Below are 144,179 nucleotides of genomic sequence, written 5' to 3' on the forward strand. Positions count from 1 at the left end.
TAATAAAAATTTGTATACTGGCAAATAACATTGTAAATTTATCAAAAGTTCATCCGATTACATGTATTTTTCCCATTATATCAATTGTAACTAGTAAAGAAAATTGTGTTAGAAATAAAAAGAGTGACGAACGGGACTCGATCCAGCGATCCAGTGATTACGGGGCTTGAACGCTACCCACTCGGCTGCCGCCGCTTCCTGGTAAAAACAGCCACGCACAGGTATATACTTGACGAACGAAATTATCTTGCGATTGTCTCAGTAACGCTTGAGAAGTGCGCGCTACTGGTTACACATTTTGTTGTCCTAATAGAGTACTACGAGTGTGAGAAGTTTGAAGTAAATCCGCGTTCCAAACGTCGTGGCCTGCCCTTGTGAGATGAAGAGGTTGGCACGGGAGAGGAGTTCGTGTTGGGTCGCATCAAATCAGTGAGAAGACTGATGAAAAAAAAGAAAAAATCTGTGATATATGTGAATATTGCATTCAAAATGTCAGCGAGGAAAAGTTCCGTAAAGGTTTGAAATCACGTGTAAAGTCTGCAAAAAGTCACTAGTGCTCTCATTCACAGATGCTGGATGAATGAAGTATGGCTACTTCCGCTTCATGAGGTACACTTCTTTTCTCCCGAACCAGAAACCCTTTGGTTTTTAGAAATATATAAGATAGCCTGTTTTAATTCAAGGTACAAGCAAGACTCATTGCAAATTTTATCTATACACTTGCAGCCGTTTCAGCGTGAAGGGGTAACAGACATACTACAACGCACAAAAACTTTCATTTTTATAATATATGTAAGATATAGAGTGACAATTATTGAACTATGTGAAAAAAAACCTAAATTAGTTACTAACTGCGGCGTACATACACTTTGTTCAACATGTAAACGTCACTACACCTTTTCGGATGTAGGTTGTGACATGTTCGATATGCGTGCCATCATTGGCGATTATGTGACGCAGAGGAACAGCGAAATTCTACACTAGCCGGTGAAGTGTCGGAACATCGACGCTGTCGATGACCTCCTGAATGCCTGTTTTCAGCTCATCACTGGTTTTGTGGTTATTGCTGTACACATTGTCTTTAATACAGCCTCACAAAGATTAGTCGCATGTCTTCAGATCCAGATATGGCGGCCAATCGAGGCCCATGGCAGTGGCCTCTGGGTGCCCCAGAACGCGAATGCGGCCCTCAAACTGCTCCCCCAGGACATCAGACACTCTCCTGCTTCTGTGGCGGTCGAGTTCCGCCTGTCATGAAGCACATATTGTCAAAATCAGGATGACTTTGGAAAATGGGGATGAAACCATTTTCCACAACCTCCATGTACCGATCGGTAGTTACCGTGCCATCGAGGTAAATATCGCACCGATTATTCCGTGATTGGATATTGCACACCAGACAGTCACCCGTCGAGCGTGAAGAGACTTCTCGGTCGCGAAATGCGGATTTTCAGTCCCCCAAATGCGCCAATTTTGCTTGTTGACGAACCCTCCAAATGAAGGTGGGCTACGTCGCTAAACCAAACTATGCCAGCGCATACTATTTCCCAGAGTGCCCCGTGGCCAGCAGTTTGAACATCCTAACACAAACCGTAATGACGATTTTATTGCACGTAATTCAATAATATTGTCTCCCTGTATAAGATAACAGGCATAGCGTCAATCACAGGGATGAACAAATTTATTGTTACAATGAGCGGAGTTGCCTACAACCTGTCTCAGTTGGTGAATCAGTGTTAAAGAAGGTCAAGCCTCGCAATTCTTATGTCGGAAACTAAACCTTCACTTCTGGGTATCACCCGTTTATCCCTTAGTGGCTTTCTCTGTCGTCCTAAAAACGTGTGGCAGAGGTACGCGTAAAACGAAGGAATATCCTTCTGAAACGACTATGTGCTTGCAGGTTGTCACTGTGACAGGAAAAAAGAATAAGCACGGAAGTCGTCGTTCTTCCTGTGGTTTTCCCATCCTGCGGAAAGACTTCCGCTACGAGAATCCTTATAGTGGGCCCGCGGTGCCTGCTATGCTCACTGCGTGTGATTCCCTCTCGGTCTCAACAGCAGCTGGCAATGCATCCACTGGGGGTAGCTGCTCCGCTGCTGGCTCTGCTGGCGGCGAACGGCACTACGGTGCTCGACTGTGTCTGCGTTGCCGCCTCCAGATACGACGTGAACTACGGTGAACGCTGGATATATAACGCCTACTGTAGCGATTTCAGTGAGTACTTTTTCGTATAGCACTGATTCACACTACTTTAATCACCGCCCAGTTTTGATGTACTGAGACTAGGCTTTGCTTGCATATATCGTTATCAAACAAGATAAAACATTGACAGTCTGACAGCAAATGCCTGTGACACTCACTACACATCAATCGACTTTGTCCAGCCTTTCGCGTGTGACCAGATGGTACGAAGTGCGGTTTGCAAGGCTGAAATAATCAGTCTACATCTCTTCATTGAGCCCAAGACGTTTTCGAAATGTGTGAGAGTGCGTGTTAGACAGAGGTTGTGGAATGTGATGGGTAGGATGCATAATACATTTTCGATGGTTTCCAACCACTGTTTCGTCCAACGTAATTCACTTTATGTTAACATCGACCACCTTATTCTCTTTTGGTCACCGCGTATGAATGCACATTTATTTGCCCAGTATTTATAAGCTATTACTTTGATTTTGTTAAAAACCTTTTGGTACCATAACTTTGACCTCATAGTCCTATACAGAATATACTAGCTTGTGATGCTACACTACTGGACATTAAAATTGCTACACCGCGAAGATGACGTGTTACAGACTCGAAATTTAACCGACAGGAAGAAGATGCAAATGATTAGCTTTACAGAGCATTCACACAAGGCTGGCGCCGGTAGCGACACCTACACCGTGCTGACATGAGGAAAGTTTCCTAGCGATTTCTCATACACAAACAGCTGTTGATCGGCGTTGCCTGGTGAAACATTGTTGTGATGCCTCGTGTAACGAGGAGAAATGTGTACCATCACGTTACCGGCTTTGATAAAGGTCGGATTGTAGCCTATCGCGATTGCGGCTTATTATATCGCGACATTGTTGCTCGCGTTGGTCGAGATCTAATGACTGTTAACAGAAAATGGAATCGGTGGCTTCAGGACGCTAATACGGAACGCCGTGCTGGATCCCAACGGCCTAGTATCACTGTCGAGATGACAGGCATGTTATCCGCATGTCTCTAACGGATCGTGCAGTCACGTCTCAATCCCTGTGTCAACAGACGGGGACGTTTGCAAGACAACAACCATCTGCACGAACAGTTCGACGACGTACCGAGCGAGGTGGCGCAGTGGTTAGCACACTGGACTCGCATTCGGGAGGACGACGGTTCAATCCCGTCTCCGGCCATCCTGATTTAGGTTTTCCGTGATTTCCCTAAATCGCTTCAGGCAAATGCCGGGATGGTTCCTTTGAAAGGGCACGGCCGATTTCCTTCCCCATCCTTCCCTCATCCGAGCTTCCGCTCCGTCTCTAATGACCTCGTTGTCGACGGGACGTTAAACACTAATCTCCTCCCCCCCCCCCCCCAGTTCGACGACGTTTGAAGCAGCATGGACTATCAGCTCGGAGACCACGGCTGCGGTTACTCTTGACGCAGCATCACAGGCAGGAGCGCCTGCGATGGTGTACTCAACGACGAACCTGGGTGCACGAATGACAAAACGTCATTTTCTCGGATGAATCCAGGTTCTGTTTATAGCATCATGATGGTCGCACCCGTGTTTGGCGACATCACGGTGAACGCACAATGGAAGCGTGTATTCGTCATCGCCATACTGGCGTATCATCCGGCGTGATGGTATAGGGTGGCATTGGTTACACGTCTCGGTCACCTCTTGTGCGCATTGACGACACTTTGGACAGTGGACGTTACATTTCAGATGTGTTACGACCCGTGGCTCTACCCTTCATTCGATCCCCGCGAAACCGTACATTTCAGCAGAATAATGCACGACCGCATGTTGCAGGTCCTGTACGGGCCTTTCTGGATACAGAAAAAGTTTGACTGCTGCCCTGGCCAGCACATTCTCCAGATCTCTCACGAATTGGAAACATCTGCTCAATGGTGGCCGTGCAACTGGCTCGTCACAATACGCCAGTCAGTACTCTTGATGAACTTTGGTATTGTGTTGAAGCTGCATGGGCAGCTGTACCTGTGCACGGCATCCAATCTCTGCTTGACTCAATGCCTAGGCGTATCGAGGCCGTTATTACGGCCAGAGGTGGTTGTTCTGGGTACTGATTTCTCAGGATCTATGCACCCAAATTGCGTGAAAATGTAATGACATGTCAGTTCTAGTATAATATATTTGTTCAATGAATACCCGTTTATCAACTGCATTTCTTCTTGGTGTAGCAATTTTAATGGCCAGTAGTGTACTGTCATACTTAGTCCTGTCACATACAAGTTAAGTTTCCAAATCACTGTATGTAACTTGAATATAGATGACTTTTGCAATACAGATGGTCAACGTTATCCCATTCAGTGAATGATTAGTTTACGAGTAACAGTTAAGCACTATGGTTTAATTAATATTCCATACGGTATATATAGTTCTCGTTCCAACATAACTGACAATATGGTAGACAAACATACCTACGGGGCTGGCACACATTGCCTTTTCTCTCTACCCATAGGCATTAAAACTTATGCCCGCCTTTAATTCAAGCTGGCCGATCCTATTTCATGAGATCTTGACGCCAATATAAGCTAACTTTAATATTTACGGAATACAGTTTAAAGTATTCTTCCCTAGGCAGATAACTTTGACGTTGTTGCTCTAAAGAATCTTTTTTATGAGAACTATAGCGTTGCCCACTTAGTCACGCTGTATACAGGGTAGCCTTTGAAATATTATTCCTATCAAAGGTTAGTTTGCAGACAATATCCTGTAAGTGCTTGACCTATGTCGGTCAACAGCACGTAAGCGTGATGATGGGGCCGTTGTGGGCCCAGTCACACCCTACTTTAAATGCTAGGTTCTGATTTATGCTATTAACATACGTGAGACATTTACACTTTGCTCGCTATTAGACCATATCCGTAATTTATGTTCCCGTTCAATAGGGAAGAATACAGCTTATGTTCATAGTATTAGCTTGACCTTTATCGGTCAATAGTACATAAGTGCGTTGGCAGTTGCGTTGTACGTCCTGACACACCCTATGAAACTTCCTGGCAGATTAAAACTGTGTGCCGGACTGAGACTCGAACTCGGGACCTTTGCCTTTCGCGAACAAGTGCTCTCCTGCAAAGGAGAGCTTCTGTAAAGTTTGGAAGGTAGGAGACGAGGTACTGGCAGAAGTGAAGCTGTGAAGAGGGTGCGTGAGGCGAGCTTGGGTAGCTCAGTTGGTAGAGCACTTGTCCGCGAAAGGCAGAGGTCCCGAGTTCGAGTCTCGGCCCGTCACACAGTTTTAATCTGCCAGGAAGTTTCATATCAGCGCACACTGCGCTGCAGAGTGAGAAGCTCATTCTGACACACCCTACTTGAAATATTAGGTCCTTATTTCTTGGTAGTCTATGTGAGAATTCCAGGACGCTCACAATAATCCTCATCCTAAATAGTTAATAGCCTTGTAGGCAACATCCTAAATAGGTAATATCTGATACACTAGAGTGTGTATTTCGACAATTAGCGTGGCATAACCTATTTGAATACATAGGGTCTTGAACCCACTGCTAACTAATAATCAATCTTTCCCTTAAGAGTTTTGTTCCACGTCACCCTTGTGACTACATACAGTGGACGGTCGTACATATTGTATTTATAGTTAGTGTATGTTTGGTTAAGTTATTATAGATTTCCTAAACACAACGTTGACTACCTGTGTATAAAGCCATAAATGATGCCCTAAGCTTTACACACCCAGTCAGCCATAAATGCGTAGTAATGTAGTGCCATAATATAACAACCTTAGTCAAATTTCGCGTTAACAAAGTGACGTATTACTCCATGTATAATGGAAATTATTTTATTTGCACCTTCTCCTAACCCTGAGAAGTTCTCGCGGTACTGACATATAACCTTGTTCATCCCCCGCATGAGATCGTGCGGAACCATACCAACATAGCGGTGATCATATGTGGTTTTTAATCTAACAAGCTGAACGTAACGTCTAAGTAAATTTCGTATCAGTTAATAAGGTATAGGTTTACAGTTACCGCTCATCGGGATTCTGTCTACTTAGTGCCTTGTTCCCTCACAAATTTCTACATATACATCTATTTCTACGTGATTACTGTGCTATGACAATAAAGTGCCTGCCAGAGGGTTCAGTGAACCACCTTCAAGCTGTCTCTCTACCGTTCCACTCTCCAACGGCACGCGGGAAAAACGAGCACTAAAATTTTTCTGTGCGAGCCCTTATTTCTCGTATCCATATGCAGGTGGGTGGCAACAGAATGTTTTCGCAATCGGAGGAGAAAACTGGTGATTCAAATTTCATGAGAAGATCCCGTCGCAGCGAAAAACACCTTAGTTTTAATGATTGCCACTCCAAATCACGTATCATGTCTATGGCACTATCTCCCCTATTTCACGATAATACAAAACGAGCTGCCCTTCTTTGTACTTTTTCGATGTCATCAGTCAGTCCCACCTGATGGCGATCCCACACCGCACAGCAGTACTCCAGAATAGGGTGGACAAGCGTGGTGTAAGCAGGCTCTTTAGTAGACTTCTTGCACCTTCTAAGTGTTCTGCCAATGAATCGCAGTCTTTGGTTTGCTCTACCCATAATATTATCTATGTGATCATTCCAATTTAGGTATTTGTAATTGTAATCCCAAAGTATTTAGCTGAATTTACAGCGTTCAGATTTGTGACTTATCCCGTAATCGAAATTTAGCTGATTTGTTCTAGTAATCATGTGAATAACTTCACACTTTTCTTTATTCAGGGTCAATTGCCACTTTTCGCACCATACAAATATTTTATTCTGCGATGTAAGAAAGACGAAGAAACCTCTTCTCTGAGTAGAAACTTAATACTGATAAAAACTTAACAATTCTTCTCGAATCACACAAATACGTTGGAAGTCGAACACGAGTAATTTTGATAAAATGTTTTGAAAAAAGGAAAAAACTGTTCTGGAAGCAAGGTAATAGTAAATAATAATAAGAAACCAAGTGACTTTCAGTTTTCTTCTGTTCGTTCTCGTTTAAGGTGTTGTAGTGGTTCCACATATTTGTCCATCACCCATTCTTTCAAAAACGATCTTCAGCATGTTGCCGTAGTGCTTCTTGTGGTTGCGATACGTGCTGATTTTTGCATATTCACACTTCATGTAAACGAGGAATTCTATCTCTTTGTCCGACCCAAGTTTTTGGATGACATAACTAAAATATTTTCCCAGTAACCAGCTAATGGCGTTGGTTTTTTATTTCGGAAAGTATGTCATGCCTGGTCTCAGGAGGAGCGATGGCGTTATATATTCCGTAGAGGATCTGGTGAGAAAGGCGATTTGTTGTCTGATCCTATTCCAGTTATGCACATTGCCACCACAGGTGAATCTGTGGCTGAGTGTATCCACCAGATTGCATTTTCCACAAAGGTGTGTCTGGTTTAAACCGATCCCATATTGTCTCTCGTTGGTGCTGATGACATTATTAACTGTTTTGTACCATGCGGAAATAGCGTCTGTAGATAGCCCGGCATAGTTGATGTTCCGCCATACAGCTTTCCAGTCACAATTTGGGAATTTCGTTTCAATTTTGTTTCTACCATCATTTAACTTCCTTTCAAGTATGATGTCGCGCGCTGTGATACGTGTGTTGCTTCTGATTTCGTCACTAAGATAACTTGCTTCGAGGAAAAAGTTCCTCACATACTGCAGACGGGCATTAATCCTTAGCACATCAATCGGTGCTTGCAGGCTATGGGGTGTCATAGCCTCAAAGAGCTTTGCGGTTATACATTGTGGAAGTTTTCTGAGTATATGGAAAGTCCGTTTGAGGAACAGAGCAGACGCTTTATTGCGAATATCCACCAAACCGAGGCTCCCGTTTCTGACACCCAGTATAACGGTAGTCGCACCAACCCTGAATATGTCTCCTCGCCATAAATAATTGGTAACAGTGGACATGATACCTTTCGCTACTAGTTTAGGGATTGGAAATACCTGCGCAGTGAAATACGCTTTAGACAAAACGCAGGAGTTGATGAATCTGACTTTTTGCACCAGGTCCATAGTTTGATGGATGTTCTCCATTACAGCACCATGAACTTTCCTCCTAGTTTCCGTCCAGTTAAAAGCAGCCATCCTCATCGGACATGCCATTAAGATTATTCCCAAAGTTTTATGTTTGTTGTCTTGTTTTGCCCATGCCAGTCGAAGGTGATCTAGGCCCCGTAGATTCAATATTTGACTTTTGTTTTCATTTGCTGTCGCTCCCGACGCTAGACAATATCTTTGGATTTCCCTTTCCAGTGTAACTGTCTCCTCCTTATTCCCTATTACTACGCCCAAGTCATCAGCATAAGCTCGTATGACAGTTTTCTCACCACTCAATGTTATACCTGTTAATCCTGCGTGGACAGTGTAGAGGAAGGGCTCTAAAGATACGGAAAATAAAAACATAGATAAGGGGCTGCCCTGTGGAACCCCTCACCTTATCTGTATGGGTTTAGATGTTTGGCCATTGATTGCTATTTTCGCATTTATACCAGTTGCAATATACCTTAGCATGTTCACAATCTGGGGGTGGAAAGCCATTCTTGACAGCCTCGCTAAGAGGTATCTATGACTAACGCGGTCAAAAGCTTTGTTGAAATCTATAAAGATTAAAGCACATTTTATATTTGTCACTGAGGTAATTGCAATGACGTCTCTGTATGCAGATAGACTTTCGAATATCGTTCTGGTCGGAGAACAAGATTGATGATGACTCAATATTTTGTTGGAAAAGGCAGAGAGCCTTTTGTTGATAATACGCGAAATTATTTTGTAATCAGAATTTAGTAGCGAAAGAGGCCGAAAATTGTTTAACTTGGTTTTGCCTTTACTCTTAGGAATCAGTACTATTTTACTGTCCTTAAACTCTGCAGGGACCGGTTTTCCGTTCAGGACCTCATTTCCCGTGGAAGTGATCTTGTCCCCTGTTGTGAATTGGCAGGAGCCAATTCACGGGATTTGGAGGAAGCCGAAAGGCACGCGTTAAGCTCACGCAGGCTGGCGTGAGGTCTGGAACAGGACAATGTAATTAATATAGCCAATAAGGTACGTTGCTGCTGGAATACTTAACTTTAATCCATAATTGGTGTACATCGGTCTGACGGTACAGGCATGACAAGATTAATAACAATTGATATTGGCGCCTTGCTAGGTCGTAGCAAATGACGTAGCTGAAGGCTATGCTAACTATCGTCTCGGCAAATGAGAGCGTAATTTGTCAGTTCCATCTCTAGCAAAGTCGGCTGTACAACTGGGGCGAGTGCTAGGAAGTCGCTCTAGACCTGCCGTGTGGCGGCGCGCGGTCTGCAATCACTGACAGTGGCGACACGCGGGTCCGACGTATACTAACGGACCGCGGCCGATTTAAAGGCTACCACCTAGCAAGTGTGGTGTCTGGTGGTGACACCACATCCCCAATTATAGACCAGTAGCGGGCATAAAAGTCCACAGGGAGGCCATCAAGTCCCGGAGATTTTTTGAAAGGTGAGTTACGCACTACCACATGCACTTCATCTTTAGTAATAGGTGACAGGATGACAGCGTTGTCTGTTCCCGACAATTGTGGACCTAAAATAGTGAGAAAGTCCTCGAGAGCTGCATCTTCCACTGTGGTATGGGCATATAGGGTTTCATAGTACCTGTGGACTTGGTCCAGTATTTCTTTCTGGCATGTGAGCCTCGTACCAGTATGCGTCTGGACTTCATCAATTGAAGTTAGACGTCTGTTTTTAGCATGCCGCACCAAGTGATACAGAGAAGCTGTTTCATCTGCTACGACTGAGGTGGCTTTCGATTTAATTTTGAGTCCCTCCATCTGTTTCCGTTTAATGCTTAATAACTTGGCTTTTATTTATTTGATATCATTCAGACGAATTACGTCATCATGGGCCTGTCGATGTAAGTCTCTTAAAACTTTATAATAAAAACTCCATTGTATTCCTCAACTCCCTGTGCCTCGCTGCACTATACTGCATGACAACTTTCCACAGCCTTGGTTTAGCCCTCCTAGTCCACCAGTCAATGACTGTTGGGTGCTTGTCTACTGTGCGGAGGCACATAGTCCACGCTACTCTTATTTCCTGTTCCAGTTCTTCCTCAGTTAAAACAGAGATATTTAAATTCCATCGACGGGTTGGCTGTACACTTAAATTAATTCAAGTTAAAAGTGTACTGTGATCGCTAAAATACACGGGAATAGTTTCAACGTTTAACAAATAATTTTGCAAATTTGGTGACACGTAAATTCTATCTAGTCTGCTGCGGGAGTGGCTGGTTATATACGTGAACCCGACTGACGTCGGGTGCTGAAGTTCCCACACATCCTTAAGGTGTAGATCACTTACTAACTTTTTTAACTGTGGCGAGTAGTTGAAGTTGGGTTGTTGATCCTTCTGGTTTAAAACACAGTTAAAATCTCCGCCTAGTATAAGAGAACACAGATTTTTCCTCAATAAATAAATCAGTTGATCTTGAAAAAACTTCGCACGATCCAATTTGTGGGAATTTACTGATGGGGCGTAAAGGTTAAGCACTGTCACATCGAAAATTTTTATGCCTATGGCTCTTAACCTGATTCTAGTCGTTCGATTTCAGTCACCGGAATGCCTTCCCTTATAAGAATGGCTGTACCGATATTGGCTTCCGTAGAAACATTAACAATTTCAAAAAAGCCTGGGATCCGAAATTCCGTTATCACAACTTCTTGTAGCAACGCGATATCAGTCCCGGACTGGTACAAGAATTCTTTTAGGGCTGCCAGTTTCAAGGGTGACTGTATTTTATTAATGTTAATAGTAGTAATGCTATAAGCTTGCATCACAGACATACCAGAAGAAGCTATTTGGGATGAGGATCGGTATGATTATAGCAGCAACGTGCTTCCCTACAAGGCACGATCTTTACAAGCTGTGTGCCCATTACATGTACTAACTCCCTAGAAAAATTTTCACTGCTTTTAAACAAAGTGAATGAGAAGAAAAGTATCCTGAAATCCTGACAATGCATTGTTATAAGTCACTGTGGCCCTTCTCTTTCTCCTCTTCAGTGTTGGCCCTGATGACTTTATATTTAATGTTCTTTTTCTTGATGTCTTTCTTCTCTGGTGTGGCTTTCGCTTGATGACACGTGACAGCAAGACCCGGTTTCGGTCGCAGCCGCCGGCGGTGGCCGTCTGGCGCAACGGCCGTGGCTTGCGAGTCGTCAATTATTGGTTCCGGCGTGGTGTCTGTTGTGTTGTCTTGCTGGCGAGGCGGTGATGCTTGTTTATTTCCTCCTTCGGCGCGGCGTTGCGCTTCGGAGTCAGCAGGTTGTTTGCTTGGTACTTCCTCGTACTGTTCGCACTGTATGGGCTGTGCACTTGATGCGGCTATTTCAGCCGTGACCTCAGGCTCAGGGTCACATTTCCGTGAAAAATCACTACCCGCTGCGTCACTATCTGTTCGTGGCGGTGTAAGTCCTTGGGCGGAAGTGGGAGACACATCGACCTTCATTCCATCTCCTTTTTCCACTTCCAACAGATCTTCAGGACTGGGCTTCGGCCTCCTGGCAACGGGTGTCTCACAGGAAGAGTCCTCATCAACATTTTTTCAGTGTCCTCTAGGGGACGCTTTTTAGTGGGAATCTCGCTGTCACGCAAAGGAATTTCAGCAGTTAATGCAGGTTTTAAAGACGGAAAGTCATTGACATTAAGTGCAACATTTTCAGAGGTTGTAACAGGATCCACGACAGCCGCCGGCTCTGTTGTATGGCTGGCAACAAATCGTTGAGTGTTACTTTCCGGCGCTGTAAGGTTATTTGTTAGCACAAAAAGACGGCGAGGGCAGTCCTGACGGAGGTGACCAGACTCGTTACATACATGACATGTAGGGGTTTGCCCTGAGTACACAACATGCGCCTTGTGCCCGTCAACAAAGATATGGGAGGGAATGTTTGCCTTCACTTCCATCTCCACGGAGCGAATGCCGTTAAAGCACTGCAGCTTGAAATGCGAAGCCCACCTTTCGCTGACTATTTTCCTGACAACCCTGTACTTTGAAAGGACATCTTTAATTTTCGAGTTGTCTACTTCTATGGGAATATTCAAAACCCTAACATTCCTAATTACAGACTCGGAATTCCGGAGTTTGACAGTACTTTTAGTACCATCACGGTGTATAAATTCCGTTTCATAACCAAATTTTGCCAGAAAGCGGTCTACACTCACGCAATCGTTAAACTTTTCAAAAATGCAGTATTCATCAGAGTCTAGCTGCATGGTATGAACAGATTCAGAATGAAGGCCAATTACCTCGGTCGGTAATCCAGTCGTGTATTTCAAGTGCAGAGGGCTGTACTCGACGCGTGTACTTGTCGAAGGTGAAAATCACGGTGTTTTTTCTCACGGAGTTTGCCATGGTGTTCTGCAGCGAAGAAATCTCGGACAACGCCGAAATCCCAACGGCGCTACGTAGAAAGACGACACGAACGAAGACCAAATGCTCAATTGATAACGCTTAATTCACGTGCAAAACGCCAATAAACGATCACGAAACACGAAAACACTGGTGTAAACACTGAGCGTTGACGGAGCAAACTTGAGGAGCGTGCGGCCGCTGCGGCAGCTGAAGCCAGACTGCCGACCCACCGAGGACACAGAGGACGGCGCCACTGCAGGGACTCACCTCCGGCACGCCTGCCGCCGAACCCACATCCTCAACGTATTCCCCCGCACTACATTCGTAGTGCCCCCGCCCATTATACTCATTACTCGCGGCGCGTTGCCGATTCCCGTAAGAGTTCGGGCACTGTTTGTGCAGCAGAAGAAGATGGTCAAGTAGCCGGTGAGCCTTAACCATATATATACTAAGATGGTATCTGTTCTTTCGTACATGTTCCGAAAGAACAGATAACATCTTAGAATTTGTATATAGAAATATTATATATATATATTTGGCTGGTTTCTTTGTCTAGGGGCTGGGATACGTAGTTGCCGCATTACAAGCCAAATACTGCTGAGTCTACGGTATACAATATCAATATACACACGAATCGAATGGTCGAAGGTTCCTATCACTCGGCAATTGTGAATTTTGAATGTAACACAGAAATTTATATTTGAAAGATTGCAGTTAAACAAAATCTGCAGATACTATTTTTAACGACTTTAAATGATGAGTACGAAAGCAGAAGTACCTTTAAGAATGCCGCTTATTACTGCAAAACACTTATTGGTTATCGATGGTTCAGGAATTAAATAAAATATAAGTTGAATAACAGGGAGACAATAGATTCCTACTTCACGTAATTAGTTATGAACAACAGCATAACCTCGTGAGATATTCACTTCTAAATGCATACTACGTCTTCACTGCAGAAGCCATGGAAGTCGCACAAGCGCACAAGCCGGCGCTACGAAATATTTCTATCTCCCGCGACCACGCACAAGCTGCTCAACACTGTCCAAGCATTTCCTGCGACTGCCCGTCGCGCCTTCCCGTCCAGCACTCCCCTGTGTCCTGTGCCACCCGATGCTCCTCCCCCACTTCCATCCAGTCTCTCCATTGGCTTCGGTAGTCGCCTACGGTAGTAACGAGCGCTGTGATTGGCTAGAGCGCTCCCGCCATGTCTCCAAGCCAACGCACACTCACAAACATATTGAAACACATACGAAATACTGGATTTACATTTAAATGACTTGAAATTAAATAAATATTCCTACGGCTGGACCATAAACGCGCTCTAACACACATATTTAATACATAAACAAATTAAATAAACATATATCAAAGGAATAGAAACAAAAGTAGGCCAGTAGCCTAATGACTCAGAGCTTCCTAAAACACAGTAAATATTTGACCAATTTCTTCGTGAATAGCACATACCGGATATAGACCAAAACGTAGACGAATAACTACATTTATAAGCATGGTGCTACCGCTTTTTTCGTGTAACTGTGGACTACTTATCGCCTGATGCCATCCATAATCGTTCAAATTGCTCTGAGCACTAAGGGACTCAACTTCTGAGGTCATTAGTCCCCTAGAACTTAGAACTACTTAAACCTAACTAACCTAAGGACATCACACACATCCATGCCCGAGGCAGGATTCGAACCTGCGACCGTAGCGGTCCCGCGGTTCCAGACTGCAGCGCCAGAACCGGACGGCCACTTCGGCCGGCTGCCATCAATAATGACCTCCAATAACTCATGTACTATTAAAGTTACATGCCTGTAATTCATATCAATTTAGGTGTACACTAATAGCTTTCTAAAGACACGTCGATCGTCAAAATCTGATGAACCGTTTACGTTTTGGAAATTCGCTGCTGGGTGTTACTTATATAATTTACAATGAGATACTAAACTTTAACCTAATAAAGATATTGAAAATCTAATTAAACCACCAGAATCGTCGTGCAAATTATGGTAATGTATATGTATCTTTTTAAGGTATCATGATTCCTCCAGCTATTATTCATTTCTACATGAACTGTGAAATGTCTCCCATTATAGTTTCACGAAGTCCGCCATGTTTGGCATTCCCGGCCTACAAATCTCCTTCATCGACACAGCGTCAACACGGAATCCCCAGCCACACGGTTGGCCTGGCTCTCGCACTGGGGCTGCCCCTCTCGCTCCGGCTGACGGCCGGCACCACGTGGTTGCTGAGCAACCCCGGCTTGCCTAGCGGTCCGTGCAGCCACGCCAACTCCGAACTTAGAATATTTTCATGGCGCCACTTCTTGCCCGTTGCCTCACATAATGTAACGATCAACTCTGAAGTGTGATGCGCTATCCTCAGTAAATTGAAATGCAAACGAACTTCTCTATCTCCACAACATTGCAAGGTCTCACACAAGGCTGCACACACGAGAGGAGCTTATAAAAACTCACTGGACTCTTCTCCCTTATGCACCCCACAGCCCGGATCTCGCTACTACCGACTTCCATCTGTCTGGCCCAATGAAGGATGCAGTGAGCAGGAAGCAGTACACGGATGATGGGGAGGATACTGATACGACAAGACGTTGGCTCCTACGTCGACCAGTAGATTGGTACCGTATGGATTTAGGGGTGCACCCAGTAAGGTGTTATCATGCCACAGCTGAACTCTATGTCTCTCTGGTAGTGCTGACCAGTTGCGTTTCTCAAAAAGTGTGCACTCGCTGGGTTCCTCGGCGCGTCTGCACATTCCAAGTTCCATCTGTTTGGTTGAATGAAGGATGCACTTCGCAGCATACAGTACGTTTATAATTGGGAGGTTACGACCATTGGAGTGGTACCAAGCGATCATACAGGCCTTCCCACTACAGTGTCACATGGTCGTCGCATTGAACTGAGATTACGTTGAAAAATAGTGGGGAATGATATAGTGTATTGGAATCCTGAATAGATTCGACCTACTTTTAACCCTTTCGGGACACAAGGCCCTTAAACATGGCCCGACGTGACAGTCGCTATGGGACGCGAGGCCCGTATACGTGGACCGATTGTCACGTCACACACGCAGTGCTGTATCTAGGGACTGACTTTGAGTATCGACACGGGACGGGGCGCATCCTGACAAAAGGGTAACCGTTCTGGCTAATAGCAGTTGGCGATCGTCAGCGCTTACTTACTGCATGTCATCGTGGCAAAGAAAAGAGGAGATACACCAAAGAGTCATTTGCAGTTTCGGAAGAGACTCGTCAAGGAGCTTGTGGGCGAGGTCAGGGCTCGAGCAAGAGGCCACGCTCTGAGCACGGCGACCCACACAGGGTGGACGGCCTGTACCGAGCTATCGCAAGAGCAGACACCGGAAAACTGTGTGAATGTGCCGTTTGCACTGATCGCTCCGAGCCAGGAGGGCGAAAACGGTTCCCTTTTTTTTTCTGCGAAGCTTGTTCGTCCAACCCCTATCTTCATCTGCCTGAGTGCTTCAACAGCCATCACAAAGTAGCAAAGTACCGAGAGGACTTGTAAACTATGGTTGCCTATCGAAAACTCGATATGCAAAAGTTGTAAAGTTTGTTTTAAGCAAATTTTATGAAATTTTGTTGTTTATTGACGTAAATTAAATTTTTCTTCGCTAAAAATGGACTTTTTATTTTTCTTCACACGGACGTATGTCGTTTTAAAGCTAAAACTTTAAAGACTAAGATACAACTAATTTTAATAGGTATAATTCATTGCTTCACCTCACAACTAAAAAAAAAGTAACAAAAAATCAAAATTTTCATTTTTTCTGTTCTAACACCACCGCCAAGTCAAAAACTGCGTTATATGGAATAATGAAAATAGTATGCCGGTAGAGAGCGTGTTTTAAGCTTCATTTACAAAAAAAAAGAAAAAAACTACACCCGTAAGTCAAACACAACCGATGAAAGAAACCAAGGGATATGGAACCCGTACAGCGCCGCTGAATCGCTCCGCTTTGAGGAAACGCGCTCCGTCCCGAAAGGGTTAAAAGAAAAAAAATGTGTCGCATTATTTATTGAACGCCCCTCCAGGCAGTTCCGATCATGTCTTTTGTACCAACTGACACAACGCAGCCAGTAGCCCCAGGTAATGGGCATGTACGAGGAGAGCGACGAATGTAACCCAGTCACGTTCATACTCTTCGGAGTCTCCACACATGAGCATCACGATGCTCTTATCAGAACAGGGACTCGTCCGAAAAATCGATCTGCTGAAACTCCTGTGTAGAGTGTTGTCGGCATGCACGACCACTGTCGGCGCATCTCTCTCTGCTTCCGGACCAATGGAAGCCGCCACTAAGGTCCTCGTACTGACCGTCAGCTGATACGCTAATTACTTCTGTGGCGAAGGACGCGGGACACCTCAAGCCGTGTTGACGTGCACTAACTGCAGTCTCAGTGACTACCGCTGACGTAGACACACTGAGCTGATAAAAGCCGTATGGTACCACCTAGTATGGTGTCGGAATTATTGAGCCATGGTGCTTCCATAGCCGTCCACAATTGCGAAGGTGTTGCCGGTGCAAGGATTTTGTGCACGAGCTGACCTCTGGCGTCTGTCCGATAAATGTTCAGTGGGATCCATGTCGGGCGATCTGGCTGGCCAAATCATTCTGTTGATCTGTCCGGGATATTCTGCAATCAGCTGTGGCCCCTTGACATGACTCCGTTGTTTCTAAACATGGAGTTAATGAATGGCTGGCAGTGGTCTCAAAATACACTAACGTAACCATTTCCAGTCAATGACAGGTTCAGTTGACTCAAAGGAGCCAATCACTCCATACAAACACACCTCGCACCATTATGGAGCGACCCACTAGCTTGCACAGTACCTTGTTGACAACTGCGGTGCTTGAATAATGTTGATAACAAAACTGGGGGCTCTATTTAGATCCAAGTCATCTTCAGGCTCCAAACGTAAACTGCCATGCACAACCGTTTTCATGAACAATGAACAAAAATGGTTCAAATGGCTTTAAGCACTATGGGACTTAACATCTGAGGTCATCCGTCCCCTACAACTTAGAACTACACTACTGGACAATAAAATTGCAACACCAAGAAGAAATGCAGATGATAACCGTGTATTCATTGAACAAATGTATTATACTAGAACTGACATGTGCTTACATTTCCACGCCGTTTGGGTGCATAGATCCTGATATATCAGTACCCAGAACAACCACCTCTGGCCGTAATAACGGTCTTGGTACGCCTGGGCATTGAGTCAAACAGAGCTTGGATGGCGTGTACAGGTACAGCTGCCCATGCAGCTTCAACACGATACCACAGTTCATCAAGAGTAGTGACTGGCGTATTGTGACGAGCCACTTGCTCGGCCACCATTGACCAGACGTTTTCAATTGGTGAGAGATCTGGAGAACGTGCTGGCCAGGGCAGCAGTCGGATATTTTCTGTATCCAGAAAGGCCCGTACAGGACCTGCAACATGCGGTCGTGCATTATCCTGCTGAAATGTAGGGTTTCGCAGGGATCGAATGAAGGGTAGAGCCACGGGTCGTAACACATCTGAAATGTAACGTTCTCTGTGGTGAAAGGTAGTGGTTGATATCTGGCATTCTCAGCACACGGTCACTGTTGATCTCTAAATACTGAATTCCGCAGCGATATCCGAAACGGGATGTCCCATACTTGGAGCCCAAACTAACATTCTACGTTCAAAGTCTGTTAATCCCCATCACGTGGGCATAATCACGTCGGAAAGCTTCTCACGTGAGTACAAATGACAGCTCCATCAACGCACTCGCCTTTTATACCTTGTGCAAGGGGATACTGATTTAATCTGTATACAGGGTGGTCCATTGATAGTGACCAGGCCTAATATCTCACGAAATAAGCATCAAACGAAAAAACTACAAAGAACGAAACTCGTCTAGCTTGAAGCGAAAAACCAGATGGCGCAAAGGCTGGCCCGCGCTGCCATAGGTCAAAAGGATATTAACTGCGTTTTCTTTTAATAGGAACCCCTATTTTTTATTACATATTAATTTAATACATATGAATTTTTATTACATACGAATGTTTTAGTTGGACCACTTTCTCGCTTTGTGATTGATGGCACTGTAATAGTCACAAACCCATAAGTACGTGATATCACGTAACATTCCACCAGTGCGGACGGTATTTGCTTCGTGATACATTACCCACGTCAAAATGGACCGTTTACCAATTGCGGAAAAGGTCGATATCGTGTTGATGTATGGTTACTGTGATCAAAATGCCCGACGGGCGTGTGCTATGTATGCTCCTCGGTATCCTGGACGACATCATCCAAGTGTCCGGACCGTTCGCCGGATAGTTACGTTATTTAAGGAAACAGGAAGTGTGCAGCCACATGTGAAACGTCAACCACTACGTGCAACAAATGACGATCCCCAAGTAGCTGCTTTAGCTGCTGTCGCGGCTAATCCGCACGTGAGTAGCAGACAAATTGTGCGAGAATCGGGAATCTCAAAATCGTCGGTGTTGAGAATGCTACGTCAACATCGATTGCACCCGTACCATATTTCTATGCACCAGGAATTGCTTAACGACGACTTTGAACGTCGTGTACAGTTCTGCCACTGGGCACAAGAGAAATTACGGGACGATGACAGATTTATTGCACGCGTTCTATTTAGCGACGAAGCGTCATTCACCAACAGCGGTAACATAAACCGCCACAATATGCACTATTGTGGAAGGGAAAATCCACGATGGCTGCGACAAGTGGAACATCAGCGACCTTGGCGGGTTAATGTATGGTGCGGCATTATGGGAGCAAGGATATTTTGCCCCCATTTTATCGGTGGCAAACTAAATGGTGCAATGTATGCTGATTTCCTACGTACTGTTCTACCGATGTTACTACAAGATGTTTCACTGCATGACAGAATGGCGATGTACATCCAACATGATGGACGTCCGGCATATAGGTCGCGTGCGGTTGAAGCGGTATTGAATACCAAATTTCATGACAGGTGGATTGGTCGTCGAAGCGCCGTACCATGACCCGCACGTTCACCGGATCTGACGTCCCCGGATCTCTTTCTGTGGGGAAAGTTGAAGGATATTTGCTATCGTGATCCACCGACAACGCTTGACAACATGCGTCAGCGCATTGTCAATGCATGTGCGAACATTACTGAAGGCCAACTACTCGCTGTTGAGTGGAATGTCGTTACACGTATTGCTAAATGCATTGAGGTTGACGGACATCATTTTGAGCATTTATTGCAATAACTTGGTATTTACAAGTAATCACGCTGTAATAGCTTGCGTTCTCAGAAATGATAAGTTCAAAAAGGTACATGTGTCACATTGGAGCAAGCGAAATAAAATGTTCAAACGTACCTACGTTCTGTATTGTAATTTAAGAAACCTACCTGTTAACCAACTGTTCGTCTAAAATTGTGAGTCACGTGTTTGTGAGTATTACAGCGCCATCTATCAGAAAGCGAAGGAAGTGGTCCATCTAAAACATTCATATTTCTTTACATACTACACGAATATGTAATAAAAATGGGGGTTCCTATTTTAAAAAAAACGCAGTTGATATGCGTTTGAGCTATGGCAACGCCATCTAGCGGGCCAAACATAGCGCCATCTGGTTTCCCCCTTCAAGCTAGAGAAGTTTCGTTCTTTGTAGTTTATTCGTTTGACGCTTATTTCGTGAGATATTTGGCCCGGTCACTGTCAATGGACCCCCTGTATATGCATATCGCCATCACCTCTGTGTAGTACTAGCTAATAAAATCTTGTCAGAATTGTGCACATGCATGAAGATGAGTGAAAACATTGAAACATGTCTGTGAAGTCGTTTCATAAGACGCTTGTCGAATTCTGTGCAACATATTCATTTTACTACCTGATTTTAGCTCAGTTTATGAACTCTTCCAGAAAGACAGAGCAGTCAAATAAGGCCTATTGATTATTATATATGTGTTTTAATGTGGGTTTCGGTTTTGTTTTCTGGGAATCGCTGAATATGTCATCGTCTGCTGGGGCAGACGATGTTGCTTCTCGTTCAAAGGAGAGCACAGGATGACTAACTTATGTTTCCAATACCTGAAGAGAGACGTTTACCCATCTTAGTCGACGGCTGTGTCGAAGGCTGTTTTTGCGTGTGAGGTTGGTGACGGAGGGCTGCCCCTCTGGTAGCTTCCGCTGCACGAGGAGCTAGATAGTCTGGAAAGAGAAAGGGGCACTCTTCGGTGAACGCTTGGTGAGCACGGATCGTAGCTGTTAAGGGGGTTTTCAAGTGATAGGAATCAGGTTGAGTTAGGACTTCGTGATGTTTAACTGGTGAAATACTTAATAACTTCAGATTAACTGAAGCGTGTGAAGCGAGTTATTTTTTAAAATGATTTATATATTGTGGAAATCGAATTTGTCTGTGTGTGCCGATATTGTGCCCCGTATTTGGCAATCAATGACCCTTCTGGTTCACCACGACACCACAATAGGCTTTGTTTTAACAGTTTGCTTGTTTAATGAGCTACAATTTCTGCATGAATATCTGTTCTTTCGTGCGCATTCTACAAAGCAGCACAACGGTTTGAATCAGAATGCACCACGTGCTCTAGTTCGGCCGTTTGCAAGCAGCAGACGCAGTTAGTATGTTAAGTAATGATCGCACAGCCTTGTGTATTGGTTAAACCTCTGTCCAGAATAATGCATGCGTATAATCGTAATGCAAATCTCACTTAGAAATTTTTATGGTATTAATGCAAAGGAGATGATAGTATAATTGTCTCCCACCCCCGTCTGCTGTGTTTCTTCTTGCTGTAGTTAAATTATGCTCTGTTTCATTCTCACGTATTTCTTACTTAAATATTTCGAGTCAGGCACCAATTATGTGTAGTTAGGATGTGCAACCAAATATTTAGTTACAATAAATAATCTACGTTAAAGCTAAATTATTTGGCGTCGATCTTACCCCCTTACTCTGATTTCCAATCCTGTATTAATCAAGTTGCTTCATGAAACTTCCCGGCAGATTAAAACTGTGCGCCCGACCGAGACTCGAACTCGGGACCTTTGCCTTTCGCGGGCAAGCGCTCTACCATCTTTTTTTTTTTAATCGATCCCGGGACCATAGGACGGCAATCCGTCACGCTAACCACTTTTTTTTTTACATGGCAGGCGCTCTATCCATCTTTTTTTTAAGTCCTCTACCAACTTTTTTTATTTTTTACTAGGCAGCTACGATAACAACTTTTTTTTCTTTTTTCCTTTTTTTATGGAAAAATACAAAAGAAAATAAAAACACCCGGTAGGTTTCTTCGAGATTCGAACCCGGGTTCTTCGATTCCCAGCCAATTACCTTTGCCGTCGAGCTATCTCTTTTTTTATCGTTTTTTTGTTTTTTGTGTTGTTTTTTTTTAATTGTAAATGTGGATGTCTGCTGTCGTGGTGAAGTGGTAGCTGTAGTGAGGGCTGCTGCATAAGTCACAGGAAGCAGCGTCGGCTGCGATGGCGGGTCCGCTTCAGCCGGCGGCAGTTGAGTGATTCGACGTTGCATACATTCTGATCTGAGGTGTCCCTCCTTCCCAAAACCAGAGCAGGTCTTCGGTTGCCCATCGTAGATGACGATGGCACGGCAGCCACCGATATTCAGATATGAAGGTACATGTCTTTTAAGTTCTATTCGGACCTGGCGGACGCCGTTCAGCATCGGATATGTCTTGAATTGCGTCTATTTTTCCGCAATATGATCATGGACCGTGCCGTAGGGGCGCAGCGCTGTCATGACGGCCTCCGCCGGTATTTCGAAAGGAAGTTCGAAAATTCTGATCGTGCGAAGGCCCATCCCAGAACAATCGACGTGCACAGTCCCCACATTGCCATCAGCATGGCAGAAACGGAGGCCCTGTTTCGTGTCCCGAAGGATCCGTTCACATGTTGCGTCGTTGATGATCTTGACATATACGATACTACTCACAATGGACAAGTGAATGCCGAGAATGTCGGTCGCCGGGATTTTAACTTCTTCTCGTAGAAATCGTTCGACTTCGAGTGCTTTGGGCCGTGCAAATTCGTTGCGGACCGTAAATTTGAGCGTCGATTTTCTGTATTGGTGCGGCATAGTGATCTATATGCTGAGTACGGCACGCGCGAAACGGCCGAGTACTATGTAAACAACACGAGCGCTCGTTCCGCGGCAGGAACACAAACAGCGCGTCCTCACCGCAGCACAGCCAAAGGCCAACTACCATCTGAGCTACCGAAGCACGACTCACGCCCGGTCCTCACACCTTTACTTCTGGCAGTACCTAGTCTCCTACCTTCCAAACTTTACAGAAGCTCTCCTGCGAACCTTGCTGAACCAGCACTCCTGAAAGAAAGGATACTGCAGAGACATGGCTTAGCCACAGCCTGGGGGATGTTTCCAGAATGAGATTTTCACTCTGCAGCGGAGTGTGCGCCGATATGAAATTTCCTGGCAGGTTAAAACTGTGAGTTCGAGTCTCGGTCGGGCACACAGTTTTAAGCTGCCAGGAAGTTTCATATCAGCGCACATTCCAGTGCAGAGTGAAAATCTCATTCTGGAAGTTGCTTCATGCACGACACGGAGTGCTATTTATCTGGCTGCTTGAAGAAATTTGCGTACTTGTAATTAAATTATTAAAGTAATTACACTAATATTTTCCAGCTCCGTTTTATTTTGTAAATGGTTAGGAAGGGCTTGGGCTGGTGGCGACCCTGAATTTCTGAATTTTTATCGTTATTTGTGTGAGAAAAGCAGCTGGAAATGCAAGTAACACATATGGCTCGACGAGAAACGTCGTAAAGATAGTAATACGTTACAACGTGTTGCAGGACACACTAAAGTGGTGATAGCCCACAAGACCCTCCAGCATCGGTCTATCCCGGAGCGTGCCATGCTTCGCCTGATAACGAGCTGGACGCTGGGGGGCTGGAGGCTCGGGTACGAGGGGTGTGACGACGGCCTGGCTGCTATCGCCGGCCTCACTAACGCCACGGCCAACGACCAGCTCGCTATGGACCTCGCGTGCTTCGTCGCTGCCGACTGCATCGACTCCTGCTCTGCGTCGGGGTACGTACGCCACTGAGAGCCCCAACCACTAATCTTACTTCTACTACTCTTGTACTCTTCTTACATTTGTTCTTACACTGCCATTCACTTTTCGTGTACCTCGAGACAACATTCCATTAGAACTACTGACGGCCTTGGGAGAGCCAGTCATGACAAAACTCTACCATCTGGTGAGCAAGATGTATGAGACAGGCGAAGTACCCTCAAACATCCACAAGAATATAATAATATCAATCCCAAAGAAAGCAGGTGTTGACAGATGTGAAAATTACCGAACTATCAGTTTAATAAGTCACAGCTGCAAAATGCTAACGCGAATTCTTTATAGACGAATGGAAAAACTGGTAGAAGTCGACCTCGGGGAAGATCAGTTTGGATTCCGTAGAAATGTTGGAACACGTGGCGCCTCCCTTAGTGGAACACTGCTGGCAGCGATATATCGCACTCAGGGCTGCACCGAAGAAGGTTCAATTTCGATGCGAGACAATACAGGATTCCACGTCTTGCTAAGAGGGAACCCATTGTCACTGTTGATTAAATTATCCGCCAACCTTATTTTTAATCGCCTCTTTATAGACACTGTTCCAAAAACTGGAAATGTTGACAACTACGACAGTTCCATCAAATTTCATACTGTGTCCCTCATTTAAGCACACACATTAGAGTGTGTTCCGTCCAGCTTCTAAGATTAGGGCACTACTCGGCTCTGTGTGTAAGTAGGCTGCTTAGGTGTCAGTAGGCTGTTTAGGTTTCTATATTGGTAACGCCACGTAGCGCTCTGTACGAAAATCACTGGCTGTGCTGGGTGCAGTCTGTGGCTGGTATTTTGAGAGCAGACGATCTGGACGTGTGCCCATCAGAGACAGTAAATTTGTAAGACTGGATGTCATGAACTGATATACACTCCTGGAAATTGAAATAAGAACACCGTGAATTCATTGTCCCAGGAAGGGGAAACTTTATTGACACATTCCTGGGGTCAGATACATCACATGATCACACTGACAGAACCACAGTCACATAGACACAGGCAACAGAGCATGCACAATGTCGGCACTAGTACAGTGTATATCCACCTTTCGCAGCAATGCAGGCTGCTATTCTCCCATGGAAACGATCGTAGAGATGCTGGATGTAGTCCTGTGGAACGGCTTGCCATGCCATTTCCACCTGGCGCCTCAGTTGGACCAGCGTTCGTGCTGGACGTGCAGACCGCGTGAGACGGCGCTTCATCCAGTCCCAAACATGCTCAATGGGGGACAGATCCGGAGATCTTGCTGGCCAGGGTAGTTGACTTACACCTTCTAGAGCACGTTGGGTGGCACGGGATACATGCGGACGTGCATTGTCCTGTTGGAACAGCAAGTTCCCTTGCCGGTCTAGGAATGGTAGAACGATGGGTTCGATGACGGTTTGGATGTACCGTGCACTATTCAGTGTCCCCTCGACGATCACCAGTGGTGTACGGACAGTGTAGGAGATCGCTCCCCACACCATGATGCCGGGTGTTGGCCCTGTGTGCCTCGGTCGTATGCAGTCCTGATTGTGGCGCTCACCTGCACGGCGCCAAACACGCATACGACCATCATTGGCACCAAGGCAGAAGCGACTCTCATCGCTGAAGACGACACGTCTCCATTCGTCCCTCCATTCACGCCTGTCGCGACACCACTGGAGGCGGGCTGCACGATGTTGGGGCGTGAGCGGAAGACGGCCTAACGGTGTGCGGGACCGTAGCCCAGCTTCATGGAGACGGTTGCGAATGGTCCTCGCCGATACCCCAGGAGCAACAGTGTCCCTAATTTGCTGGGAAGTGGCGGTGCGGTCCCCTACGGCACTGCGTAGGATCCTACGGTCTTGGCGTGCATCCGTGCGTCGCTGCGGTCCGGTCCCAGGTCGACGGGCACGTGCACCTTCCGCCGACCACTGGCGACAACATCGATGTAATGTGGAGACCTCACGCCCCACGTGTTGAGCAATTCGGCGGTACGTCCACCCGGCCTCCCGCATGCCCACTATACGCCCTCGCTCAAAGTCCGGCAACTGCACACACGGTTCACGTCCACGCTGTCGCGGCATGCTACCAGTGTTAAAGACTGCGATGGAGCTCCGTATGCCACGGCAAACTGCCTGACACTGACGGCGGCGGTGCACAAATGCTGCGCAGCTAGCGCCATTCGACGGCCAACACCACGGTTCCTGGTGTGTCCGCTGTGCCGTGCGTGTGATCATTGCTTGTACAGCCCTCTCGCAGTGTCCGGAGCAAGTATGGTGGGTCTGACACACCACCGGTGTCAATGTGTTCTTTTTTCCATTTCCAGGAGTGTATATATTATGACACTATTAAGGTGAATACAAGGTAAATACATGTAGGTGAATATGGATTGGGGCTAAGAAATGAAAGAGGAAGCCGCCTGGTAGAATTTTGCACAGAGCACAACATAATCATAGCTAACACTTGGTTTAAGAATCACGAAAGAAGGTTGTATACATGGATGAACCCTGGAGATACTAAAAGGTATAAGATAGATTACATGATGGTAAGACAGAGATTTAGGAACGAGGTTTTACATTGTAAGACATTTCCAGGGGCAGATGTGGACTCTGACCACAATCCATTGGTTCTGTAGATTAAAACTGAAGAAACTGCAAAAAGGTGGGAATTTAAGGAGATGGGACCTGAATAAACTGAAAGAACCAGAGGTTGTACAGAGTTTCAGGGAGAGTATTAGGGAACACTTGACGGGAATGGGGGAAAGAAATACAGTAGAAGAAGAATGGGTAGCTTTGAGAGATGCAGTAGTGAAGGCAGCAGAGGATCAAGTAGGTAAAAAGACGAGGGCTAGTAGAAATCCTTGGGTAACAGAAGAAATATTGAATTTAATTGATGAAAGGAGAAAATATAAAAATGCAGTAAATGAAGCAGGCAAAAAGGAATGCAAACGTCTCAAAAATGAGATCGACAGGAAGTGCAAAATGGCTAAGCAGGGATGGCTAGAGGACAAATGTAAGGATGTAGAGGCTTATCTCACTAGGGGTAAGATAGATACTGCCTACAGGAAAATTAAAGAGACCTTTGGAGATAAGAGAACCACTTGTATGAACATCAAGAGCTCAGATGGAAACCCAGTTCTAAGCAAAGGAGGGAAGCAGAAAGGTGGAAGGAGTATATAGAGGGTCTATACAAGGGCGATGTACTTGAGGACAATATTATGGAAATGGAGAGGGATGTAGATGAAGATGAAATGGGAGATGCGATACTGCGTGAAGAGTTTGACAGAGCACTGAAAGACCTGAGTCGAAACAAGGCCCCCGGAGTAGACAACATTCCATTGGAACTAGTGACGGCCTTGGGAGAGCCAGTCCTGACAAAACTCTACCATCTGGTGAGCAAGATATATGAAACAGGCGAAATACCCTCAAACATCCAGAAGAATATAATAATTCCAATCCCAAAGAAAGCAGGTGTTGACAGATGTGAAAATTACCGAACAGTCAGTTTAATAAGCCACAGCTGCAAAATACTAACACGAATTCTTTAGAGACGAATGGAAAAACTAGTAGAAGCCGACCTCAGGGAAGATCAGTTTGGATTCCGTAGAAGCACTGGAACACGTGAGGCAATACTGACCTTACGACTTATCTTAGAAGAAAGATTAAGGAAAGGCAAACCTACGTTTCTAGCGTTTGTAGACTTAGAGAAAGCTTTTGACAATGTTGACTGGAATACTCTCTTTCAAATTCTAATGGTGGCAGGGGTAAAATACAGGGAGCGAAAGGCTATTTACAATTTGTACAGAAACTAGATGGCAATTATAAGAGTCGAGGGACACGAAAGGGAAACAGTGGTTGGGAAGGGAGTGAGACAGGGTTTTAGCCTCTCCCCGATGTTATTCAATCTGTATATTGAGCAAGCAGTAAAGGAAACAAAAGAAAAGTTCGGAGTAGGCATTAAAATCCACGGAGAAGAAATAAAAACTTTGAGGTTCGCCGATGACATTGTAATTCTATCACAGACAGCAAAGGACTTGGAAGAGCAGTTGAACGGAATGGACAGTGTCTTGAAAGGAGGATATAAGATGAACATCAACAAAAGCAAAACGAGGATAATGGAATGTAGTCGAATTAAGTCGGGTGATGCTGAGGGAATTAGATTAGGAAATGAGACACTTAAAGTAGTAAAGGAGTTTTGCTATTCGGGGAGCAAAATAACTGATACTGGTCGAAGTAGAGAGGATATAAAATGTAGACTGGCAATGGCAAGGAAAGCGTTTCTGAAGAAGAGAAATTTGTTAACATCGAGTATATATTTAAGTGTCAGTCGTTTCTGAAAGTATTTGTATGGAGTGTAGCCATGTATGGAAGTGAAACGTGGACGATAAATAGTTAGGACAGGAAGAGAATAGAAGCTTTCGAAATGTGGTGCTACAGAAGAATGCTGAAGATTAGATGGGTAGATCACGTTACTAATGAGGAGGTATTGAATACAATAGGGGAGAAGAGGAGTTTGTTCCATAACTTGACAAGAAGAAGGGACCGGTTGGTAGGGCATCTTCTGAGGCATCAAGAGATCAGAATTCACAGTCATAACAGTAAAAGTTCAAAAACACGAAAAATAATGTTTTTTAAATGTGAAATTTCATACTTTTTTTCACTTACTGTTGGCTGCATTTGTTGCTATAGGTACACTTTTCTTCATAAGTAAGGGAGATTCTTCGATGAATTTTGCACAGCTTGCAAACCGTACTGAGAGGTGTATGAAACTCTTGAATTTATGGAAAAATGAATGGGCTGTTACATTTTAAACTTTGTGTTTAGAGAAAACTCGAATTTTATACTTAATTATCTCAATTTTTACCACAGTTTTTAGCAGATTTGGGAAATTCTAGAGTTTCATACACTTGTAAGTATGGTTTGTATTATGTGCAAAATTCATCGAAGAATCTCTCTTACTTACGAAGGAAAGTGTACCTACAGCAACAAATGCAGCCAATACCAAGTGAAAAAATGATGAAATTTCACATGAGAAAAAAAAATTTGTTTTGTAATGTTTTGGAACATCCTCTGCTGTGAGTGTTAAATCTGAATCCTTCCTGGTCATGCTAACAAAGTTTTATGAATTTATTTGTAAAAGTATAGACAGTGTAAATTAAAATGTCCTGTGGTGCCTCTCCTGCTCCAAGTCGGCCCGTTTGACGTCCTACCCCCCTTAAATTATCCGCCAACTTAATTTCAATCGTCTCTTTATAGACACTGTTCCAAAAACCAGAAATGTTGGCAACTACGACAGTTTCATCAAATTTCACACTGTGTCCCTCATTTAGGCAGTGTTCTGCTACTACCGATTTTACTGCCTCGCATGACGGCGATGTTCCACACACCTGTCATGCACTGTGTGAGTCGAACGGCCAATGTAAGCCTTCCCACATTGACACGGAATTTTGTACACACCAGGTTTCCTAAGCCCCAAATCATCTTTCACATGAAACCTCCCCTTAGAAAAATTTATGAATGATTGTGCTGATAAACCCCTTACGTTATTTGATTTTCAAACAGCTGAGCAGAAGTAACCGTACTCAGTCATTTCACTCTTTACTTATTCTGATCAACACTAAAATGACACACAATATTTTTAGCGCAACGCGATCTGACTTTCAATAATACCTACAAAAGAATTGCCCTTACTAACAATAACCTATACCTTTCATGAATCACTTACCTCACAAATACCTTCGTTACTCGAACTACTGCAATACAGCGAGCGCCAATACTGCCAGCTAAATAAAAGATTCTAACTACTGAAGTCACTAACTACTGATAGGCATAGTTGGCAAATGAAAGATTTTGATAGAGAACGAACAATGTTGTTGTTGTTGTTGTTGTTGTTGTGGTCTTCAGTCCTGAGACTGGTTTGATGCAGCTCTCCATGCTACTCTATCCTGTGCAAGCTTCTTCATTTCCCAGTACCTACTGCAACCTACATCCTTCTGTATCTGTTTAGTGTATTCATCTCTTGGTCTCCCTCTACGATTTTTACCCTCTACGCTGCCCTCCAATACTAAATTGGTGATCCCCTGATGCCTCAGAACATGTCCTACCAACCAATCCATTCTTCTAGTCAAGTTGTGCCACAAACTTCTCTTCTCCCCAATCCTATTCAATACTTCCTCATTAGTTATGTGATCTACCCATCTAATCTTCAGCATTCTTCTATAGCACCACATTTCGAAAGCTTCTATTCTCTTCCTGTCCTAACTATTTATCGTCCATGTTTCACTTCCATACATGGCTACACTCCATACAAATACTTTCAGAAATGACTTCCTGACACTTAAATCTATACTCGATGTTAACAAATTTCTCTTCTTCAGAAACGCTTTCCTTGCCATTGCCAGTCTACATTTTATATCCTCTCTACTTCGACCAGTATCAGTTATTTTTCTCCCTGAATAGCAAAACTCCTTTACTACTTTAAGTGTCTCATTTCCTAATCTAATTCCCTCAGCATCACCCGACTTAATTCGACTACATTCCATTATCCTCGTTTTGCTTTTGTTGATGTTCATCTTATATCCTCCTTTCAAGACACTGTCCATTCCGTTCAACTGCTCTTCCAAGTCCTTTGCTGTCTGTGATAGAATTACAATGTCATCGGCGAACCTCAAAGTTTTTATTTCTTCTCCGTGGATTTTAATGCCTACTCCGAACTTTTCTTTTGTTTCCTTTACTGCTTGCTCAATATACAGATTGAATAACATCGGGGAGAGGCTAAAACCCTGTCTCACTCCCTTCCCAACCACTGTTTCCCTTTCGTGTCCCTCGACTCTTATAATTGCCATCTAGTTTCTGTACAAATTGTAAATAGCCTTTCGCTCCCTGTATTTTACCCCTGCCACCATTAGAATTTGAAAGAGAGTATTCCAGTCAACATTGTCAAAAGCTTTCTCTAAGTCTACAAACGCTAGAAACGTAGGTTTGCCTTTCCTTAATCTTTCTTCTAAGATAAGTCGTAAGGTCAGTATTGCCTCACGTGTTCCAGTGCTTCTACGGAATCCAAACTGATCTTCCCTGAGGTCGGCTTCTACTAGTTTTTCCATTCGTCTCTAAAGAATTCGTGTTAGTATTTTGCAGCTGTGGCTTATTAAACTGATTGTTCGGTAATTTTCACGTCTGTCAACACCTGCTTTCTTTGGGATTGGAATTATTATATTCTTCTGGATGTTTGAGGGTATTTCGCCTGTTTCATATATATTGCTCACCAGATGGTAGAGTTTTGTCAGGACTGGCTCTCCCAAGGCCGTCAGTAGTTCCAATGGAATGTTGTCTACTCCGGGGGCCTTGTTTCGACTCAGGTCTTTCAGTGCTCTGTCAAACTCTTCACGCAGTATCGCATCTCCCATTTCATCTTCATCTACATCCTTTTCCATTTCCATAATATTTTCCTCAAGTACATCGCCCTTGTATAGACCCTCTATATACTCCTTCCACCTTTCTGCTTCCCTTCTTTGCTTAGAACTGGGTTTCCATCTGAGCTCTTGATGTTCATACAAGTGGTTCTCTTATCTCCAAAGGTCTCTTTAATTTTCCTGTAGCCAGTATCTATCTTACCCCTAGTGAGATAAGCCTCTACATCCTTACATTTGTCCTCTAGCCATTTTGCACTTCCTGTCGATCTCATTTTTGAGACGTTTGCATTCCTTTTTGCCTGCTTCATTTACTGCATTTTTATATTTTCTCCTTTCATCAATTAAATTCAATATTTCTTCTGTTACCCAAGGATTTCTACTAGCCCTCGTCTTTTTACCTACTTGATCCTCTGCTGCCTTCACTACTGCATCACTCAAAGCTACCCATTCTTCTTCTACTGTATATCTTTCCCCCATTCCTGTCAATTGTTCCCTAATACTCTCTCTGAAACTCTGTACAACCTCTGGTTCTTTCAGTTTATCCAGGTCCCATCTCCTTAAATTCCCACCTTTTTGCAGTTTCTTCAGTTTTAATCTACAGAACCAATAGATTGTGGTCAGAGTCCACATCTGTCCCTGGAAATGTCTTACAATTTAAAACCTCGTTCCTAAATCTCTGTCTTACCATCATGTAATCTATCTGATACCTTTTAGTATCTCCAGGGTTCTTCCATGTATACAACCTTCTTTCGTGATTCTTAAACCAAGTGTTAGCTATGATTATGTTGTGCTCTGTGCAAAATTCTACCAGGCGGCTTCCTCTTTCATTTCTTAGCCCCAATCCATATTCACCTACATGTATTTACCTTGTATTCACCTTAATAGTGTCATAATATATATATCAGTTCATGACATCCAGTCTTACAAATTTACTGTCTCTGATGGACACACGTCCAGATCGTCTGCTCTCAAAATACCAGCCACAGACTGCACCCAGCACAGCCAGTGATTTTCGTACAGAGCGCTACGTGGCGTTACCAATATAGAAACCTAAACAGCCTACTGACACCTAAGCAGCCTACTTACACACAGAGCCGAGTAGTGCCCTAATCTTAGAAGCTGGACGGAACACACTCTAATGTGTGTGCTTAAATGAGGGACACAGTATGAAATTTGATGAAACTGTCGTAGTTGTCAACATTTCCAGTTTTTGGAACAGTGTCTATAAAGAGGCGATTAAAAATAAGGTTGGCGGATAATTTAATCAACAGTGACAATGGGTTGCCTCTTGGCAAGACGTGGAATCCTGTATTGTCTCGCATCTAAATTGAACCTTCTTCGGTGCAGCCCTGTGTGCGATATATCGCTGCCTGCAGTGTTCCACTAAGGGAGGCGCCACCTCCCTGTATTGGAGGGTAACAACCGTGATGGGCGGCGCATGCGCCGTCTGCTGAACGGTGGCCTATATAGGACGTCGATTTGCAGCCTGGCGTCAGTTCTCAGCGGGACTCATCGGCAGAAGCAGCATTCTCCTGAAGATGGAGATCAGTTAGATGGCCGAAATATCGAGTCAAGTTGGTTTTAGGATCCGGCAGCAAACCCGAAGAGACTTTCAAGACTTATTATGCCGGGAAAGCCTACATAATCAGAACTGACTGTAACCTTGATGATGTCATCAATTCGCGCGAGGAAGAGCATTCAACAGGTTTCAGATACGCTACAGCGAGCTGAGGCCGTTCCCTGATGTTTTGAACCCTTAGAGGCACCGAACTGCAGTGGCGTTGAGTGGTATGTTTCAGCCGCTTTTCCAATTAGTCCCAGAGATCGTCGATGGCATTAGATCAGGTGATACTGTATGTCAGTCGAGGTGAGATAGTGTACTTGAGTGTTTGTCAAACCAGCAACGTAGTCCGCTTTTCTCATCTTGCAAAATGGGACGCCATATCTCCCACGGGGAAGTGCTTGAGAAGCAATAATTGTGACCTGGTAGTCAAGGGAAAGCAGGATTCGGTTACGATTGTGGACGGGGCTATAGTCAGTCATTATTGGTTGCCCTTTACAGTAACACAAAATCTGTTTTAAATCAGCAATTCCCGAGTCAACAATAAATTAAAAAATACCACACGTTATTAATGAAAGAATAAACAACAGTGTAAATAATAGTGTTTTCAGTGAGTTACAATTTATCAAATCACCATTAAATACAGATACAACAGATAATGATTTAAAAGCAAACCCCTGTGATCTGCACAGAAGGCCTTCCTCGCCAGGAATGGCAATAAATTAAGAATTGTTTAAAACTCGCTGCAACTTGCAAATTGCAGGTATTGAAATATTAAAGGCAAGTCGCCACAAAACCAGCAGACGGCATCAGACGCCAAGAATGGCAGTAAATAAGTTTTTAAAGGCTTACTGCGTAAATACAAATACCAAATTAGAATTTTAAGGCAACCGACCTTAATCACGGCTGAAGGTCTTACACGACAAGAATGACAATAAATTAAGAATTGTTTAAGAACTCGCTGCAATTTACAACTTACAGGTATTTAAATATTAAGGTAAGTCGCCACAAACACAGCAAAAGGCATCAGACGCCTGGAATGGCAGTAATTAAGGTTTTAAGACTTACTGCTAAAATACAAGTACCGAATTAGAATTTTAAAGCAAATCACCACAATCACGGCTGAATGCCTTACACGCTAGGAACGGCAATAATACAAAAAAATTGAAACCTGCTGTAAAACAGCAAATAGCAAAAGTTAATTTAAAAAAAAAAAACAAGCAACTGATCCAGACGGTGCTCCAGGAATCAACCTCTGAGGAGGTCCGGCAACAAACACTTTCGCGAGCGATAAGTTAGCCAGACAATAGTTGCATGCACTTTACGAGATGGTAACTCACACTAGTGGCAGTCTAACGAATGACTAATGATAATCTTGCTGAAGCTACCTGACGTCCGATAAATCAAATGCAACGATGGAACAATACGCAAAAGCCGGAACCGACGGTCTGCACTACCACAGGGGTAGAACAATCACCAACCGGCCTACAATCAAGAAAGCTGTCAAAACTACACGCCTTACCGGACAGCAGCGGCAAGGCGAGGAAATGTACGCTGCCGTTACATACACTAACCCGCTGGACAGGTAACTAGGGCGTTAGAGGCCACCACGCAAGAAAAATTGCCGTTGGTTGACCTTAACAAATTGTAAGAGGTTGAACGCAGTAAATAGTAATAAGAAGTCGAGGAAAGCTAATCAGATCCGCCTTCCCCAAGCAATCTCAATAATTTTATTTTTACGTCAAAGCCTGTACCTTAATCTACGCACTGACGCCATTACAGTCTGACTCTTCCTTGTTTACGTTGTGTACCGAGTGTTTAAGATGCCTCCGATAATCGTGAGTCCCGCCGACTGTGAAGTACTGACTGTTATAAGATTTCTTAGTGCTAAAGGCCTAAAAGCTATCGATATTCATCGTCAGATCTGCGCAGTTTACGGAGAAAACATTATGAGTGATGGAATGGTGAGAAAGTGGGTGAGAACATTTAAAGATGGCGGCACAAATGTGCATGATGAAGAACGGAGTGGGCGTCCTTCGGTCGTTAATGAAAGTTTAGTGCAGGAAGTGGACCATAAGGTGAGGGAAAACAGGCGCTTTAGGCCTACGATTTCGTCGTTGCGGGATGACTTTCCTAATGTTTCTCGTAGTGTTTCGTATAGCACTGTGACCGAGCACTTGAATTGCCGAAAATTGTAAGCACGTTGCGTACCTAAAATGTTGACGGATGTGCACAAAACCAAACGTTTAGACAGTGCATTGACTTTCCTTGAGCGGTACTGCAACGACGGTGATGATTTCTTAAGCCAAATTGTTACGGGCGATGGAACGTGTGTGGCCTACGTCACACCAGCATCAAAGCAACAGTCCACGGAAGTTGAGCAAGGACATCGTTTTGCTGCAAGACAATGCCCGTCCGCATGTGGCGAATCAGACCAAAGATCACATCACATCTTTTCGATGGGAAACTATAGATCATCCTCCGTGGAGCCCCGATCTTGCACCCAGAGACTACCATCTGTTCCTGCACTTGAAGAAACACCTGGGTGGTCAGCGTCTTCAAGACGATGACGAAGTCAAAACAGTGGTGATGCAGTGCTTAACAAGTCAGGCGGCAGACTTCTATGAGAAGGGTATTCAAAAACTGGTACAACGTTACGACAAGTCCCTCAATATTGACGGAAATTATGTAGAAAGGTAGATTAAGGTACAGGCTTTCGTGTAGAAATAAAATTATTGAGATATCTTAGCACGTCTATTTTTAATTTCAAAACGGTATTTACATAAAAAACGCGCCTCGTAGGATGGCGCAAAGTCCGGACTGTATGGAGGATGATCGACGAGAGCGAACTCGAGGCGCTGGATCGCTTCAGCGTTCATGTGTGGTCTGTCAGGAGAGGTTGCCCTGTGTCTGGCCGATCTCTTAGAATTCGAAACACGATTACAGCACTCTGTTTCTCACGCACTGATAAAGTTACGTCACACACCGCCGTGTTACACCCTACAGTTGTGAGCCCTCTAGCGTCAGAGGGCTGCAAATATGTGGACGTGAAGCGCAAAGATGAAGAATGTTTTATTTTCAAAGCGTTGAGAGTTTCACACTAACAATCCGGAGGCATCACTTTTAAGCATGCTGCAACGTCGTGTTTACGTGCAAACCGGTGACAAGTGAAATAATAAGTACAGAGGGTTTGCAAGATACAACTAATTTGTTACTGATCCACAATTTAACCCAAAGGGCACAGTATTTACACAAAAATTTTGTACAAGTGTATCATATTCACAAGTCAGAAAATACATTACACAATACCTTTATAATTGAATTAGGTGCAAACAACAATTTCTTATAACTTCTCAACTAACTGTAAGCTCTTCAAAAATAAAAGGTAAAATCAGTTTCATTTAACGAGGACACTTGAAAAATAAAGGTGAAATAAGTTTCTTTTGAACAGGATACACAAGTAAAAAAAAAAAAAATATATTACGCAAATCCTTTCTGATTGAATTACTTGCAAACATGAACTTCTTATAACTTCTGTACTAACTGTAACAACTTCAATAATAAAAAGTAAAATCAGTTTCATTTGACAAAGGGCACTTGAATAATAAAGGTGAAGTAAGTTTCTTTTAAATATGTCACCTGGCCAATCGCAATCGGACAATTCACATAATTTCCGATTTCCGCTTCCCATAAAGTATTTCTCTTTCACATGTACATAGGTTCAACTCCCGCTGCACATAAGGTGTAATTCAGAACACTAGTCTCCTTCCTTCATGGTTTTGAAGGTAAATACACTACTGGCCATTAAAATTGCTACACCAAGAACAAATGCAGATGGTAAACGGGCATTCATTGGACAAATATATTATACTAGAACTGACATGTGATTACATTTTCACGCAATTTGGTTGCATAGATCCTGAGAAATCAGTACCCAGAACAACCACCTCTGGCCGAAATAACGGTCTTGATACGCCTGAGCATTGAGTCAAACAGAGCTTGGATGGCGTGTGCAGGTACAGCTGCCCACGCAGCTTCAACACGATACCACAGTTCATCAAGAGTAGTGACTGGCCTATTCTGACGAGGCAGTTGCGCGGCCACCATTCACCAGACGTTTTCAATTGGTGAGAGATATGGAGAATATGCTGGCCAGGGCAGCAGTCGAACATTTTCTGTATCCAGAAAGGCCCGTACAGGACATGGAATATGCGGTCGTGCATTATCCTGCTGAAATATAGGGTTTCGCAGGATCGAATGAAGGGTAGAGCCACGGGTCGTAACACATCTGAAATGTAACGTCCACTGTTCAAAGTGCCGTCAATGCGAACAAGAGGTGACCGAGACGTGTAACCAATGGAACCCCATACCATCACGCCGGGTGATACGCCAGTATGGCGATGACGAATACACGCTTCCAATGTGCGTTCACCGCGATGTCGCCAAATACGGGTGCGACCATCATGATGCTGTAAACAGAACCTGGATTCATCCGAAAAAATGTCGTTTTGCCATTCGTGCACCCAGGTTCGTCGTTGAGTACACCATCGCTGGCGCTCCTGTCTGTGATGCAGCGTCAAGGATAACCGCAGCCATGGTCTCCGAGCTGATAGTCCATGCTGCTACAAAGGTCGTCGAACTTTCGTGCAGATGGTTGTTTCCTTGCCAACGTCCCCATCTGTTAACTCAGGGATCGAGACGTGGCTGCACGATCCGTTGCAGAAATGCGGATAAGATGCCCGTCATCTCGGCTGCTAGTGATACGAGGCCGTTGGGATCCAGCACGGCGTTCCGTATTACCCTCCTGAACCCACCGATTCCATATTTTGCTAACAGTCATTCGATCTCGACCAACGCGAGCAGCATTGTCGCGATATGATAAATCGCAATCGCGGTAGGCTACAATCCGACCTTTATCACAGTCGGAAACGTGATGGTACGCATTTCTCCTCCTTACACGAGACATCACAACAACGTTTCACCAGGCAACGCGGGTCAACTGCTGTTTGTGTATGAGAAGTCGGTTGGAAACTTTTCTCATGGCAGCACGTTGTAGGTGTCGCCACCGGCACCAACCTTGTGTGAATACTCTGAAAAGCTAATCATTTGCATATCACAGCACCTTCTCCTGTCGGTTAAATTTCGCGTCTGTAGCACTTCATCTTCGTGGTGTAGCAATTTTAATGGCCAGTAGTGTATATAAGGAGTATAGCAAACGGAACAGGCGCCTTGGCGTACCAATGCAGAGGAAACTTAACTGAATGCAAGATCCTCACTCACTGCAACCCGAAGAACTCAGTGGCCGCCGTATCGGTTGCCATTTTCCCCGCGGCCAAAAGAACCTCCCGTTCCCTCTGGTATTGGTCGACCAAGGCGACGTACTCCGGACATCGATTTAGACATGGACTAGGTGGCCGCTGCAGTGCTGAAACAGAAAAGCACAAACACACAGCCACAGTGAAAAGAACAATGTTAACAGCCCCCAGAATATATTAAGATAAAATTCTGCAAAAAGAGATCACATCAAGACAAAGGCAAATTAAAAATGGTTAAGAGCATTATCTGTAGACTTCAAATTTCAAAATATGTAAAACTGCCCCAGCACAAACAGGCTAGTGTTAAAAGGGCAACGATGAGACAAAGCATAATATTATTACACCAGTACGTCGCAGTTCCAATACAATATTGACACTCATAAGAAAGAAGTTAGTGAAAACACGGGTAAGTCCGACTGTAAAACTAGAAAGCTTGAATGTCTACTTCTTCAATAGACAGCTGCGTGGTACATAATTCAACCCCAATAGCCAAAATGAATAACACATTGCTCAGCGTCCTGTCCTATGTAGAAGAGCATGACCCAGTCACGCCTCAAGAACTTGCAATAACAGGCCCGCATCCGCATTCCGAGCCACATACGCCGGTCAAATCCAGCTAACTCCACGCAAACACTAGTTTCACTGAAACTTCCTGGCAGATTAAAACTGTGTGCCCGACCGAGACTCGAACTCGGGACCTTTGCCTTTCGCGGGCAAGTGCTCTACCAACTGAGCTACCGAAGCACGACTCACGTCCGGTACTCACAGCTTTACTTCTGCCAGTACCTCGTCTCCGGACGTGAGTCGTGCTTCGGTAGCTCAGTTGGTAGAGCACTTGCCCGCGAAAGGCAAAGGTCCCGAGTTCGAGTCTCGGTCGGGCACACAGTTTTAATCTGCCAGGAAGTTTCATATCAGCGCACACTCCGCTGCAGAGTGAAAATCTCATTCTGGAAACATCCCCCAGGCTGTGGCTAAGCCATGTCTCCGCAATATCCTTTCTTTCAGGAGTGCTAGTTCTGCAAGTTTCGCAGGAGAGCTTCTGTAAAGTTTGGAAGGTAGGAGACGAGGTACTGGCAGAAGTAAAGCTGTGAGTACCGGACGTGAGTCGTGCTTCGGTAGCTCAGTTGGTAGAGCACTTGCCCGCGAAAGGCAAAGGTCCCGAGTTCGAGTCTCGGTCGGGCACACAGTTTTAATCTGCCAGGAAGTTTCATATCAGCGCACACTCCGCTGCAGAGTGAAAATCTCATTCTGGAAACATCCCCCAGGCTGTGGCTAAGCCATGTCTCCGCAATATCCTTTCTTTCAGGAGTGCTAGTTCTGCAAGTTTCGCAGGAGAGCTTCTGTAAAGTTTGGAAGGTAGGAGACGAGGTACTGGCAGAAGTAAAGCTGTGAGTACCGGACGTGAGTCGTGCTTCGGTAGCTCAGGTGGTAGAGCACTTGCCCGCGAAAGGCAAAGGTCCCGAGTTCGAGTCTCGGTCGGGCACACAGTTTTAATCTGCCAGGAAGTTTCATATCAGCGCACACTCCGCTGCAGAGTGAAAATCTCATTCTGGACTAGTTTCACTCTCTGAGCAGCGACACGTACCGGCCGTTCCGAAGGCAAAACCCAGTCTGCCCGCCACCCCACCAGCACCACCACCGGCCAACGAGGCAAAGATAAGCAACGCCAGAGGGAAACAATCGATCCGGGTGAATCGAACGGAGAAAGCAACTGGCGCCGGCGCCTCCCCACGTATCACATCCCCTCTTACAATCAAATTTCAGGATTTCATTTGTTACACCAGCTGATTGCGTTTTGTTTTTAAAGGTCTAACATCACGGATTGGAACGTGGCAACGCTGACCTCGGACGATCAGAGGCGTCCTGTCCTCTCCAAATTACTGCGCACCCTTCGGCACATCACAAAAGCCATATACCTACGCAGAAAATGCGCCGGGCGCCAAAAATGGAATTTTCTCGAGCGGTACATGAACAAAACAGGTGAGATACATGCGATTGAAGTCTTTCTCGGCGTATTCCAGTGATGAATTATGCTCGGGTTATCAGCCGAGTGGTGGCGTCTTCTTGTCGCAACGTTTCAATGAGTTTCGTACCCATCATCTTCTGGCGAAGATGGGAGGGAGTTGGCACACTTCGCCAGAAGGTGATGGGTACGAAACTCATTGAAACGTTGCCACAAGACGACGCCACCACTCGGCTGAAAACCCGAGGAGAATTCATCAGCAAAACAGGTGAGTCTTTACTTGTAAGTAAGTTCTTTGGGAATGCTGGTTTTCTCGGTGAATTTCAGTGGCGAACCTTTCGAGGTATCAACCGAATCGCGGAGCCTTCGTGGAAGATGACGAGTTAGAAATTCGCAATGTGCGAAAATTTCATCTAATATGGTATTCATGGCCCGCCTGGTTGGCCGTGCGGTATAACGCACGACTTTCCGAGCGGGAAGGAGCGCCTGGTCCCGGCACGAATCCGCCCGGAGGATTTGTGTTGAAGTCCGGTGAACCGGCCAGTCTGTGGACAGTTTTTAGGCGGTTTTCCATCTGCCTCGGCGAATGCGGGCTGGTTCCCCTTATTCCGCCTCAGTTACGCTATGTCGGCGATTGCTGCGCAAACAAGTTCTCCATGTACGCGTACACCACCATTACTCTACCACGGAAACATAGGGGTTACACTCGTCTGGTGTGAGACGTTCCCTGGGGTTCCACCGGGGGCCTAATCGCACAATAACTCTGGGTTCGGTGTGGGGCGGCGGAGGGGTGAAGTGGACTGTGGTAGTCGTCGTGGGGCTGTGGATCACTGCGGCTGTGGCGGGGACGGAGCCTCTCCGTCGCTTCTAGGTCCCCGGTTAACCTACAATACAATACATACAATGGTATCCATACATAATATAAAAAACTATGTGTAACTGTACGCAAGTACACTGATCAGGCAGAGCATTATGACCATATACTTAATAGCCAGTGTGTCCACATTAGCACGGATAAAAGCCGCAACGCGTCGTGACATGGAAGCAATGATGGCTTGGTAGGGTTCATCTGCACACACAAGTCACCTAATTCCCGTAATTTTCGGGAAAATGGAAGGGGGGGGGGGCGCGATGAAATCTGACGCCACATTCAGTCATATCCCAGATGTGTTCCATTGTGTTGAGATCTGGCGAGCTGGGGGACAGCACATCAATTATAACTCGCCACTGTATTCCTCATACCACTCCATCACACTCTTCGTCTCGTGACATGGCACATTGTCTTGTTGAAAAATGTCACTGGCGTCATGAAGGGGTGTACATGGTATTTGTTGTATTTTCCAACAGTTTATTGAACGTAACTTCTTCTACAATACAATAGCTGGCTGTACTATAGATGTAGGCGTCCGTCGATCTAGCCGTAGATGTGGTTCCTCTCGGTCGGTTGGTACATCGATCGGCGGTGCAGTACAGCGGCTTCGGTGATATCTTCTCGGAGACTCCGCTGTTGCGGAGACTCCATTAGCAGCGGACGAAGACTGGTCTGCCTTCGACCGGCCGGGCCTATATAGTGAGCTGGAGCCAATAGAAACCCAGTTTAGAAATCCGTGGCCGGATATGTCGCGGCGACCTCTCCAAGGAAAGGTTCCTATTAATCGACTGGAATCTTCGACGTGTTTCCTGATGTCTTCGCCTGTTTGGCTGTTGGTTTGTTTCCCTCATAGCGCGGCTGTTATGCGGTGCTGCCTGCCATATAGGGGAACCCTATGGCAGACAGTACAGTATTGGACCAGTTTACGATACTTCTTGGCCATCATGGATGCCCATGTCAATGTTCCCGAGTGCATAATGGAATGGCCACCAACTTGTCTCTGCCCAGCAGTACAGGTGTCAGGGAGCTGTTCCCCTGGAATACGACGAATTCGCGCCCTCCTGTCGACATGATGAAGGAGGTATGCCGGCCGGAGTGGCCGTGCGGTTCTAGGCGCTACAATCTGGAACCGAGCGACCGCTACGGTCGCAGGTTCGAATCCTGCCTCGAGCATGGATGTGTGTGATGTCCTTAGGTTAGTTAGGTTTAATTAGTTCTAAGTTCTAGGTGACTGATGACCTTAGAAGTTAAGTCGCATAGTGCTCCTTGAACCATTTGAAGGGGGTATCGGGGTTCATCAGCCCATGCTAAGCTCTGCCACTGTGCTAACGAACAGTGCCGATGGTCACGAGCCCATTTCAGTCGTAGTTGTCTACGTTGTGTTGTTTACATTGGCACATGCATGGGTCGCCGTCTGCGGACGGCCATCGATAGAAGTGGTCGCTGCACTGTACTCTGCCCAGCATGAAAGTCTGATGTTAGTTCCGTCACAGTTCGCCGACTGTTCTGTTTCACCAGTCCGCCCAACCTACGACATCCGACATCGGTAATGAGGGGCGGCAGCCCACCCGACGACGTCTGGACGTGGTTTCACCTTGGTTTCGACACGTATTGAAGACACTCCCCACAGAACTCCTCGAAAAACCAACAAGTCATGCAATTTCCGAAATGCTCCTACAGAGACTCCTGCACCTCACCATGTGGCCTCGGTCAAACTGAAATAGGTCGGGCACCTTCCCCATTCTACACACAGCAGCAGGCTCACTGATAGTACATGCACAAGCGTGTTTCTAACTAGCAGTCATTCCTCGTCCGGTGTCACTGATACACTACTGGCCATTAAAATTGCTATACCAAGAAAAAATGCAGATGATAAACGGGTATTCATTGGACAAATATATTATACAAGAACTGACATGTGATTACATTTTCCCGCAATTTGGGTGCATAGATCCTGAGAAGTCAGTACCCAGAACAACCACCTCTGGCCGTAATAACGGCCTTGATACGCCTGGGCATTGAGTCAAACAGAGCTTGGATGGCGTGTACAGACAGGTACAGCTGCCCATGCAGCTTCAACACGATACCACAGTTCATCAAGAGTAGTGACTGGCGTATTGTGACGAGCCAGTTGCTCGGCCACTGCCGGTCAACTGCTGTTTGTGTATGAGAAATCGGTTGGAAACTTTCCTCATATCAGTACGTTGTAAGTGTCGCCACCGGCGCCAAACTTGTGTGAATACTCTGAGTAGCTAATCATTTGCATATCACAGCATCTTCTTGCTGTCGGTTAAATTTCGCGTCTGTAGCACGTCATCTTTGTGGTGTAGCAATTTTAATGGTCAGTAGTGTATATTCTTGAAGGGAATGGCGGACCCATTATCGAACAGGCGATGAATTCGTTTGAACCAAGGGTAATTCCTTTCTTATACTGCGGTTACGTTCTTTATTTTTGTTAGGGTTTGAGCTTTTTACCTTATATTAATTTTAGTTCCCCTTCTTTTGGCTGTGAGGTGGAATTTGGGTCCATACTGAGGAAAAAACCTCCCTAAAAACTTCAGTAGGGTCATTTGTATGTTAAACTAATTTATATTAATCCTCTTGCAAATTTTGATCCAGTAATTCCTGCGGCATAACTTGTACTTGCTGGGTTCTGTCATAGTTGTTCAGTAGCACTTGGTGGGAACGAATATTTATGTTTTGGAAAATTAAGCTGCATCCGTGGTTGTTTTAACGAGTGCGTTGTTTTTGATTCTGTTGTTAATCTAGATTCTCCGTATTTTGCTGTCACTTATATCAGTCTCTGCTCTAGTAGCTGTACATATGCTACATGGTGTAGATATCTTCTATTGGCTCTTGGACTAGTATCTATCGCTGTTCGTATCATTATGTTAAATATTTTTGGTGTGTGAACGTTTGAAAAAAAAAGGGCTCCAAGCACTATGGGACTTAACATCTGAGATCATCAGTCCCCTAGAACTTAGAACTACTTAAACCTAACTAACCTAAGGACATGCCCGAGGCAGCATTCGAACCTGCGACAGCTGCAGCAGCGCGGTTCCAGACTGAAGCGCCTAGAACCGCTCGGTCACAGCGGCCGGCTTGAACGTTTCATATCATCCATATTGGTGCAGCATGTTCCAGGGTTGGTATTATAAAACTGCGGTAGACATAAAGTAGATGTGGGGCTGTTGCTCCATAACATTTTTTTTATCAATTTTAAAAGTCCTAATCGTTTTCTTTCTTTCATTATTGGTTCTGTAATAGCTTGTCATCACGGTGGAATCAAATGTTAGTCCAAGATATTTTACGTCTTTTTTCTGTTCTATGGATACTTTACAGCTTATTTCTCTGTGGTTCGTCACTTTATAATCTACATTTTCACCTCTAACCGGATTTTAAGTACATATTTGACACGTACACGAGAGGTAACTATGAACCTCAGTATCTCGTAAAAGGATAAAGAAATCAGTAAAATTTTCGGAGATCGGGATCTTAGGAATACATCGCAAGAATTTCAGCCATTTACTTGGAATCCGCGGCTCAGTTTTGGTACGAAGGAATGGGATAGGAAAAGGTTTATTTGGGGGGATGGGGGGTGGTTCCTAAGGGAACGCCCATGAACTAATTGTGTTTCCAAAAGGCACTTAAGACTCACCGTAGGCATCAAATGCAAAAAGACTCAACTGAGTCGCTCCGATTGCCTAAGCAGGAGGAAATTTGTAACATTGATACTTTGGCCCCATACTGTTGGATAGCGACACTAAGAAGAGCCTTCTGTGGGGTATAGAAATGGTTCCCAGCCCAAGGACTATCCAAAACACTTGACCCTACATTTCTGTCAGCAATAGAACCCGAGGTATAAGCACCGGAAGGATCTCGTTTTTATGTGCGACGTTTTGTAATATATCAGGTAGCGCATGCTTCCCGCACGCATTCCGATATGGGCGACGGCGTTGCTGCAGCGTGTACGCAACGTAGCGAGACTCCTATGCAGATATATAAGCAACGACATGTAGGCAAGGGATAAGTATGGCATTCGCGTCTTCCCTCCGTGCGTGTACTATGGAGACGTTATTACCAACTGTGTCCGAGCAGTACCAACGTGCTGTTATTCTTCTCTTGGATGCCGAAGGACGAATACCGGCAGGCATCCATTGGAGAATAAAGAATGTGTGCGGTTAAGGCGAAACGGCCTGGGAAACTTCGACAGGGAATTCTACTGCTTCATGACAGCGCACGTCGCCATATCGCGAATGTCGTAGCGCACAAGTTACGCCAGCTCAAGTGGCGTCGGTGGAATGACAGCCTCATTCCTCACGGCGATTTTTTCTGACTCGCATACCGATTCTGGACAGTACGGCCGTCCGACTGCCCCCCCCCCCCCCCCTATATCTTATGGTGAGGACAGTATTAACTGGTCACTGCTACGTTAGCAAGTTTGAGTAGAGGAACTGTAATGTATCGTTAAGGATCCTGTGAGTGGTTTTTTTGACAGACATATTTCAAGTAACGGTAGTTTTATACCTTTACTCGTTCTATAGAGGAGATCACTTTTATTGTCTCACTGTTTAGAGGCACAAAACGCGCGGGTGTTTTCAGCTCGTTACTAAATGCAAATAAATAGGAGGCCGAGTTGATAGGAGCTGAAGGAGTCCAGGTTGCAGTACTATGCGGTTCGGCACACTGTTAGAGAGAAGGATTACTATTCAGGAAACACGTAGTACAATGAAATCTTAAGTAGTTTGTAGGACTGCAGCTGCGGCTATGATCTGTCATATAACATGGAATACCATGAACTAACACAACATGTTCTCAGGGACTAAGCCTGATAGGCCCTCCTCAGAGAATCAATGCAAACATTACAGAACTGGCTGAGGGCCGGTTATGAAAGTGCGTCTGCCTAGGTTGAAGTCCAGCTGAGAAGTGCACGAGGCACACTCCAGGTCCGCCGAGCTGCACAGCCCGCCAGAGTGCGCTGTGCTCGGCAGACGAGGGGCTGCCGACCTTGCGTTGGCGCGGCGTTGCAGTAGTATCTGTGGCAGTGATGCTACAACTTCCAATATCACCAGAACGATATTCATTCAGAGCCTGTTCACCAAAGTTGGAATCTCTCTTTTTTCAGTCTCCATATGTTTTCGTGTTAAGTCAGTCTAGCAGTTCTATCCTTTTCTGATTGGTCTTCATATACATTGTCACAAAAAAAGTAACATGAAGCAGTATACATTCCACTTTTCCTAAAGATTGAATCTCGTCTTTAATTCTTGGATGTGAGGTCCGTCAGTTATGCAAAACACCGTTTCTTCTCAGTATCCAAACACGTTGCTGCACCACTGTGCCATCATCAGTGGCTTTTCGTTTTTATTTAATCTGCAATGTGAGCATTTTTGTTAAATGATTATAAAATTATGTGCATCTTTAGTTCAGACAACATATCGTTCCTTTTTGTAAATACCTTTACGTTTGGTGTGCATGAATTTTCTGGATCAATTGTGTGTTAATTACTAGAGGTAGCTTGCCATCTGCAACCAAACGATGTTGATGAGAAAGTTTTCTGCTGGAAGTTAACCTATCTTCTAGAACGTAATTCAGTTTGTCGCAATGTTTCCGCGCCTATATTAGTTTTTACTTACGTTTTCGTGTGCCAAGCACTTCCATTCTCCGCATCATGCTGAGGTGTTGTGATGCACATGCAACTATAACAAGTATTTTCCACAAATGACGTAGTAAAACACTCTTCACTTCAGCAAAACACAGTGTGATTGTGGTTTGTTGTGTGTCCCAGTGCAGTCACTGTTCATTTGTTCACCAGAGAGTTCGGCGCCAAATTTGAATTTTGTTTGCATTTCATCTTTGTGTGTGTGCGTGTGCGTCTGTGTGTGTGTGTCTGTGTGTGTTTTCTGCTATGTGTAATTTGATGATTTGCATTTACGTTGGATTAATGAAGCTAGATAATACTTGCTGTTTAAATCTCATTGTTTGTGAATCAATTGTGAGTAATGTGACTTCAATTGTCAGATGTTTTTGAAGAGACAAACTTAATTTGCAACATAATTTTGCTGTATGCAGTGAGTGCTAGTAACGCATCATTATCAGCAACGCCTCCCGGTCCAGGTCATGTATCTTTCAAAGAATATGGAATTTCTTAAATGTTCTAGTTTATCAGCCAAATGAATTTCATGTGCATTTCAAGTATTATGGCCAGCATTGCACACTGCTGAGCCTGTAGTTAGTATATTTGTATTTTTTTATGAGAGACCAGAATATACGCGTTCCACCATTGCTGCTTTAGACGTAAGACCATTTAATTTAATTGTTACGTGTACAGAGACCAAACTTATTGGTTTTTTAACAAGGCTTTAGCATTCAGTGGTAAAGGGGATGAATGTATTTTGCAGTGACTGTTTCTTTATTGGTATTGAGAGTTGCAATACCCAACCGATTCGTGTCAAGTTTTGCTAACAATTACACAGACTAAGAACACTACTTGCACTTACAACACGCCACACGACAATTCGAGTTCAGTAGTCATTCCACAGATCAGACATTCATTCAACTTAATCGTCAAGTCTATTATATCACTTTTTAAGGAACGTTACAATGTGGACATCTACAACTACACCTGCGTGATTACTCTGCTACTCACAATAAAGTGCCTGGAAGAGGGTTGAGTGAACCACCTTCAAACTTTCTCTCTACCGTTCCACTCTCCAACGGCACGCGGGAAAAACTAGCGCTACAGTTTTTCTGTGCGAGCCCTGATTTCTCTTATTTTATCATGTTAATCATTTCTCTCTATGTAGGTGGGTGGCAACAGAATGTTTTCGCAACCGGAGGAGAAAACTGGTGATTGAAATTTTATGAGAAGATCCCGATCGCAACGAAAAACACCTTTGTTTTAATTATTGCACTCCAATCATGTCTGTTGCACTATCTACCCTATTTCGCGATAATACTGCCCTTCTTTGTACTTTTTCGATGTCATCCGTCAGTCCCACCTGATGCGGATCCCACACTGCACAGCAATACTCCAGAATAGGGCGGACAAGCGTGGTGTAAGCAGTCTCTTTAGTACACCCGTAGCACCTTCTAAGTGTTCTGCCAAAGAATCGCAGTCTTTGGTTTTTTCTATCCATAACATTATCTATGTGATCGTTCCAATTTATTTTATTTGTAATTGTAACCCCTAAGTACTTAGTCGAATTTACAGCCCTCAGAATTGTGTGACATCGCGTAATCGAAATTTAGCTGATTTCTTTTAGCACTCATGTGGATAACTTCAGGTTCAATTGCCACTTTTCGCACCATGTAGATTTCTTATCTACATAATTTTGCAATTCGTTTTGGTCTTCTGATGACTTTACAAGACGGTAAATGACAGCATCACCTGCAAACAATCTAAGACGGCTACTCAGATTGTCTCCTATATCGTTGATCTAGATCAGGGACAATAGAGGGCCTATAACACTTCCTTTTGGAACGCCGGATATCTCTTCTGTTTTTCTCGATGACTTTCCTTCTAGAACTACGAACTGTGACCTTCCTGACAGGAAATCACGAATCCAGTCGCACAACGAAGGCGATACTCCGTAGGCACGCAGTTTGGTTAGAAGACGCTTGTGAGGAACGGTATCGAAAGCCTTCTGGAAATCTAAAAATATGGAATCAGCCTGACATCCCCTGTCGATAGCACTCATTACTTAATGGGTATAAAGAGCTAGTTGTGTTTCACAAGAACGATATTTTCTGAATCCATTCTATGTGTCAATAAATCGTTTTCTTCGAGGTACTTCATAATGTTCGAATACAGTGTACGTTCCAAAACCATACTGCAAATCGATATTAGTGATATGGGCCTGTAATTCAGCCGATTACTCATAAATCCCTTTTTGGGTATTGGTGTGACTTGAGAAATTTTTCAGTCTTTAGGTACGGATCTTCCTGTGAGCGAGTGGTTGTATGTAATTGCTAAATATGGAGCTATAGTATTCTAAGTTTTTTTTAATAAATTTGGTGTATATTTCCTGTATTTTGCTTTGCTGACAAGTACCACTGCAGTTTTGCCTACATGTAGCATATTAACAGGTGAAGCCAGGAAATGAAAGCTGTGTTTCTGACAGAAATCTGGTCAGTTGTGTAGTTCATTAGAATGTCGTCTGTCTTGTCCAGAACTGGAGGCCGAGGTGCCCGTCTACCTGGAACACGTCTCCAGCTACTCACGGAATGTTTCCCAGTTGCTCTCACATGGTGTGAGGCATATATCAGCAGCTTTGGTTCCGTTTGCATTCGACATCATGGTAAGTGACGTTTCCCTTACTCAGTTTGTTACACGTAAGATGGGTGAGAAAATGACACACACAGCCGCGTAAGTGGTCAGTTCTGAGAGTCTGCTTCCTATGTCTGATTCTCACTGTCGTTATCTTTGCCTGTCCGATTGTGACGTTAATCATCTGTAAGAGTTCTGACTCTCCCGTACGTCTACGATACTTGTAGCGTTGTTAGAGAGAGAGAATGTAAAATCCTAACACGAATTTATTACAGGCGAACGGAAAAACTGGTAGAAGCCGACCTCGGGGAAGATCAGTTTGGATTCCATAGAAATGTTGGAACACGTGAGGCTATACTGACCCTACGACGTATCTTAGAAAATAGATTAAGCAAAGGCAAACCTACGTTTCTAGCATTTGTAGACTTAGAGAAGGCTTTTGACAATGTTGACTGGAATACTCTCTTTCAAATTGTGAACGTGGCAGGGGTAAAATACAGGGAGCGAAAGGCTATTTACAATTTGTACAGAAATCAGATGGCAGTTAAAAGGATCGAGGGGCATGAAAGGGAAGCAAGGGTTGGGAAGGGAGTGGGCCAGGGTTGTAGCATCTCCCCGATGTTATTCAATCTGTTTATTGAGCAAGCAGAAAAGGAAAGAAAAGAAAAACTCAGAGTAGGAATTAAAATCCATGGAAAAGAAATAAAAACTTTGAGGTTCGCCGAAGACATTGTAATTCTGTCAGACACAGCAAAGGACTCGCAGGAGCAGCTGAACGGAATGGAGAGTGTCTTGAAAGGAGGATATAAGATGAACATCAACAAAAGCAAAACGAGGATAATGGAATGTAGTCGAATTAAATCGGGTGGTGCTACGGGAATTAGATTAGAAAATGAGACGCTTAATGTAGTAAATGAGTTTTGCTATTTGTGGAGCAAAATAACTGATGACGGTCGAAGTAGAGAGGATATAAAATGTAGACTGGCAATGGCACGGAAAGCGTTTCTGAAGAAGAGAAATTTTTTAACATCGAGTATAGATTTAAGTGTCAGGAAGTCTTTTCTGAAAGTATTTGTATGGAGTGTAGCCTTGTATGGAAGTGAAACGTGGACGATAGATAGTTCGGACAAGAAGAGAAGAGAAGCTTTCGAAATGTGGTGCTACAGAAGAATGCTGAAGATTAGATGGGTAGATCCCATAATTGACGACGAGGTATTGAATAGAATTGGTGAGAAGAGAAATTTGTGGCACAACTTGACTAGTAGAAGGGATCGGTTGGTAGGGCAGCTTCTGAGGCATCAAGGGATCACCAATTTAGTGTTGGAGGGCAGTGTGGGGAGGGTAAAAATCTTAGAGGGAGGCCAAGAGATGAATACACTAAACAGATTCAGAAGGATGTAGGGTGCAATAGTAACTGGGAGATGAAGAAATTTGGACAGGATAAAGTAGCATCGAGTGCTGCATCAAACCAGGCTCTGGACTGAAGACCACACACACATATAAAAAAAAAGAAGAAGCAAATGGTAGGCCCGAAGCCCAATGTCTCTGTTCTTTCTAAAACACAGTAAATAATTCACCAGTTTCTTTATGAATAGCATATGTCGGATATTAACAAAGACATAGATGAATAAATATATTTATAAGCGCGCTGCAACCATTTTTTCGTGTAACTGTGGAGTACTTATGGTCTGACGCCATCGATAGTTATCAGCCACTTTGACCTCCAATAACTCATGTACTATTTACGTTACATGCCTGTAATTCGTACCAATTTAGGTTTACACTAATAGCTTTGTAAAGACATGGCGATCGAGAAAATCGGATGAAGCTTTTATACTTTGGAAATTTGTTGCTGGGTGTTACTTGTATAATTGAGCGTCAGATACTAAACTTTAAACAAAGATATTGAAAAACTGATTACAAAATCAGAATCTTAGCTCAAGTGATGGTAATCTACATGTTTCCTTTTGAGAAATAATAGTTCATCTGGCTACTATTAATTTCTGTACGAACTGTGAAATGTCTGCCATTAAGGTTTCACAAAGTCCGCCATCTTTGGCACTCGAGGGCGCCACAACTCGCCCGCTACCTCACTACTTCTCGAGCTTGGACCGTTCACACTTTCTGTTTTGCTTTTTATTTCACTGTACAGTACACCTTCTTCCTGTTCCCGTGCTTGAGCTATGTTCAGCTTTTGACAGTCTGTACACTGGGCTCCCTTACCACTAAATCTGAGGGGGATGCGATGGGGAGCTTCCCATGTAAGAAGCAACGCGAACCATATGTTAATTAGTTGCTCTTCCGCGGTGCACGTAATACTGAGGGAAACAATTGTTTCTCACCGACCACGGCACGCAGTACACCCTCATTCCCGTGGCACGACAAACACACTCTCGTTCTCAGTGCAGACTCTTTGTTGATGTTTTTTCTCTGCCGATCTATTGGTATGTTTCTAAAGCTCAACATATCTGGCTTAAAATTACACTTTCAAAACTTTACGAATACATCGATTTATATTGTGACACAAAATTGCAACCTCACATTATTCTGTTCAAGGGAAAATTTTTAAATAACGTGTTAATAAACGTGCGAGTACACAGCACCAGAAAAAAATGAAAATAGGAATTACATTCACGACGACTACATCTCGACCCAATGTTTGAAACCATGTATCCAGCCTCGCTTATCCGCAGAACAAACAGGTTATATTCAAGGAAAAGGAACTCGTGAACAGTTTCTCAACGTACGACAAGGAATTGCGAGACCTTTGTGTTCTTGTCTTGTCTGCTTCCGTGACGATAGGAAAGTCTTTGACTGCATTGTCTGGGAAAAGTTGTGACAGGTACTTCAGAGTTTGGTGTCTCACCGCACTTGACAGTACTGATCAGAAGTTCACACAGTAATCACCTCGCAGATTCGAAGACAAGTGCTGGTACATCTGATTTCTTCAGCGTATCAAAAAGAGTCAGAGAGGGTTGAGTTCTATGCCCCCAACTGTACAATATTTATACAGAAATTTTTATTAATAATGATGTTGATGGCTGGCCATCTCAATTGCTGGTAGAATATTTAACAAACTCCGATTTTCTGTGGACACCGTGTAACCTCCTTCTCACTTACCGACCTTAATGACAGTGAAAAATGAAACCGCGTGTACCTAATGGGAGTTTTGGAAAAGCAATCGTCACCGAAGTTAACCTGTCGGTAAAGAGGGAGGAAAGGGTTGCATCTAAATGAAAGGAAATGTGCTAATGAAACTGGTGGAAATTAATTTTGAAAAGGGGTAAAGTTAATAAAGAAAGTAAATGTGCAGCCGTTACGTTAACAATTAACTAGCGGTAATTAGGTATTTGAGAGTTGGGGGAAATCACGGTCGCCAGTCCTAAGGACAATTACTATAGTAACTGAAAAAGAAAGGTTATTACACATATAATTAGCACTAGAAGCGTGGCAACTGAAGGTTGACACGTGTAGTGTGAAAACTGAAAGTTTGTCAGAAATAATAAATTTCGCTACACCCTGACTTAATTTAGCAAAAGAATTAATAAAACCGGAAAATCGAAAGTTAATTTAGTGACTGAAGTTAGTAGTGAGCTTTCTTTCTGAAGCACATCGAAATTCAGTAAAATACGGTTAGTCTTGGACTACCTCAACAATCATTTCAAAAGCTCCTTGAATCTACGCAATTTAGAAAGAAGAGATTTAACTTTGAACTTGAATTAAATGATTCTGAACAATTAACAATAGTAAAATTTAGTACGTACCAAGCTGAGCTGCAGTCACAGGTAAGCTAAAATATGGTAACAAAACTCGCACTCTTAATTTGTGCTTGTGTAATCTGAATATTGTAGCCAGCCATGAATACTTTGAAATTAAAGCAGTGAAATAGAATTAGCTATATTACTTTAATGCTGGCGTTTGAATTTCAGCGACACTCGGGTTCATTCCGGAAAAGGAAGGGACCCTGCTTGGCAATGCAATTGGGACAATGAGCAACAAAGGTTCATGCTAAGTTGCTGTAATTATAGTTACGAAAATGGTACAGTTTGAAAAGCTGAGGTCTGCCATACAGTTCCAAAACTTTACGAGCGTCCAGTCTTCCTCGTCGGTTGATTGAAGGTTTGAAGCCGTCGGTCGAGGAGGTGGCGACAGTCACTCATTGTCGGCCGTCGCTGTTGCAGAAGCTGGATGTTGGCGCGCCTTCTTCTCGACCCGGTCACCAGACGAAACGGGCTCTTGATGTGCGCTAGTTAATGTTTCCCGTCCGCGACACCATGTCAGAAACTATCATCGCAAGTCGATCGCAATTACATGCTGCCAAACCCCGAAAGCGCGGCAACTCGCGGGAGCGTCACACAACACACCTGCTCCACTCGCTACTCCAGCCAGACTCTCTCTGCCCAGCCCGCGCTCCACGCGGCCGAGTTAACACTACCAAAGATCCTACACACTTTGATTCTTCACACGACCTATCGACGTAATCGTTCGATAGCAGTCTTCCCTAGGCAAGACCCAGCGTAAAAATACAAATAATATTTACGAAACAAACCAATTATACATCGACATAAATGCATAACTATATATATACAAACAGTAAAACAATTACAATATATAAAGAGACAGAAATGTCATATCTTGAGATAACAAAACAAGGAAAAAAATAATAGTACAATAGATGGAAATAAGAGGATATGCATTTCCGGTGTTACAACCGTACCTGTACATAGCACCGAAAATGAAGTTCCTGAGCCGTTAACAACAGTAAAGGACATTAGTCTATCATATGGGTTAGACCTCAATCTCAACAAGACGAAATTCATAATAATTGAACGAGGAGTATAGGCCCAGCTCACAGGTCGATTAAAGGAACTGGAAGTCTTTCATCTATCTTGTGTCAAACATCTGTGACACGGCAAGGTGTGAAGATGAGATAAGAAGACGGATCACGCTAGAGCGAGTGACTATGAAGGAAATCACCGTGATTTCGCAGCAAAGAACAATAACGAATATCTCAAACTTGCGACTTGTTGGAAGACTCGTGTTTTCCCTTCAGTTTTATGGTTGCGAGTAGGGTTGTTGGCAGAATATTGATAAGCCCAAATATCGATATACCTCCCAATATGTTTCGATATATATCGGTGACATATCTTTCCCAGCTGCACGATATCGCTATGACAATATGGAGTGGTGATATTTTTATCTATACACTACTGACCATTAAAATGGCTACACCAAGAAGAAATGCAGATGATAAACGGGTATTCATTGGACAAATATATGATACTAAAAACGACATGTGATTACATTTTCACGCAGTTTGGGTGCATAGATACTGAGAAATCAGTACCCAGGACAACCACCTCTGGCCGTAATAACGGCCTTGATACGCCTGGGCATTGAGTCGAACAGAGCTTGGATGGCGTGTACAGGTACAGCTGCCCATGCAGCTTCAACACGATACCACAGTTCATCAAGAGTAGTGACTGGCGTATTGTGACGAGCCAGTTGCTCGGCCAACATTGACCAGACGTTTTAAATTGGTGAGACATCAGGAGAAAGTGCTGGCCAGGGCAGCAGTCGAACATTTTCTGTATCCAAAAAGACTCGTACAGGACCTGCAACTTGCGGTCGTGCATTATCCTGCTGAAATGTAGGGTTTTGCAGGGATCGAGTGAAGGGTAGAGCCACAGGTCGTAACATTATCTGAAATGTAACGCCCACTGTTCAAAGTGCCGTCAATACGAACAAGAGGTCACAGAGACGTGTAACCAATGGAACTCCATACCATCACGCCGGGTGATACGCCAGTATGGCGATGACGAATACACGCTTCCAATGTGCGTTCACCGCAATGTCGCCAAACACGGATGCGACCATCGTGATGCTGTAAACAGAACCTGGATTCATCCGAAAAAATGACGTTTTACCATTCGTGCACCCAGGTTCGTCGCTGAGTACACCATCACAGGCGCTCCTGTCTGTGATACAGCGTCAAGGGAACCGCAGCCATGGTCTCCAAGCTGATAGTCTATGCTGCTGAAAACGTCGTCGAACTGTTCGTGCAGATGGTTGTTGTCTTGCAAACGTCCCCATCTGTTGACTGAGGGGTCGAGACGTGGCTGCACGATCCGTTACAGCCATGCGGATAAGATGCCTGTCATCTCGTCTGTTAGTGATACTAGGCCGATGGGATGCAGCACGTCGTTCCGTATTACCCTCCTGAACCTACCAATTCCATATTGGATCTCGACCAACGCGAGCAGCAATGTCGCGATAGGATAAACCGCAATCGCGATTGTCTACAATCCGACCTTTATCACAGTCGGAAACGTGATGGTACGCATTTCTCCTCCTTACACGAGGCATCACAACAACGTTTCACCAGCAACGCCGGTCATCTGCTGTTTGTGTATGAGAAATCGGTTGTAGGTGTCGCCACCGCTGCCAACCTTGTGCGAATGGTCTGAAAAGCTAATAATTTGCATATCACAGCACCTTCTTCCTGTTGGTTAAATTTCGCGTGCGTAGCACGTCATCTTCGTGGTGTAGCAATTTTAATGGCCAGTACAGTATGAAGCTGTTGTTTCCAAATTGTAGTAAAACATAATTTTACTTTCACTGTGTGAAGGAGTCTTACTACTTTTCGAGCTCCCATCACGTGCAGTATTTCTCTTTGACTCTCTTCACCGAAGTATAGGAGGCACAAAGAGGAAGTCCGAATGCACTGGGTGATGGTTGGGACAATTAAGCAACAAGATTTCCGATGTTGAGAGGTAGCACACCAGCTGTGTGCTATTTCTTCACATCGGCATTATTAAAAACAATTTGAAATAGATGACCACAATGTAAATGACGCGATTGGGCGGAGACGTGTGTGTGTGGGGGGGGGGGGGGGGAGGGGTATGCTGACGTAATCGGCTCTCGGCGCTACCAACAGAAACTGCAACGTTTAACTTCGTCACGCAAATTTGACACTACGGCTGCCAGGGCGCTGGCGTTTGCAGAAATGGGAGAAAACAGGGAAGTCGACAAGGAGTGTTCTGGGCAAATCCGATATGCGACGAAACCCAACGACGGAGCCATCGGTCACCTTTTATTGTGCCTCTTACATACAGTTAGCAAAGTGGTTATCACCAAGCGTGAACGTGCATCGTTTTCTTTTTAATTCTCGCTATAAGGGTGGTAAGCTGGTAGCTAGCTTGTTGATGTAGAGAGTATCAAATTATAAATCAATACTTAAATATATAGATCTAAAACCGGCAGTATTTTTACAATACGCACCCGATATATTTATAGGCCCGTACGTATCCACGTTTTCCGTCGATATATCGACACATTTTTCGATAAGTTGGTGGCCTGTAACGATATGTTTTTAATATCAATATATCGGCTTTCCGATATTTTTGAAAAAATCAACACTCCTAGTGTCGAGACACGCACTCTTAAAGCGAGAGACTAACAGCGCATCGAAGCGTTTGGGCTTTGGTGTTGGCGCACGATGCTGCACGTAAAACAGACCGAAAGAAGAACGAAGGAGTACATCATAGACCAACTCAGTATTTCCAGGCACCTTTTTCTTTTGTCAACAAAAAATTCTCCAGTTGTATGGCCAAATTGTGAGAAGAGATGGAGAAAGTCTCGAGAAAATAATCATGAAAGGTCTAGGGCACAAGACCGGAGGGAGGAGCAACGACCAGGTGCAGAGATCAAATCAAGGACATCTCTGGTCTGCCTCCCCAGAAGGTTCTGAGAGAAGCTGGTTACTGGCCAGGGTGGAGACGTTTCGGTAGTCGGGTCACGATGCTCAGCAATCAGCACAACGATTTGTGATGGTGATGACAAGAGGCAAACAGGAAGATAGCTGTAGGAAAAAATAAATTTACAGTACTCATCCTGAAATAACTTTTTCGATTTATAAAGAAAGTAAAGTGGAAAACAAAGAAAAAGAAAACACAGCAATAAGGAAAAATAAAATCTAGATCGTGTAATCTTCACATACTGTTGCTACCTAGAAATAATTGGAACTCTCTTATTTGTTGTTATAGGTTGAAAATTGTCTGTATTTAATAAGACATCACTAGACACTTATTTTGGATTCATGTTGCAATGGCTGTAGAAAACTGTTAGTCCATATGCCGGCCACAATTTCAATGTTACGTGATAGCGCTACCTATAAGTGTAAGTTAAGACTGGCTGCTGGTTGCGAATATTATGCCAGTAATCCGAATTTTTCTCTGTGTTTCTCAGGATACGCACCCGAATGATGAGCTACTCAGTACCTGGATTAATCACGCGGAGCATATGAGGGACATGCTACACACGAAATTAAGGGGTTGGGTACAGGATATGCAATACGTCAGCGAGCAGACAGCGAATTACAAGGTGGAAGAAGACAAGGAGTCGGCTGGGAAGTATATAGTAAGGTATAAACTAGTGTACATTGCAACCTATGTTAGACTCAATGTTGTGTTGTGACGGCCGGGGTGGCCGAGCGGTTCTAGGCGCTACAGTCTGGAACCGTGCGACCGCTACGGTCGCAGGTTCGAATACTGCCTCGGGCATGGTTGTGTGTGATGTCCTTAGGTTAGTTAGGTTTAAGTAGTTCTAAGTTATAGGGGACTGATTACCTCAGTCTAAGTCTCATAGTGCACAGAGCCAGTTTTTTTTTTTTTTTTTTTTTTTTTTGTGGTGTGGTCTTGAGTCCAGAGACTGGTTTGATGCACCTCTCCAAGATACTCAATCCTGTGCAAGCTTCTTCATATCCGAATAACTAATGCAACCTATATCCCTTTGAATCTGCTTAGTGTATTCATCTCTTGGTCTCCCTCTATGAATTTTACCCTCCGCGCTTCCCTGCAGTACTAAATAGGAGATCCATTGATGACTCAGAACGTGTCCTACCAACCGATCCCTTCCAGTCAAGTTGTGCCACAATTCTATTCAGTACCTCCTCATTAATTACGTGATCTACCCATCTGATCTTCAGCATTCTTCCTTAGCGCCATATTTCGAATGCTTCTATTCTCTTCATGTCTAAACTACTTATCTAAACTATTTTGTCAAACTATCTAAACTATTTTATCATACTCATTATGACTCTTGAATCAATTTTTGCTTAACTGTTACACAAACTGCTGAGATTATTTAATTCAGGATAGAGCAAACAAACGTTAGTAATGGACGATATTGAAGGAGATGGTTACAGCAACTGGTCATTACGGGATTCCGTTTGGTCTTCAATTTTTGATATTGTATTTTGTCTTCAAATGGGTCACATGATACGCAACAGATGAGCAGAGCAAACTATTATAATGAATGGTGTTACTACTTTTACTAGAGGGAGTACTGTAGCTTTCGTGTACTACCTATGTTTTTATAATTCATCTAAACAATGATATCTTGGGCAAACCTCTGGCTACACTGGCAGTCGTAGTTAGGTCAACAGTAGAGAGGAATCGACGTTGCTTGGCTGCTAATGGGGGTCATTTTAAACACGTAAAATAACACTACACTCGTGCAAGAATTGTAACGGAATGTCATTTTGTTTTGTTAATACTGACTATCGACGAGTGTCTACATTTTTCTGGACCACTCTGTATACATTTAAAATCAGTTCAGACTATACAGTGAGTCACTAACTGTTGGCACCAAGAATAACTCCGAAAGTATGATACGAGCTGGAAACTTTGTCGGACAAATGTTGCATGGGACAACGGGGGCCATACTATGACATTAGTTTTTTGTTGCTAGGTGCGGCTGCTATGGAGGTATGAAAATCCGCTGTTTTTTTTTTAATGGGATGCCATAGTCTGCTACTTATTTTCTGACAGCGGCTATCGAGACGAATCCAGTGATGTGTAACAGTAAGGTTCTTGAAAGTCAACGAAGGTCACAAAGGGGGCATGATCGTCCATTTACACAAGGTGTTCGACGTGATGACCATTGGTATCAATGCCGTGCTGCAATCTCCTTATCATGGATTGAGTGGTATTCCTTATCACATCGGGACATACCAAAGCACATGCTCTGACAATTCTCTCTCGCATATCTTCATCTGTAGTTGGAACGTATTTATAAACAATGTCTTTTACGATTCCCCACAAGTAAAAATCCAGAGGCGTCAAGTCTGGCCAACGAGCCGGCCACGACACATCTCCTCCGCGTGCAATCCAAAAGTTTCGGAATTCTCTCTGAAAATCATTTCTAGCCATCAGCGAAAATGTGCCGGACACCCATCGTGTTGATACAACTTTCTGTTCTTAAAGGAATTTCTTCCAATAACAGACGTAACACTTCTAGCAGGAATGTGGTGTACTTCCTACCATTAAGATTTCCTTCGTTGAAATAAGTCTGTGATCCAGAATCCCACACCATGCATTCACCGACCATGGTTTTTGGTGTGCAGCTTGTCGCAGCCAACATGGATTTTCAGTTTCCCAATAAGGCATGTTATGCAAATTATCATTTCTAAGGTTCGTGAATGTAGCCTCGCGAGTAAATAAAAGCAGTTTAATAAATGTGTCATCCCTCTGAATCTGAAGTTGAGTCCATCGGCAGAATTCAATGTGACGCATACAATCTGTAGCAGTTAATTCTTGGTGGAGACTGATATGGTAAGGTTGATATTTATGGCGATGCAGAACATGAACAACACTACTCTGGCTCATGCCATATTCCCTTGCGATTTGACGCGAACTAACACAAGGATCTCGAACCACAGTTGCAAGAGTACCAATTTCCGTTCCCTCGTTAGTAACTACCCTTTGCCGGATATGTTCCTGACGCGTTGAAGAAACAGTTGCACGTGGCCGAGCGGTTCTAGGCGCTTCAGTCTGGAACCGCGCCACCGCTACGGTCGCAGGTTCGAATCCTGCCTCGGGCATGGATATGTGTGTGATATCCTTAGCTTAGTTAGGTTTAAGTAGTTGTAAGTTCTAGGGGACTGACGTCCTCAGATGTTAAGTCCCATAGTGCTCAGATCCATTTTTGATCCAGTTGTTCTCAATTTATCATACACGCGTGTAGGGTGAGTACGTTGGGGATATCTTTCAGCGAATAGCTCTCTAGATCTCACTGAATTTAGTTGGCAGTCTCTGTAAATGAGAAGCATATCGACGTATTCTTCGAAGGAATACGTCTTTCACATTCGCTTGATTCGACGATACTAGTCATGTCGTTTCCATTAGTGATGTATTGTGAAACCGTCGAATGGTGTTTACATATCATTGGCACGTTAGATGGATACGCCGTATTCGGCGAATATTTACTATTTGCATGATATACGAGAGAGAATTGTCAGAGCATGTGCTTCGATAAGTGCCGAAGTGATAAGGTTTATCACTCAATACATGATAAGAAGATTGCAGCACTGCATAGTTACCAATGGTCATCACTTCGAACATCTTCTGTAAATGGTCGCTCACACGTAAGGCAATACTGACCCTACGACTTATCTTAGAAGAAAGATTAAGGAAAGGCAAACCTACGTTTCTACCATTATCAGACTTAGAGAAAGCTTTTGACAATGTTGACTGGAATACTCTCTTTCAAATTGTGAACGTGGCAGGGTTAAAATACAGGGAGCGAAAGGCTATTTACAATTTGTACAGAAACCAAATGGCAGTTATAAGAGTCGAGGGACATGAAAGCGAAGCAGTGGTTGAGAAGGGAGTAAGACAGGGTTGTAGCCTCTCCCCGATGTTATTCAATCTGTATACTGAGCAAGCAGTAAAGGAAACAAAAGAAAAGTTCGGAGTAGGCATTAAAATCCACGGAGAAGAAATAAAAACTTTGAGGTTCGCCGATGACATTGTAATTCTGTCAGAGACAGCAAAGGACTTGGAAGAGCAGTTGAACGGAATGGACAGTGTCTCGAAAGGAGGATATAAGCTGAACATCAACAAAAGCAAAACGAGGATCATGGAATGTAGTCGAATTAAATCGGGTGATGCTGACGTAATTAGATTAGGAAATGAGACTCTTAAAGTAGTAAATGAGTTTTGCTATTTGTGCAGCAAAATAATGGATGATGGTCGAAGTAGAGAGGATATAAAATGTAGACTGGGAATGGCAAGGAAAGCGTTTCTGAAGAAGAGAAATTTGTTAACATCGAGTATTGATTTAAGTGTCAGGAAGTAGTTTCTGAAAGTATTTGTATCGAGTGTAGCCATGTATGGAAGTGAAACGAGGACGATAAATAGTTTAGACATGCAGAGAATAGAAGCTTTCGAAATGTGGTGCTACAGAAGAATGATGAAGATTAGATGGGTAGATCACATAACTAATCAGGAGGTATTGAATAGAATTGGGGAGAAGAGGAGTTTGTGGCACAACTTGACAAGAAGAAGGGACCGGTAGGTATGACATGTTGTGAGGCATCAAGGGATCACCAATTTAGTACTGGAGGGCAGCGGGGAGGGTAAAAATCTTAGAGGGAGACCAAGAGATGAATACGCTAAGCAGATTCAGAAGGATGTAGGCTGCAGTAGGTACTGGGAGATGAAGAAGCTTGCGCAGGATAGAGTAGCATGGAGAGCTGCATCAAACCAGTCTCAGGACTGAAGACCACAACAACAACAACCACATTTTTGAACTTCGTTGACCTTCAAAGACCTTACTGTTACACATCATTGGATTCGTCTCGATAGCCGCCGTCAAAAACAAGTGCCAAACTATAGCATCCCATTTAAAAAACGAAGGTGAGCTTCATATCTCTAAAGCGACCCCACCGAGCAACAAAAAACCAACGTCATATTATGACCCCTGTTTTCCCATGCAACATATGTCTCACAAACTTTTCAGCTACTATCATACTTTCGGATTTATTCTAGCTGGCAGCACTTAGTGACTCACCCTGTACACAGGGTGGTCAGGAAAAGTCTGAAAAGCGTCTAAGGGTGTTACAGGGCAGGTTGCACTCAGAAATAAATGTCACAAAGAAAATTAGACACATTGCGCTGTTTCTAAGTTAATTAGCACTGAAGTTATACAGTCAAGTTACTGAGCGTGCAGCTTCAAGAAACGGGTTTGCCGATCGTGTTCTTGGTTTGCTTTCCCGAAAACCAAAAAAATTATATAAAAATGGGACACCGAGTCAATATCGAACAGACTCAAAGGTTGAGCAGTTTCGTGTTCTGCCATCGACGCTGACACCGACTGACGGTAATTATATCTGGTGGCGAGCTTGAAATTTCATCACGTAACTGTCTGACTGTTTAAATTCAGTGCTATTATCTCGGAAACGGAGCTAGGTATCGAATTTTTTTTTTTAGAATTATTTCTCACGACAATATACCTTGCAGCACCATCACAAACTTTTCAGACTATTTCTGACCACCCTGTGTAATAACACAGAATTTTTTTTTCTTTATTGCGATTTTAAAACCTGTACAACAGGCAGGCTGGCAGCAGCATTCTACGCTGCTCTTCAGCCGTAGAAAAGACAATGAGAAAAAGCAGAAGGAATACACATAATTTACATAATGGCGGGTAATAAAACTGTAGACACATAAATTCAAAACCACAGAGCCGTTCACACTCGACGATAATCCACACTACAAACTGTTGACACGAGGCACTAACACTGATGATGTCGATGGCACATGTGAACGATGGAGTGTGACGGTGAACAATAAACACAAAACACGTCGGCACACACGAGAAACGGATGGCGATGATCTCCGGCGCGCGACTGTTCACGTAACGTGTGCGAGTCCAGGGACCTGCCAAGAGGGTGAGAAGGGTGAGGGGGAGGGAGATGGGAGAACAAAGATGCCAATGGCAGAGGAGATGGGACGAGGAGTAGAGGGACGGGGGTAGGGGAAGCCCGGGGGAGGAGTGGGGAGAAAGGGAGGAGGGAGGGAAGGAGGAGAGAAGGGAAGGAGGGTGCCCAAAGGAACAAACACAGGAAGAGGGAGGGAGGATCAAATTTGGTAGGAAGGGGAGCTGGCGGAAGCCACCTTGGGAGACGGTAAGGAGGGTGGAGAAATGGAGAGCAGGTGGGACGTGGGAATACAGGCGCATCAGCGGACAGGGGTGGTAGAGGATGGGTGAGACAAGTGGGTGAGGAGGATCGAGTTTACGATAGGTGTAGAGGATCCGTATCTGTTCGAGGAAAAGTAGGAGGTGGGGGAACGGAATTAGGTCGTACAGGATCCGCGTGGGGGAGGGAAGACGGATGCGATAGGTGAGGCGGAGGGCATGGCGTTCAAGGATCTGAAGGTAGGGGGGGCGGAGATCCAGGCCGGATGGGCGTAACAGAGGATAGGGCGGATGAGGGATTTATAGGTGTGGAGGATGGTGGGGGGTCCAGACCCCGCGTACGGCCGGAGAGGAGCTTGAGGAGACGGAGTCGGGAGTGTGGCTTGGCTTGGATTGTCCAGAGATGGGGGGAATAACACAGAACATAGACATTCGTGTACGTCTTCTGCGGATGAAAAATGTATGCTGCTATTGTCGTTCGTTAAAGTTCCATGCTTTATGTAGATAAATAGCAGAACCTGTTGGCAAAGATAAGAAATTACATCAACATTTGTTTAACGTTATACAGGGTGCGCCATTGATAATGACTGGGCCAAATATCTCACGAAATAAGCGTCAAACGAAAAAACTACAAAGAACGAAACTTGTCGCTTGAAGGGGGAAGCCGGCCGGAGTGGCTGAGCGGTTCTAGGCGCTACAGTCTGGAACCGCGCGACCTCTACGGTCGCAGGTTCGAATCCTGCCTCGCGCGTGGATGTATGTGATGTCTTTAGGTTAGTTAGGTTTAACTAGTTCTAAGTTCTAGGGGACTGATGACCTGAGAAGTTGAGTCCCATAGTGCTCAGAGCCATTTGAACCATTTTTTTGAAGGGGGAAACCAGATGGCGCTATGGTTGGCCCGCTAGATGGCGCTGCCATAGGTCCATCGGATATCGGCTGCATTTCTTAAAACAGGAACCACCATTTATTATTACTTATTCGTGTAGTACGTAAAGAAATATGAATGTTTTATTTGGACCACTTTTTTCGCTTTGTGATAGATGGCGCTGTAATAGTCACAAACGTATAAGTACGTGGTATCACGTAACATTCCTCCAGTGCGGAAGGCATTTGCTTCGTGATACAATATCCGTGTTAAAATGGACCGTTTACCAACTGCGGAGAAGGTCGATACCGTGTTGATGTATGGCTATTGTAATCAAAATGCCCAACGGGCGTGTGCTATGTATGCTGCTCGGTACCCTGGACGACATCATCTAAGTGTCCGGATAGTTACGTTATTTGAGGAAACAGGAAGCGTTCAGTCACATGTGAAACGTCATCCACGAACTGTAACAAATGATGATGCCCAAGTAGGTGTTAAAGCTGCAGTCGCGGCTAATCCGCACATCAGTAGCAGTCAAATTGCGCGAGAATCGGGAATCAAAACGTCGGTGTTGAGAATGCAACATCAACATCGATTGCACCCGTACCATATTTCTATGCACCAGGATTTGCATGGCGACGACTTTGAACGTCGTATACAATTCTGCCACTGGGAACAAGAAAAATTACGGGACCATTACAGATTTTTTGCACGCGTTCTATTTAGCGACAAAGCATCATTCACCAACAGCGGTAAAGTAAACAGGCATAATATGCACTATTGGGCAACCGAAAAATCCACGATGGCTCCGACAAGTGAAATATCAGGGACCTTGGTGGGTTAATGTATGGTGCGGCATTATGGGAGCAAGGATAATTGGCCCCCATTTTATCGATGGCAATGTAAATGGTACAATGTATGCTGATTTCCTACGTAATGTTCTACCGATGTTGCTACAAGATGTTTCACTGCAAAAAATGGTTCAAATGGCTCTGAGCACTATGGGACTTAACATCTTAGGTCATCAGTCCCCTAGAACTTAGAACTACTTAGACCTAACTAACCTAAGAACATCACACAACACCCAGCCATCACGAGGCAGAGAAAATCCCTGACCCCGCCGGGAATCGAACCCGGGAACCCGGGCGTGGGAAGCGAGAACGCTACCGCACGACCACGAGATGCGGGCTGTTTCACTGCATGACAGAATCCCGATGTACTTCCAACATGATGGCTGTCCGGCACATAGCTCGCGTGCGGTTGAAGCGGTATTGAATAGCATATTTCATGACAGGTGGATTAGTCGACTAAGCACTATACCATGGCCCGCACGTTCACCGGATCTGACGTCCCCGGATTTCTTTCTGTGGGGAAAGTTGAAGGATATTTGCTATCGTGATCCACCGACAACGCCTGACAACATGCCTCAGCGCATTGACAATGCATGTGCGAACATTACGGAAGGCGAACTACTCGTTGTTGAGAGGGAGTTTCAAATAAGCGCACACATTCCGCTGCAGAGCCAAATGCACTGAGGTTGACGGACATAATTTTGATCAGTGATTGCACTAACGTGGTATTTACAGGTAATCACGTTGCAACAGCATGCGTTCTCAGAAATGATAAGTTCACAAAGGTACATGTATCACATTGGAACAACCGAAATAAAATGTTCAAACGTACCTACGTTCTGTATTTTAATTTAAAAAACCGAACTGTTACCAACTGTTCGTCTAAAATTGTGAGCCATATGCTTGTGACTATTACAGCGCCATCTACCACAAACCGAAAAGAGTGGTCCATCTAAAACATTCATATTTCTTTACGTACTACGCGAATATGTAATAAAAAGTGGGGGTTGCTACTTTAAAAAACGCAATTGATATCCATTTGACCTATGGCAGCGCGATCTAGCGGGCCAACCTTAGCGCCATCTGGTTTTCCCCTTCAATCTAGACAAATTTCGTTCTTTGTAGTTTTTTTCGTTTGACGCTTATTTTGTGAGATATTTGGTCCGGTCACGATGAATGGATCACCATGTTTATCACTGTAGCTCATCACAAGGAAATACCTTTACTTAAAAAAAAAAATACATGACGGTTCTAGTCGCAGTCCAGTAAGCAGCTTTAATCTGCCAGGGAGTTTCAAATAAGCGCACACATTCCGCTACAGAGCGAAAATTCCATCATGCACATTTTTACATTCTTGCTTGCACTGTACATGATTTGGCGTGTTTGTTTTATTTGCTATTAACGATCAACCTCGCCGCTCGTGCGTCAACAGGCTGCCGCTGTTGAATGATCGCCTGCTGTCGTATCACGCGCCGTACCTCGCCTTTCGCGACGACTTCAGCGCGCAGTGTGAGAAGCAACAGCCAGAGGCGTCGTCAATGTTCGCTCTCGCCGACGTGCTCTACAGCTTCTACTACCACTTCTGGTTAAGCGAAGCTCGAAGTTTCCTGCCGCTTTACGAAGTTCATTACCGTTTGACCCGCATGCCTGAAGTACCAAATGAACGTCCTGTCTACATCAAAGGTAAGTTTGATTCTGGGATACACGCGCTTCACGTTTATGCACCGAAGGCTGTTGACTCTACTGTCATTCGAGGAATCAGGTACAAAAAACACCTGTAGATATTCACTTTTAGATCTTCCGTGATTTTCTACACCACGTAAGATAATTGCGATAGTTGCTCGTGTACTTTCCATCTTCGATCTTTCGACTGGCTGGCAGCTCTCCATCTCTATTTGTCTCTAGCTTACACCTCATTTCGACGTGACGTAGGTTAGAAAATTTAAAAAGGGAAATGGATAGGTTAAAGTTAGATATAGTGGGAATTAGTGAAGTTCGGTGGCAGGAGGAACAAGACTTTTGGTCAGGTGAATACAGGGTTATAAATACAAAATCAAATAGGGGTAATGCAGGAGTAGGTTTAATAATGAATAAAAAAATAGGTGTGCGGGTAAGCTACTACAAACAGCACAGTGAACGCATTATTGTGGCCAAGATAGAAACGAAGCTCACGCCTACTGCAGTAGTACAAGTTTATATGCCAACTAGCTCTGCAGATGATGAAGAAATTGATGAAATGTATGATGAGATAAAAGAAATTATTCAGGTAGTGAAGGGAGACGAAAATTTAATAGTCATGGGTGACTGTAATTTGAGAGTAGGAAAAGGGAGAGAAGGAAACATAGTAGGTGAATATGGATTGGGGGTAAGAAATGAAAGAGGAAGCCGTCTGGTAGAATTTTGCACAGAGCATATCTTAATCATAGTTAACACTTGGTTCAAGAATCATAAAAGAGGGTTGTATACATGGAAGAATCCTGGAGATACTAGAAGGTATCAGATACATTATATAATGGTAAGACAGAGATTTAGGAACCAGGTTTTCAACTGTAAGACATTTCCAGGGGCAGATGTGGACTCTGATCACAATCTATTGGTTATGAACTGTAGATTAAAACTGAGGAAACTGCAAAAAGGTGGGAATTTAAGGAGATGGGACCTGGATTGACTAAACCAGAGGTTTAACATTAACAGTAGAAATCCATTATTCTTTCGGAAAATATCGTGTAAGTGTAAAAAAGTTGTGGAATGTTTTCAAAGAGATAGTATCGACAGCATTTGAGAGACATATACTGTTGTGAATTGGCAGGAGCCAATTCACGGGGTTTGGAGGAAGCCGAAAGGCACGCGTTTAAGCTCACGCAGGATGGCGTGAGGTCTGGAACAGGTAAAGTAATTATACTATCAAGAAAAGTACGTAGCCGCTGGAATACTTAATTTTAATCCATAATTGGTGAACATCGGTCTGACTGTACATGCATCACAATATAAATAGCAATTGATAATGGCGCCTTACTAGGTCGTAGCAAATGACGTAGCTGAAGGCTATGTTAACTATCGTCTCGGCAAATGAGAGCGTAATTTGTCAGTGAACCATCTCTAGCAAAGTCGGCTGTGCAACTGGGACGAGTGCTAGGAAGTCTCTCTAGACCTGCCGTGTGGCGGCGCTCGTTCTGCAATCACTGACAGCGGCGACACGAGGGTCCGACGTATACTAGCGGACCGCGGCCGATTTAAAGGCTACCACCTAGCAAGTGTGGTGTCTGGCGGTGACACCACATTCCTCCCCCGCAAATCGGCGAACGGTTGTGTTATAAGGCTTCCGCCCGACGTGGGGAGGACCCCATGTTGACGTATGCGTCGAGGTGGGGAGCCTAACAACAGGCGAGGCTGTGCCACCCGCACCCTGCCATTCGGTCCGAGGGGAGCTAGGAAACGCCTGAAAACCTAGTCCAGGGTGCACGCCAACATGCGGTGTATGCGCCCCTAGAGAGACAGGAGGGGCCGAAGGGTCGACCTCCATCGAGTCGGGGCACCCGACGGGCGAAGACGCCATGTGGTCCGGAGCGGGCAAGAGTTCCATGGCGGAGGACAACTGGTCACGGGAAGCGATCGGCGGCGCGTGACCCAGGGAGGCGCCCGGCGGTTGCAGCGACGCGTCCACTTCGGGTGTCGCCGGCGGGAGAACAGGCGGCGGCGGCGGCGCGTCGCCATGGGGCAAAATAGAAGGCATCGTCGGTAACACCTGGGGATGAGGCGAGCCAGTAGATGGGTCCCCAGGGCGCTGACCGGACGGCACCGTCGCTGAAAGCAGACGTGGAGCGGCAGAACCCGTGCGACGACAGAGGCGCAGCTGATTGAGATGCCGACGCACCTCACCAGAGGCCCCCAAAACCAGATACATAGCGCGGCCGAGGCAGCGAAGAATGCGCCCTGCGAGCCAACGCAGTGAACCTCGATAGTTGCGATAGAATACAACGTCGCCTGGAGCAAAAGCAGGTGGCTGCCGCTGCACAGGAACCTGATTCGGCGGATGTAGCAAAGACATCACGGTTCGATGAGGACGACCGTGGAGCAACTCAGCCGACGAGCGACCATCTCGGGGCTGAGAGCGATACGAGGACAAAAAGAGCAATAACGCGTCCTCCCGAGAATGCGACTCTTTCAACTTCAACATCTGTGACTTGAAAGTCCGGACCAATCGTTCAGCGGCACCGTTTGACTGAGGCGAAAATGGCGCGGATGTCAGATGTTGCATTGGCCTTGCAGAATGACTGAAATTCTGCGGACATGAATTGTGGGCCATTGTCGGAAACAATAGTCTGTGGAAGACCTTCAATGCAAAAGATAGCAGACAACGCTTGGATGGTGGCAGATGACGTCGTGGAAGACATCCAGACAACAAAAGGAAAATTACTGAAGGAATCGACAACAATCAACCATCTAGCATTCCAGAATGGACCAGCAAAATCGATGTGTAAGCGTTGCCAAGGGGAAGTGGCCTTCGGCCATGCAAAGAATTTCCGCGGTGGGGCGGATTGTTGTTCGGCACACGCCATGCAAGAAGAACACATATTCGTAATCGCAGCATCGATTCCGAACCAAGTACAGTGCTGACGAGCAAGTTGTTTCATTCTCACTGTAAGTAGGCTATGTAAGTAGGCTGTTTAGGTTCTTATATTGGTAACGCCGCCGCCACGTAGCGCTCTCTGTATGAAAATCACTGGCTGTGCTGTGTGCAGTCTGTGGCTAGTTTGCATTGTTGTCTGCCATAGTAGTGTTGGGCAGCGGCAGCTGGATGTGAACAGCGCGTAGCGTTGCGCAGTTAGAGGTGAGCCGCCAGCAGTGGTGGATGTGGGGAGAGAAATGGCGGAGACTTGAAATTTGTAAGACTGGATGGCATATATATTATGATTATTATGGTAAATACATTGTTTGTTCTCCATTAAAATCTTTCATTTGCTAACTATGCCTATCAGTAGTTAGTGCCTTCAGTAGTTTGAATCTTTTATTTAGCTGGCAGTAGTGGCGCTCGCTGTATTGCAGTAGTTCGAGTAACGAAGATTTTTGGTGAGGTAAGTGGTTTGTGAAAGGTATAGGTTAATGTTAGTCAGGGCCATTCCTTTGTAGGGATTTCTGAAAGTCAGATTGCATTGCGCTAAAAAATATTGTGTGTCAGTTTAAGCACAGTCTTGTATAAATGTTCAAAGGGGACGTTTCATCACTATACCCCAATGTCCTTGGTGGAGAAGCCGTAAGACAGATGACTGTAACGAACGTGGGACCACGACCCTGGACTGATCATTATCAGAACGCAACAGCAAAACACCACGTCGAACAAAAAGTCTCTCCTTGTGAGCAAAAAATCGGCGAACCAACGGATCCTCGATCCGTGACTTTGACAAGGGCCATTGCGTAGCAACAAAACGCAAAACGGTAGCAAGGACAGGGTCAGCAGCTGTGGCTGTAGCTACACGACGAAAATCATGCGGAAACGATTCGACCACGTCATCGGTTTCCGAATCAATGAACATGCAAGCAAGATCGGAGGAATCGAATGCTCTATCCTCAGCAACAGGCAAACGGGACAACGCATCGGCGTTTCCGTGCTTAGCAGTGGACCGATACAAGATATTGTAGCGGTACTGCGAGAGGAAAATAGACCAGCGGATGAATTTATGCGCTGTACGCAGAGGTACAGGCTTGTTCGGATGAAAAAGCGACGTCAAAGGTTTGTGGTCTGTGATGATGGTAAAGTGACGACCATACAAGAAATCATGAAACTTAGTAACACCAAATACGAGAGCCAATGCTTCTTTCTCGATCTGAGAATAATTTCTTTGCGCAGACGAGAGCAATTTGGACGCAAAGGCAATAGGGCGATCGTGCAAATCATCTTTGTGCGCAAGCACAGCACCGATCCCGAAATCCGATGCATCCACCATCAACAAAAGGGGTTTCCGGGGATCGAATGGCGTAAGGCAAGTATTGGAAAGCAACGCCGATTTCAACTGGCGAAAGGCGCGTTCGCATTCATCGTCCAGACGTTCGGAACACCTTTACGGCGTAAGCGATGAAGCGGAGCTGAAATGGAAGAGGCGTGGCGCACATAGCGATGATAATTTATTTTTCCCAGCACACTCTGTAGCTGCTTCAAATTCTGCGGCGAAGGCAAGTCTTGTATGGCACGGAGGTGCTCTGGACTGGGATGTATGCCTTGGGCATTGAGTACATGTCCCAGATATGGTAAGTCACGAGCAAAGCGAAGACCATGTTGTCGCAAGACCTGAAATAATGTTCTGAGATTGGCTAAATGTTCTTCTTCCGTCTTTCCGGAGATCACAATATCGTCCAGATAGTTTGCTGCAGTAGGGACCGACGCACAAACAGTTTGCAGATATTGCTGAAACAATGCAGGGCGGATGCACACCCGAATGGCAATCGTTTGAAACGGTACAAACCAAGATGCGTGTTAACCACCAAAACGCGCTGGGATTCTTCGTCCACCGGTATTTGCAAGTACGCATCTGCTAGGTCCAACTTCGAAAAATATTTACCCGGGCACAGTTTGTCAAAAAGATCTTCCGGGCGTGGTAAAGTAAAAGTTGCAATCACTAGTTGTGGATTCACTGTTGCCTTGAAGTCCACACAAAGTCTCAATTTACCGGAAGGTTTTGGCAAAATTACTAAGGGTGATGCCCAGAGAGAAACCTGCACACGTTCAATTACACCTTGTGATTCCAAATCGTGTAATGTTCTGGCCACCTCATCACGGAATGCGTGGGGAACATTGCGCGGTATGAAAAATTTCGGTTGCGCATTTACTTTCAGTTCCAAATGTGCTTTATAGTTCTTAGCGCAACCGAGGCCCGGTGCAAAAATGTCTGCAAACTCTTCACATAGACGAGAAACACTGGCTGAAGGCACAGTCTGGTTCACTGATAGGACCTGATTTACTATAGACAAGTTAAGCAACTGAAATAAATCTAAACCAAACAAGTTCACTGCAGCAGAAGAACAAAGTACGTAAAATGACACAAGTTTTGTTTGTCCCTTGTATGTTGCAAGAAGGCTGCACTGTCCTAACACAGGGAGCCCGTGACCTGAATATGTAGTTAGCTTAACATTTGCGGCATGCAACGGAGGTGTGCCCAGCTGTCGGTATGTGTCGTGATTGATCAGTGAAACTGCAGCTCCGGTATCGAGCTGGAACGGTATCACATTGCCGTGAATGGCCAAGTCTACAAAAAGTTTATTGTCCTGCTGACGACAAGAGCGACTGTCTTGTGCAACGTGAACTGACACTCGTACAGAATCACGTGCGACTTGACGTGATTTCCGGCACACTATTTGTGGGACGAACACAGTCACTGTTAGAGAGAGTGGCACTGGGTGGAGTGGAATGAACTACATGAATTTCCATGGGCGAAGGTTCACGAGCCTGAGTATTCTTGGTTCGATTCCGATTCCGGCGCAAAGCAAAGGGCCTGGAATGGTTGTGAGTGTCTGATCTGAGCTTTTTCTGGCAAACACTCTGAACATGTCCTCGTTTATTACAGAAAAAGCAGATAGCTTGGCGTGACGGGCAATTCTCACGCAAATGTCTAGTAGCACACCGCGGGCATGATTTTATCACTGCATTTGCTTGCCTGTGCGGGACACTTGGCAGAGAGCGTGGCAGCAGCTGCGCGGACGGGCGCGAGGGCTGTTTACTGGTCCGTGTAGCTCGCCCAGCGGGCCGGGTAACATAACACATGGCTAACGAAGTTTCAAATGATTCCTGAGCAAAGTCAAGTGTGTCCTGCCGATCCAATATGTCCATCACTTGTTGAAGGGAGGGATTGACTAGTTTCTAAATCTGTTCCCTTATACGAACATCAGAAACGTTCTGTGCAATTGCAGCACGTACCATAGTATCTGAATAAGGAAGTCCACATTCACACTCAAAAGCGCAATCCCTAGTAAGGCCTTGCAAGGTTGCAAACCACTCTCTATTAGTCTGACTGGCCGTACGTTTTGTACGAAAGAACGTATACCTTTTTGCAAAGACATTGACTGATTCTTTGAAATATGCATCTAATGCAGACAAAATTTCTTCGTAGGACAGAGTTGCTACGTCGCGTCGGGGAAACAATTGGACTATCACACGGTACATGGACATGCCGATGCACGATAATAAGAAAGGCTGCCGCTCGTTACCTTGAATCCTGTAGGCAGCGAGATGGAATCCAAATTGGCGTGACCACTCCGTCCATGTTTCCAGGTCTGGCTGAAAATTACGGAATGGTGGTGCAACTGCGTTTTGTGGCTGCGGTAGCGGTGAAGCGGCGGTGGCCGCATCGTTTTGCAGTGCACGTTGACCCTGGACGAGCTGTCCAAGGGCATCCAATAAGGCCTGCGTCTGCTGATTCTGCAAGCGACAAAATTCGGACAGTACATCTGGAGATTGTGGCGAAGCCATGACACAAGTAAATCAGGGCAAATTTGGTACAAACGCGATTTAGCTCGTCGCCAAATGTTGTGAATTAGCAGGAGCCAATTCATGGGGTTTGGAGGAAGCCGAAAGGCACGCGTTTAAGCTCACGCAGGCTGGCGTGAGGTCTGGAACAGGTAAAGTAATTATACTATTAAGAAAAGTATGTAGCCGCTGGAATACTTAACTTTAATCCATAATTGGTGAACATCGGTCTGACTGTACATGCATCACAATATAAATAGCAATTGATAATGGCGACTTGCTAGATGGTAGCAAATGACGTAGCTGAAGGCTATGCTAACTATCGTCTCGGCAAATGAGAGCGTAATTTGTCAGTGGACCATCTCTAGCAAAGTCGGCTGTACAACTGGGACGAGTGCTAGGAAGTCTCTCTAGACCTGCCGTGTGGCGGCGCTCGTTCTGCAATCACTGACAGTGGCGACACGCGAGTCCGACGTATACTAGCGGACCGCGGCCGATTTAAAGGCTACCACCTAGCAAGTGTGGTGTCTGGCGATGACACCACATATACCACATAAATTAATAAGTGATGGTACCGACCCCCCACGGTACACAAAACGGGTCAGATCGTTGTTGCAGTAGCAACGAATACAGCATGCCAAATTTAAAAGAACGCAAAATCCTCAAGGTTGGCCAAGTTCTACAGAAGTTCGAAATACATCGCGTATATCAATGCGAGATGCTTTTAATAATTTCCACAACGAAATTCTGTCTCGAAATCTGGCAGAAAACCCAAAGAGATTCTGGTCATATGTAAAGCACACCAGTGGCAAGACGCAATCAATACCTTCACTGCTTGATAACAACGGTGAAGTCATTGATGACAGTGCCACCAAAGCAGAGTTATTAAACACGGTTTTCCGAAACTCTTTCACCAAAGAAGGCGAAGTAAATATTCTTGAATTACAATCAAGAACAACTGCAAAGATGACAAACATAGAAGTAGATGTCCTCGGTGTAACAAAGCAGCTTAAATCACTCAATAAAGGCAAGGTCTCTGGTCCAGATTGTATACCAGTCAGGTTCCTCTCAGAGTATGCTGATAAAATAGCTCCATATTTAGCAATTATGTACAACCACTCGCTCACAGAAAGATCCGTACCTAAAGACGGGAAAATTGCTCAAGTCACACCAATACCCAAAAAGGGAAGTAGGAGTAATCCGCTCAATTACAGGCCTATATCACTAACGTCGATTTTCAGCAGGGTTTTGGAACATATACTGTATACGAACATTATGAAGTACCTCGAAGAAAACGATTTATTGACATATAGTCAACACGGATTCAGAAAATATCGTTCTTGTGAAACACAACTAGCTCTTTGTACTCATGAAGTAATAAGTGCTATCGACAGGGGATGTCAAATTGATTAAATATTTTTAGATTTCCAGAAGGCTTTCGACACCGTTTCTCACAAGCGTCTTCTAATCAAACTGCGTGCCTATGGAGTATCGCCTCAGTTGTGCGACTGGATTCGTGATTTCCTGTCAGAAAGGTCACAGTTCGTAGTAATGGACGGAAAGTCATCGAGTAAAACAGAAGTAATATCCGGCGTTCCCCAAGGAAGCGGTATAGGCCCTCTATTGTTCCTGATCTCTATTAACGACATAGGAGACAATCTGAGTAGCCGTCTTAGATTGTTTACAGATGATGCTGTCATTTGCCGTCTTGTAAAGTCATCATATGATCAAAACGACATGCAAAATGATTTAGATAAGATATCTGTATGGTGCGAAAAGTGGCAATTGACCCTGACTAAAGAAAAGTGCGAAGTTATTCACATGAGTACTAAAAGAAATCAGCTAAATTTCGATAACGCGATAAGTCACACAAATCTGAGGGCTGTAAATTCAACTAAATACTTAGGGATTATAATTACAAATAACCTAAATTGGAACGATCACATAGATAGTATTGTGGTAGAACAAACCAAAGACTGCGATTCATTGGCAGAACACTTAGAAGGTGCAACAGGTCTACTAAAGAGCCTGCTTACACTACGCTTGTCCGCCCTATTCTGGAGTACTGCTGTGCGGTGTGGGATCTGCATCAGGTGGGACTGACGGATGACACCGAAAATGTACAAAGAAGGGCAGCTCGTTTTGTATTATCGTGGAATACGGGAGATAGTGCAACAGACATGATACGTGAATGGGAGTGGCAATCATTAAAACAAAGGCGTTTTTCGTTGCGACGGAATCTTCTCATGAAATTTTAATCACCAGTTTTCTCCTCCGATTGCGAAAACATTGTGTTTGCACCCACCTATATAGGGAGAAATGGTCATCACGGTAAAATAAGAGAAATGAGGGCTCGCACAGAAAAAATTTAGTACTCGTCTTTCCCGCGTGCCGTTGGAGAGTGGAACGGTAGAGAGACAGCTTGAAGGTGTTTCATTGAACCCTCTCCCAGGCACTTTATTGTGAATAGCAGAGTAATCACGTAGATGTAGAAATACAGGTTGTCCCACTCAAATCTCTCTGATTTCAAAGACCCAGGAAGAGAAGACACATTAGATACAATGAAAAATGCACAACATTGTAGAGCATCTCAAATAATTTATTTGTTTATCATGAATACACCTCTACATGTGAACCACTTGTAGCACGAAGAATATCGAGTCTACATTCAATTTCTTGCCGAGTTCTTTGTAACATTTCCTCTGTTACTGTTGCAATCGCATTAGTGATACGATGTCGCAACGCAGGAATGTCGTCCGCTTTGGTCGGATACACTCGGTCCTTCACGAATCCCCACATGAACAAATCAAGTGGCATAATGTCGGGTGAAGGTGGTGGCCAGGCAATGGGTCCTTTATGTCCGATCCAACGATTGGGAAATTTATTATCCAGGAACTTGCGAACATACGTTGACCAATGCGGCAGAGCTCCATCTTGTTGAAAAATGATGTTGAGTTGCAAGTCTTGTATCAGAGGGTACACAAACTGCTCTAGCATGTCCATATACAGTGACTCATTCAGTGTTTGTTCCGCAAAGAACAACGGTCCAACAACGCTGTCGTGCTTTGGTCAGCACCAGACGTTTAGTTTAGGGCCATCACGAACATGTTCAGTGACAATGTGCGAATTTGCAAACCCCAAATCCGAACATTATGCCTGTTAACCCTTCTTGATAGATGAAAGGTTGCCTCATCTGAGAATAAACATTTTTCCAGGAAGCTGGCATCCATATCAATAAGCTGCAGTATATCCACAGCAAATTGTTATCGGCGTGATTTGTCGTTCGGCGTCAGATATTGCAGAATTTGCACTCAGTAAGCACACATACGAAGACGCTGGTGAACTACACGATGCAATGTTGATCGAGGTACATCAAGTTGCCTAGATGCTTGACGAATTGACTTATGTGGGCTTCTGAGTAACGTTTGTCTGATGTCCTCCACCGTCTCTTCTGAAACTCCGTAACGTGCACCGCCAGGATGTTTCCGAATACCTCCTGTTTGCTGAAACTTCCTATACCATTCCTTAACTGTTTTCACATCGGGTGGATCACATTCATACGCACGACGATAATTTCTTTACACAGTCATCGGCGATTTTGTTTCTGCAAACCACACTACTGCTTCCGCGCGCTGCTGTGGAGTCGTCATTTTCACTTCATGCGACCATGCTGCACTCTGGCGACGATACTTTGCGCTTCTGACGCGGGAATACAAATTCTTTGAGATGCTCTACAATGTGGTGCATTTTTCACTGTCGTATCTACTGTGGTTTATCTCTCCTGGGGCCTTGAAGTCAGGGAGGTTAGAGTAGGACACCCTGTGCATCAAATAAATTAGCAAAAATTTAAATTACAGATTCTGTAACAGGACACAAAATTCCATTTGTCTTTTAACTAAAACCAAACGAATTCTTTGAACTCTATAAGCATTGTAAATCACCCCAGAGGCACGTACTGGATTCGACAGTAGCTTTGTCTGCCCAGAAATCGGTATTACAATAAGAATAGCACTTCAAGCGTCAAAAGTCTGTCGATATACACTGAGGCGATGAAAGTCATGTGGTGCCTCCTGATACCTTGGTGCAGCAACTCGATGCGCCGTGAACACAACTATTGTTTGGGAGTCCCCTGCAGAAATATTGAGCCATTCTGCCTCTGTAGCCGTCCATAATTGCTAAAGTGTTGCCGGTGCAGAACTTTGTGAAAGAACTGATCTCAAGGTTACGCCCAACAAATGTTCGATGTGATTCATGCTGGGTAGTCTGGGTGCCCACGTCATGCACTCCAATTGTCTTGAAAGTTCCTTAAACCAAGGGCCAACAGTTGTAGTCTGGCGACATGGCACATTGTCATCCATAAAAACTGCATCTTTGTTTGGGAACATGATGTCCATAAGTAGCTGCAAATGGTCTCCAACTAGCTGAGCATAACCAGGACCCAGTGCATTCCATGTATACACAGCCCATACAATTATGTAGCCACCACCAGATTTCACAGTGCTTTCATCTATTTCATCTACATCTACATCCATACTCCGCAAGCCACCTGACGGTGTGTGGCGGAGGGTACCCTGAGTACCTCTATCGGTTCTCCCTTCTATTCCTGTCTCGTATTGTTCGTAGAAAGAAGGATTGTCGGTATGCCTCTGTGTGGGCTGTAATCTCTCTGATTTTATCCTCATTGTCTCTTCGCGAGATATACGTAGGAAGGAGGAATACACTGCTTGACTCCTCGGTTGCCCGCATGTCGTGGTCGTGCGGTAGCGTTCTCGCTTCCCACGCCCGGGTTCCCGGGTTCGATTCCCGGCGAGGTCAGGGATTTTCTCTGCCTCGTGATGGCTGGGTGTTGTGTGCTGTCCTTAGGTTAGTTAGGTTTAAGTAGTTCTAAGTTCTAGGGGACTGATGACCATAGATGTTAAGTCCCACAGTGCTCAGAGCCATTTGAACCATTTTTTGACTCCTCGGTGAAGGTATGTTCTCGAAACTTCAACAAAAGCCAGTAGCTTGCTACTGAGCGTCTCTCGTGCAGAGTCTTCCACTGGAGTTTGTCTATCATCTCCGTAACGCTTTCGCGATTACTAAATGATACTGTAACAAAGCGCGCTGCTCTCCGTTGGATCTTCTCTATCTCTTCTATCAACGCTATCTGGTACGGATCCCACACCGGTAGCTTTGTAAGTAACATATCGGATTGCCGCAGTGGTAACACCGGTTCCCGTCAGATGACCGAAGTTAAGCGCTCTCGGGCTGGGCTAGGACTTGGACGGGTGACCAACCGGTCTGCGAGTGACCCCACTCAGCCCTTGTGAGGCAAACTGAGGAGCTACTTGATTGAGAAGTGGCGACTCCGGTCTCGTAAACTGACATACGGCCGGGAGAGCGGTGTGCTGAACAGATGCCCCTCCATATCCGCATCCAGTGGCGCCTGTGAGCTTAGGACGACACGGCGGCCAGTCGGTGCCGTTGGGCCTTCCCAGGCCTGTTCTGACGGAGTTTACTTTAGTTTTTTTAGTTTGTTGGCAACATGTGTCCACGGCATTGTTGGGTCAGCGCCAGACTCGAACTCCAGCTCTTATCTACTGAAACCGGCACTCATCTGACCAAGTCACGAGTTTTACAGTCGACTAGGATCGAACCTAGATGGTCAAAAGACCAGGAGAGGAGCTGAAAGCGATGTCGTGCCCTTAGAAAAAGTACTCGCGACGGTCGTCTGCTGCCATAGCCCATTACCGCCATATTTCGCCGCACTGCTCTAACGGACCGTTCGTCGTAAGTCCCACAATGATTTCTGTGTGTTGCTTGTCTGTTAGCACTGACAACTCTACGCAAACGCCACTGCTCTCGGTCGTTAAGTGAAGGTAGTCGACCACTGCGTCGTCTGTGGTGAAGGGCAATGTCTGAAATCCGGTATTCTCGGCACACTTTTGGTACTGTGTATCCAGGAACACTGAATTCACTAAATCTGTATGTCTGCATATCGCTATCTCGGGACTGTTTGTTAACTAAGTGTAAAGCATATCCTTAGCACTCAGTGTTAACTGATAATGACAAATATTAAAGACACGCAAACCTAGAAAATACACACACCATTTGCGCAAATCTCTCACAAACGGAAATAGATCAAATTCTGTCCCAATTATTACTGAGTTTATTTCTAACTCAGCAATGTTCTTATTACTGGAAAAAAGAAGATAAGGGTTTAATGCCTCGTCGTCATCGAGATCATTAGAACCAGAGTACGAGGTTGAGCTGTGTCAAGATGTGGAGACAAATCGGCTGTGCCCTTTCAAGGGAACCAACCCGGCAGTTGCCTGGAGTGATTCGGAGAACCTAAGCCGGGATGTTCGCATGTGGATTTGAATGAGAGTACAATGTGCGCCGGCCGGTGAGGCCGAGAGGTTCTAGGCGCTTCAGTCTGGAACCGTGCGACCGCTACGGTCGCAGGATCGAATCCTGCCTCGGACATGGATGTGTGTGATGTCCTTAGGTTAGTTAAGTTTAAGTAGTTCCAAGTTCTAGGGGACTGATGACCTAAGATGTTAAGCCCCATAGTGCTCAGATCCATATACACTCATGGAAATTGAAATAAGAACACCGTGAATTCATTGTCCCAGGAAGGGCAAACTTTATTGACACATTCCTGGGGTCAGATACATCACATGATCACACTGACAGAACCACAGGCACATAGACACAGGCAACAGAGCATGCACAATGTCGGCACTAGTACAGTGTATATCCACCTTTCGCAGCAATGCAGGCTGCTATTCTCCCATGGAGACGATCGTAGAGATGCTGGATGTAGTCCTGTGGAACGGCTTGCCATGCCATTTCCACCTGGCGCCTCAGTTGGACCAGCGTTCGTGCTGGACGTGCAGACCGCGTGAGACAACGCTTCATCCAGTCCCAAACATGCTCAATGGGGGACAGATCCGGAGATCTTGCTGGCCACGGTAGTTGACTTACACTTTCTAGAGCATGTTGGGTGGCACGGGATACATGCGGACGTGCATTGTCCTGTTGGAACAGCAAGTTCCCTTGCCGGTCTAGGAATGGTAGAACGATGGGTTCGATGACGGTTTGGATGTACCGTGCACTATTCAGTGTCCCCTCGACGATCACCAGTGGTGTACGGCCAGTGTAGGAGATCGCTCCCCACACCATGATGCCGGGTGTTGGCCCTGTGTGCCTCGGTCGTATGCAGTCCTGATTGTGGCGCTCACCTGCACGACGCCAAACACGCATACGACCATCATTGGCACCAAGGCAGAAGCGACTCTCATTGCTGAAGACGACACGTCTCCATTCGTCCCTCCATTCACGCCTGTCGCGACACCACTGGAGGCGGGCTGCACGATGTTGGGGCGTGAGCGGAAGACGGCCTAACGGTGTGCGGGAGCGTAGCCCAGCTTCATGGAGACGGTTGCGAATGGTCCTCGCCGATACCCCAGGAGCAACAGTGTCCCTAATTTGCTGGGAAGTGGCGTTGCGGTCCCCTACGGCACTGCGTAGGATCCTACGGTCTTGGCGTGCATCCGTGCGTCGCTGCGGTCCGGTCCCAGGTCGACGGGCACGTGCACCTTCCGCTGACCACTGGCGACAACATCGATGTACTGTGGAGACCTCACGCCCCACGTGTTGAGCAATTCGGCGGTACGTCCACCCGGCCTCCCGCATGCCCACTATACGCCCTCGCTTAAAGTCCGTCAACTGCACATACGGTTCACGTCCACGCTGTCGCGGCATGCTACCAGTGTTAAAGACTGCGATGGAGCTCCGTATGCCACGGCAAACTGGCTGACACTGACGGCGGCGGTGCACAAATGCTGCGCAGCTAGCGCCATTCAACGGCCATCACCGCGGTTCCTGGTGTGTCCGCTGTGCCGTGCGTGTGATCATTGCTTGTACAGCCCTCTCGCAGTGTCCGGAGCAAGTATGGTGGGTCTGACACACCGGTGTCAATGTGTTCTTTTTTCCATTTCCAGGAGTGTATATAGTACAATGTGCCAACCACTATACTGCCTGGCTAACTTCGTATTACTGCGATGCTGATCAACTTAAAGGGTTTCGACAAATAGCAAGCAGCAGTATAAACTAGGCTATCTTATGGAAAGAGCGTTAAGGGAACTCAATAGCAAAACTGAAATGGTTCAAAGCACTATGGGACTTAACATCTGAAGTAGTCAGTCCCCTAGACTTAGAACTACGTAAACCTAACTAACCTAAGGACATCTTACACATCATGCCCGAGGCGGGATTCGAACCTGCGACCGTAGCAGCAGCGCGGTTCCAGACTGAAGCGCCTAGAGCCGCTCGGCCACAACGGCCAGCTCAATAGCAAAACACAGGGGTTTTCACGAACCGTGGTGGTCACTTTGGTAACCCGAATTGCTACACAGTGACTCCAAGAACACTTCTGAGTTTAAGCACTTCCGCTGGCCACCAAATTCCCCACGTGTGAACATTATTCAGCATTTCTGGGAAGCTGATAAGAAGAGATCTCCACCCCCTCGTACTCTTACGGATTTAGGGACAGACCTGCAGGATTCATGGTGTCAGTTCCTTCGAGCACTACTGCAGACATTAGTCGAGTCCATTCCGCGTCGTGCTGCTGCACTTCTGCATTGACGTGGGTGTGCCACCAAATACACTCCTGGAAATTGAAATAAGAACACCGTGAATTCATTGTCCCAGGAAGGGGAAACTTTATTGACACATTCCTGGGGTCAGATACATCACATGATCACACTGACAGAACCACAGGCACATAGACACAGGCAATAGAGCATGCACAATGTCGGCACTAGTACAGTGTATATCCACCTTTCACAGCAATGCAGGCTGCTATTCTCCCATGGAGACGATCGTAGAGATGCTGGATGTAGTCCTGTGGAACGGCTTGCCATGCCATTTACACCTGGCGCCTCAGTTGGACCAGCGTTCGTGCTGGACGTGCAGACCGCGTGAGACGACGCTTCATCCAGTCCCAAACATGCTCAATGGGGGACAGATCCGGAGATCTTGCTGGCCAGGGTAGTTGACTTACACCTTCTAGAGCACGTTGGGTGGCACAGGATACATGCGGACGTGCATTGTCCTGTTGGAACAGCAAGTTCCCTTGCCGGTCTAGGAATGGTAGAACGATGGGTTCGATGACGGTTTGGATGTACCGTGCACTATTCAGTGTCCCCTCGACGATCACCAGTGGTGTACGGCCAGTGTAGGAGATCGCTCCCCACACCATGATGCCGGGTGTTGGCCCTGTGTGCCTCGGTCGTATGCAGTCCTGATTGTGGCGCTCACCTGCACGACGCCAAACACGCATACGACCATCATTGGCACCAAGGCAGAAGCGACTCTCATCGCTGAAGACGACACGTCTCCATTCGTCCCTCCATTCACGCCTGTCGCGACACCACTGGAGGCGGGCTGCACGATGTTGGGGCGTGAGCGGAAGACGGCCTAACGGTGTGCGGGACCGTAGCCCAGCTTCATGGAGACTGTTGCGAATGGTCCTCGCCGATACCCCAGGAGCAACGATACCCCAGGAGCAACAGTGTCCCTAATTTGCTGGGAAGTGGCGGTGCGGTCCCCTACGGCACTGCATAGGATCCTACGGTCTTGGCATGCATCCGTGCGTCGCTGCGGTCCGGTCCCAGGTCGACGGGCACGTGCACCTTCCGCCGACCACTGGCGACAACATCGATTTACTGTGGAGACCTCACGCCCCACGTGTTGAGCAATTCGGCGGTACGTCCACCCGGCCTCCCGCATGCCCACTATACGCCCTCGCTCAAAGTCCGTCAGCTGCACATACGGTTCACGTCCACGCTGTCGCGGCATGCTACCAGTGTTAAAGACTGCGATGGAGCTCCGTATGCCACGGCAAACTGGCTGACACTGACGGCGGCGGTGCACAAATGCTGCGCAGCTAGCGCCATTCGACGGCCAACACCGCGGTTCCTGGTGTGTCCACTGTGCCGTGCGTGTGATCATTGCTTGTACAGCCCTCTCGCAGTGTCCGGAGCAAGTATGGTGAGTCTGACACACCGGAGTCAATGTGTTCTTTTTTCCATTTCCAGGAGTGTATTAGGCAGGTGCACCAGTTTATTTGGCTCTTCAGTGTAGCTTCTAACTGAAATAATGTACGTATAAGCACTGTTAACGTTGACGCATCTGACTGTCTTGCTATCATAAGGGATTCTCTAATTCTTAAGTAATTCTCATATGTATGCGTGAATTTCAAAGTATGGGAAAATGTATACGGAAGCGCTCGCGTTAGAGAAACGTGTGGGTAACATGAACTCTAGCTGGATGGAATTATTTGCACCGATATACAAAACTTATAACCATTTAAAGCTGATTGCACTGTGAATTATCTATCGTATACTTTCATAAATAAATCGTGCTGTCTACATACGCTAATTTCCTTTAAATTTAATAATGGATTCTATACTGAGAATAAAACTTTTCGCTCTACGTTCGTGTGTCAGTTCCAATAGTAAATTTGCTTAAGTAAACTTGTTACGTAAAGAAAGTTAGATCCAGCGAAAACTACTATCTTCTGTTGTATCTGTTTGATACTGTATCACGATTACGTTACAACTAAGACCACCGATGTAATTTACCACCTTTACTGGCTTTCTTCTATTTTTCTGTTGCGATCAAAAAAAGTAACTTTTTACACTTTTGTGTATCTTCCCGTTTAAGAGAACTTTTTGTAATAAACGAATTATTCGAATAGAACATCCGAAGTATGCTTCTCATTTAGTTTCAATTAAGAATAACAGTTTTCCTCTTGACAACTAGACAGTCGTAACTTCATTAATCTCTTTATGACAACTTCATCGCAGTTACAATTATATGGAAAATGTTGATTATCTTGGCCTTCCTTAGGACGACTTTTTCCAACTACTATATACTTAACGCGTTTCCTCTTTGCTTCAAATATCAGCCGTAGAACCGAAATCGGAGTAGCGTACGAGTACAAGCGAAAAATTTACAATACCACTGACGGACAGCACTAAAAAACAACACAAAAAAGAAGGAAAAAAGGAGCTAGGTGCCACCAACACTTTTAACCACACAATTTTACATTTGTTCAAAGTTCACACGTTCTGCAGGTTTTGACATTAGCCGTCCCGTTACAGTCCCTAGGTTGAGTGGTCACTCGACACGTGAGAGCTATGTGGTGTATTCAGTGTTCGTGGTCTATATCTAAAAAACGCTAGGGCGTATTATCGCTGTAGGAACAAGAGAATCTTCCGTGGATATACACTAGGATCTATCACAATAAAGTAACACTCTTGGGTTACTACGTTCAAGACCCAAAACACGAATTCTCCATCAACAAAACAGCCACAACAACAGGCCCCTCCAACCACCACGGGATTTTGACGATCTAACGCGCCAATCAGACAAAATGTGGCACGATATCCCTCAGGAGCAGTCCAACAACTCTAACAGTCAGTGCAGTGCCAAGACGAATAAATGCTTACATGAGGAGCAAAGATTGTTATTGATTTGCTCAATTTGTGAAGCTATTGCTCTTGAATAAATAGCCCAATTTTCCTGATCTTTACATGTATATCACATCTACCGATTTCTGTCCCATTCGGATAATTCCTTCGTGGTGCGTGTTTTTTTTTTTTTCTCATACGTGTAATCGTTTAATGTATTGATGCAGTTGCCTTATATGGCTTTTAAAAATTATTTTGGCAATACAGAATCAGTCAAAGTCCATGTGTTGATAGTTCCTTGGACTCAGAAATCCCTTCTACTGCATTTCCAACGTCATATCAAAGTTCATCTTCTGCAGCAGGTCACTTCCAGCTCATATAGGACTTACCCAATACATTAACTTACGATCTGTTTTTCTCGATACTTGCAACCGCACCGAGGTATAGTTCACCGTAGTTGATAAATAATCATCCCTATTAACAATTTTTAGATCACACACCTTTGTTTCTTTAGCCAACCTGGTCGATAGCGAGTTGCTGACGACACAATAGTGACTCTGGTTTCCTCATCGAGTACCATTTTTAAACCGGCATCGCTAAGGTATAATTCATCGTAGTTGACAAATAATCACCCCTATTAACATTTGTTTAGATCATGCACTTTTGTTTCTGTGCCAGCCTGATCGACTTCCAGTCCCTGGTGACACAGTACTGACTTTGGTTTCGTCACCTGGTACTATTTTAAAATCGACATCGCTATGTGATGTCACTTCTGGGTTGTTAATTGCTCTGACCTCTTTTCAAATGGTTCAAATGGCTCCGAGCACTATGGGACTTAACATCTGAGGTCATCAGTCCCCTAGAATTTAGAACTACTTAAACCTAACTAACGTAAGGACACCACACATATCCATGCCCGAGGCAAGATTCGAACCTGCGACCGTAGCGGTAGTACGGGTCCAGACTGAAGCGCCTAGAACCGCTCTGATCTCTTTTGTCAGTTTCATTTGTTACTTCTGTTTCTGCCGTCTCTCTTGATGGTCATTTATTTTCTCAGTCGAAATTTTCCGGCTTTAATTGAGAGTTTTGACTTTCTGCCACGATCCCTTGCAGTAGAAGTAATTACCTCAATTCTCAGATTACCTTCCATTCGGAAAGTGGATGCACTCAGCGACTGTATGTTAGTTATAAAGTCTCTCTCACTCATACACACACACACGGTATAAACATCGTAAATAGAAGCTAGTCTCGAACACATACTTCGTTAGGTTGGCAACAAATAGGTAATCATACCAAAGAAGATGAAACACGTAATGGAGTCGCAATATTTACGTTGTGAAAAACAGTGTACGACGAAATAGTTGTATCGAGTGGCAAAAGAACAATATTCCACCACGAAAAAGAGTGAGAAACATGGTGAACAGTTTGTGGAAGGCGAGAACAAAGATGTGATTATACGGCAGTGATAAAAGTGGTAGTGCGACCTCCATACTAGATGTGAGGAAATGCAGATCAGCATATCGCAAGTAATTACTTTTTTTTACAATAAATCACGAAGTGATCTGTTTAATAATCTAAAACTAACAAAACTGTGTCGTCATAGTTACCACTCAAGACGCCTTAGAACAGGAGAAGGCGAAACGCGTCTGGGATAAATAAAGTAACTAACAGCAGGAAAAGGCAGTTTTATTTACAAAATAAGTATTTATATGCTTGCTACGCAGGATGTACACACAAACAAACTTGTTAAATGTTTCAAAGCTTTACGGTCCTTCAGAGTAGTCACCAGAATTGTGTGTAACCAGTTGTCAGTGATGTGGAACTTGTAGGATAGTTTTAGCAGCGCCAGGTGTGTTGATTGATCGAGAGGAGCGGTCTATTTCCCGAATCTCTGTAACAGGTCTGAAACGATTGCCAAGTAGTGCTTCCTTCATGTTAGGAATCAAGTTGAAATCACAAGGGCTTAAGTCCTGGGACTGTGGTGGATTGCAGGCTGTGTTTCAAAAATGAACAGCTTAGACAAAGAAGCGGCTACACTTTCTGCACAGATCCGCCCATCATTTTGCAGGAGAATGTCCGGTCTCGTGTGGCACAGCTTGCGACTGATTTGGTCGATCGATGGGGCTTGATTCCTGAGATGAAGGAACCTCTTTATGGCATTCGTTTCAGAACTGTCACAGAGATTCGTCAGGAAGTAGACCGCTCCACTCGGTGTATCAACACATCTGGCGCTGCTGCATGTGCCCTACGACTTCCACATTGCTGGCAAGGGGTTATACACAAGGACAGGAAAACTTCGAAACATGTGTCTGCTTTGTGTAAGTTGTAAATAAATATTTGCCTCTATTAAAGTTCCAACCCTCGTAGTTCTTAAGAATGGACCTCAAATCATATATCGATAGGAAATGCGAAATGGCTGACAGCTTCAGTGTGGTGTAAAAACGCAAGCTCATCTTGTACCGAGGACACTGTAGGGCGACCATACTTTTTCGTGTGCAGCGCTTTTACGAATAATTTATAATTTAACCTGTGCCCTATTAGACCACTCTGTGCATTTACAACTCCCTATGGGATTCTGAAGTAACAGAACTCTACCATCTAGTGAAGAAGATGTATGAGACAGGCGAAATACCCTCAGACTTCACGAAGAATATAATAATTCCAATCCCAAAGAAAGCAGGTGTTGACAGATGTGAAAATTACCGAACAATCAGTTTAATAAGCCACAGCTGCAAAATACTAACACGAATTCTTTACAGATGAATGGAAAAACTGGTAGAAGTCGACCTCGGGGAAGATCAGTTTGGATTCCGTAGAAATGTTGGAACACGTGAGGCAATACTGACCATACGACTTATCTTAGAAAATAGATTAAGAAAATGCAAACCTACGTTTCTAGCATTTGTAGACTTAGAGAAAGCTTTTGACAATGTTGACTGGAATACTCTCTTTCAAAATCTGAATATGTCAAGGGTAAAATACATTGAGCGAAAGGCTATTTACAATATGTACAGAAATCAGATGGCAGTTAAAAGGGTCGAGGGGCATGAAAGGGAAGCAGTGGTTGGGAAGGGAGTGAGACAGGGTTGTAGCCTATCCTCGACTTTATTCAATCTGTATATTGAGCAAGCAGTAAAGGAAACAAAAGAAAAATTCGGAGTAGGAATTAAAATCCATGGAGAAGAAATAAAAACATTGAGGTTGGCCGATGACATTGTAATTCTGCCAGAGACAGCAAAGGACCTGGAAGAGCAGTTGAACTGAACAGTGTCTTGAAAGGAGGATATAAGATGAACATCAGCAAAAGGAAAACGAGGATAATGGAATGTAGTCAAATTAAATCGGGTGATGCTGAGGAAATTAGATTAGGAAATGAGACACTTAAAGGAGTAAATCGGTTTTGCTATTTGGGGAACAAAGTAACTGATGATGGTCGAAATAGAGAATATAAAATGTAGACTGGCAGTGGCAAGGAAAGCATTTCTGAAGAAGAGAAATTTTTTTAATATCGAGTATAGATTTGTCAGGAAGTCTTTTCTGAAAATATTTGTGTTTAGTGTAGCCATGTATGGATGTGAAACGTGGACGATAAATAGTTTAGACAATAAGAGAATAGAAGCTTTCGAAACGTGGTGCTACAGAAGAATGCTGAAGGTTCGATGGGTAGATCACATAACTAATGAGGAGGTACTGAATAAAATTGGAGAGAAGAGGAGATTGTGGCACAACATGACTAGAAGAAGGGATCGGTTGGTAGGACATATTCTGAGACATCAAGGGATGACCAATTTAGTATTGGAGGGAAGCGTGGAGGGTAAAAATCGTAGAGGGAGACCAAGAGATGAATACACTAAACAGATTCAGAAGGATGTAAGTTGCAGTAGGTACTGGGAGATGAAGAAGCTTGCACAGGATAGAGTAGCATGGAGAGCTGCATCAAACCAGTCTCTGGACTGAAGACCACAACAACAACAACACGTGATTTCGACAGCCCTTATAAGTCCAAGAGTTTCTGCAAGCTTTTCTGTGATAGTATTTGAATATGAATGTGCACCAATTGTGCTTGTAATTTTCTTACCAGGTACAGTTTTTGAGGCCATTTACGAAACAAAGGATGTTCCTTATTACTACAAAACATGAATAATTAATTATGATTTATTCCAAACATTAAATGACATGTTAACAAATATTAATATTGAAAGAGTACGAATTAATAAGTGCTGTAAAGTTTAGAAGAGGACTGCAGCGTAATTAGAATTCATTGTTGAAACTAGCAGTTGCAGCTGTGAGGAATGGAGCAAAAATGGCGGTACAAAATTATAGCTCATAGTATGTGGACGATGAGTTTCCTTCTTTCTAGTGATTGAATAATTACCCTTCATTATTTTAAGCATGTTGATTCTTTAGTCTACATTTATATACCCACTCTGTAATTAAAATTAATTTAAAACTGGTCACCTTTTCGCTGTCAACGTAGAAAGTTTCAGGATAGTAACAAAATACAACAAACAACAACTTCAACCCAAGTGAAATGACAATTAAATCGAAACCCTTAGCTGCCGACAGGTGTTGTTGATATACATCAATGGGGACAGCTGAAAATGTGTGGCCCCACCGGGACTCGAACCCTGGATCTCCTGCTTACATGGCAGACGCTCTGTCCATCTGAGCCACCGAGGGCACAGGGCAGAGTGCGACTGCAGGGACTTATCCCTTGCACGCTTCCTGTGAGACCCACAGTCCCAATAGTTCACAACCTACATTCATAGTGTTCCTAATAGGTATTTGCCCATTCACTCATTACTCGCGCCAGCCTAAGCTGACGAGTCCCGTAAGAGTTCGGGCAAAGTGTGCGCATTTGCACAGAAGGAGGTCAATGGCCAGGTAGCCGTTAACTGTATGAAGATGGTATCTGTTCCCGAAAGATCAGATACGACTGAATGGGCAAATATCTACGAGGGTCACTCCAAAAGAAATGCACACTATTTTTGTAAAAATACAGTTATCATTCTGCATGTGTGAAAGTTTTACAGTTTGTAGATACATCCTTCCCTCTTGTTTTCAAACTTAGTTCAACCTGTTCCCGTGAGTGGCGCCGTCACAGCATGTCTTCAAGATGGCTGCTACACTTGACGTTCGTCAGAAGCGACGTACTGCCATAGAACTCCTGTGCTGTGAAAAGGAGACAGTGGGAAACATCCACAAGAGGTTGAAAAAGGTGTGTGGAGATGCTGCTGTCGATCGCAGTACAGTTAGTCGGTGGGCAAGCAGGTTAGGTGATGAAAGCCGGCACGGCAACATTGAGGATTGTCCTCGCAGTGGCAGGCCTCGTACTGCACATACTCCAGACAATGTGCGGAGAGTTAACGAATTGGTGACTGCTGACAGACGCATGACAGTGAACGAATTGTCACGCTACGTTGGGATAAGGGAAGGAAGTGTTTGCACAATACTGAAAGTGTTGCCGTTACAAAAGATTTGTGCCACGTGGGTTCCCAGGATGTTGACAGTGGCTCACAAAGAAACAAGAAAAACGCTATGCAGCGAACTTTTGGAACAGTACGAGAGTGGTGGAGATGAATTTCTTGGAAGAATTGTGACAGGTGATGAAAAATGGCTCCCTCATTTTTCACCAGATACCAAGAGGCAATCATTGGAGTGGCATGATGTAAATTCACCCAAGAAAAATAAATTTAAAACCACACCCTCTTCTAGAAAGTTTTGGCTACGATGTTTTTCGATTCCGAAGGACTCTTGCTTATGGACGTCATGCAAAGAGGAACCACCATAAATTCTGATGCATGTGACGACACAGCAGAGACTTCAAGCTCGACTGAGTCGTGTTCGACCACATCTGCAAAAGCAGTATGTTTTGCTGTTACACGACAATGCACGGCCACATATCAGTCAAAAAACCATGGAAGCGATCACAAACCTCGGATGGACAACACTGAAACACCCGCCCTACAGTCCTGACCTGGCTCCATGTGACTATCATCTCTTTGGGAAACTGAAAGACTCTCGTCGTAGAACTAGGTTTGAATATGATGACTCCCTTGTGCACGCTGTCAAACAGTGGCTCCAACAGGTTGGTCCAGAATTTTACCATGCGGGTATATGGGCACTGGTTCCAAGATGACGTAAGGCAGTTGAGAGGGATGTAAATTATGTAGAGAAATGAAAATATTGTTCCTAAAGAATGTATCTACACACTGTGAAACTTTCAGACATGTAGAATAAAAGATTGATTAAAAAAAAAGTAGTGTGCATTTCTTTTGGAGTGACCCTCACAGTTCTATCCAAGATGGCCGCCGAGTAAGTGACGCCAGAAACCATTTCCAGAAAGTTAAGTGATTTAGACAGGAATATAATTTAGTTTAACGCCGACAACAAATTAAATACATGCATTAGTGTATCATTTAGTCTTGCCGTTAAAGGTTTGACTTTTCTTTGCGTATTTTTTCAGAAAACACGAAAAGATCGTAACTTCGCGAAGTCGCGCTTAGGCTTAAATTTTGTAAACGTGTTTGTTTCTTGTTTCCCGGTAATTTAACTAACTTCTCGGTAACAAATAAGTAAACTACCGTAAGTAGCGTATAACTTCACTGTTTTAATACCGATTTCAGAAAAACAGCGTAACTTTATATCAGAAACTTGCTTATAATACATTTGTTTACAGGCCTAATTCTCTAACGTTTTTGGAGAATCAAAGTTAAAGTATCTCGTTTAGTTGTCCTTTTTTTGATTCCATCGAGTGAAATATAAAATAAATAGCGTATACCTACATTGTTTTAATACAGATCTCAGAAAAAGAGCGGAATTTTAAATCAGAAACTTGCTTATATACATTTGTGAATAAGCTTAATTCTTGTAACGTCTTTTTTGATTTTCGGTAAATTAATTGATTTATTCTAGCTAAAGTATTATTTTTGCCATGAGTGAGAAGTGCCTGACTTGCCGTAGAATTGTTAGTTCCGGGATTTGGTGTGATGGATGCAGTAGTTTTTTTCACTGGGGGGACTGCAGTGGCGTGGGTGTCGGGAAAGTGGATCAGGCTCATCAGTGGTTATGTAGGATTTGCAGCAGAGATAGGAAGATAGTGGAACAGGAGGGGAAAATTGCTGCCCTTCAGGCTGAGCTAGATCAGGCTAGGGAAGATCTGGACAGGTTAAGGAGGGAGAAGGGCAAAGAGAGGTGGGAAGTGGCAACAGGTAGAAGAAGGAACAGGCCTAGAACTAAGTCTGACAGTTTTGTGGTGAATGTCAAAAATAAGTTTGACCTGTTGCTTCAGTTAGAAACTGATGAGCCTCAAGCAGAGGTAGGTGTAGACAGGACACAACAAACTTTCAATAGGAAATTGAAAAAGAATGTAGGAAAGCCATCGAAAAGGAAGAAAGTTTTGTTGTTAGGCAGTTCTCATGCCAGAGGTGTAGGCCAACTTCTGCAGGAGGAATTAGGACCAGAATACCAGGTCACAAATTTTTTCAAACCAAGTGCTAGTCTGGATCAGGTGACAGAGGATTTAAGGATTTAGGTTCACTCTGTAAAGGATTTACCAGGGAAGACACCGTGGTTATTGTGGGAGGGCCAGGGAACAGCATCGACAGAGATCCTGGGTACAGTATAGAGTGTGACCTGGTAAAGATTGCGTCGGCATCGAGACACACCAGTGTTGAATTTGTATCTGTCCTGAGATGCCATGACCGGCCTCATTTGAACTCTTCTGTTGGGAGAGTTAATTTGGAGTTGGAACGGCTGCTTGGGTCGGGTGCGGGGGCTCATATTGGTGTGGTTCCTGTTGATTCTCTCAGTAGGTGGGACTATACCAGGCACGGCCTACATCTCAACAGGAAAGGGAAGGGGAAACTGGCTGGGGTAATAGCAGGAAATTTAAGGGGGGGAGGCACTGCCATGAATGGTAAAATACCAGTGGTTACAGGTGTTGGAGCAGCACCTTTTTTAGGATAGGTAATACAGAAAGATGTCAAGTTCTACGAGAGGTCAGGATTGAAACAAATCTTCAGTTTAGGAAAGAAATTAAACAGCACAATTCTAGCACATTGGATCACCAATCACAGCTGTCAATTATAAATTTTCACCAATCACCAGAAATTTTATCTCTGCCAAGTTGTATCTCAGTCCTAGGTAATTGCATTGATGAATTAAAGTCACCCAACCCAGTTGACATAATCTGCCTCTCTGAACACCATGTGACCACTGGTATAGCAACTAGACCTAAGCACAATGAGAAACTCAGACAGGAGAGTACTGCAAATGTTAGAATAAGGAAAGGTTCTCATAAAAGTATAATTAAAAATAATGTAAGTATATTTCATCAAAACATTGGGAGTTTAAAGTATAAAATAGATGAGCTTCTGGTTTGTTTACAAGATTTAGAAGCTGAGGATGAAATAGATATACTATGCCTGTCTGAGCATCACATTGTTACTGATATGGATAAGGTAAATGTAAGTGGATATAAGCTCTCTGCACATGTAATGAGAGAAAATATGGAGAAAGGAGGAGTTGCCATATATGTCAAAAGTTATCATTGTGCAAAAAGTATAGAAACAAAAAAGTTTTGTGTAGAGAAACACATAGAAGCATGTGCCTGTGAGCTTAAATTAAATAAAGGCACGTTTATAATTGTAACTGTATATAGGTCTCCATCAGGAAATTTTCATCTATTTCTGAAAAATTTGGACTCCTTGTTGTGCTATCTGTCAGACAGGGGGAGGCAAATTATTATTTGTGGGGACTTCAATGTAGATTCTCTGAAAGAGGGTAATAGGAAAAATGACCTTGAAGTATTACTCGGTTCTTTCAATTTGACACCCGTTATTGATTTTCCTACTCGGGTGGTGAAGGATAGCAGCTCACTGATAGATAACTTCTTTATAGACCAAGGTAAGTTTAACCAGATAAATGCTCAGCCTGTTGAGAATGGTCTTTCTGATCATGGTGCACAGCTAGTTACAATATATGACATAGCTCCATTCAGCAATACTAAACAGTCCTCCAAAGTAGTACGTTCAGTCAACGATTTAACAATTGCAAATTTCAGGGAAAGCCTACAGCAGTTAGACTGGGATGAGGTGTACCATGAACCTGATGCCAATTTAAAATATAATTTATTTCATGACATTTTTGTAAATGCATTTGAAAACTGCTTGCCCAAGAAAATAGTTAAATATACTCGTAAGAAACCTTGTAACAAACCATGGCTTACTAAGGGTATAAAAATATCTTGTAACCGGAAAAGGGAAATGTATCTGACAGCAAGAAAGAGTAGTGACCCAGAAACTATCAAACATTATAAAAACTACTGTGTTATATTAAGAAAAGTTATTAAAAAATCCAGAAGTATGTGTATGATGTCTGAAATCAGCAACTCTGATAATAAAATTAAAACAATTTGGAATATTATTAAAAGAGAAACAGGTCAACCAAGAGCACAGGAAGACAGTATTACCATCAAATTGAATGAAAACTTTACGAACAAAAAGTCAAAAGTTGAAAATATTTTTAATAATCATTTTCTAAATGTTGTGGATATAGTAGGATCCAGGTGTTCATTAGAAGATGCTAGGCTGTTAATGGAAGAGGCCATACCTATGCAATTTGATGCAATTGAAATCTCACCCACTTCTCCCTCTGAAATTAGGAAAATAATAAACTTGCTTAAAAGCAAAAACTCACATGGAATTGATGGCATTTCCAGCAAAATACTAAAAGCTTGTTCTCAACAGATAAGTAAGATTCTCAGCCACCTGTGTAATAGCTCTCTGGAACAGGGCATTTTCCATGACAGACTGAAACATGCTATTGTTATACCTTTGCATAAAAAGGGGGATGGATCTGATGTCAACAATTACCGTCCAATCTCCCTTCTAACAGCTTTATCCAAAATTTTTGAGAAAGTAATGTATTCAAGAGTAGCTTCACATATCTGTAACAATGAAGTACTAACAAAATGTCAGTTTGGTTTCCAGAAAGGTTTTTCAACAGAAAATGCCATATATGCTTTCACCAATCAAATTTTGAATGATCTGAATAACCGTACACCACCCATTGGGATTTTTTGTGATCTCTCAAAGGCTTTTGATTGTGTAAATCATGAAATTCTGCTAGACAAGCTCAAGTATTGTGGCATGAGTGGGACAGTGCACAAATGGTTTAATTCGTACCTAACTGGAAGAGTGCAGAAAGTTGAAATAAGTAGTTCTCATAATATGCAAAGATCAGCACATTCCTCAAACTGGGGAACTATCAAGAATGGGGTTCCACAAGGGTCAGTCTTGAGTCCTTTGTTGTTCTTAATATATATTAATGACTTGCCATTCTATATTCATGAAGAGGCAAAGTTAGTTCTCTTTGCTGATGATACAAGTATAGTAATCACACCTGACAAACAAGAATTAACTGAGGAAATTGTCAATACTGTCTTTCAGAAAATTACTAAGTGGTTCCCTGTAAACGGACTCCCACTGAATTTTGATAAGACACAGTACATACAGTTCCGTACAGTGAATGGTATGACGCCATTAATAAATATAGACCTTAATCAGAAGCATATAGCTAAGGTAGAATATTCCAAATTTTTAGGTGTGTCCATTGATGAGAGATTAAATTGGAAGAAACACATTGATGATCTGCTGAAATGTTTGAGTTCAGCTACTTATGCAATAAGGGTCATTGCAAATTTTGGTGATAAACATCTTAGTAAATTAGCTTACTACGCCTATTTTCACTCGTTGCTTTCATATGGCATCATATTTTGGGGTAATTCATCACTGAGGAATAAAGTATTTATTGCACAAAAGCGTGTAATCAGAATAATAGCTGGAGTCCACCCAAGATCATCCTGCAGACATTTATTTAAGGATCTAGGGATATTCACAGTAGCTTCTCAGTATATATACTCTCTTATGAAATTTGTTATTAACAACCAAACCCAATTCAAAAGTAATAGCAGTGTGCATAACTACAATACTAGGAGAAAAGATGATCTTCACTATTCAAGATTAAATCTAACTTTGGCACAGAAAGGGGTGAATTATACTGGCACTAAAGTCTTTGGTCACTTACCAAATAGTATCAAAAGTCTGACAGATAACCAACAAGTATTTAAGAATAAATTAAAAGAATTTCTAAATGACAACTCCTTCTACTCCATAGAAAAATTTTTAGATATAAATTTAAAAAAAGTAAAAAAAAAATAAAAAAAAAAACACAAAAAATGAAAAAGTTGTTATATTAACTTAAGTATGTTGTTAAATTAACTTAATTATGTCATGTATTGGAAAATTTGACTCGTTCCACATCGTTACGAAATATCGTATTCATGATCCATGGAACTAGTATTAACCTAATCTAATCTAATCTTAGGAACACCACGAATGTAGGTTGTGGACAGTTGGGAATATGGGTCTCACGGGAAATGTGCAAGGGATATGTCCCTGCATTCGCACTATCCTCTGTGCCCTCGGTGGCTCAAACGGATAGAGCATCTGCAATGTAAGCAGGACATCCCGGGTCTGACTCCTGGTCGGAGCACATATCTTCAGGTGTCCCCATTGATGTATATCAACAACACCTATCGACAGCTAAGGGTTTCGATTTAATTATCATTTTATTCTAGAGTAGCTGCACGGTCATCAGTGGTAACTGTTCTTTCGGGAACAGATACCAGCTTCATATAATCATCGTAAGTGTCTGAGAATATTGAAGAACATTCAATTCACACCAGCTGGCAGTGTAAGAATGACGTGCTTTGTTGAGATACTCATATATGGGATTGTTTGGTAGCGACATGCACAATACGATTACCGTTTATGTTGGAAAGTTGTCCGCATTTGTGGCACATTCAGCATACGACTAGGACCACCACCCAACTGCTGTCATTGATCTTGCAGGCGAGGAGTGGCAGCTGGAGGACAAAAGCAACGCTACACTGTCCGTGGACACTGGCTGCATGCAGCTGTTGGCCAACGCCCTGGACCACCCCACGTGCCCACTGGAAGACCTGCCTCCGGAAACCACTAAGCGGCGCGAGCAGTGCCGTGTGCAGCTGTGGCACGACCTGCAGCAGGGGTCGCCCCACATACCCGTCACCAGCTACCTGGCCTACACACAGAGGGCGAACGTCAACCTCTGCCTCTTCGCCTGGATGACTGTCAACTCGGTCAGCATTTGCCAGGACGTCCCCTTCAGTATGATTCAGTCTGTGCGCGATGCCCGCTGCGTTTTCGGTGGTCCTGACGACCAACCCTGTCCGCAACTCAATGCAACCGACGCCGTCTGCTCTGTTTGCAGAGCTATTCTCCTGCTGAAGTGCCGCGATTTTGCTTCCACAAGTTATCTCGAGGCATGTCGCACCCCCATGGACCACCGTGGTTGGTACTCATCATACTGTGGATATTATATACAGGGCAAAGGCAAGCCGACAAACAGAGTACTGAGCTACAAAGACAGTCTAAACAGTGGCACCTTGAAGTACAGGGATTTTAAAATCGACGGCTTAGAACCTTTAGAAATAACATTTGTAGCAGTGAATATTCTCTTCCGACTTTTGACTGCCGCAGTGTACGTGTACCTTCCCAATTTACGTAACTTGCCCGGAAAGATATTCTTGTCCTTTCAGATAACAGGTATGGTCCAGATCTTGTTTTCTGAGGTCTTGTATCGTATGGCAGGTGTCCCTGACTTATCTACGACGGTGCAGATTGATAGCGCACTAACTCTTCTGAGCTGTATCTGTCTCAACTCATTCTGCTACCAAATGTACGCATGCGTTCGTCACCTCAGGCTTCCTAGCGACCTAGAACGTGCTGAAGTAAGGAAGGTATTCCGCCGTCAGCTGTTGTGTTCGCTGATACCCTGGAGCGTAGTACTGGTGGCAACCATTGCTTTGGAAAGAACGAGCGAATATTACCTGTTGCACAGTCGTATAATATTCATCGTGGGAATTTCTGTGTCAGTAACTTACAATATGGTTTGTCTTGGAGTGGTGGGATACATGTACCGACGTAATCGGAATTCCATGCGGCAGCTCAAAATTTATAGTAAAGACACGTTTGGCTCAAAGACACTAATTCTTTACATGTCAGCTAAGACTGTCACTTTAAGTGGCATAGGCACGATTATTAGAATTGGCTTCCACCAGGCACAAGGCATAGCGCAGTACGTGTACTATGTCCATATAGCCACGATGTTACAGGGTCCACTGCTTTTCGTTTTATTCGTTTGCAACAATGCAACTCTCCCTCTGCTCAGGGAGAGACTACTAGCACGGTGGAACCCCGATGTCATCAGGCCAGGACAAGAATTGTGTTCATCTGCGGAGAGAAATCTCGCAAAGAGAGTCAATGTACAGGCCGCGGCTGCGGAATCCACATTGTAATCTCCACGAGTATGGTTTTCCAAGCATTGACTTCGTTGCGCTAAACTCTGTCATAAGTTATCAATGTAGAAGCTAGCTGGTTTGACAAAATTAGCTGTGATTCATGTAAAACCGCTTCCCTATTTTGTAATATGATCTTTATTTGTCCATTGACATTAAATAATTAATTAATAAAATTAAATCTATATGAAAATAATATGTAATTCTCTATTTCTTCTACCCAACAGGTGAAAGATTTACACATGTATACCTTATTAACATGCACTCCACAAATTAAACAAGAAAATTTTTGTGATATCAGACTATGTCAAAGACGAAGATAGTACAAGAACTTAATGTTAACCGCGAATTACTTTAAGTGCCGTTCTATATAATGAAGGCAACAGAATCCACTCTTAGTATACATTTACAAGAACTTCGTCCTTTCCGCAGATTCTTACGAAGATTTTAACGCACGTCTATTTTTATCTTATATTTAAAATTACATTGAGGCTTTGTACATAACTGATTTCCCTGTCATGGCTCATCTGATTTCTCTCACCCTATATGGAAAAACCTGAGATTCTGTCTTCGACTATCTAGAAATTACCCTTTTCTGGCAGTTTTACGTGACTTTCACCTTTGTCAGTGCTTCGTGTTTCTTAAAAATGTTGATTGACATAAAACTCAAACTTGATATGGAGTTATTCTTTGCGTGCCTACTTGCAATGATATGAAAAAAAAAAATCATGGGATACCTTCTAACACCGTGTCGGACCTCCTTTTACTCGATATAATGTAGGCACTCAACAAGTCGTTGGAAGTCCCTGCAGAAATACTGAGCCATATGAAATTGTACCTATTATTTATCAAAAATATGTAAGCACACACGAGCATGTACACACATACACACACACACACAAACACACACACACACACACACACACACACATGCACACAGTTTTTATGTCAAGTGATTTTCATTCCACATCTAAAATGTATGTCAAAATATATGACAGCAACACACACACACACAGTGAATGCATCAGTCAGGTCTCACAATGTTTTTTCCACATCTAAAATACATAAAGGGCGTAACTTACAGTAATTCCACATCTAACACATATGTGAAGAATCCATCAGCAACACAATATTTATGTCATAGACACAATGTGTAACTTTTATGTCTAAAATATCTCTGAAAACATGTAGTCTCCAAGTTACATAATTTCCACCTGTACATGTATGTATAACTCTACAAAACACATGTGCTCTACTTAAATAAGATGCTAAGCAAGCTGCTGACGTTTTGTCTTATGCCTAAATGGCACTATGCACAGAAATAAACATGACCAAGAATAATTTTAGCAGTAAAGAAGATAAAAACACACACTGTGCCTATGTCAAGAGTCAAAACGATATTTTCACATTTAAAACGTCCATCAAAAATGTTAAGAGTGTAACTAACAGTATTTGCGTGCCTAAAATATGTATCAAAAACTACATCAATAACGCACACAGTATTTACGCCAAGTTTGCAATCTGTTTGTAATGTTAGTATGTTAAGTGTTCCAGTGATCAATTTCACAGCCACTGTTACGATGCATAATGTGTCAAGTGCATAAGAAATGCACACAAGAAAGAAGTTTCTTTCCTTTAAGCTTAAAATTTTTATTACCTAGCTCATTCTCTTAAATGGAACAAAGTGCACATATTATACCTATAGATTTATTCATTCCTGATCAAGAATTCATCTATGGTATAGGAGGAGTGGTCAAAGAGACAAGATTTCAGTTTATTTTTGAATCTGTTCCTGCTGTCTCTCAGACATTTCATTTCATCTGGTAATTTGTCGAAAAGTTTTTCAGCAGCATATATTTACCTTTTTCTGTGTCAAAGGTAGATTAAGTAGAGGACAGTGTAAATCTTTCTTTCTTATGGTATTGTAATCATGAATGTCACTGATGTTTTGAAACTGGTGCGAGTTGTTAAGAACGAATTTCATTACTGATTAAATGCACTGTGAGGCTATTGTAAGAATTCCTGATCTTTTAAACAGATGACTAGAAGATGTGCAACTATAAGCCCCATATATTATTCAAAGCATTTTCTACTGAGCAGTGAATAATTTTAGCCTACATGTTGAGTTGCTTCAAGATATTATTCCATATGACATTACAGAGTGAAAGTATGCAAAATATGTTAGCTTACTATTTCCTGTGTCCTCAAAATTAGCAATTATTCTGATTGCAAAAGTTACTGAACCCATTCGTTCTAGGAGACCCAAAATATGTATTTTCCATTTAAACCTCTCATCTATATGTACACCAAAAAACTTGGTATGCTCTACCCTGGCTACTGACTTCTGTTGATATATTATTGAAGAAACTGTACTCCTTGCAGAAGAAAATTGGATGTGCTATCTTTTTCGATGTTCAGACCAAGCCCATTCACAGAAAACCAATTAATAACTTTTAGAAAGACATTTTTATCATTTCCTTTTGCAGTTTCTTTTACTGGATTCATAATGATGCATGATTCATCAGCAAACGATGACATTTAGCTTCTTCTTTCAGATAAGAAGGGAGGTCATTCACGTATATCAAGAACAGATGGGGACCCATCTAATATAATTTCACCCCAGTTAGATGAAGTGGGAAAGTTCCTTAAATCACTTAAGCCATATAAAGAAACCCGCCATTGCCGGTGGTGAACTGCCAGTATGCGGTTCACCACCGGCAATGGGCGGTGAAGCTTTGACAATGCCAGCCACTCGTGCTGGCGAAACGTCAGAAAAATCATCAGATGAACGTCGGCCGAAGAACCCGAGACAGAAGCCTACAGGCAGTTTGTCAACAAGTGGCCACGAAAGCCTTAACAATTTTGAATCAAGCATCTGCTCATAATGCGCAGCCTGTGGCTGAGTGGTTACGCGACAATAACATCTCTGGAATTGACTGGCCTGCACAGAGTCCTGACCTGGATCTACCGAACACCTTTGGGATGTTTTGGTTCGCCGAATTCGTGCCAGGCCTCACCGACATCTATACATCTCCTCAGTCCAGCACTCCGTGGAGAATGGGCTGCCGTTCCCCAAAAACCTTCCAGCATCTGATTGAACGTATGCCTGCGAGAGCGGAAGCTGTCGTCAAGGCTAAGAATGGCCAACACCATACTGAATTCCAGCATTGCCGATTGAGGGCGCCACTAACTTGTAACTCATTTTCTGCCAGGTGTCCAGATACTTTTGATCACGTAGTGTAAGACACTTAAAAAAAAGTGAATGATGAGTTAGAGGGTGAGTGAGACGAGCACTGCGTGATCAGTGACTCGCTGGCGCTCAGTGCTAATTAGAAGCGTCTCGACTGCGATGCGGCGCTGTGGGCGCCCACTTTGGCAGCGACGCCCGGCGCCTGCAGGTGACAAATGCCTCAGCCACTTGGCGCGCCAGCAGCCGGGACGAGTCACGTGTCTGCCTGCAGAGTGGATCCAAGTGTTATACAGCCTGTTCACGAGTGCAAATCGATTGACGCCACGGTCTGTGGCATACCGCAGTGTCACGACAGCGACACGTGTGTAACGCTCAGGTTTCAGAGGCGTCGGAGTGGCGGTACTACTTTCTGCCGGGGCACTAATCGTTGACGCTGACGGGCTTCGCCAACCAGTGAATAGTACCGCTCGACTGCTTCCTGCTGGTTGCATTTGGAAACAACAGCATTCTCTCCCAGGTTTCCTGAGACGCATTGCTGCCAACTAAAATCACAGCACCATGAATGCGGCATGCAGCTAATATTAAATTAGGTTGGACATGCATACACGCGGTTGGAAGCAAATCAGACGACGGAGTGGACTCAGCGATAGCAATACTTATCAAGAAGAATCTTAGTCATAAATTACAGCCCATTTGCTTAATGCATGCTCAAATAATAATGCTGAACAATTTGCATTCTAAATGCGCTGGATTCAGTCAACAATTTAATGAATATTGATAGACTTGAGGGAAAATATGAAATTATGTATAGACTGGCTAGTGAGATAGTTCTTGAGCGTAAAAGAAAGAGGAATAACATGGAAATAGAAAGAGCGGATGGTACACTAGCAGGAGAACCACAGGAGGTTTTGAACAGATGGCAAGAATATACTGAATGTCTGTATAAGGGGGATGAAATCCAAAGTGAAATTAAGGTTGAAGAGGAGCAATATGTACCGGAAGATAGATTTACCATCTTGGAAGCAGAAGTAGAAAAGGCGCTGGAGGAGATGAAGAATAGGAAGGCATGTGGAATAGATGATTTGCCAGCAGAACTGTTGAAGAGTCTGGGAAACAAGGCAAGAAAAGAAATAGTCTATCCCTGTAACGAGATATATGACAAAGGGGAATGGCCTGAGGACTTCGCTGGAACAGTTATGATACCAATAGAGAAAAAGAGAAACACTAAAAAATGTGAAGAACACCGGACCATCAGTCTAATTTCTCATGCAGCTAAAGTCTTGCTGAGAGTGTTAAATGAAGGTTATATGGCAAGCTGGATAGAGGGATTGTAGAGGAGCAGATCGTATTTAGAAGAGGAAAATGAACAAGAGATTCTATTGGCCTGCTAAGAACTATAGGGGAAAGATATATGGAGAAGGGTAGAGAAATCTTTGCTGTTTTTATAGATTTAGAAAAGGCTTTTGACAGAGTTCAGTGGAACAAGCTGATGGATATCTTGAAGAGGAAAGGAGTAGATTGAAAAGAGAGACGACTGATACAGAATTTATATTTACATCAGAAAGTAAAGATAAGGATTGGAAATGAAATGTCAGAAGGAAGCAGCATTGGACGAGGTTGTTGTTTAACATATACATTGAAGAGACTATTGCGAAAAGATTAGATGGGAAAAGAGGAATATGTATTGGTGGAAAGAGAATAGAATGTATAAGATTTGCTGATGACATGGTATTAGTGGCAGAAAATGAGCGGACAGTGAATAACATGCTCAAAGATCTGAATGAAGCTTGTGTGGAATACGGAATGCAAATAAACACAGCAAAAACAAAATGGTCATCAGTGCAAGGCGCAGACGGTTCAATATTAAAATAGGACGATCTACCATTAGCCAAGTAAGTGAATTTAAATATCTCGGAAGCACAATAACTGAAGACTTAAGATGTCACCAGGAGGTGAAAACTCGAATTGCCATAGCGAAGGAGGCATTCAACAGAAAGAGGAGACTCTTATGTGGCAAATTAGATAAAGGACTAAGGAAAAGGCATGGCAAATGTCTGGAGTGTGGCACTATATGGGGCAGAAACATGGACACTGAGACGAGAGGATGAGAAAAGGTTAGAAGCATTTGAAATGTGGATGTGGAGGGACAGAATAAGCTGTAAGTAATGTAAGTAATGAAAGCGTATTGGAAAGGGTTGGTGAGAGAAGATGTCTGCTGAAGGTTGTAAGAGAAAGGAAAAATAACTGGTTGGGACATTCATTGAGAAGGGAGTGCTTGCTAGCAGATGCTATGGAAGGATTGGTTTGTGGGAGGACTGAGAGGAAGGAGGAGATACAAGATGATAGACGACGTAAAGGGAAGAGGAAATTATGCAGACCTGAAGAGGATGGCAGAAGAACGGACAGCCTGGAGAACTACCATGTGAAAACCTGCCTTTAGGCAGAACACTGATGATGATGATGATGATAGACTTGCAGTAATCCACTCTGATGCCCGCCCGGTTAGCCATGCGGTCTAACGCATGGCTTTCCGAATTGGGAAGGAGCTCCTGGTCCCCGACACGAATCCGCCCGGCGGACTTGTGTCTAGGTCCGGTGAGCCAGCCAGTCTGTGGATTGATTTTAGGCGGTTTTCCATCTGCCTCGGCGAATGCAGGCTGGTTCCCCTTATTGCGCCTCAGGTCGGCGATTGCTGCACAAACAAGTTCTCCACGTACTTGTACATCACCATCACCACGCATACATAGAGGTTACACTCGTCTGGTGTGAGACGTTCCCTGGGGGGTCCACCGGGGGCCGTACCGCACCGCAACCTTGAGTTCGGTGTGGGGTGGCGGAGGGGTGAAGTGGACTGGGGTTGCGGACCACGGCGGCTGCGGTGGGGACGGAGCTTGTCCGTCGTTTCTAGGTCCACGGTTAACATACAACGTACATACAAAAATCCACTCTGAAATGTTGCAGTAATCCACACTGACAGTTACGAAATCCAAAGTATTATAACTTCTTGGTTGAAGATATACGATGCCAAATCAGAAGACTGCAGATGGATTCGGACGGATTACAGCTCATACAGGAATGCGGAGTAATGTGCTAGCTGATAACCTGGCTAAGAGAACAGACAAATCGTGGAAAACAATAAGATACAACAAAATACCTCACATGCAATACAGAAAAATCTGACAGAAGTGTTCAGATTTAATGGAAACGGGGGAAATACGAAATAGCGTTTTCCTGCTATCCGACGACGTTTAACGATTAAGCTACCACTATCACCGAACTTTGCAGTCATCTTAACGGGTAATGGAAAACAAAAACTCTACTGTAAATGGTGCAAAAGAATTGATGACGCACTGTCCACCTGTAATGGAGGAAACAACCAAAATATTAACCACATGCTTTTAGGCTGCAGTAATTTTACGACAGAGAGGATACTACCAGAAAGCAAATAACTGAAAAGCCTGAACGACGGCCGATCAATAAATCAGACTTAGTTCTTAAATTCATAAGATACTTTTACAGCTTTTGTAATTCAATAAGATTCTCAGTTGTATTGATCCTCTTTGGTATCAATTGTAATTTCACAGATATCTTTAAAAACCTGAATGTATGCTAGATGGCTAACAGATTGGGAATCATAAGATCTGTACAAGCAAATACAATTTGACATTTCAGTAAATTGATAAGTCTTGATGTAGTCTTATTTTGTATTTGCATGATCTAAGTTGTCTTGTTTTTGTTATTCTAAAATTCACAGATGTGATATTACAATGTAATGGAACATGTGAAATAAATAAATAAGATGGTAAGATGAAAAGATAAGCATTTCAGAGCAAGAGCTTAAAAAAGGGCGACAGAATCTACAGTTTACAACACAAGTGTCCCAGGAGGAATGGTCATTATTCACATACTTTCCTCAAGGTATTGGGCTGCAAACTCAGTGTGAGGTATTGTGTTATACTGCTGGAATATGCCATGCAATTCAAAAGGCGTTGTGGTGTGCACTGCAGTGTTATACTGCTGGAATTTTACACACATCCTACAAGATGGTATGGTGCGAACTGCAGTGTGGGTAACTGCATTATACTGCTGGATTATGCCACACATTCCATGAGGCGGCGTGGTGCGAACCGCAGTTTGGGCTATTGCGTTATAGTGCTGGAATATTCCCTATATTCCACAAGGCAGTGTGGTACGAACTGCAGTGTGAGTTACTGCGTTATACTGCTGGATTATGCTCTATATTCAACAAGGCGATGTGGTGCCAACTGCAGTGTACATTACTGCGATATACAGCTATAATGTGAGACTAATGACCATAGCTGTTAAGTCCCATAGTGCTCAGAGCCATTCTATAATGTGCCATATATTTGTCGAGGTGCTGTGGCGGAAACTAAAGTGTGAGGTAATGTATTGTATTCCTACATCCCTCAAGGAGTTATGAAGTGAACAGCAGTATGGAATATCGTGTTATACATTCCTCAAGGCGTTACAGTGCGAACTGCTGTGTGAGGTATGTATCAGTTATGGATTTGAAAATAAATTATAAAGACTGTTGTCCTAGAAAAGAAAAGAAGTGGAATATGCGTAATGTGAACATAGTTTTTCTTGTAGCATTGTGAATACAATTCAGCCATGTTTCATGTTGCACAATGTCTAATGAGTTTTACATCACAAGTTGACCTGTGATATAATTAAAGCTACCTGATTGCTCTGCAAGTCGCACTTGCTAGCAGGTGTTGGAATTATATCTATACCGTTCCATTGTCGAACATCACGTGGAAGGAGTGACCACCTAAATCATTCTTGCGAACCCTGATTTCTCTTATTACACTATTATTGTCCCTCCTTGCTGCATAAGTGTTTGTCGGAAAAGTATTTTGACATTGGAAAAAGAAAGCCGTTGACTGAAATTTCGTACAAAGATTTATAGGCAAAGAAACACGCCTTCACTTTTGTGACTACTATGCCAGTACTCTTACCATGTCTGCGACTCTCTCTTCCATATGTAGTGGTAGCACAAAACTACCAAATTATGCAATAAATTGGAGAAGGTCTTCATTTTCTTTATTACTTGGTAACTAGTTACGAGCCTAAGCTCATTAGTGAATCATCCACTAAGCTACGCAATAACAACCATTACTACAGCCACATGACTCTTTACTCTAGTTAAACACATTTTGTAAAGTAGTGTAGGAAAGAAATTCATTCACCCCATACGTTTTTTCGCACCACTGACTGAAAACGTGATTTCTTGTCAGAAGGGTCACAATATTTATTTGCAAATGGAATCTTATCAAGCAGAATCTAAGTTACATTTGACGTTCCCCAATGACATATGACTGACCCTTTCCTATTTTTGATATTTATAAATAATTTAGGAACATCTGAGCAACGCTCTTAGATTTCTTACATTAAACTCCTTCTTTCAAAATTCGTTTAAGTCTAAACACGATCAAAACGAACTGCAAAATATTGACAGCATATCCAAAGGTGTGAAAAAACAAGGATTCTAAAATGCATACCCTAAGAGCTATGAGCACTTGTTCAGTAGAAGATGAATGATATAGTTCCACAGGTATATATTTCAGAGCCCATGTTTAACAAACTTATTTTTATGTTTTGGTCCATACTACCACCACTGAAAACTGTCTACCCTACAATTCCCCACAAAAAAAGTCATGATACACAAATGTGGAATTTATTTATATTTTATTAAGACCGGTTTCAGCCATAAACCATGTTCATGGTCCTGTATTAAATACGAAACAAAAATCGTGTCAATTGCAGGAAGGAAATGACCTACAAGGTCACGAGATTATTTCGAGTGTAACAACAGAAAAATTACTTACGTCGAAAAATTAATCTGCAGCTAACATTACATGTAAATACTAAAAGTATCGTTCACTTCCAACATTACAAGTATGATATCAGTGTGAAGAGCAACAAACTGAAGAGAACCAAAAGGAGACAGTACAGGGCCAAAACTAATAGTAAACAACACGAAGATTAAGGACTACAAAGATAATACATTTGTAGCCAGGATGAAGATAACACTAATCATACATCTCGTAACAAAACTGTATTCCAGGCAAAAATCTTCAAGAATAAAGTAATAAAACTAAGCTAACTAAAGTAATAAAATTTGAAATTATATTACGTAAGTGTTTTTTTACGCACGATATCAACATTCTTTATCGTAAAGACTAAAGGGCCACATCTTTACAATAAAATATAAACTTCTCAGAATAAGGTAGCCGGCCGGTGTGGCTGAGCGGTTCTAGGCGCTTCAGTCTTGAACCGCGCGATCGCTACGGTCGCAGGTTCGAATCCTGCCTCGGGTATGGATATGTGTGATGTCCTTAGTTAGGTTTAAGTAGTTCTAAGTTCTAGGGGACTGATGACCTCAGTCCTATAGTGCTCAGGGCCATTTGAACCATTTAGAATTAGGTAAATAACATACTGCAAATATCCAATCCGTGCCCACATATACATCTAAAAGGAAATATTTCAGTTTACATATTTTTATGGAAAAAGTACCATCCAGCAACACAGAAATTATTAAATCCAATATCTGATACATTTACAGAAAGGTTATCAGAAACTGGCATTCTTAAATTCATGAAAAACTATGAGAACAGATGGGAACCGGTAGTGGGATATCCCATGGCATAATTAGGACCAAATCCTTCAGAAGTGGTATACTAATAGCATACCAAATCAACAGTATACGTTCACAAAATCATAAGGGAGAACTTTCAAGGATACAAAGAATTGTCATAATGTTTCTGTCAAGAGTGCCTTAATAACAATGCCTTTTTCACACAAAAAATTACGAAAATGAAGCACAAATACAATTTGCTAAGTGTAAAATATAAAAATACTAGCTTAGGATAACATAGAGTGTAACTAATTATTTCATGCTAACAGGCAACGCTAGAAATTAGCAAACCTACACATAGAGCCGTGGGGGAATTAGTGGGAATTAGTGAAGTTCGGTAGCAGGAGGAACAAGACTTCTGATCAGGTGACTACAGGGTTATAAACACAAAGTCAAATAGGGGTAATGCAGGAGTAGGTTTAATAATAAATAGGAAAACAGGAATGCGGTTAACCTACTACAAACAGCATAGTGAACGCATTATTGTGGCCAAGATAGATACGAAGCCCACACCTACTACAGTAGTACAAGTTTATATGCCAACTAGCTCTGCAGATGACGAAGAAATTGAAGAAATGTATGATGAAATAAAAGAAATTATTCAGACAGTGAAGGGAGACGAAAATTTAATAGTCATTGGTGACTGGAATTCGAGTGTAGGAAAAGGGAGAGAAGGAAACGTAGTAGGTGAATATGGATTGGGGCTAAGAAATGAAAGAGGAAGCCGCCTGGTAGAATTTTGCACAGAGCACAACTTAATCATAGCTAACACTTGGTTTAAGAATCATGATAGAAGGTTGTATACATGGAAGAACCCTGGAGATACTAAAAGGTATCAGATAGATTATATAATGGTAAGACAGAGATTTAGGAACCAGGCTTTAAATTGTAAGACATTTCCAGGGGCAGATGTGGACTCTGACCACAATCTATTGGTTATGACCTGTAGATTAAAACTGAAGAAACTGCAAAAAGGTGGGAACTTAAGGAGATGGGATCTGGATAAACTGAAAGAACCAGAGGTTGTACAGAGTTTCAGGGAGAGCATAAGGGAACAATTGACAGGCATGGGGGAAAGAAATACAGTAGAAGAAGAATGGGTAGCTTTGAGGGATGAAGTAGTGAAGGCAGCAGAGGATCAAGTAGGTAAAAAGACGAGGGCTAGTAGAAATCCTTGGGTAACAGAAGAAATATTGAAATTAATTGATGAAAGGAGAAAATATAAAAATGCAGTAAATGAAGCAGGCAAAAAGGAATACAAACGTCTCAAAAATGAGATCGACAGGAAGCGCAAAATGGCTAAGCAGGGATGGCTAGAGGACAAATGTAAGGATGTAGAGGCGTATGTCACTAGGGGTAAGATAGATACTGCCTACAGGAAAATTAAAGAGACTTTTGGAGATAAGAGAACCACTTGTATGAACATCAAGAGCACAGATGGAAACCCAGTTCTAAGCAAAGAAGGGAAAGCAGGAAGGTGGAAGGAGTATATAGAGGGTCTATACAAGGGCGATGCACTTGAGGATAATATTATGGAAATGGAAGAGGATGTAGATGAAGATGGAATGGGAGATACGATACTGCGTGAAGAGTTTGACAGAGCACTGAAAGACCTGAGTCGAAACAAGGCCCCCGGAGTAGACAACATTCCATTGGAACTACTGACAGCCTTGGGAGAACCAGTCCTGACAAAACTCTACCATCTGGTGAGCAAGATGTATGAAACAGGCGAAATACCCTCAGACTTCAAGAAGAATATAATAATTCCAATCCCAAAGAAAGCAGGTGTTGACAGATGTGAAAATTACCGAACAATCAGTTTAATAAGCCACAGCTGCAAAATACTAACACGAATTCTTTACAGACGAATGGAAAAACTAGTAGAAGCTGACCTCGGGGAAGATCAGTTTGGATTCCGTAGAAATACTGGAACACGTGAGGCAATACTGACCTTACGACTTATCTTAGAAGAAAGATTAAGGAAAGGCAAACCTACGTTTCTAGCATTTGTAGACTTAGAGAAAGCTTTTGACAATGTTGACTGGAATACTCTCTTTCAAATTCTAAAGGTGGCATGGGTAAAATACAGGGAGCGAAAGGCTATTTACAATTTGTACAGAAACCAGATGGCAGTTATAAGAGTCGAGGGGCATGAAAGGGAAGCAGTGGTTGGGAAAGGAGTAAGACAGGGTTGTAGCCTCTCCCCGATGTTAATCAATCTGTATATTGAGCAAGCAGTAAAGGAAACAAAAGAAAAATTCGGTGTAGGTATTAAAATCCATGGAGAAGAAATAAAAACTTTGAGGTTCGCCGATGACATTGTAATTCTGTCAGAGACAGCAAATGACTTGGAAGAGCAGTTGAACGGAATGGATGGTGTCTTGAAGGGAGGATATAAGATGAACATCAACAAAAGCAAAACGAGGATAATGGAATGTAGTTTAATTATGTCGGGTGATGCTGAGGCAATTAGATTAGGAAATGAGACACTTAAAGTAGTAAAGGAGTTTTGCTATTTGGGGAGCAAAATAACTGATGATGGTCGAAGTAGAGAGGATATAAAATGTCGACTGGCAATGGCAAGGAAAGCGTTTCTGAAGAAGAGAAATTTGTTAACATCGAGTATAGATTTAAGTGTCAGGAAGTCTTTCTGAAAGTATTTGTATGGAGTGTAGCCATGCATGGAACTGAAACATGGACGTTAAATAGTTTGGACAGAAAGAGAATAGAAGCTTTCGAAATGTGGTGCTACAGAAGAATGGTGAAGATTAGATGGGTATATCACGTTACTAATGAGGAAGTATTGAATAGGATTGGGGAGAAGAGAAATTTGTGGCACAACTTAACCAGAAGAAGGGATCGGTTGGTAGGACATGTTCTGAGGCATCAAGGGATCACCAATTTAGTATTAGAGGGCAGCGTGGAGGGTAAAAATCGTAGGGGGAGACCAAGAGATGAATACACTCAGCAGATTCAGAAGGATGTAGGTTGCAGTAGGTACTGGGAGATGAAGAAGCTTGCACAGGATAGAGTAGCATGGAGAGCTGCATCAAACCAGTCTCAGGACTGAAGGCCACAACAACAACAACAACACACATAGAGCAATAAAAATTAAGCACCCTCAATCACCATATTTGTCACTTAAACAAAAGTCAACATACCTACATCTAAGGCAATCAGAGAATATTACGTTCATTAATTTATGAGGATCAATAGTAAGGTATGATCATTTAAGGGGTTAACCGAGTGAGAACCAGCATCACAAGCATATTAGCTGTGATATACTTCATAACACATCATCAACTAAAATTTTATTACATTCGAAATAATCTTGTGAGCTCTTAGGCCATTTCCTTCGTATATTTGATACGATTTTTCTTTTGTGTTTCGTGCAGTGCTGTGAACACAGTTAATGTCAGAAACCTGTCAGAATAAAATATAAATAAAACCAGAATTGGTGTGTCATGTATTTTATAAAGTATTTACGAGCTGATAAGTACCTTAAAAAGATATTTAGCCTAAAATCTTTGTTACAATAGTAAAAGTATATGTATTCCACTGTCAGAGGTACCAGAAAGATTTTCACTTATAACGCTTGACCCAATCGTTTTGGGACCACGGTCTGTTACCTCAAAGACTGAAACATGTGGTCTTTTCTATCATTCCTAGAAGTCACTAAAATCATCACGGAATGTCCTTGAATACTAAGTTTTCGACAAACAAGTGGTGACAACAGATCGTGATATTAAGGCAGTTTCACAGGGTATTAACACGGTCGCTCTTTGCGAACTGCCATATCTTCATAAAAATGTTGCTCGATTCTGTAAGTTACTGAAGGAATTATTCCGGTGCGCTATGTCAAAACCATTCACTAGTTGGGGTGAATAGACAGTTGCGTTTCATCTGAACGCTTTTGGCCGGCCGGAGTGGCCGAGCGGTTCTATGTGCTACAGCCTAGAACCACGGAACCGCGTGACCGCTACGGTCGCAGGTTCGAATCCTGCCTCGAGCATTGATGTGTGTGATGTCCTTAGGTTAGTTAGGTTTAAGTAGTTCTAAGTTCTAGGGGACTGATGACCTCAGAAGTTAAGTCCCACAGTGCTCAGAGCCATTTGAACGATTTGATCCATTTGAAGAACGCTTTTTCGTAATTCTTGTCAGATGTGTGTCAACAGACTTTTCTTCAAGGTATCTATGACCATACGTTCCAAACTCCTACAACAAATAGATTTTAATGAGATAGGTTTATAATTTTGCGGATTGCTTGTTTGTTAAAGTGTTCTACGTAACTTTCCGATCTTAACATATGTATCTTTCGCTGAGAGGAAGTTCTTATACGACTGCTAAAAATGGAGACATTTCGTCATATTATTTCGGCAAGTAACCTAATTGTTGTACAGTCTAGAGCAAAAGACAGTCCTGTATAAAATAATCGAAAGGGATCTGCTTTTAAATTACTAGTATTCATCTTCGCAGTTGCTCTTGATTCAATTCGTGGATTATTTACTTTAACATCTTTGATCGAAGAAATATATAAATATGTGATACCTAGACGACACTAACGGAGTCAAAACCTTGCGACGTGAATGCCACAAATTATTTAGCTTTATTGCTCAGCTGTAATTCTACTACGCTTGCCACATTTTCTAGCATGCGAGGAATGCTTCACGTAATGCACCAATACCAACTTTTACCACGGGCTGATATGACTGAATACAACGTTTAGAACCAGTTTTGGACACATGCATCTCACAATATCACAATTTTTAGTGCTAAAGAAAACTTTTTGCTCATACTGGTGAGTCTACATCTACATGGATACTCTGCAAATCACATTTAAGTGCCTGGCAGTGGGTTCATCAACCACCTTCACAATTCTCTATTATTCCAATCTCGTAAAGTGCGCGGAAAGAATGAGCACCTGTATCTTTCCGTACGAGCTCTGATTTCTCTTATTTTATCGTGGTTGTTGAGAAGATTCCGTCGCAACGAAAAACGCCTTTCTTTTAATGATGTCCATCCCAAATCCTGTATCATTTATGTGACAGTGTCTCCCATATTCCGCGTTAATACAAAACGTACTGCCTTTCTTTGAACTTTTTCGATGTACTGCGTCAGTCCTATCTGGTAACGATCCCACACCACGCAGCAGTATTCTAAAAGACAAGCGTAGTGTAGGCAGTATCCTTAGTAGGTCTGTTACATTTTCTAAGTGTCCTGCCAATAAAACGCAGCCTTTGGTTAGCCTTCCCCACAACATTTTCTATGTGTTCCTTCCAATTTAAGTTGTTCGTAATTGTAATACCTAGGTATTTAGTTGAATTTAAGGCTTTTAGATTAGACTGATTCATCGTGTAGCCGAAGTTAACGAGTTCGTTTTAGCAGTCATGTGGATGACCTCAGACTTTTCGTTATTTCAGGTCAACTGCCACTTTTCACACCATTTAGATATTTCTTCTAAATAGTTTTGCAGTTCGTTTTGATCGTCTGACGAATTTATTAGTGGATAAACGACAGCGTCATCTGCAAACAAGCGAAGATGGCTGCTCAGATTGTTTCCCAAATCGTTTAGTATAGATAAGGAAGAGGAAAGAGCTTATAACACTACCTTGGGGAACGCCAGAAATCACTTCTGTTTCACTCGATGACTTTCCGTCAATTACTACAAACTGTGACCTCTCTGACAGGAAACCATAAGTCCAGTCACATAACTGAGACGATATTCCATAAGCACGCAATTTCACTAAGATACCATGATATTGTCCTAGCGGGGAAGCACCGTTCCAGATCCTGACAGCGTAACGCAGCTGATACACTCGGAACGTTTTCCTCTGACACACTAAGCACGACCCTGACATTACTCAGTAAGTGATAAGCTTTGAAGGTTTGCAGATCGGATTGCTTCCTCGACCCGGCTCTGCCTCCTACTGGCTGCGCTATTTATTTCCCCTTCGCTGTCCCCTCTTTTGTTCCTCGAAAGGTTCGACAGTCTCAAACACGCTTACGCTTTTTCGCCCAACAACATTAACAGGAGGACATGAAACGTATTCCCACCCGTATAATGGAATGACGACTGTAAAAATTTGTGTCGGCCCGGCACTCGAACCTGGATTTTCCGCTTATCGCCAGCGGTCGCCTTACCATTAGGCTACCCGCGCACTGCTCAGGACCACACCCCAAACTTCCATATGTCATATGCATTGACAGAAAGGGTGGAAGACGCCTGCAGTAACTTCTGCCGACATAACGTGCTGCGTCCTACCTACCGAAATACCCTCAGTGCAAACTTAATTTGAAAGAACTATGATTGCACTTTAGTTAATTAGCTTTTTCTAGAGACTACATCACAAATGTTTGAAGCGAAGATGACCTATCTAAAGCTCATCGTCATCATAAGATCTTCTGCCCAGTGGAAGGTTCCTAACACCACTGCTGCCCGTTCCAAGCCAACTGCTTCGTTTCATGGTATCTTCCTCTTTTCGCTTCATCCTTCCTCATCCTTCGTCCTTCTTCAACCTTCTTCCTATTTTCTCCTGTCCTGCCACTGTACGTTTGACAGGCTGTTTCCTCACAGTATCTCCTACCCGTTCAGCTTTCCTTTTCTTAACTGTATTTAAGAGAGTTCTTGATTCCTTTGCCATTTCCAGTACTTTAGTGTTCTACAATTTATTCACGCATTTTATTTTCTCTCTTCTACTCCAAAATCGCGTCTCGAATGCTTCAGTTTTTACTTTATTTATCGTTTCCGATGTCCAGCTTCAACAGCCGTACACAAAAGCACTCCACGTGAAGCATTGAATCAACAAATTTCTTTACCACTAATTTCAGTTTGCTGCAGTAACAAGCATAACTTTTGCTTCCAATCTTGCCTTGCCACTACAATAGAAATGATGCTCTTACACACAGCTGGTATGAGTCATACTTAACAAATAGAGTGCACAATGTCGTGCAGAATAATTCAGTGTTGGAAGGATAGAAAATTTTAGTGATTGGGGAACAGCACAAAGGGAATCCCACAGGGTTCAATTCTGGATGCAGTCCTACTTCTTATATATGTGAATGACCTTCCACTTAACATTTACCAAATACAATGGGTACTCTTTGTAAACTTTTCTTTACCCCTAAACCCAGTTTGATGCATAATAAACATATTTTTTTCTTCAAACCTTGCCTTGCCACTACAATGGAACTGATGTTTTTATACATAGTTGGTTTGAATCGTACTTAACAAACAGAAAGAGAAATGTTGTGCACAATAATACCAACAATGTTGAAACAATAGAAAATTTTAGTGATTGAGGAGCCAGCACAAAGGGAATCCCACAGGGTTCAATTTTGGATACACTCCTATTTTTTATAAATGTGAATGACTTTCCACTTAACATTCAACAAACAGAATTGATACTATTTGCAGACGATACTAGTGTTATAATAAGTGTCATTGGAGAGAAAGCAACAGAAGTGGTGTAAATGATATTTTGCAAGGAATTATCAAGAGTTTCTCCATAAAGTTTCAAAAAAGGAAAAAGACACACATTGCATTAAGTTCTGCACAGCGAATAGCTTTATATAAAAAATTGTAGAACAGTAAATTGCTTAGAATGCTCCAAGTTCTTTGGTGTACATATTGGTGAAAACTTGAACTGGAAGAAGCGTATTATTGAGCTTCTCAAATAACTAAGTTCAGCTACTTTTCCTCATCGTATGATTGTTAATCTTGGAAACAAATGAGGGAAGCTCCTGACATATTTTGCATTTTCCCACTGAGTGATGCGTTATGGAACTATTTTCTGCGCTAGCCCATCACTTAGAGATAAGGCATTGATTTTACAACAGCAAACGGTAAGAGTAATATGCGGTGTTATTCCACGTACATCACTTAGGTACCTCTTCAAGAGGAAAGGCGCGATCACAGAACATATATTCGCTAACGCAATTCGTCAAAAATAATCCACCACAATTTGAGAAGGTGATTGATGTCGATACCTACAGCACTAGAGGGTGAAACAGCTTTTATTATAAATTTTTAAAGCCGTCAGTGGCTCAGAACGGAATTCAAGATGCAGCAATAAAATATTTTTGTCCCTAGCCCAGTATCATAAAATGTCTTTCTGGAAACAAAGCAGGTTTTAAATCTAACTTAAAATCATTTCTGTTGGTCAACCTCCTCTATTCAACTGACGAATTTATACTTAAAAACTGGTAGCCAGTTAAAAAATAAATAAAATAAAACGTGTTTTATGTGTAGTTGAATGAGTAGTACTGAAAAAATAATGTGTTCATTAATGTTAACACTAATCATGTATATATAGCCCGTAAAGTGACTCGTTCTACATGATTTCGATAAGAGTTTCGTTCAAATGATGTATGGAAGATGTAACTGACTAAACCTTGAAATTGTTCATTCTTCACTAATCCGGTTATCAGTTGGCATGCTCCTGTAATATCTGCACTGTAAAAGCAGTTTAATTTTACTTTCTGTTGCTTTCAGTTTTATGGCTTCTTCCTCGTGTACTCTCTTCTCCCTTAATCACACATGTTTCCGCATTGTGGTAACATAAGATAATATTCGAAAGAATGAAAGTAGTTAGTAAATGAATAAATTAACGTAACTGCTTGATGAAAAAAATCTCCTGCAGATAATGTAATAATCCTGTATTGTATTACGTAACTGGAGATGATTTGTTAAGCGTAGATATGAAGCTCGATAACCATTTCTCGCTCTGTAAGCCATGAAGTATTACAGGAAAATGTCAAAGTCTTGTGTTTAGAGAGTATTATCAGATGACATCACTTCGACGTGTCATAACGTTCCAACATAAGTAATTCCCACACCAGGAAAATGTGAGTATTTCAATTACATACGTGATGATGTTTGCCAAAGTTTTATCAGCGTCCGGGAGTTTCCCGATTCCCACTGAAATTGCAGGTCATAATGCCGCTGATATCGTTGCAAGAGAAAATTTTTTAGTTGGACGCTTTTTTTTTGGTGGTGCAATATAGATTACGAGCAACAGCCAATAAATAATTGATGTGTGATGGCATACGTGTATGGTAGGTTCATATTAGCGTTACAGGGCCGCACGTAGCAGGTTCCTTACAAAAAAGCAAAAGAGTAAAGGCAATTCTAGGACTACTATTAACAACACAATTTGCTGCCATCGGTTGTCATAGTGATGTAAAACACGCAGTGTGGTTACAAGAGTGGTCATACTGCTGTAGCGAAGCTTATCTCTTATTTTTTAATAAAAACGTAAACACCTAGATGGTAAATTAGCATTTCTGCTAGCTAATCAGCCACAGATTGAGTGGTAACCTACGTTGCAGTACGTAATTTCAGCAACAAAATTTAAGGAAAAGTCTTATAGACTTTGCCAAAATCGTAAACCGAATTCCTAATTTTTCTCTTCTGTAGATTATTCTTTTTTATGTTACTAACCAAACATTTTAGAGGAAAATTACGTAACATGAAAAAAAGTCGCATTGAGTATACAGTGATGTAAGGTTTGAAATTTTTAAAATTCAAAACAGTGTTTAAAGCAAATTTTTTGCTTCACTTTATGAACGGCTTAGATTTGTGAGAGTATCATCAGATGCGTCTGTCTTTTTAAACTAGAAAACAAAACATAAAATAACTTTTAGCCAAAGTCGGTAGCGTCAAAAGGCTTAAAAAAGTCACGAAACTAAAAGATACACAAATGATCCATAGTATATGATCAACGTCAGTACACCTGACATCGTCAAACTCTTAACGCCATCTTTGTGAAGGCGAATACTCTTTCAGTAACCAATGGTGAAAACAGTTACGAACAGATATGCTGAATGGGGACAAAGAGGTGCAAAAGTGAAAGAGATCAAATTAAAACAGCCGATTAATCTGCAGCTCTCTGGATCTTTTCATTATCGTACTCGACTGAAGGCAACATAAAATAATATCTTCTCACCGAATTACATCTTACTGAAGCATCAAATCTCAGAAGCTTCTATTCTCTTCTTGTCTGATGACCTATTTATCATTCACGTTTCAATTCCCTACAAGCCTACACTCCAGGCGAATACGTTCAGAAAATAGTCCCTAACACTGAAATTTACGTTACACGTTAACCGGTTTCCAATTTTAAGAAAGGATTTCATTGGTATTGGTAGTCTGAAATTTATATCATCACTACTTCAGCCATCATTAGTTATTTTTCTGTCAGAAGTGCAAAACCCATCGCCTACTTTTAGAATCTCATTCCTTAATCTAACTTCTAATTCCTTCAGCATCACTTGATTTAATCCAACTGCGCTTCATTTCCTTTGTCTTACTTTGGTGATATTCATAACGTCTATCCATTCCATTCAGTTTATACTTCAAATCCTTTGCCATCTCCGAGAATTGGAAGATGACCTCTCGGTAGAGAAAATTCTGCAGTGGAACAATCCCCAACGAAATTACATTACGAAATGCGAACGATTCAAAGTCGCGTCGAGAACGCACATTGCAATGGCGATGGGATTTTCTTTGTGTCTTATAATCGGCATTAACACCGCCTGCAATCAACTCGTCGTACTCTGAAAATAATAAAATGTACCATTAATAGTGCCCATCGGTGAAAGGAACATATGATTAAGTTTCACGCCCACATCTTTTGGCTGTTTTCCGTCATTGTTTAGCGACACTCGACTATGAAAGTTTAACAAACTTCCTTCACCGAAACATTGTAGGGATTAAGGTAGCCAGAATTCCAGAGATTAACTAACGAAATAGAACACATAAAGCTCGAATCGTTTGGCCAACGAACAGTTCCTCTCCAACCTTTTGAGAATTGTTTCTGTGAAGATAAATAATAAATTTACTGCAGGAAATATTATTTCATATAAGGTACATGGTATGTCATCTTATCACAAGAAATGTAACACAATTAAGTAATGAATTCTTCACTTATTATTTCTTAAGGCATAGTGCAAGAAACTTACATATTTCCTCTGATACAGCCCGAAAAAAAAGGAAGTGAGAAATGAAGTAAGTGGTTGGCGAAAAAATATTTGAAGGTAAAACATTAGCCTCATAAAACAATACAACGTGCAATATGGGGAAACTTCTCAAGTTAGACTTATTAAGAACATACATTCCTGCTTTGTAAACGTTGGACTACGGTATTTTTATTTTTCTGACTTTGAACATCATGTTTTCAGAAAAAAGAAAATTTTGTCACGTGATATCGTTTTGTGATAAAAAGTAAAGAATTACAGTATCATTGGCAAATCTCGAAGATTTTATTTCTCCCCCGTGAATTTTAATTCCTTTCTAAATTTTTTTTTGGTTTCACTGACTGCTTCCCCAACGTTCAGATTGAATGACATTGCGGACAGGCAGCGCACCTGTCTCACTCCATTCTCTACCAGTGCCCCCTTTTCACGTCTTCGAACTGTTTATAACTGTACAAGTTGTAGATAGCGTTTGGCTAGCTGAAAACTTTAGAATTATTAGTATCACATTTCGGATGAAAGAAGACAAATAATCAATTACATTAACTGTAAGATAGGGAAAGTTTACAATCAATGCAAGTCAGCAATCTTCACTTTGGTCAGTCAATGTTAAGGTCGTAAAAAAGCCAAGGTTTGTGCAGCCAGCAATGGAGAGGTGCATGTCAGTTATTATTGGGATATACAAGGAAGCAAACGAATGAACAGGGAACGGGTCGGAGGGGAAAACGTAATTGTGAGGGTAATGAAAGTGATACGGAAGTGGATGGATGTCATGATATGGGGGCCTCTAAGGCACTTCTACTAAATGAGACTACAGTTTATAATGCAATCACAACGTAAATCTTGTGTAATACTTTACATGTTGCGTAAAATGTGCTTTTGGTAGAGAAAGTCACAAATAACGTACGCCGTCGATGATTCAATTAGCAGATTAGATGTCGTACGAACTGCTGTATCTGACGTAGAACCTGTGAGCACCTGTATTGCCTTCTATACCTCTGCTGTCCTCACCTTTTCGTAATTATGGAGGTTTGATCATCCGAGCGTACATAAGGCAGTACTGCATTAAGCTTTGCTTCAACATGATAAACGTTTGTAATAGGATACGAACACAGTAGTATGCACTAGAAAAGCAGACAAGTGTAAGTTAACCTACTTCCAGGCAAATACTAGCAACAAACTACTTTACACTAGCGTATAGTTAATTACTTTAAACAGTAATGAAACGTGTTTATTACACTATGTAGGGCATTAATCAGCATGACATGAGGTGGCCCTAAACTGTAGTTATGTTCAACAGTACTTTTAAAATCGCTATCGCATATTTCTTGTAACTGTCAGTAACGTCAGTTTTATTCACTTCCTAATGATGAATCTCTGCAGTGCGCTGATCATGGTTTGCATATAGGGGCCGCGACTCTGGCATTCTTCAGTCTGGAACCGCTGCGACCGCTACGGTCGCAGGTTCGAATCCTGCCTCGGGCATGGATGTGTGTGATGTCCTTAGGTTAGTTAGGTTTAAGTAGTTCTAAGTTCTAGGGGACTGATGACCTCACAAGTTAAGTCCCATAGTGCTCAGAGCCACTTGAACCATTTGACTCTGGCATTACTTAAATAAGGTACTTCAAACGAAACTTTTAAGGGCGTATAAATCTCAAAAGCAGATTACCTAAGTTTTACACGAACTTTCACTGTTGATCAATAGATACCCTCAAACTTTTATGTGCAGAGTGTTTCACAATCCATGTTTTACACACACGTAGGGGTTGTAGAGGGGACTTAGTAGATGAAGTTTTACGTAGTAAACGTCACCCAACGACGCTAGAGAGCGTCAAAGTTATAGGCACCGGCGCCTGTAAATGTACGTCTGCACAGAGTTACAAACTTTATTATATTTTATTATCTACATACATAATGAAGCCTATGTGGAACCCTCAAAGCGGGACTTCTACTCTCACTTGTCTGGTATTTTCCGTAACGATTTGTTTTGTTTCAGGAGCTCAGTCATAAGCAAGAACTGACTACACCTCAGGAGAAAGCCAAATGCGTCGCGCAGTAAGTGGACACGAAATCACCCACTGCTGCCCAAAGAAATTTCCTACGTAAATGTCAAAGGGAGCCACACGACGTTAAGACGATTAGGCCTCGATATGACAGTGTAAACCATCAGGTTCGACAGAAAACGCACATCTAATGAAATGGTTGAGGAGATCAGCGAGACCTTCCAAAGAAGCCCAGCAACGTCAATTCAGGAGCATCACGAGTTCTAATATCCCTCGCACAACAGCTCTCACGGTGCTGCATGCACAATTTCACATGCAAGCATACAAAGTTAAAATTGTACATACATTGAAGCGGAACAAACGGCAGCTTCGCCACGAATATGCTACTGATTTGTTGGACTGGATCGGCCAAAGCCGTAGCTATCTAGAAAACGTCGTCTTCTCTGACGAAGTGGGAAGGTTAATCGGCACATTTTTCCCATCTCCGGCTCCTAAAACCCCGGCTGTTTTCGGCTACATGTCAGAGACAGTGAAGAGATGAGTGTGGGGTGTGTGCTGATGAAAGACAGCACTGCTGGACCAATTTTGTTTATCAAGCAAACAGGAACAGTAATCGTTTATCTGGACAAGCTCAAGCAATTGGCTGTCCCTCAGTTTCTTCCCCTTCAGCCGAACGTCATCTTTCGGTAGGATAGTGCACCACCGGAACGGGATTTATATGGACGTGACTTCCAGAACCGAACATTTCCGCTCAGATGGATGTAAGGAGTTGTGGCGTGTCGTGGTAGATTGGTGTTGCACAATTTTGGACAAGACTACAAAAAAATCAGTTACTTATTATTAGCGTAACATGAGGTCCTATTTAATCACTGTTCCTCCCGGCTAATAACCTTTATTTTGTTAAAGAAAACTCCACCTGGGATCGTGTAGCAATGTTGTCTGTCAAGCAGTGTAATTGGCACTAAGTTCCTGCACCAGGAAACAAGCTAAATGCATGTTAAATAATCTCAACTACACAGGAGTAAGGATTTTTAGCAATCTTTGGTGCTGTTTGCGGGCTTTCAAACAATAAGAAAATGAATGACGATGAGGCCCCCAACTATGTACCCTCCGGCTCAACGTTGAAATATTAAAATTTTTGGCTGGTTTCGTTGTCTAGGGGCTGGGATACGTAGCTGCCGCGTTACAGGCCAAATATTGCTCATGTGTGTATTCTTATCGTATACCCTATAGTATACTGTAGAGTATACGATAAGAATACACAGGTGAGTCGAATGGTCGAAGGTTTCTATCACTCGGCAGTTGCGAATTATGAATGTAACATATAAATTTACAAATGAAAGATTGCAATTAAATAAAATCTGCAGGTACTATCTTAACGACTGTAAATGATGAGTACGATAGTAGAAGTACTTTTGAGAATGTGGCATATTTCTGAAAAACACTTATAGGTGTCGATGGTCCAGCAATTAAATAAAATATAAGTCGAATAACAGGGAAACAACAGATTCCTAAAGCACGCAATTAGTTATGAACAACAACACAGCTCGCGAGATATTCACTTCTAAACGCACACTACGTAGACTACTGTAGAAGCCACGGAAATCTCACATGAGCACAAGTCGACACCCCAAAGTATTTCTATCTGCGGTGAGCACGCGCAAACCGCTCCACTCTCTCCAAGTCTCTCTGGCGACCGTGCGTCCAGCACTCTTCGTGTCCTCTGCCGTACTGTTCCGAACTCCCCCGCGTCCTCTCCGGAAACGATGCTCCTCCCAAGCCTCCATACGCCTCTCTTAGTAACGAGCGCTGTGATTCGCTAGAGTGCTCCCTCCATGTCTACATGCCAACGTACACTCACAAACATAATGAAACATATTCGAAATACTGAAGTTACATATAAAAAACTTTAAATTAAATAAATATTCCTACGGCTGGGCCATAAACATGCTCTAACACACGTTATTAGATACACAAAGAAATTAAATAAACATATATCAAAGGAATGGAACAAAAGGTAGGCCAGTAGCATAATGTCTCTGTCAATATTTAACCAATTTCTTCATGACTAGTATATATCGGATATAAACAAAGACATAGATGAATAAACATATTTGCAAGCGTGCTACTACCGTTTCTTTCGTGTCACTGTGGAGTACTTATGGCGTGACGTGATCGACAGTAACCGGCCACTTTGACCTCCAATAACTCAAGTACTATTTAGTTACTTGCCTGTTATTCATACCAATTTAGGTTTACACAAATAGCTTTCTACAGACACGGCGATCGACAAAATCGGATGAAGAGTTTATATTTTGGAGATTCGTTGCTCTGTGTTACTTGTATAATTTACCGCACGATACTAAACTTTAAACTAATAAATGAGTGGAAAATCTGATTACACTATCAGAATCGTCGTGCAAATAATAGTAATGTACCTGTTTCTTTTTGATGTATCATAATTCATCTGGTTACTATTAATTTCCATGCGAACTGTGAAACGTCTGCCATTAAGGTATCACAAAGTCCGCCATCTTTGGCCCTCCCGGCGCACAGCGCCACCGCGGAATTCCCAGCCACGTGCTCGATGGACCACGTGGTCCGGCCGTTGTGAGCCACCACGTGGTTGCTAACGATCTCGGCCCTGCGAAACGGCCATAGAGGTGGCCGCCCACTCTGAACTCAGAATATTTCCAGGGCGCCACGACTCCCCCGTTACCTCACGTGTTGCGTAATTGTCTCATTACTAGTGGCAGATCGTCTGTCCAATTTACCACTACTCTTAATCGAGGTGGCAACACTTTTCTTTAAGCGAATTGAACAGTTCTGACACACAATACCACATGCGCACACACTAATGTATTATTTCCTCCTAAAAACATTCCATGAACGTTGTTACGAAATAGCCTGACAGAGAACAATTTTTATCACGTAAAATGCTGTTTGCACTATAGTTAAAGATTATTCCCAATGTAAGTGGAATTTATTACCTCTGAGTGGGTTCTGGGCCACCAATACAGAATTATTAGCTCAATAATGACCATCAAGATTTATGTCTGTTTAAAAATTCAATTTAAAACTGCCGCTGCTATATTTCAGTGAGATGGCGACTAAAAAAAGACAATCACTTATCGAATCTCCTTCAGGCACTGTCTTACTACTAACAAATAATACATATATATTAAATCTTTTCTGCATCTTTACTATGTGCATTAAGGTTTAAAAGTAATACTCAGTGTTAATCACTTATTATTCAGCATTTACCAATAAACGGCACCGTAGATAAACAGCACTAATGGCTGCCCTCAATTGCAGCTGATAAGAAAACTTTACATTCATTTAGGACGAGAATCATGTTGAAACAAAAGTTCAAACGAAAGGGTTGATTTCAATGACACACAAAATCTGCCGACCGGTGTGGCCGCCCGGTTCTAGGCGCTACAGTCTGGAACCGAGCGACCGCTACGGTCGCAGGTTCGAATCCTGCCTCGGGCATGGATGTGTGTGATGTCCTTAGGTTAGTTACGTTTAATTATTGCATACTGCTCAGAGCCATTTGAACCATTTAAACAGAAACTCTATTTTTCAAATATTACTTAACAACATAACACAGTTTTTTACAGACCTCTGTGATACGAGACATCAATCACACCCGATCAGTACAACAGTTCCAACAAGAAGAAGGATTATTCTAGAAGAATCATAGATAACAAAAGATGGAGACTATCATTATCGTTTTCCGTAGGTTTTATCTGAGATACAGCTTTTTACAGAATATGTAACTATGTCATTGACAATAATCATTTATTATGTCAAGTTATTTTTGTTAATATCACGAGAATGTTCATTCAGATTCCACACACGATGATGTAAATATTTTTTCTGAATAAACCATATGCTTGGATATTAGAGAGTGTCCAGATGGAAAGGTACGAAACGTCGCAACATCAAAAAGCCGGTTGACGTTTGCATATGATGCTTTCGGTTAATGTAGTGCGACATCGAGGAACTCAAATGTAGTGCCGTTACCTCCTCCTAAAAAATTCAAAGCCGAGCCCTCATCACACAAGGTGATGCGCACCATCTTTTCCGACGTCCGATGTTCGATAGTCATCGAATTCCGCGAGCACGGAAAAACCGTTAGCAGTGACGTGAGCTGTGAATCACCCACTAGCCTATGCAAGTCCACCAATAGCAAACGGCGTGGTCTGCTCGCGGAGAGAGTGATTCTGCTCCACGATTATGCACGTCCACATGGCTCCAAGGTCAGACAAATTTCACCGGTTAATGTGGGGGAGGCGACCAAATACCGAGGTCATCGGTTTCATCGGGTTAGGTACGGATGGGGGAAGGAAATCGGCTGTGCCCTTTCAAACGATCTATTCTGGCATTTTCATGAAGCGGCTAAATCAGGATGGCTGGACGCGGCCTTGAACCGTCGTCCTCCCGAATGCGAGTCCGGTGTGCTAGCCACTGCACCACCTCGCTAGGTGTCACACAAAGTGTAATGTCGAAGTTCAAGTAGGAGCACCCCTATAGCCCTGACATGTCGTCCTAAGACTTTCATGTCTTTAATGAAATGATAATTAAATCAATACTCTAAGTTGCCGACAGGCGTTAATATACATCAACAGGGACACTTGCAAATGTGTGCCCCGTCTGGGAGTCGAACCCGGGATCTCCTGCTTACAGGGCAGACGCTCTCTCCATCTGAGCCACCGAGGGCACAGACGATAGCGCGACTGCAGGGATTTATCCCTTGCACTCTCCCCGTGAGACCCACATTCCCAACTTAATGTCCACACACCACATTCGTAGTGCCCCTGCCCGCTATAATCATTACTCGCGGCACAAACTCTTACCGAGTCCCGAAAGAGTTCGGGCAATGCGTGTGCATCTAGCACAGAAGAAGAAGGTCAATGGCCGGTTAGCCTTAACTATATGAAAATGATATCTGTTCTTTCGGACATGTCCGAAAGAACAGATAAGATCTTCATATGTTTCATGGCTTTCGTCGGCGTAAAAGCATTTCAAAGGGAAGTGCTTCAGGTCTAACTGAAGGAATTTTAGGAAAAGGCAATACTTCGGCTCCTGAAATAGCGGGGTGGCTGTGCTCAGGAGTCCGGTCATTATATTTGAAAAAAGAAAAAAAAAAGACTTCAGTTATACCCACAGTGCTGCTCCGTACCTCTCCTCTTGAACACCCCTCATAGAACGTAATGGACTAACCAACTGGCCTCTGAGATCTCTGGACGTACTCGCTCTGATTTCTTCCTGTGGAGTTATCTAATAACGCATTGTGATGCATCGCATTTACGGCATCATGACGACCTCTGTAGACGCATTGTGGATGCAGTAATGTCCAGTACTCCAGACACGCACGTGCGCACAGAGTATGTTTAGACATTTTTCAGGTTACGGAAGGACTCCATGTAGAAGTGCACTAGTTTTTTGCACAAAACGTTTGAGTTACCATGTATGATGCCGCAAATGGCAAGTACACTACTGGTCATTAAAATTGCTACACCAAGAAGAAATGCAGATGATAAACGAGTATTCATTGTACGAATATATTATACTAGAATTGACACGTGATTACATTTTCACGCAATTTGGGTGCATAGATCCTGGGAAACCAGTACCCAGAACAACCACCTCTGGTCGTAATAACGGCCTTGATACGCCTGGGCATTGAGTCAAACAGAGCTTGGATCGCGTGTACAGGCACAGCTGCCCATGCAGCTTCAACACGATACCACAGTTCATCGAGAGTAGTGACTATCGTATTGTGACGAGCCATTTGCTCGGCCACCATTGACCAGACGTTTCCAATTGGTGAGAGATCTGGAGAAAGTGCTGGGCAGGGCAGAAGTTGATTACTTTCTGTATCCAGAAGGCCCGTACAGGAACTGTAACATGCGGTCGTGCATTATCCTGGTGAAATGTAAGGTTTCGCAGGGGTCGTAACACATCTGAAATGTAACGTCCACTGTTCAAAGTGCCGTCAATGCGAACAAGAGGTGACCGAGACACGTAACCAATGGCACCCCACACCATCACGCCAGATGATACGCCAGTGTAGCGATGACGAATACACGCTTCCATTGTGCGTTCACCGCGATGTCGCCAAACACGGATGCGACCATCATGATGCTGTAAACAGAACTTGGATTCATCCGAAAAAATGACGTTTTGCCATTCGTGCAACCAGGTTCGGCGCTGAGTACACCATCACAGGCGCTCCTGTCTGTGATGCAGCGCCAAGGGTAACCGCAGCCATGGTCTCCGAGCTGATAGTCCATGCTGCTGCAAACGTCGTCGAACTGTTCGTGCAGATGGTTGTTGCCTTGCGAACGTCCTTATCTGTTGACTCAGGGATCGTGGCGTGGCTGAACGATCTGTTACAGCCATGCGGATAAGATGCCTGTCATTTCGACTGCTAGTGATACGAGGCCGTTGGGATCCAGCAGGGCGTTGCGTATTACCCTCCTGAACCCACCGATTCAATATTCTGCTAACAGTCATTGGATCTCGACCAACGCGAGCAGCAATGTCGCGATGCTTATAAACCGCATTCGCGATAAGCTACAATCCGACCTTTATAAAAGTCAGAAACGTGATGGTACGCATTTCTCCACCTTACGCGAGGCATCACAACAACGTTTCACCAGGCAATGCCTGTCAACCGCTGTTTGTGTATGAGAAGTCGGTCGGGAACTTTCCTCGTGTCAGCACGTTGTAGGCGTCGCCACCGGCGCCAACCTTGTGTGAATGCTCTGAAAAGCTAATCATTTGCATATCACAGCATCTTCTTCCTGTCGGTTAAATTTCGCGTCTGTAGCACGTCATCTTCGTGGTGTACCAGTTTTAATGGCCAGTAGTGTATCTATGTCTCACACTTTTTTTTAAATTTCGATTGGAAATCAGGAAGTTTTTATGAGGACATATTATAATTGAGGGGTACGGCAGCTCAAATATGTTACTGTAAACAGACACTCTAGGATTTTTGCCATCGTTCCCTACTCTTCTGCGAGCAAACGTCACAGACTAATAAATTAGGTTTCATGAATTAATGGACTCCGTAGTCTGGCGATACACAGTGAACGAGTACTTAGGAGACATTATTACTACGTAGTTACCGGTTTTGCGCATAATACCCACACGCAGTGTGCTAGGCTAGGCCTTACTTGTGTGCGTGTTTGCGCGGATGATTTACAGGCAGTGGAACGTGCTGTTGGTAACTCATGCCTCGCTGTCCAAACACGGGGAGTCGTTACTCTGAAGTGTTGACTCACGTTGGTTTATGTTTTGTTGCCAAAGGAAGCGAGCCGCACCGCCGGTGAACATTGGGTAGGTCAGTCTCAAAGGCACTGTACAACTCCCCACGCGGAGCCATTCGCAATAACGACAGAGGAGACACTGCACATCTAGAAGAAAACGCAAAATATAGAGCGTCACGGAAGGTACAAGTCGATTCTTGCAGGGAAGGAAACAAAAATGGTTCAAATGGCTCTGAGCACTATGCGACTTAACTTCTGAGGTCATCAGTCGCCTAGAATTTAGAACTAATTAAACCTAACTAACCTAAGGACAACACACAGATGCATGCCCGAGGCAGGATTCGAACCTGCGACCTTACCGGTTGCTCGGCTCCAGACTGTAGCGCCTAGAACCGCACGGCCACACTGGCCGGCGAGCACTATGGGACTTAACATCTGAAGTCATCAGTCCCCTAGAACTCAGAACTACTTAAACCTAACTAACCAAGGACATCACACACATCCATGCCCGAGGCAGGGTTCGAACCTACGACCGTAGCGGTAGCGCGATTCCAGACTGAAGCGCCTAGAACCGCTCGGCCACTCTGGCCGGCAGAAGAAAACAACAGCCATCCACTGTTAATAACGCGGTTTAATTACACAAATAGAAGTGATTCCGGTTTTGAACAGACAAGTTTATCGTCAGGCAACAGTTCACGTTTAAATTATATTTGTTGTTGTTTACTTTAGTTATCGGCTGTTTTCCTCCATGTGGTGAAAGGTCCTTAGGGTAGTGGTACCCTACATGAAAAAATGGCCAGATGCGAATAGGACTCGCACAATTAGAGCTCTGTACAAATTTAATTACGTATTTTTCCAAAGCTGTTTCACAGAGGAAGACTGCACTGTAGTTCCTTCTCTAGATTGTCGCACAGATGACAAAATGGTAGATATCGAAATTGACGTCAGAGGGACAGAGAAACAATTAAAATCGTTCAAAAGAGGAAAGGCCGCTGGACCTGATGGGATACCAGTTCGATTTTACACAGAGTACGCGAAGGAACTTGCCCCCCTTCTTGCAGCGGTGTACCGTAGGTCTCTAGAAGAGCGTAGCGTTCCAAAGGATTGGAAAAGGGCACAGGTCATCCCGGTTTTCAAGAAGGGACGTCGAACAGATGTGCAGAACTATAGACGTATATCTCAAACGCCGATCAGTTGTAGAATTTTGGACAACGTATTATGTTCGAGTATAATGACTTTTCTGGAGACTAGAAATCTACTCTGTAGGAATCAGCATGGGTTTCGAAAAAGACGATCGTGTGAAACCCAGCTCGCGCTATTCGTCCACGAGACTCAAAGGGCCATAGACACGGGTTCCCAGGTAGATGCCGTGTTTCTTGACTTCCGCAAGGCGTTCGATACAGTTCCCCACAGTCGTTTAATGAACAAAGTAAGAGGATATGGACTATCAGACCAATTGTGTGATGGGATTGAAGAGTTCCTAGATAACAGAACGCAGCATGTCATTCTCAATGGAGTGAATTCTTCCGAAGTAAGAGTGATTTCAGGTGTGCTACAGGGGAGTGTCGTAGGACCGTTGCTATTCACAATATATATAAATGACCTTGTGGATAACATCGGAAGTTCACTGAGGCTTTTTGCGGATGATGCTTTAGTATATCGAGAGAATGTAACAATGAAAAATTGTACTGAAATGCAGGAGGATCTGCAACGAATCGACGTCTGGTGCAGGGAATGGCAATTTAATCTCAATGTAGACAAGTGTAATGTGCTGCGAATACATAGGAAGGAAGTTCTTTTATGATTTAGCTACAATATCGCAGGTCAGCAGCTGGAAGCAGTTAATTCCGTAAATTATCTGGGAGCACGCATTAGGAGTGATTTAAAATGGAATGACCATATAAAATTAGTCGCCGGTAAGGCTGATGCCAGACGGAGATTCATTGGAAGTATCCTAAGAAAATGCAGTCCGGAAACAAAGGAAGTCGGTTACAATACGCTTGTTCGCCCACTGCTTGAATACTGCTCACCGGTGTGGGATCCTTACCAGATAGGTTTGATATAAGAGATAGAGAAGATCCAACGGAGAGCAGTGCGCTTCGTTACAGTATAATTTAGTAATCTCGAAAGCGTTATGGAGATGATAGATAAACTTCAGTGGAAGAGAGGCGCTCAGTAGCTCGGTAGGGGCTTTTGTTGAAGTTTCGAGAACATGCTTTCACCGAGGAGTCAAGCAGTATATTGGTCCCTCCTACGTATGACCATGAGGATAAAATCAGAGAGATTAGAGCCCACACAGAGGCATATCGACAATCTTTCTTTCCACGAACAATACGAGACTGGAATAGAAAGGAGAACTAATAGAGGTACTCAAGGTACCCTCCGCCACACACGGTCAGGTGGCTTGCGGAGTATGGACGTAGATGTCGATGCAGACAGCCAATCCATTCCAGGAATCGAGACTCTCGTCAGTTTTTTGCCTGTTATGAACCTGTTACTTGCTATATGGCAGTCCCATGGATTCCAAGATTTTCGAGAATGTTTTAATTTGAATAATATAAATGGTACACAAATCATGCAGCAAACAGGCTACCATTATTATAAGAGTCAGTAGTTTTCCAATGAGGCAGACTGAGTCGCTACGGCAAAAGTCAAGGCAAGAAATGGCTTTATCGCTCATATGACGCTTTTCGGAATTTATCCATCATCAGATATCCAGTGGCGATTACTGCACGTAGATATGGCGTTTCAAGCTGTATGTCAAACAGTCGCATTCAAGTTAGAGGGAGCCATAACGCACGAAATATACAGGGTGACCGGTTTGGAACTATATGATATGAAATCGTCATACTTCCGAAGAGTTTTGTTTGAGGACGTTCGAACTGCAAGATTGGCCGCGGGGCATGATGGGAATTAATATGCGCTGTATGGATTGATTTAGCGACGAAGTCAGCTTTCATTTGGACGGGTCCGTCAATAAGCAAAATTGGCGCATTTGGGGAACTCAGAATCTGCTCTAGCCGGCCGAAGTGGCCGTGCGGTTAACGGCGCTGCAGTCTGGAACCGCAAGACCGCTACGGTCGCAGGTTCGAATCCTGCCTCGGGCATGGCTGTTTGTGATGTCCTTAGGTTAGTTAGGTTTAACTAGTTCTAAGTTCTAGGGGACTAATGACCTCAGCAGTTGAGTCCCATAGTGCTCAGAGCCATTTGAACCATTTGAACCAGAATCTGCTTTTCTCCATAGTGGCGTGCAGTGTCCAGTCACGGAATAATGGGCGCGATATTCCTTGATGGCTCGGTGACGTGAGCGGTACGTGAAGGTTTTGGAAGGTGATTTAATCCTTATTATCCAAAGTGACCCTGATTTCGACAAGATGCGGTTCATGCAAGACGGAGCTCGGCCCCATTGAAGCAGAAGGATGTTTTGTGTCCCGGAGGAGCCCTTTGGGGACCGTATTCTGGGGGAACCCAGAGCCCACTGGCGACTCCTCTTTGTAGGGCTATATTAAAGACAAAGTACATAGCAATAAAGTAAAAGCCATTGCTCAGCTGAAAACTGCCATTCAGGAGATCATCGACACATTAGCGGGTAATGCAGAATTTCGTTGTTCGTCTGCGCCACATCATCGCCAATGATGGCAGGCGTATCGGACACATCATAAGCTACATCCGAATATCTGCAGTGACGCTTACACGTTGAATACAGTGTGCGTACGCCGGTAGTTTGTAACTAATTTACGGTTTTTTCATGTACTTTGGTAATTGTCAGCTTTTATGTGCAGTTAGTTACATTAGACGTTTTTGTAACTTGTGAATCGGCGTTTTTTCTATTGTAGTACTTAGAATTTTAGCTATATATATTTAATTTCGGTATTTTTGCAAGTTTTTATAACGACGTTTCTGTCGTAACTATTTACTTCTATTTCAGAGTGCCGTCGTTTCGTTAAAAATCATTTTTTTAAATATCCTACGAAATATGTTGGACAATATCCTAGGAAGTTCTGGTCTTACGTTAAATCAGTAAGTGGCTCGAAACAGCATATCCAGGCACTCCGGGATGATGATGGCTATTTTCCTTGACTTCCGGAAGGCGTTCGATACAGTTCCGCACTGTCGCCTGATAAACAAAATAAGAGCCTACGGAATATCAGACCAGCTGTGTGGCTGGATTGAAGAGTTTTTAGCAAACACAACACAGCATGTTGTTATCAATGGAGAGACGTCTACAGACGTTAAAGTAACCTCTGGCGTACCACAGGGGAGTGTTATGGGACCATTGCTTTTCACAATATATATAAATGACCTAGTAGATAGTGTCGGAAGTTCCATGCGGCTTTTCGCGGATGATGCTGTAGTATACAGAGAAGTTGCAGCATTAGAAAATTGTAGCGAAATGCAGGAAGATCTGCAGCGGATAGGCACTTGGTGCAAGGAGTGGCAACTGACCCTTAACATAGACAAAAGTAATGTATTGCGAATACATAGAAAGAAGGATCCTTTATTGTATGATTATATGATAGCGAAACAAACACTGGTAGCAGTTACTTCTGTAAAATATCTGGGAGTATGCGTGCGGAACGATTTGAAGTGGAATGATCATATAAAATTAATTGTTGGTAAGGCGGGTACCAGGTTGATATTCATTGGGAGAGTCCTTAGAAAATGTAGTCCATCAACAAAGGAGGTGGCTTACAAAACACTCGTTCGACCAATACTTGAGTATTGCTTATCAGTGTGGGATCCGTACCAGATCGAGTTGACGGAGGAGACAGAAAAGATCCAAAGAAGAGCGGCGCGTTTCATCACAGGGTTATTTGGTAAGCGTGATAGCGTTACGGAGATGTTTAACAAACTCAAGTGACAGACTCTGCAAGAGAGGCGCTCTGCATCGCGGTACGTGTAGCTTTCTCGCCAGGTTTCGAGAGGGTGCGTTTCTGGATGAGGTATCGAATATATTGCTTCCCCCTACTTATACCTCCCTAGGAGATCACGAATGTAAAATTAGAGAGATTAGAGCGCGCACGGAGGCTTTCAGACAGTCGGGGGAAACGCGAACCATACGCGACTGGAACAGGAAAGGGAGGTAATGACAGTGGCACGTAAAGTGCCTTCCGCCACACACCGTTGGGTGGCTTGCGGAGTATAAATGTAGATGTAGATGTAGATGTATCATCATTTTGAACGCCGTTTTTGAAATTTTGTTCTATGTTCAAAATTGTGGTGTTCAGATTTTTTAGAAGCCGGATCCCTCTCCCCGTAAGTCCTTGCGTCAATGTGTAGTGCCCACAGGGTGAAAGTTTTCTACTTAAACAAATACATAATACAATCTTAAGTGTGAGTAATAAATATCAGTTTTGTTATTTATTCGTTATTTTATTGGAAAAAAGTCATGAGTATTGGTTCCAGAACTGAACGTGATCCTGGTCTACCTCCTTGGTCCGCAGCTCGTGGTCTCGAGGTCGCGTTCTCGCTTCCCGAACACGGGGTCCCGGGTTCGATTCCCGGTGGGGTCAGGGATTTTCACCTGCTTCGAGATGACTTGGTGTTTGTGTTGTCCTCATCGTTTCATCATCGTTCATGAAAGTGGCGAGATTGGACTGACCAAAGGTTGGGAATTTGTGCGGGCGCTGATAATTGTGCAGTTGAACACCCCACAATCCTAACATCATACTATCGCCATTTTTGGCTGTCTAGGTTTAACACTTATTTTTGCAATGTCTGTTTGTTCTTCAGACATACATGTGACCACTAGGGAATGTAAACACGTTGGCGTATGGACGTCTGAATCGATCCTGGAAGCTTGCACGTATATCGGACATGGTTAAGGCGACCGCTAGCGATAAGCGCGAAATCTGGGTTCGAGTCCCGGTGTGGGCACGGATTTTCATGCGTCACCAGCAGGTATTCTTTCAATGCCTAATGTAGCTGAAGTAAAAATTATTCGCTATTGGGAGTAATATTTCGGAATTCGGATTTAGGTTTTCCGTGATTTCCCTAAATCGCTTCAGACAAATGACGGGCGGTTCCTTTGCAAGAACACGGCCGATTTCCTTCCCCATGCTTCAGCCAATCCGAGCTTATGCTCCGACTCAAACTGCTGTGATCAGAAGATACTACTTTCGTCCAGTCGTAACTGCGGGTTCTTTGACCGCTCCGGGAGAAGGTTCATCAAACTACGAAACATGAAATATTAGTTCACTTTATTATATTAACTAGTTTAGCGCCAGCTGCTTCGCTCGCGCAGACTGCATGATCCGCACAGATTTTTTTGTGTTTCTTTAATCGAATTTTTATTTAGTTCACAAACTGCAAGACCTTCTAAATTTTTTGCCCTAATAAAGACCGCAGAAGCATAGCCTTTTTCGAATGTACTTCTGACCATAAGGCGATTCTGATAGCTGGAAGCCAAGATTTTTTTCAATCATATCTTTTGCGCTTCTTGTTGTGGTATTCCACAGAAACCTTAATCCGCTAACACACATTAATATTTAACTGGTAAATGAAATACCAATTTTCGTAGATTTCGCTTTAATTTTTTTTTTAATATAACGAAATACTTTCTTTAAAACTTTCATCTCCTGTTTCACATCCATAGGGGTCGAGGTGCCAAAAATAGTGAATAACGTATTTTTTATTTCTCACCGAGATGTGAAATACCTGTTTTCATAGATGTAGCTGTAAGCATGTTTTAGTAGTTTAATAATGATTTATTTTAAAAAAAGCTTTCACGTACTGTTTTACTTCCTTGGTCGTTTAATTCCCAAAAATGCTGAAACGAGTATGTTATTATATCAGGCTGAGAAACCAACGGCTAACTTACGTAGGTCTATGTTCAAAAATGCTCAGAGACATATTTTCAACAGGCCTTCACTCACTTAGGAGTGGAATTTCTAACGCTCCGTGCTTAAACGATGCCTACAGTATAAAATCCACGTCCTCTGCAAATTTCCAGTGTCTATCCTTAGCGGTGTAGGCAGGTCAGTGAATCAGTCTTCCCTGTTTCATGCCCTTGGCGGCTGAATTCCCAAAAACAGTTACAGACCTTTTTTTTCATTTCGAACCGAAAAGCCAAATTCAAATTTTCATTGGTTTAACTTAAAACATGCTTTTATAATGAAATATTTCATGAAACATTTCATCCCCTATCTTACCCCGTTCGTAGTTGAATATCCAAACACAGTGGAACACGTATTTTTTATGTCTCACTAAAGAGCCTCCTTAGGGAATGAATTTTGGAGAACACTGAAACATTTATTTTCTTACAATTTCTCACAAAGAAGTAAAATATCAGTCTGATGGCTGTAGCTTTAAAAATAGTTCAGTAGTTCTTTAAAAATCATTTATTAAAAAAATCACCCCTTGTCTCACCTCCAAAAGGCTAAATTTCCAAAACTTCTGAAATATGTGTTTATTTCTGAGCAAGAAACAAAATAACAATTTTCGCAGGTCTAGATTCAAAATTGCATTAATAGCGACACTTTTTCAAAAAAAAAAACCTCCTTCCCTTGTTTCACACCATTGGGGGTGGAATTAAGAAAATTCCCCTCTTAGATCCCGCGTATAGTATAAGGTCATCATTCTCTGCAAATTTAAAGTTTGTATCCTTAGTGGTTTCGGCTGGGAGATGATAAGATTGTCGGGACATTGCCTTGTAAGTACTAGTGATACGAGGCCGTTGGGATCTAGCACAGCGTTCCGTATTACCCTCCTGAACCCACCGATTTCACATTCTGCTAGCAGTCATTGGATCTCGACCAACGCGAGCAGCAATGTCGCGATACGTTAAACCGCAATCGCCATAGGCTACAATCCGACCTTTATCAAAGTCGGAAACGTGATGGTACGCATTTCTCCTCCATACACGAGGCACCACAACAACGTTTCACCAGGAAACGCCGGTCAACTGCTTTTTGTGTATGAGAAATCGGTTGTAAACTTTCCTCTTGTCAGCACGTTGTAGGTGTCGCCACCAGCGTCAGCCTTGTGTCAATGCTCTGAAAAGCTAATCATTTGCATATCACAGCATCTTCTTCCTGTGGGTTATATTTTGCGTCTGTAGCACGTCCTCTTCGTGGTGTAGCAATTTTAATGGCCAGTAGTGTATTAACAAACTGCTCTCTTGCAGTACTAAGTGCAACATTTACGAAAATAAATTTCATCAGGAACTTTAACTGCTAATTGGTCCTACAGTACTGTGTTGACTGCTGTAACTAAGTTTTGTAACTGGGGCAAAGAACTTCGTTGTTCGTCTTTATATTGACATCAGTATGTGGGCGCTGCAGTCTGAGACAAGAGGTGTGGTATTTAGTCCCTCCGATTAGTCGTTTTCGGTTGCAGCTAGCTCTCGCTAATATTTGTGGCATCGATTCGCGTTACCGGTTGCCACCGAGACCTCTGAATGATACACACGGTATCGACAGAACGCATAATCTTTCTTTTTTCCTGACAATTATACGCTTGACCAAACGAGAGGGAAACTCTTGATAGTACGCCCGGTAGAGTTCTGGTAGAGTTCGGTGCGGGTCTGGACGTGATAACAGGAACGGGTGTAAGAGGAGAGCAGAGAGATGAACTGCTAAGAGGACAGCGGCGTGTGTGGGCTGAGCTGGTTGCCTCGGTGACAGACGAGCGTCTACACACGTGTGGGCGTCTGTTTACCGCTGGGGCACGTACGGCCGCGACAGCGCATAGCGCCACGCACCGCAAGATAGTGTAGGGTGCCGCTAATGTATCTTGCTGAGGAGGGCTGGCAATTCCTCAGCGCAAGGCGCCTCGCACGCGGCATTAGTGTGCAGCCTCTAGGAAGCAATCAGGGGGCAGCGTTTTTTTTTTTCCTTTATTGTGATTTCATTCCCCTGCCCCATATGGGCAGGGGAGGGCTGTCAGCGGCACAATCCGCCGCTCTTCAGCCGAGTGACACGACAACTAAAACAAGATTAAATTATACATACATAAGGTGATAAAAAAGGGGAACATAAAACAGAGTATGGGGAGAAAATGGAAGTAAAGAAAAACCGACATGGAGATATTCATGGTGGACAGTTAAAAAAGTCACCAGAAAGATAAAGAACAAAGTTGGCGATTCTTAAACGTCGGCCACAGTATTACAAACACTCCAGAAAAACACACTTAAAACACACTTGGAGCACACATGACGAAGAATAAATGGCTCTGAGCACTATGGGACTTAACATCTGAGGTCATCAGTGCCCTAGAACTTAGAAATACTTAAACCTAACTAACCTAAAGACATCACACACAACCATGTCCGAGGCAGGATTCGAACCTGCGACCGTAGCGGTCACGCGGTTCCAGACTGTAGCGCCTAGAACCTCTCGGCCACTCTGGTGGGCAACAAAGAATAAAACTGTCAGGTGGGATCTGCCGAAGGAAAGGTCAGAGAGGATGGAAAAGGAGGGGAGAGCAAGGGGCAGCAGGGGAAGCGGCGGGACAAAGAGAGTACACTAAGAGTCAGCGGGTACACTAAGAGGCAGGAGACACATGAGGCAGGAGATGAAGAGGGAAGACAAGACAGGAGGAAGTGCAGAGACACTGAAAGGGGGCACAAGAGAGGGAGGGAATAGGAGGGGGAACCTGCTCAGGAGGAGGGAGTGGAGGAGAGGGAGCCCTGAGGAGGAGGCAGGAAGATGGGTTAAGAGTTGGTAGGAAGGGTAGATGTCAGGGCGAAGCTCGTCATCTGGGAGGGGTAGATGGTGGAAGTTGCGTCGGGAAAGGAGATGGAGGGTGTGGAGATGGAGAGACGGTGGGACACAACGGTAAAGGCGAGGCAACTGGTTGGGGGTGGAGAGGAAGGGAGACACCAGGGGGTGAGGGAGATCAAGGCGTCGGACAATATATAGTGTGCAGATGTGGTGAAGGAAAAGGAGAAGGTGGGGGAAGGGGATAAAGTCGTAGAGAATGCGCGTGGGGAACGGAAGGCGGATGCAGAAGCAGAGGCAGAGCGCATGGCGTTCGAGGATTTGGAGGGCTTTATAGAACTGGGGACGGGCGGAAATCCAAGCTACGCTGGCATAACAGAGGATGGGGCGGATCAAGGATTTGTAGGCACGAAGGATGGTGGAAGGATGCAGACCCCACGTCCAGCTGGACAGGAGTTTCAGGTGGAAACGGTTGTAAGCTTTGTGTTGGATGGTAAGGAGATGGGGAGTCCAGGTGAAGTGGCGGTCGAGTGTGAGGTCAAGGTATTTGAGGGTAGGAGTGAGGAGGATAGGATGGTCATAAATGGTGAGGTAGAAATCATGGAGGCGGAAGGAGCAGGTGGTGCGGCCTATGATGATCGCCTGGGTCTTTGAGGGATTGATACGGAGGAACCACTGGTTGCATCAAGTGGTGAATCGGTCAAGGTGTGTTTGGAGGGTATTGCCCGCATCTCGTGGTCGTGCGGTAGCGTTCTCGCTTCCCACGCCCGGGTTCCCGGGTTCGATTCCCGGCGGGGTCAGGGATTTTCTCTGCCTCGTGATGGCTGGGTGTTGTGTGCTGTCCTTAGGTTAGTTAGGTTTAAGTAGTTCTAAGTTCTAGGGGACTGATGACCATAGATGTTAAGTCCCATAGTGCTCAGAGCCATTTTTTTTGTTTGGAGGGTACGTTGGGACCGTTGAAGGGTAGGATAAAGGGCTAGAAAGGCAGTGTCATCAGCAAACTGGAGAAGATGAACCGGTGGGGGAGGTTTGGGCATATCAGGAGTGTACAGGAGATAGAGGGGAAAGAACAGAACGCTGGGGCACGCCAGCAGAGGGATAGAAAGTACGGGAGTTGGAATAGTAGATAGTCACATAGGAGGGACGATGGGAGAGGAAGGAAGCAACGAGGCGGACGAAGTTGATGGGGAGAGCATAGGTCTAGAGTTTGTAGAGGAGCCCGGGATGCCAGACACGGTCATAGGCGTTCTGGAGGGGCAGCGTTGCTCGAAACCCGAAAGATATTAGAGAGAGACAGACAGACAGAGAGACGCAGGGAGAGACAGGGAGCATTACCGTTTGTCTTGTAAGCTAAATGAGGAAACAAAACTCGTGGGAGCGATATGCACATACAGGGTGGTCCATTGATAATGACCAGGCCAAATATCTCACGAAATAAGCATCAAACGAAAAAACTACAAAGAACGAAACTCGTTTAGCTTGAAGGGGGAAACCAGGTGGCGGTATGGTTAGATGGAGCTGCCATAGGTCAAACGGATATCAACTGCGTTTTTTTTAAATAGGAACCCCCATTTCTTTCTTACATATTCGTGTAGTGCGTAAACAAATTTGAATGTTTTAATTGGACCACTTTTTTCGCTTTGTGATAGATGGCGCTGTAATAGTCACGAACATATAAGTACGTGGTATCCCGTAACTTTCCGCCAGTGCGTACGGTATTTGCTTCGTGATACATTACCTGTGTTAAAATAGACCGTTTACCAATTGCGGAAAAGGTCGATATCGTGTTGATGTGTGGCTATTGTGATCAAAATGCCCAACGAGCGTGTGCTATGTATGCTGCTCGGTATCCTGCACGACATCATCCAAGTGTCCGGACCGTTCGCCGAATACTTACGTTGTTTAAGGATACAGGACGTGTTCAGCCACATGTGAGCGCCTACCACGACCTGCAACAAATAATGATGCCAGAGTAGATATTTTAGCTGCTGTCGCGGCTAATCCGCCCATCAGTAGCAGACAAACTGCGCGAGAATCGGGAATCTCAAAAACGTCGGTGTTGAGAATGCTACACCAACATCGATTGCACCCGTACCATATTTCTATGCACCAGGAATTGCATGGCGACGACTTTGACCGTCGTGTACAGTTCTGCCACTGGGCACAAGAGAAATTACGGGGCGATGACGGATTTTTTGCACGCGTTCTATTTAGCGACGAAGCGTCATTCACCAACAGCGGTAACTTAAACCGGCATAATATGCACTATTGGGAAACGGGAAATCCACGATGGCTCTGACAAGTGAAACATCAGCGACCTTATTATGGTGCGGAATTATGGGAGGAAGGGTAATTGGCCCCCATTTTATCGATGGCAATCTAAATGGTGCACTGTATGCTGATTTTCTACATAATGTTCTACAGATGTAACTACAAGATATTTCACTGCATGACAGAATGGCGATGTACTTCCTACATGATGGATGTCTGGCACATAGCTCGCGTGCGGTTGAAGCGGTATTGAATAGCATAACAGGTGGATTGGTCGTCGAAGCACCATACCATGGCCCGCACGTTCACCGGATCTGACGTCCCCGGATTTCTTTCTGTGGCGAAAGTTGAACGATATTTGCTATCGTTATCCATCGACAGCGCCTGACAACATGCGTCAGCCCATTGTCAATGAAGGTGCCAACATTACGGAAGGCGAACTACTTGCTGTTGAGAGGAATGTCGTTACACGTATTGCCAAATGCATTGAGGTTGACGGACATCATTTTGAGCATTTATTGTATCGATGTGGTAGTTGCAGGTAATCACGCTGTAACAGTATGCGTTCTCAGAAATGATAAGTTCACAAAGGTACATGTATCACACTGGAACAACCGAAACGAAACGTTCAAACGTACCTACGTTCTGTATTCTAATTTTAAAAAAACCTACCTGTTACCAACTGTTCGTCTAAAATTGTGAGCCAGATGTTTGTGACTACTACAGCGCCATCTATGACAAAGCGAAAAAAGTGGTCCAACTAAAAGATTCATATTTCTTTACATACTACACGAATATGTATTAAAAATGGGGGTTCTTATTAAAAAAAAAACGCAGTTGATATCCGTTTGACCCATGGCAGCGCCATCTAGCGGGCCAACCATAGCGCCATCTGGTTTCCCCCTTCAAGCTAGACAAGTTTCGCTCTTTGTAGTTTTTTCGTTTGACGCTTATTTCGTGAGATATTTAACCCCGTCACTAACAATGGACCACCCTGTATACAGACGGCGGTAGTATCGCGTAGACAATGTACAAAACGGTAGTCGGATGGCGGAGATTTCATTTGTTCTCAGGTGATTCATGTGAAAAGATTTCCGACGGAATGGTAGTTGGAACTGGACGCATGCAGATAGGAAGACAGGTTGGGTTTAACGCCCCGTCGACGTCGAGGCATTAGAGACTGAGCAGAAACACGGATTGTATTAATGATGGTGAAGCAAATCGGCCGTGTCCTTTCAAAGGAACCATCCTGGAGCGACTTAAAGAAATCACGGAAAACCTAAATCTGAATGGCCGGACGCGGGTTTGAACCGTCACCCTGCCGAATGCGAGTCCAGTGTGCTAACCACTGCGCTAGACGTATGGGACACTTCATTTCGGAATTCGTTAGATAATTCCATATTCCGGGATTGACAGTGTCAAATATCAAATTTCAGGCATGAACTCTGACCACGGGCAACGCAGCGCCTGACGGCCTTCACATAACGACCGAGAGCAGCAGAGTTTGCGTAGAGCTGCCAGTGCTAACAGTTTAACAATGCTGTGTCAAATAACGACAGAAATCAATATGGGATCCGTTGGAGAGTGCGCTGGAATTTGACGTTGACGAGCTATGACAGCAGACGACCAACACGAGTGGTTTTGCAAAAGGCACACCACCTGCGGCACATCTCCCGGGCTGCTGAACTCCAGAGGACTGGAAAGCAGTGACCTGGTCAGATGAGTCCAGATTTATGATTGGTAACAGATGATGATAGGGTTCGAGTGTGGCGCTGACTCCGCGAAGGCATGGACCCAAATTGTCAACAAGGCATTGTGAAAGTTGGTGGTGAATAATGGTGTGGACTGTGTCAACATGGAATGGACTGGGACCCCTGGTCAAACTGAACCGATCATAGACTGGAAATGGATATTTTCGGCTACTTGGAGGCCACTTGCAGCCGTTCGTGGAATTCATGTTCCGAAACTACGACTGAGTTTTGATGGACGACAATGCGCCATTTCACCGGGCCACAATTGTTCGCGAATGGTTTGAAGAATATTCTGGAGAATTCGAGCGAAGGATCTGGCCACCCATATCGCCCGACGTCAGTCCTATTGAAAATTTATGGGACGTATCTACATCTACATCCGTACTCCGCAAGCCTACTGACGGTGTGTGGCGGAGGGTACCTTGAGTTCCTCTATCGGTTCTCCCTTCTATTCCAGTCTCGTATTGTTCGTGGAAAGAAAGATTGTCGGTATGCATCTGTGTGGGCTCTAATCTCTCTGATTTATATTCTCATGGCTTCTTCGCGAGATATACGTAGAAAGGAGCAATATACTGCTTGACTTCTCGGTGAAGGTATGTTCTCGAAACTTCAACAAAAGCCCGTACCGAGCTACTGAGCGTCTCTCTCGCAGAGTCTTCCACTGGAGTTGGGCTATCATCTCCGTAACGCTTTCGCGATTACAAAATGATTCTGTAACGAAGAGCGCTGCTCTCCGTTGGATCTTGTCTACCTCTTCTATCAACCCTACCTGGTACGGCAACATTTTCGCAATTATGGACGGGTATAGAGGCAGTGTGGCTCAATATTTCTGCAGGAGACTTCCAACGATTTGTTGAGTGGATGCCAGGACGAGATGCTGTACTACGTCGCACTAAGGAGGTCCGACACGATATTAGGAGGTATTCCACGACCTTTGTCACCTCGGTGTGTTACTGTATTTTAACCCTACATCTTCAGCTAGGTGACTACTCAGCAGTTTACACACAGTTTTCATCAAAGCACTTTCACACCACTTTTCTACCGTTCCACACTCGAATACAAGGGCTGGACAAAACAGGGAAACACTGCATGCATCCTTGAACATAAATGCAAACGCTAGTCAAACCTCCACGTTGCTCTGTTGTACGAGGCTAAGTCAATTATTATCCACAATTTAGTTACATTTTTGTTTATTTTGGTAGTACTGTCGTTGTACGTTGATGACGCATGCTTTGTGTAACGTCCGTCGGATCTTCGGTCTTGGCTAACACTCAGCGGTAGAGCAATGAGGTTGTTATTTGTTATGTATCGGTATCGACCAAAAAGAGCATTGATGAACTGAACTCGCGCCTTGTGTGAGATATTTACTTCACCAAATGCCGTAATTAAATCGTTTATAATCGATGGTTTATGAGTTACAATTTAAGTTCAAATTAGTTGCAGCGACACCAAATTCCCTATAGACTGGTTGTAATCGCAAACCTATAATCAGCCGTAACAGTGTTATTAATTCCTAAAGTCAAGGAGTTTCTATACAGGGTGTTACAAAAAGGAACGGCCAAACTTTCAGGATACATTCCTCACACACAAAGAAAGAGAATATGTTATGTTGACATGTGTCCGGAAACGCTTACTTTCCATGTTAGAGCTCATTTTATTGCTTCCCTTCAAATCACATTAATCAAGGAATGGAAACACACAGCAACAGAACGTACCAGCGTGACTTCAAAACTTTGTTACAGGAAACGTTCAAAATGTCCTCCGTTAGCGAGGATACATGCATCCACCCTCCGTCGCATGGAATCCCTGATGCGCTGATGCAGCCCTGGAGAATGGCGTATTGTATCACAGCCGTCCACAATACGAGCACGAAGAGTCTCTACATTTGGTACCGGGGTTGCGTAGACAAGAGCTTTCAAATGCCCCCATAAATGAAAGTCAAGAGGGTTGAGGTCAGGAGAGCGTGGAGGCCATGGAATTGGTCCGCCTCTACCAATCCATCGGTCACCGAATCTGTTGTTGAGAAGCGTACGAACACTTCGACTGAAATGTGCAGGAGCTCCACCGTGCATGAACCACATGTTGTGTTGTACTTGTAAAGGCACATGTTCTAGCAGCACAGGTAGAGTATCCCGTATGAAATCATGATAGCGTGCTCCATTGAGCATAGGTGGAAGAACATGGGGCCCAGTCAAGACATCACCAACAATGCCTGCCCAAACGTTCACAGAAAATCTGTGCTGATGACGTGATTGCACAATTGCGTCGGATTCTTGTCAGCCCACACGTGTTGATTGTGAAAA

At 43.6% G+C, this 144,179-nt stretch overlaps 1 protein-coding gene across 1 annotated transcript; it reads left to right on the forward strand.

The window, feature by feature from the left end:
- Nucleotides 1–2,065: 2,065 nt before the first annotated feature.
- On the forward strand, nucleotides 2,066–96,742 carry LOC126106550 (uncharacterized). Its single transcript, XM_049912889.1, has 6 exons — nucleotides 2,066–2,214; nucleotides 23,459–23,696; nucleotides 39,786–39,958; nucleotides 48,982–49,109; nucleotides 57,326–57,501; nucleotides 96,607–96,742. Exons 1-6 carry the CDS (start codon nucleotides 2,067–2,069, stop codon nucleotides 96,734–96,736), a joined length of 993 nt encoding a protein of 330 aa, XP_049768846.1. The 5' UTR covers nucleotide 2,066; the 3' UTR covers nucleotides 96,737–96,742.
- The last annotated feature ends 47,437 nt before the right edge of the window (nucleotides 96,743–144,179 follow it).

Source organism: Schistocerca cancellata, chromosome 10 (genome assembly GCF_023864275.1).
Source record: "Schistocerca cancellata isolate TAMUIC-IGC-003103 chromosome 10, iqSchCanc2.1, whole genome shotgun sequence".
In the NCBI taxonomy this organism is placed as follows: Eukaryota; Metazoa; Arthropoda; class Insecta; order Orthoptera; family Acrididae; genus Schistocerca; species Schistocerca cancellata.

Excerpts from the sequence above, each read along its gene's own strand:
- LOC126106550 (XM_049912889.1), top strand. The coding sequence starts at position 2,067 with ATGCATCCACTGGGGGTAGCTGCTCCGCTGCTGGCTCTGCTGGCGGCG. Across the intron at positions 49,110-57,325 it reads CGTTTGCATTCGACATCATG|GATACGCACCCGAATGATGA; the intron begins GTAAGTGACGTT and ends TGTGTTTCTCAG. Across the intron at positions 57,502-96,606 it reads GCTGGGAAGTATATAGTAAG|GCGAGGAGTGGCAGCTGGAG; the intron begins GTATAAACTAGT and ends TTGATCTTGCAG.